This window comes from Ursus americanus, chromosome 4, assembly GCF_024610735.1.
Source record: "Ursus americanus isolate L20-20 chromosome 4, mUrsAme1.1.p, whole genome shotgun sequence".
In the NCBI taxonomy this organism is placed as follows: domain Eukaryota; kingdom Metazoa; phylum Chordata; class Mammalia; order Carnivora; family Ursidae; genus Ursus; species Ursus americanus.
The window spans coordinates 38,828,675-38,972,853 of record NC_142130.1 but is presented as its reverse complement, the minus strand read 5'-3'; the positions used below and the strand labels follow the sequence as shown (position 1 = coordinate 38,972,853).

The following is a 144,179-nucleotide window of genomic DNA, read 5'->3' as shown; positions in this document are numbered from 1 at the left end:
TTCTCCACATCCTTGCCAACATTTGTTGTTTCATGAGCTGTTAATTTTAACCATTCTGACTGGTGTAAGGTGTTATCTCACTGTGGTTTTGATTTGCATTTCCCTGATAACAAGTGATGTTGAGCATGTTTTCATGTGTCTGTTGGCCATCAGCATGTCTTCTTTGAAGAAATGTCTGTTCATGTCTTCTGCCCATTTCTTGACTGGATTTTTTGTATTTTGGGTGTTGAGTTTGATAAGTTCTTTCTATATCTTGGATACCAACCCTTTATCTGATACATCATTTGCAAATATCTTCTCCCATTCTATAGGTTGCCTTTTAGTTTTGTTGACTGTTTCCTTTGCTGTGCAGAAACTTTTTATCTTGACGAAGTCCCAATAGTTCATTTTTGCTTTTGTTTCCTTTGCCTTTGGAGATGTGTCTAGCAAGACGTTGCTGCTGCCAAGGTTGAAGAGGTTGCTGCCTGTGTTCTTCTCTGATTCTGATGGATTCCTATCTCACATTTAGCTCTTTCATCCATTTTGAGTTTACCTTTGTGTATGGTGTAAGAGAATGGCCCGTTTCATTCTTCTGCATGTGGCTGTCCAGTTTTCCCAGCACCACTTATTGAAGAGACTATTCTTTTTCCATTGGATACATCACATTAATAAAAGAAAGGCCAAGAATCATATGATCCTCTCAATTGATGCAGAAAGAGCATTTGACAAAATACAACATCCTTGCTTGATTAAAACTCTCCACAGTGTAGGGATAGAGGGAACATACTTCAATATCATAAAAGCTATCTACAAAAAGCCCAGAGTAAATATCATTCTCAACGGGGAAAAACTGAGAACTTTTTCCCTAAGGTCAGGAACATGTTAGGGATGCCCACTCTCACCACTATTGTTCAACATAGTACTAGAAGTCTTAGCTTCAGCAATCAGACAATAAAAAGAAATAAAAGGCATTCAAATTGGCAAAGAAGAACTCAAATTCTCACTCTTCGCAGATGACATGATACTTTATGTGGAAAACCCAAAAGACTCCACCCCAAAATTGCTAGAACTCATACAGCAATTCAACAACGTGGAAGGATTCAAAATGAATGGACAGAAATCAACTGCATTTCTATACCCTAACAATGAGACTGAAGAAAGAGAAATTAAGGAATCAATCCCATACACAATTGCACCAAAAACCATAAGATACCTAGGAATAAACCTAACCAAAGAGGTAAAGGATCTGTACTCTAAAAACTACAGAACATTTATGAAAGAAATTGAGGAAGACACAAAGAGATGGAAAAACATTCCACGCTCATGGATTGATACTATAAATATTGTTCAAATGTCTATGCTACCCATAGCAATCTACACATTCAATGCAATCCATATCATAATACCATCAACTTTTTTCACAGAGATGGAACAAATAATCCTAAAATTTGTCTGGAACCAGAAAAGACCCTGAATAGCCAAAGGAATGTTGAAAAAGAAAGCCAAGGCTGGCGGCACCATAATGCCTAACTTCAAACTATACTACAAAGCTGTGATCATCAAGACAGTATGCAACTAGCACAAAAACAGACACATAAATCAAAGGAACAGAACACAGAATCCAGAAATGGATCCTCAACTCTATGGTCAACTAATCTTCCACAAAGTAGGAAAGAATATCCAATGGAAAAAAATTTTTCAATAAAGCATATGATTTTTCTGCTGTCTGCATGCTTTCTTATCTGAACAATTCTGTGTCCTTCAGAAGAGAACAGATTAGCTAGACGAACTTACAGAAATTTTATTTTGAGGGTTAATGTTTGAAAGCAGTTTGATATCAAATTGATTTTTGTAATTTGTAGGTAAAGTGTTTTTGTTTGTTAGCTTGTCTATTGATGTGTTTGTTCATCATATATTGGCCTGAATTTTCCTCTCTTTTTAAAATCCTTGACATTCAGAAATATGTCGTGTCTATACATATGAATTGCTCTCTTTTCAATAATTCTCCTTAGCATTTAATGAGCTTTGGGGGGTACAAACTCAGGACTAGCACAACATTGGCACTCTTTCCTGGTTTCCAAGTCCAGGTACATTTCTATACTATTTTAATTGTTCACACTGATCACAAGTAAAGTGACAAAAAAAAGGTTCCAATGGGTTTTCAGAATCTTATCCATAAATTTGGGAAAACTTAATTTTCCTTAGTGCCAGTCCTGCCTTGCTGACCATTAATTATTGAAGTATAAAGGTAGTTATAGAAGAAATGCACCTCCTAATTGCTAAAATAAGACTTTCTTTGCTAGGCTTTTGAGGCATTCCTTCCCTTCACAGTTATCAATTCCTTCACTTATAATTAACCCTCTTTCTTTCTCTATTCTTTCTGGCCTTTCAGGATACAAACATGCACAGATAACCCTTATTCCAGCACTTTGGCAAGAAGTAAGTGTGCTACTTAGAGGAAATCTATAGTGACTGTTTCTATAATGAGAACAATACTTCTGAAAGAAAACACTTTAGAAAGTACCTCCTAATTCATCTTTTTGGTGAAACTGTAAAAATAGATTTAATTAAACAAAGACGGTTACAAACCCATAAAATCTTATGCATAGATATTGGTAATAATTTGAGACATCATGGAAAACAAGTAGAATATTTGATAAAAATGAGACAACTACCATCATTTTAAAATGTAAAAAAGAATTACCCATTACCCTAGAAACTATAGTTCTATAAGCTTAATTTTAGTGTCAGGAAAACGCTAACATAATGCAGTAAAAATCTTATTAAATCTTAACACAGGGGACCAGAGAAAGAAAAAAATACAGAATTGCAATTAACTTGCTTGAGATTATCTAAATTTTTTTTATTAAAGTAACAGAGCATCTAGATATCTGGGGACTAGCAGTCTTCTTGCTATCCTAAATAAACCAATATTGGATTAATAAGGTTTTTTGTTAACACAGGAGCAAAGTTGAAAATTCATGGAAGAAAATGGCATGCTGGGTAACATAGCTTTTTGAAGAAAATAATTTTTGTAATTATAAGAATTATGACTTTGTAATAGGACTAAATCATTGTAGAGTTCTGTACAAATAACCTTATAGCAAAATAAATTTTTTAAAATGCAACTATTTTATTACTTACAAAAAATCTCTAACACTAAAGCATTTTCTACCAATAAGCAGTGATGACCTTAAAAAAAATTTGCTGAAGATCTTATAATGACACGCAATACAATGTACTTGAGTGAAATAGGTACAAGAAGAAAATAATTACACTCATTGTGTAAAAATGTATGCTCCTGATCAAGAATTAGAGGAGCAGCACAAAACAAAAATAGAAGAAGCAAGAATGAGTTTAACACAGGATAATTGTTAGGCGTTAATATTTCATAGTACCTAATTCTAAAAATCTTGTGTAAGTGCCTCATTATGTGATACTAAAAAATTATTGGGGGAAACCAAGATGGTGGCTTAGGTAGACCTTGAACTCACTTCCTCCCATGGACACACCAAATCTACAACTATATATGGAACAATTCCCACTGTACATATGGAATAATTTCCGCTGAAAAAATAACTAAATGAATAGCTTCCTCCATAATAAGTGATAAAAGGATCACATCCAGAGAGGTAGGAGAGGAAGAGACAAGAATATCATCAAAACCCCAGCCCACAGTGTCATGACACACAACAGGGAGGTATGTCTGGGCTAGAGCCTCATCCTGAGGAGTAAGGGGTTTGTGCCACACATAAGGCACTCCAACCCTTGGGACCTGCACCATAGAAACAAAGTGTCTAAAAACATTGCAGGGGACCAAGGGGGGCTGTGGGAATCTGAGATACTCCCTTCAGAGGGTTTGTGCATGTACTCATTCTTTGAATGAGCAAAGGAAGCAGTCTGAGAGGTAACTAGATTTTATGTGAAGGTGATTTTGTTGCTAATCTTAAAGCATCTGTCAGAGAAGCAGGGATTAGTTGGGATTTTTGTTGGGGACAGAGATTTGGAGAGCACAGTTGTTTGTATTCTCCTGCTACCTTGCTATGCAGGTGGGTACACATAGACACAATCTCAGTAAAGCCAAGGGCTTGCCCCACCCTCAGTGCTCATCCCAGTCCTCACTAAAGGCATGGGCATACCCCACCCAAAACTCTCCTGTGGCCTTGCTACAGCCCGGGGCGGGGGGGATTCATACAACGAATGCCTCTTGACTGCCTGGCTATGGTGGCCAGAGGGGCTTGTGTTCCTGGGCCCTACAGTTTTGTAACGATCAGAAAGATGGTTCTGGGCAGGATACCACACCCAGACACTAGACAGACAGCAGAATGAAACACACCTCCAGTCTGCACATGAAAAAAACCCTTTAATCATCCCAGAGCTCCCAACTTGAGGGACAGGCTTCAGGAATGCTACACATCTAAAGGCTACAGAGGCACTGAGAACATAAGAAGGGAGACACCAACTGTGCACCTTCCCTGGGCCTTGCCACAGCTTGCTAGAACCTCTCAGAAAGGAGTTTATACATTGAACTGAAGCCCTGATTCTTAGAACTGTCACCCACAAGACATCTCCAAATCTCCTGGTCTGGAAGTCAGCAGAGTCTATGATTGTGGTCCCATAGGACTGTATATATTTGCAAACTTTAAAAGCTGCTGCCTGAAAATCTGGCTTCCAATCAGCCTGCATTTAGGTGCTGACTGAGATCACTCCCTTTGGAACACTGACAGGTCCTGGCACACCCTCAACACCTGGGACCCATCGAGAATAAATCAAGCTACTTAGTCACAAAGGTTCAGGAGAAAACCAAGAGCTAGGGCAAGTTTGAATGATAAGGTTAACCTCCTATACAAAAACACTCCTTCAAAACTGGGAGGGGTAGCTATTTCACCTAATACATAAACACACACAGTCAAACCAAATGAGGAAAAAAAGGGATATGTGCCAAATGTAAGAACAAGACAAAAGCCTCGGAAAAAGGACCTTAATGAAAAGGAGGTAAGAAATCTACCTGATAAAGAGTTCAAAGTAATGGTCATAAAAATGCTCACTGAACTCAGAGAAAGAATAGATGAACATTGAGAACTTCAACAAAGAGACAGAAAATATAAGGAAGTACCACAAAGAAGTTACAGAGCTAAAGAATACAATAACTGAAGTAAAAAATATACCAGAGGGATTCCATAATGGACATGTAGTAGGCGAACAAATCAGTGACCTGGAGATAGTGGAACTTCCCCAAATAGAGCAACAAAAAGAAAAAAGAATTTTAAAAGTGAAGATAACTTAAGAGACTCATGAGACAACCTCAAACAGAATAACATTCTCATTATAGGGGTTCCAGAAGGAGAAGAGAGAGAGAGAAAGGAACAGAACACTTACTTGAAGAAATAATGGCTGAAAACTTCCCTAACCTGGGAACAAAACAGCCATCCAGTTCCAGGAAACAAAGAGTTCCAATTAGATGAATCCGAAAAGATTTGCACCAAGACACATTATAATTAAACTGTCAAAAGTTAAAGATAATGAATCTTAAAAGCAGGAAGAAATAAACAACTTGTTACATAAAAGGGGAACCCACATAAGATTATCAGCTGATTTTTCAGATGAAAGTCTGCTGGCCAGAAGGGAGTGGTATGATACACTCAAAGTGCTGAAAGGAAAGAACTCTAAATAAGAATACTCTAACCAGCAAAACTATCATTCAGAATTGAAGGAGAAATAAAAAGTTTTCCAGACAAACAAAAGCTAAAGGAGTTTATAACCACTAAACCAAGAAATGTTAAAGAGTCTTCATTATGCTAAAAAGAAAAGATATTAACTAATAATAAAAAAAATATGGAAGTAAAAATCTTGCTGGTAAAGGTGAATATATAGTAAGGGTTGTGGATTAGCCAATTACAAAGACAGTATGAAGGTTAAAGGACAAAAGTAGTAAAATTAACTATAACTACAATAACTAGTTAAAGGATACACGAAATAAAAAGATGTAAAATATGACATCAAAAACAAAACACAGGGAAGGGTAATAACAATGTAGAGTTTGTACAATGCATTCAAATTTAATGTATATATAGACTGTTATATGTAAACCTAATGGTAACCACAAAGCAAAAACCTACAGTAGATACACAAAAGATAGTAAGAAAGCAGTCTAAACACAACACTAAAGAAATTCATCAAACCACAAGGAAAGAGAGCAAGAGAAGAAGAAGGAAACAGAGAGGAACTACAAAAACAGCAAGAAACAATAAATAAACAATAAATAAAATGGCAATAAGTACATACCTATCAATAATTAATTTTTTTATAGATTTTATTTATTTATTTGCCAGAGAGAGAGAGAGCACAAGCAGGGTGAGCAGCAAGCAGAGGGAGACGGAGAAGCAGGCTTCCTGCCAAGCAGGGAGCCCGATGCAGGGCTCGATCCCAGGGTCCTGGGATCATGACCTAAGCCGAAGGCAGATGCTCAACCAACTGAGCCACCCAGGTGCCCCAGTAATTACTTTAAATGAAAATAGACTAACTTCTCCAATCAAAAGATACAGAGTAGCTGAATAGATTAAAAAACAAAACAAAACAAAAAGACTCATCTATATATTGCCCACAAGAGACTCAGTTCAGATCTAAGGAAACACACAGACTAAAAGTGAAGGGTGGAAAAAGATTTTCCTAGCAAATGGAAATGAAAGGAAAGGTGGGGTAGCTATAGTTATATCAGACCAAATAGACTTTAAACAAAGACTGTAAGAAAAGACAAAGAAAGGCATTACATAGTGATAAATCCAACAAGTATATATAACATTTGAAAATATTCGTGTACCCACCATAGGAGCCTCTAAGTATATATATAAAGCAAATATTAACAGACCTAAAGGGAGAAATAGCAATTATAATTCTGGATCTTAATACCTCACTTATATCAATGAACAGATCATCCAGACAGAAAATCAATAAGCAAACATCAGCCTTAAACAACACATTAGACCAAATGAACTTTAAAAATATATACAGAACATTCCATTCAAAAGCAGAAGAATTCATATTCTTCCTAAGTACACATGAAATATTCTCCAAAATAGATTACATGTTAGGCTACAAGGCTCAGTAAATTTAAGATTGAAATCAAATCAAACCATCTTGTTTCTGACCACACTGGTATAAAACTAGAAATCAATTATAAGAAGAAAACTAGAAAATTTTCAAATATGTGGAAATTAAACAAAATGCTATTGAACTACCAATAGGTCAACAAAGAAATCAAAGGGGAAATAAAAAAATACCTTGAGACAAATGAAAATGGAAATACAACAACCCAAAATCTACGTGATGAAGCAAAACATTTCTAAGAGAGAAGTTATAACAATACAGGCCTATCTCAAGAAACATGAAAAATGTCAAATAAATAATTTAATTTTACACCTAAAGGAACTAGAAAAAGAAAAACAAAAGAAGCCCAATGTGTTAGTAGAAGAAAGGAAATATTAAGATCAGTATGAAAATAAAAGAAATAGAAACAAAAAAATAGGAAAGTTAATGAAACTAAACCTGGTTCTATGAAAGGATAAACAAAATTGACAAGTCTTTAGTTAAACTCATCAAAAAAAAAAAAATGAAGGCTCAAACAAATAAAATAAAAAATGAAAGAGAAGTTACAACTTATACCACATAAAGAAAAAAGATCATAAGAGACTACTATGAACAATTACAGGCCAACAAATTGGACAACGTGGAAGAAATGGATAAATTCTTAGAAACATACAGTCGTCCAAAGCTAACTCACGAAGAAACAGAAAATCTCAATAGACCAATTGCTTATAAGGAGATTGAAACAGTAACCAAAAACCTCCCAATAAACAAAAGTCCAGGACCAGGCAGATTCACTTGAATTCTAACAAACATACAAAGATTTAATACCTATCATTCTCAAACTCTTCCCAAAAAAGAAAAGGTGGAAATACTTCCAAATCCATTTTATAAGAAAAGCATTATGCTCATATCAAAAGCAGATGAGGACACTACAAAAAAAGAAAATTACAGGCCAATAGCCCTGGTAAACACAGATGTAAAAATCCTCAGAAAATAGTAGCAAACTGAATCCAACAATACGTTGAAAGGATCATACACCATAATCAAGTGGACTTACTCCCAGGATGAAAAATAGCTCAACATCTATAAATTAATCAACATGATACACCACATTAACAAAATAAAGGATAAAAATCATATATTATATCTCAAAAGATGTAGAAAAGAAATCTGATAAAATTCAATATTCACTTATAATAAAACACTCAACAAAGTGGGTATAGAGGAAACATACCTCAACATAATAAAGGCCATATGTGACAAACCCACAGCAAACATCATACTTAAAGGTAAAAAGCTGAAAACTCTTCCTTTAAGATAAGAAAACATGGCAAAATGCCCACTTTAACCACTTTTATTCTACATAGTATTGGAAATTCTAGCCATGGAAATTTGACAGAAAAGAAAAAAGGCATCCAAATAGGAAAAGAAAAAGTAAAACAGTCACTATTTGCAGGCGACATGATACTATAGATAGAAAACCCTAAAGGCTTCACCAAAAAAACTCCTAGGACTAATAAATGAATTCAGAAAAGTTCAGGGCACAAAAATAATATATAGAAATTGGTTGCATTTCTATACAGTAATAGCAAACTAGGAGACAGAGAAATTAAGAAAACAATCGCATTTAAAATGGCACCAAAAAGAATAATAAAATACCTAGGAATACATTTAGCCAAGGAGGTGAAAGACCTGTATATTAAAATTAAGACATTAATGAAAGAAACTGAAGAAGACACCAATAAATGGAAAGATATTCTGTGCTAATGGATTGGAAGACTTAATATTAAAATGTCCCTACTACTGAAAGCAATCAACAAATTCAATGTAATTCCTACCAATTTCCAAGGGCACTTTTCAGAGAAGTATAATAAATAATTATAAAATTCTTATGGAACCACAAAGACCCCAAACAGCCAAAGCAATCTTGAGAAAAAAGATTATAGCTGGAGTAACATTCTCCCTGATTTCAAACTATATTATAATGTTATAGGAACCAAAGCAGTATGATATTGACATAAAAAAGACACACAGATCAATAGAACAGAACAGACAGCCCCCAAATAAATCCATGCATACTCCTTTATGAGAAAGGAGGCAAGAATATACAATGGGGAAAGGACAGTTTCTTTAGTAAATGGTATTGCAAAAAAGCAGATAGCTACATGCAGAGTTATGAACCTTAACCACCATCTTACACAATACATGAAAATTAGCTCAAAATTATTAAAGACTTGAACGTAAGACCAGAAACCATAAAAACCCTAGAAGGAAACAGGCAATAAGCTGCTTAACATCATCCTTGGTTATATTTTTTTGGATCTGACTCCAAAGGCAATGACAGTGAAAGCATAAAAAACCAAAGGGGACTACATCAAACTAAAAACCTTCTGTACAGTGAAAGAAACCATAAAAAAAATTAAAAGGCAACCTTTTGAATGAGAAAAGACATCTGCAAATTGTATACCCGATAAGGGGCTAATATCCAAAATATATAAAGAACTCATTCAACTCAATAACAACAAAAACAATTTGATTAAAAAAACAGGCAGAGGATCTGAATAGACATTTTTCCAAAGAAATAGACAGGTGGTCAACAGACACATGAAAATATACTCAGCATCAGTAATCATCAGGAATATGCAAATCACACCCACAATGAGATATCATCTCACACCTGTGAGAATGGCTATTATCAAAAAGACAATAAAATAATGATGTACTGTATGGTGACTAACATAACATAATAAAAAATTTTTTAAAAAGACAATAAGTGCTGGAGAAGTTGTGAAGAAAAGGGAACCCTTGTACACTAGTGATAGTAATGTAAATTGGTACGGCCACTATGGCAGGTCCTCAACAAATTAAAAAACAGAATTATCATATGGTCCTACTATTTCACTTGTGGATATTGATCCTAAGAACATACAAACACTAATTCAAAAAAAACATACACACCCCTATGTTCATTTAAGCATTACTTACAATACTCCAGTGATGGCGACAATCTACGTATCCATTGAAAGATGAATAGATAAAGAAGATGTGGTATATATACACAATACAATACCACTCCGCCACGAAAAAGTAGGAAATCTTGCCATCTGCAACAACATGGATAGATCTTGAGGGTATCATGATAAGTTAAATAAATCAGACAAAGACAAATACTATGTGACTTCACTTGTATGTGGAATCTAAAAAACAAAGAAAATGAACAAACAAAAAATTTATCACAGCTAAGAGCTGTCTAAAGAGAAATGACACCTAAATGTAATGTGGTGTCCTGGATGGGGTCCCAGAGCATAAAAAGAACATTAGGTTAGAAACTAGGGGAACCTGAGTAAAGCTTGGACTTTCATTAATAGTAACATATCAACATCGAACCACTAATGGTAAAAATTAACCATATTAAAGCCAGATATTAACAATAGAGGAAAGTGAATGCAAGGTATACGGACACTCTCTGTACCACCTTTGTAATTTTTCTGTAAGTGTGAAACTGTTCTAAGCAATAGAATTTTATTTTTAAAAAGGAGTAATAATAATGGCTATATATTATATGGAGTCATCTTCAGGAAATACTAGTTAGGAAACAAAGGTGCAGAAGAATGTATATAGTATGCTACCTTTGATGAAAGAGAAATAGGAAAATGTGTGTGTGTGTGTGTGTGTGTGTGTGTGTGTGTGTGTGTGTGTGTGTGTACCCACTGTTTCATAGTGGGATGAGAAACCAAGAACTAGTAAAAATGGTAACTTATAGAGAAAAGACAGAATGGGAGATGGTTTGGGGGCAGTTATCAAAGTTAGACTTCTTTAAATCTCATTTTACACACTTAGCTTTGCAACTATGTAAATATTTTGCATAATTTAAAAATAAAATTGAATTTTTGAATAGCAAAGAAATCCCTATAATCAAAAGCAAGCTGGAACAAATGAGCCTAACTATATATCAAATTGTTCACACAGTCATTCATAGAATTATTTCAAGTGAAGAGAAGTATTTTAAGAAAAGAATTTTGGAAATACACAGTATTTAGGCTGCACCTCCCTAGTGGGAATTATTTTAAAAATAAAATAACCACAAAGATATCTAAACTGCATTCATTTTTCTTATTCTTGGTAATAATATTGGTTTTGTTGTTTTGAAACAGAGAGAGAAGGCATGTTTCATACAATTTAAAGATCCTTTTGCTGTGGAACACAAAGACACTTGAAGAGATGAAAGGCAGAACTCTGTTATTTACAGCTCAGAACAAGGGAAGGTTGACACACAGGCCACACAGGGGGTTGATAACAGCAAGGGACAAGATAACAGCAAGCTGTAACTGTAGGTGGAAGCTTATGTATGGCAAGTGGGTTGGGGTTAGCTCGGCTTCACAGGCTTCCTGTGGATTGTTTGATTTGAATAATTTCCCAAGTTCCTTGGCATAGGAAATGTCCCTAGTTGTCTGATACCCGGCTCCAGGATGATTAGAGTGGGTGCATAGTAACCTCAGAGTGTGAGAGCCCTGATAAGGGAAGTGGTTGGTGTGTGGATCTTAATAAGCTGCTCAAGAAGGGAAAATGACTGGCTTCTAATAGGGCCTCAAAACTGATTCAAGATAGTATTAAGAAAGAAAATACTATATTTAGGGGCACCTGGGTGGCTCAATTGGTTAAGCCTCTACCTTCAGTTCAGGTCGTGATCTCAGGGTCCTGGGATTGAGCCCCACGTCAGGTTCCCTGCTCTCCTCCCTGCTCACAGGGAGCCGGCTTCTCCCTCTCCCCGTGACCCTCCCCCTACTTGTGCTCTCTCTTGAGTGCATGTTCAGTCTCTCCTTCTCTCTCTCTCTCTCTCTCGTGAATAAATAAGATCTTTTTTAAAAAAAGACAATACTATATTTAGACATATACATACATACATAGAGATAGAAAGGAGAAAAAAAGATAGATATTTGACAGAGTAAGGAGTAAGCAAATATTATTAATATCATGAGGATCAAAGATCATCCAATAGGAGAAAAGAAACAAATACTACATTAATTTAAATAAGGTTATTTAAAAACTATAATCCTTCATTTCAATTGAAAAGATGAACAGAAACTCTTTTTCTAATTTTCTTCTTTTTATTTTATTTATTTATTTGCCAGAGAGCGAGAGAAAGAGCACAAGCAGGGGGAGCAGCAGGCAGAAGGAAAAGCAGACTCCTTGGTGAGCAAGGAGCCAGATGCAGGACTTGATCCCAGGACTCTAGGATCATGACTTGAGCCAAAGACAGGCACTTAACCGACTGAGCCACCCAGGCGTCCCAAAGAGAAACTCTTGACTTAATTTCCCATTGTAAAAATTGTATATTTTCTAGTTTTGTCTACTGAAAAGGACTAAAAGTAATGACAACTCAGTAATAATTAGTACTCTCAGTGCCCATACTACGATCTCCAAATCCTATCTATAATTAAGTGGATCTAGGAATTCTAAGAAAAAGTAGCTAAATCTATGTTTGCAGCAGGAAATATAAATGCATAAATGTGGACATGTTATGCCTGAAAGCAAGAAATTGTCAAAGACTACCAGGATCATGTCAAAAAGACAGAGGAGCCAAATTTAAGGGGTCCTCAACAACCAAAGCTCATCTGAGTTCATAATTATATTAAAAATATTTATTATCATCACTGAAGATAATTGTTTTGAAAAGCAATAAAGGGAAAGATTCAAGCATCTATCCCACTTTTGTTGTATGGACAACATTTCAATATAATCAAAAGTTGATGACTGACAGTTATCTCCATACAAGAATCTCAACTAATAAATGCAGAAGAAATAATAAAATAAGAAATCACCATTTTGCACCCTTAATTAAATAATAGATACAGACATTTATCATCAATAGCTCCTTAAACCAGCAGCTGAAATGTTGTTGGGGGCCTCAACCATCACTTAAAATGTTGTTGGAGGAATTTAATGGAGGGAGCAGACTGATGAACTTGATCCTATTGACCAATCTTATCATTACTTTTAAAAGTACAACCATCAAATATCATGTGCCTCCTAATGTAATGCAAGAGAAATAACAGCAACAAAAATTATCCTGACTCTAATCAAGTTTCTAGATCTAAGTACAAGCTTACAGGAAATCTGATGACAGAATAAAAAGTTATAGGAGATTATGAGGAAGTTATCAACCAAATCCAAAATATAGGAAATTCTACAAAATGACTCTGTTTTTTAACAACATAAATGGGATGAAATAAAGAGGGTAAGCTATTATTGATTAAAATAAATATAATAGATACATCAATCAAATGTAAAATGTGAACCATGTTTAGATACTAATTTACAACAATCAATTATATAGATATTTTTGAGATAATTTGGGAAAGGTTAACATAACTGAATATTGGATAGTATTAAGAAATCATTTAAAAATGTTAGTGACTGTGATATTGGTATCACAGTTATGATTCTTTAAGTTCATGTGTGAGTTGGAAATTTGTACTGAAGTATTTATGTGTTAGAAGATAGCATGCTGCAACATGCTTTAATAATGCCCAGCAAACTCAAAAGGGAGGGTGGGAGATGATACAGACCGATAGAGTTTAATGTCATATTCATCTGTAGCAAGAATGTTCAGATGGTCATCCAAAGCAAAAATGGTAGAACTACCAAAGGAAGCTGTGAAGTATATATGGAGATTCATTATATCGTATTCTCAATGTTTGTATATGTTCATATACAAACTTGAAAAGAGTTTCCAAGACTAAGTTTCATTGTACAAGTAGTTTAAAAAGAAATAATATGGATATACTCCTCTTGGCAGATTCAGTAACAAATATTTCTTAAAATAACAACTTTTCTTATCTAGACCTTTCATTCTGTGTATCCAAAATAAATGAGAAATCTTCCCATTGTTTAAACATGTCCAAAAGATTTACTGTCTTCTCCCATATTGCCATGAGAGGCAAAACTTCCAGATACAAATTTCTGTGTTAGTCAGTTTTGTTAGGTTATGCTGTGTAATAAATAGCCTCCCCCCAAATTACAGGGACTTAAAACTACTGAAGTTGGTTTTCTTTTGTTTTTTCCTTACTCTTAGTACATGTAGGTGGCTAATCACTTGGCAGTTATGCTCTGTGCTAGGGTTCAGTTCCGATATTCACAAGTCTCCATTCTCGGGTCTGGCAGAAGAAGCATCTCCTATTTGGAACTATTCTCATGGCTGAGGGAAAAAACACAAAATGCTGAACTGAACCATACAATTTTCTTTAAAATATTGTTTGGTAATAGGATGGCATATTATCTCAATTCCACTAGTCATAGTAAGTCACATGGCAAAACCTAAGAATGGGATGGAGGAATGGAAATTTTATATTCAAGAATTGCATGCAATTATCAATCTCCCACAGAGAATTTTCCACAAAGAATATCCCTCCCTCCATTTTTTGATGCACCAAAATATTCTTGTCAACATTTACCTAGGCTCTTGAATGTAAAGCAGTTTAGATTTACTTGCAGACTTAGTTCTTTTGAGCAAAAGATGACTGGTTTGGGAAAGTTCTATGTCCACTACTTTAGGAAACTAGAGCATATTTCACCTTTAACAACCAACTTAGTGCTCACATAAGTTCACTGATCCAACCTGTTTAAACCCTTACAGTGATGTTACCTCCAGAAGCTTATTTATTCTCCAGTTACCAGAATCTGGACAGGTCACTTTTGTCTATATTGATAGATTTCATAACTTGAATCTTGGAGAAGGAAAAGTTTCTCAATTTCTTCCTTACCAGAAAGTCCTTAGTTTTTCTTTTTCCAATTATTCAAAATGTTCCACACTCTCCCCTGCCACCACCAACAAGCACTCTTCATGCTAAATAAATCTTCTTACACCCCAAAATAATTCATCTTTCTCCTTACTAAACTCACTAAACTAATAATAACAAAGCAAAAACTTCAACATTAATAGTATGAAATATTAAATTCAAATAAAAATTTAAAAAGGACAAACAAGGTTATTTTATATTAATAAAACTTATAACCTTCAGAATAAAAGAGTCATGGAATTTTATGTGTCGGATGACAGAATAAAAATACATAAAGCAAAAATGCTAGAGACACAATTATTTTGGGAGATCTTAATGCCACTCTTTCATTACCTCTATGAACAGTAAGTAGTGAAATATGTTGACAAGTGAAAAATTTTTTTAATTTAAATTCAATTAGCCAATGTTTGGTACGTCTTTAGTTTTTGAGTGAAAATCTGATCAACAAAGTTGTTATGAGGTATATTTGGATTTTTAAATGAGGTATATTTGGATTTTAGACTTTCTTTTCAAGAATCCATGGAACATTTACAGTAATTGATGGAGACCCAAGCCCTCTTATAGAAGAAGGAGGAGGAGGTGGGAGATGGGGAGGAAAAGGAGGAGGGGGAGGGGAGGGGGAGGAGGGGGGAAGAGGAAGTAAACTGATCTAGTTCTTTAGTCACTACAGAATTAAATTAGAAATTAAGAAAAATATTTTTAAGTCAAATTAACGGAATTCAAAAATTCTCCCAAATTACTATTGAATCAAAGGGGAAAATTAAAACATGAAATATTTAGGAAACAGTAAAAATGACAGCTTATTGCTTATTAAAATATGGAGTAGGCCTCCAACATTGATTTTGTTTTTCTTCCTACTGATTTAGAAAGTTACAAAGATAGAGACCACATTTTTCAGCCTTTTTTGTAACTACGTTTGCCATGTAACTATGGTCTGGCCAATGAGATTTAGAAAAATAACTGGTGCAACTTCCAGGTCATTACCATAATAGATAAAGTCACTTACTCTGGAATTTTTCTCTTTTTCTATTCTTTCGACTAGATCTGGGAGTTGTGTTGTCTTGGTTCTGATGATGCATGCAGATGAAGATAATACTGCAGGAATGCCAGAATAAGAAAATGAACTTAGGTCCCTGAATGATACTGTAAAGCAGAGCGACTTAATGGCTTGGACTTATCTGGTCTATCATATTGGAAAGAAATACATTACTACCTTGCTTGAGCAATTGTATTCTGGGATCTGTTTGTTAAAGCAGCTTAGTCTGCCTTCTCACTAAGAAGGTATATGGCCAAAACTATTGCTGCAATTTCAATGTTTAATTTATTAATAATTAAGGAAAAATGAAAGTAAGTTAAGCATCAAATACAATGGAGCCATACAGAAAAAAAAAATAGCACCATCTATCTATAGAATAGCTAAAGGAATTAGGAAGATGAAGTAAGAACCTAATGAATCAGAAAAACAGAGAAGCATCAGAAATATTAAGGAAATAAAGTAAAATAGATAAAAATTAGAAATCAAATTAATTATAGGGTCTGTTTGGAGAGGTGCATGAGAAAAACTAATTAAAAAAAAAATAAAGATACGATAAGAAGGATTAAAAGACCTGATGGATTTAGTAAGATGCAAACTAAACCAACTCAAATGCCACGTCCACCAAGGAGAAGTGGTATTTTCCTTCTTGAAGCCCACACAGCGGCACAAGCTCTGCAGTATGTGTTTAAGAAGCTCTACTGTAGGCAGCAGCTTTGAAGGGCATCCTAGTAGCTTGATGAATGCACATTAAACCTGGGATAGCTCTGGAGATGTGTGCTGTGGGCACACACACTAATCCCCGATCATTTCAATGGCCTTATTTAGACTGTTCAGAGAAATAAAAACCTGCCAGTTTAGACACTGGGTGTCATGGACAATACATTCCAACGTCAGGCCAAATTAAACCTGAGTGAATTTCACTATCTCAGCTCGTATGATAGTGTATAATAAGATAAGCCTCAGAAGAAAGTTATTTTCTGACACCATAACTACCATTTATCATACATTTATCCTAACGGGCTCCTTTGCTTCTTTTGAATGGCTCATGTTCATGATATATAAAGTTGTCCTTAGAAGAGAATCACTAAGGGTGCCCACTCTTGATCTGGTCAGGTCATGATCAGGGTCGTGAGATGGAGCCCTGCTTAAGATTCTCTGTCTCTGCCCCCTCCCCCGCCCTGGTCTCTAAAAAAAACAAAACACAACAAAAAACAAGAAGAAGAAGAAGAAAGTCACTAGGACACAGTGAGCACTCAAAAAATAAACTCTGTTTTTACTATCTCCTCCTCTGGCACATTTGAGAATGACTATTACACAACAGAAACAGAGCCTATGCTATAATCTTACAGACTGCAACAGAGCTCCATCCTATCAAAGTTAGAAAAAAATTTAACAAATTTAAGATGGCACAAGCTTTGCTAGGCATTCCCTTCAGTTATGAAGAAATATCAGAAAATTTTCAAGAAAGAAAGCATACTCCTATAACCCTCTGAAATTCCATCTTTGTCTAAATTCAAATATGTTGTAAAAAGAATTATCCCAGGCACAAGAAGGCCATAATGAGAACATCAACTACTTGGTGATGAAGCCATAAAGCTTGTGTCAGCATTTTATGAAATTATAAGATTAATCTTCTATGAAGAAATGACAGGATAGGTAGATGGAAGAGAGACAATGGAGCCCCTTTTGACTTTAGCAAAGCTTTACATTCTTTCCTTCATTACACCATTATCAACTCAATGAGAAATTATGGCCCAGACTGCCTAATTGCTAGTTGGAGGGTCATTCAGAATAAATTTCCTCCATGAGAGTAATGTTACCCGGAGGGGACATAGCAAGCAGTGTTCTGCCAGGGTGAATATTGGGACCAATTTTTTTTAAAGTTCATCAGTGTCCTCGGTAATGGGAAAGAAATGTTGTACGATGGTAGAGGTATTTAGCAACATTCAGGTTAAGATGAGAATTCAAAATGCTATTGGCAAAGAAACACAACAGATTTCAACACATACGTGGGAAGGCTAGCTTTTTGAAAAGGAAAAGTTGCATGATCTCAAATAGGGAATCAGTAGTTAAGGATAAGAGTAACAGAAAATTTCCCTGACCATAGTGGAGCATAAGCGAAGCAGAAATTAAGCTATGCATGGGGCACCTGGGTGGCTCAGATGGTTAAGCATGGGATCAAGCCCCATGTCCAGCTTCCCGGCTCAGCAGCGAGTCTGCTTCTCCCTCTCCCTCTGCTCTCCCTCTCCCTCTGCTTCTCCCCCTGCTTGTGCTCTGTCTCTCTCTCTCAAATGAATAAATAAAATCTTTTTAAAAAATACAAAAATTTTGGGGCTCCTGGGTGGCACAGCGGTTAAGCTTCTGCCTTCGGCTCAGGGCGTGATCCCGGCATTACGGGATCGAGCCCCACATCAGGCTCCTCCGCTATGAGCCTGCTTCTTCCTCTCCCACTCCCCCTGCTTGTGTTCTCTCTCTCGCTGGCTGTCTCTATCTCTGTCGAATAAATAAATAAAATCTTTAAAAAAAGTACAAAAATTTTTTTAAAAAGAAATTAAGCTGTACAGAGAAGGTGAGCTTCAACCCAGTGCTCACCTTCCAGGAGACAGACTGTACATAAACGGAAAGAGGAGACTATGGTGTGCAAACACGAAACATGGAAGTGATCATGAAAGCAAATATTACCAAAAGATGTTTCTCTATAAGAATATTTCACACATGTACCAAATATTCCACTCTGAGAATGACTCAGGATCTGCTAGCTGCCAGCATCTACTAGTCACCTGGGTGAGTGTCAGGTTGATCTGTTCTAGTATTAAGATGTATTATATGATGATAGCTATTCTTTTGATTGTGACAGAAACAGTAATTTTTTTAAGTTTGTATTTTAACCCCAGTTAGTTCACATACAGTATTATATCAGTTTCAGGTGTATAATATAGTGATTCAACAATTTCATACATCAACCAGTGCTCAATACGAGTACTGATTTTGACAGAAACAGTAATTTAAAGTTGCATCCCTTAAAAAAAGGAAAAAGTTGTATCCCTTCCAAGTAATTCAGGTGGGTTGATCTGCTATGTCAAGACAGAGAAACTAGGAGTTTCATACTGATATGTGCATGTAGCATCATGGAACAAATATAGGAAAAAAGAAAAGAGTCCCTGCTTTTAAAGCACTAGCAGTTTAAAGATAGGAATACATAAAAAAATAATAATATTTGTTCATTTATGATAGAATCTAAATAAGTAGCTCTCAAAATCAGAATAGAAAGAGGTAGTTGGGCTTGAAATATACACAGGAATGATGGAAATAATGCAGTAGAGACTGGAATAAAGAAGACCAAAAGGAGTGGAAGTCAGATTACTACCAGAGTTACAATACATGGAAAAATATGTTGGAGAAAACATGCATGTAGGGTAACAGTATATAAGGCTTCATAGTGAAGATGGTCTCCAACTATGAAAGACTGAATGACAAAGTAGTTTAAACTCAATGCTATAAATAATGTGGAGATATGGAAAGCCCTTGCCCTTGATAAAATGAAAGACATATTTTAAGATCAAGCATATGTGATGAGAAGGAAGAAGCACCAGTACAGAAAGACCACATAGGTCACTGCAAAGCTAGAGGCACAAGATGATGATGGTCATGGGGAAGAGGGCCAGTGAGTGGAAGGTGAAATCGAAGGAACGGTTATGAGCAGGAATCGAAAGTAAAACTGCATATAGGAAAAGGACTATTAAGACTATAACTCCAAGGTTTACATGTTGAGTAATGGGAACAACGCTGATTCTATTTAAAAAAACAGAAGAGCAAAAGGAAAACTGGTTTTAGGAAGAATAGTTAATGGCTTTGAGAAAATGAAGTACTTTTTTTGTTTGTTTGTTTGTTTAATTCAAGTTATAGTGTATTATTAGTTTCAGGGGTAGAATTTAGTGATTCATCAGTTGCATGTATCACCCAGTGCTCCCTACATCCAATGCTCTTCTTAATGCCCATCACCCAATTACCCCATCCCCCCAAGTACCTCCCTCCAGCAACCCTCTGTTCCCTATAGTTGAATCTCTTAAGGTTTGTCCCCCCGTTTTAATCTTATTTTATTTTTCCTTCCCTTCCCCTACGTTCATCAGTTTTGTTTCTTAAATTCCACCTATGAGTGAAATCATATGGTATTTGTCTTTCTCTGACTGACTTATTTCACTTTGAGTAGTACACTCTAGTTCTATCCACGTTGTTGCAAATGATATTTCTTTTTTTGATGGCTGAGTAATATTCCATTGTGTGTATATAGATCTTGTTTTGGTATCAGGGTAATGCTGGCCTCATAGAATGATTTTGGAAGTTCTCCTTCAATTTCTATTTTTTGGAATAGTTTCAGAAGAAGAGGTATTAATAACACTTCTTTAACTTTTTGGTGGAAAATAAATAAATAAATTTTAAAAATAAACATTTAGGAGAACTCACCTGTGAAGCCAACCACCCCTGGACTCTCGTTTTTGGGGAGATTTTTGATTACTGATTCAATTTCTTTGCTGGGTATGGGTTTGTTCAGGTTTTCTATTTCTTCCTGTTTCAGTTTTGGTAGTTTATATGTTTCTAGAAATATATCCATTTGTTCCAGATTGCCTAATTTGTTAGCATATAATTGCTCATAATATTCTCTTACATATTGTTTGTATTTCTTTGGTGTTGGTTGTGATCTCTCCTCTTTTATTCATGATTTTATTTATTTGGGTCCTTTCTCTCTCTCTCTCTCTCTTTTTTTTTTTTTTTTTGATAAGTCTGGCTAAGGGTTATCAATCTTATTAATTCTTTCAAAGAACCAGTTCCTAGTTTTGTTGATCTTTTTTTATTTCTATATTATTGATTTCTGCTCTAATCTTTATTATTTTCCTTCTCCTGCTGATTTAGGCTTTATTTGCTGTTCTTTCTCCAGCTCCTTTAGGTATAAGGTTAGGTTGTGTATTTGAGACTTCTCTTGCTTTTTGAGGAAGCCCATATTGCTATATACTTCCCCCTTAGGATAGCCTTTGCTGCATCCCAAAGGTTTAGAATATTGTGTTTTCATTTTCATTTGCTTCCACATATTTTTTAAAATTTTCTTTAATTTTCTGGCTGACCCATTCATTCTTTAGTAGGATGTTCTTTAACCTCCATGTGTTTGTGGTCCTTCCAAATTTTTTCTTGTGTTGACCTCAAGTTTCATAGCATTGTCGTCTGAAATTATGCATGATATGATCTCAATCTTTTTGTACCAGTTGAGGCTTGACCTGTGACCCAGTATGTGATCTATTCTGGAGAATGTCCCATGTGGACCTGAAAAGAATGTGTATTCTGCTGCCTTAGGATGAAATGCTCCGTATATATCTGTTATGCCCATCTGGTCCAGTGTGTCATTCAAAGCCTTTGTTTCCTTGTTGACCTTCTGCTTAGATGATCTGTCCATTGCTGTGAGTGGGATGTTAAAGTCTCCTACTATTATCGTATTATTAACAATGAGTTTAAGTTTGTTATTAATTGGGTTAGTATATGGCTGCTCCCAAGTTAGGGGCATAAATATTTACAATTTTTAGATCTTTTTGTTGGCTAGACCCCTTTATTATGTTATAGGGTCCTTCTTATTATAGTTTCTTATTATAGTCTTTGGCTTAAAATCTAGTTTGTCTGATATAAGTATGGCTACTTCGGGTAGCTTGTAGTGGGGAGTGTTTGGACCTTTAGCTAGGTGTGCCTTGTGCTGTTTGTTAAGATAAGCCTGGAAAAGAAAAAAACAAACAAACAAAAAAGGCTGATCCAAGAAAAGAGAAAAGTAACAAAAAAGCAAACAAACAGACAAAAAACTATAAGCTTGATTCCAAAGAATAAGAAAGAAAGAAGGAAAAAAGAGTAAGGAAAGAAAAAAAAAATAGCGTGATCTGAAAAATAAGACAAAGAAACAAACAAACCAACAAATGAACAAAAAGTAATAAGCCTGATTTTGAAGAAAAAAAAAAAAGATAAAGAAAAAATAAAACAAAAATAAGAAATAAAAAATTAAAAGAAGAAAAAAAAAAAAAAAAGCAAGCCTGGTCCTATTTCCATCAGAACTGAAGTTGATGCTTTGGAGAACTCTTTAATCAGTGGACTTGGTACATGCAGGGGTCCTGTGTTGGTCTTCTGAGGGAGAGGACCACTGGGGTGGCTCAGAAACAGACTTGCCCTTATAAAGATGCCCCTGCCAGGCCAGGGTGGGAGGTTGGGAGGGGAAGGGGGTGTTTAGCATAGGGAACTTCAGACTCCACTGGAGGCACTGGTTTCTCTCTGAAGTCTGACTGTGCTGGTGGGCATGGGAGAGGGAAGGGTGGTGGAGGAGGAAGATGGCATCATGCCGCCCTCTTGTCCCTGGGAGGGGAACTCGTGGCCACTGCTGTTCAGGAGGTCCTCACAGAAAAGCGAACAATCTCCTGTGTCCCAGGTTTTTGTCAGATCCATGCCCTTAACTTCTCTGTGCCCAGGCTGCCAGTGTGCCCGGTGCCGCAGATCTCCTGTATTTTATCTGTGATTGGTGGCTGGGATTCAAAACTCCAAATTTTAAAGGGCCTGGCAAGATGTGGACCCTGGAGGAGAGCCTCGAGGCATGCCCGGCACCATCCTGTCCCATAAAAGCAGTCCCACAGTGTACACATGTTGGTTAGAGTCTATTGTGACACACGTGAAAAGCTGCAATCAGGTTATCTGCCCTCTCGTCTCTGTCCCCTGCTGTTGAATGCCACTCAATGGCTCCCAGCTGGCCTTTTGTCCTTGGAGAGGCAAAATACCCTCCTCCAAATGTACTCTGGGAAGGGGAGCAATCTCTCCCAGTGTGACAAGGGTGATGAGGGAGCAGAAGGCTAGCTGAGGACAAAGCAGAAGCTGGCACCCTCTACCCCCCCTCATGTGATATATGTGACATTCCTCAGGCACTCCTGGATGCCCTAAAGGAAAAACAAATGGTTAACTGATAGAGATCACAGTCCTGCAGGACAGGAGTCTCACTCAGTTTACAAACACCTTCGTGATTTATAAGGAAGAAACTTTTGGGGCGCCTGGGTGGCGCAGTCATTAAGCGTCTGCCTTCGGCTCAGGGCAAGATCCCAGCGTACTGGGATCGAGCCCCACATCAGGCTCTTCCACTAGGAGCCTGTTTCTTCCTCTCCCACTCACCCTGCTTGTGTTCCCTCTCTCGCTGGCTGTCTCTGTCAAATAAATAAATTTTAAAAAATCTAAAAAAAAAATATATATATATATATGGAAGAAACTTTCTTATCAATAGCCTAACTTCCAGAGACCCATAACTCAGTTTTTGAAGCCCTAACATCACCCTCCTCTCCATAAAATTGAGGGAAGCAGAGGTGGAAGGAAATGTAAGTAAAACTGCATTTCTTCTAAACCTGAAGCCCATTGACAAGGACACGTGATAGGAAGAATGTAACATTCCTCCAGGAAACTCCCAACTGTCTTCTGTTAGTGCCTAATTAGAGGGAAAAACAGCCTTGGCTTGACAATAACCAGGTCTCCATTATCCTGAGAGTCTTCTTTAGGATATGACAATCCGGGACACCCCCTTTGTCCTCACCTCCCCAGCTCCCAAGTATGTAATCAACCACACCTCACAAACCCAGAGCAGCTCTTTCTGCCCACGGGTCCTGTCCCCGTGCTTAATAAAATCACCTTTTTGCACCAGAGACATCTTAAGAATTCTTTCTTGGTCGTAGGCTCTGGACCTCACACCACCAAACCTCACCTATATTCTAAAACTTTATCAAGAGGATCTCCTTACATGGCTTATTGTGCAGTCCCCTACCTGCTTCACTCTCTCCAGCTCTCTCCCTCTCCCTGACTGTGCTCTGCGAAAAGGGTTCCCTTCCCTTCCTACCCTGCGGCTTTCCTCTCCCCCAATTCATGACTCTGAACATTCCATCTGCCAAGTTCTCTCCCTCCAATGGTGCAGATTGTTTTCTTAACCCTCAGATCGATTTCCCAGTTGTTCAAAATAGTTTGATATTGATCTCGCTGTGTCCAAGGGACAAGACAAGCTCAGGGTCCCTCCATTAGTCCGCCATCTTAACTCCTACCCGCAAATGAAGTTTTAAAAGCCAGAAAGATAATCATGTGAAATTTGACCTACTGGATCTTCCCTTCTGCCTTTTCCTTAGGTAATGATTTCATCTTTTTCACCGGTGTTACATTCTTGCCTCTCATTCATAAAGAATTTACCCTTTCTCTGCATAATTTATTCACTCTTAAGGCTTCTCTACCACATTTATGCTGATGCCACCTAAAGATCTATCTCTACCCTCATCTCTTTCTTAAGTTACAGAATAATTGTGCTAACTTCTATTGCATACTTCCACCTGATGACCAGAAGTCAAAAAATAGAATCTACCTTTTCACCCAATCCTATCCCTTTTACAGGTTCACTCAGTTAATGGCATCACTATCAGTGGTGCCCAATATAAAAATTTAAGTAATTCCTGATATCTTCCATTCCTCAACCACCACCACGTGTCCCTGAACATTAAAAATTCTCCTTGCTTTTCAAAATCATATGGATTACTATTTAAAAGGCTCTTAAAATTATATTCTTTCCTCCAGCCCCCATATTTTCACTTGCCTAATATCTATCTTTATTTTTTTCTTGGGATTATTGTAACAGATCTAATTTTTAAAATCTACCTTCATTCTAATTTTTCTCCAAAGTATTTTTTTACATTGCTACTATATTGTGCAGTCATATCAACCACTTTCTCAAAAACTGTAGGAGAGCCCCTAAGCCTAACACAAATTTCTTCAAGCCTGACTTTAGGCTACTTTGCCACACAGTTCCAGCAAGAACACCATGGTCCGACCACACTGGATTTTTCACTGACCTTCAAATGCACTAGGTACTTCAATGCATACGTTTTATGCATACTTTTTTCCCAGACTATAAAGTTCTCCTTCTACTCTTGTTTGCCCCTTAAGTGCACTCATTATTCAAACCTAGATTAAAGGTCACATTTTTCTAAGCCTCTCTTTGCCCCAGTTGTGTGAATTAAAATTGTCACCACTCTGTGGCAAAAATGTTGCAATATAATGCATTGTGGCTATTTGTATAGGTATCTGGTTTTAACACTTAACTTCTTATAAATGGGTACCAGGTTTTATTCATCTTGAAATCCCTAGTAGCCAACACAGTATCAAACAAGGATAAAAATTATGTTTACTGAAGTCAAGCTGAATTGAGCTGACTTGAACTAAAGACATCTACAAGTATTGGGAAACATTTAATGAAGCTAAAAGAAAGGACTGGGAATGAAGACAGAGCTAAAGTCATTAGAATATTCATGTTTTCCAAGCTACTTATACAGAGAAGGTAACTCACAGAAAATGATGACATGGAGGTGGTAGGAAGAGAAAAACAGGGAATCCAGTGAAGATTACAGAAGAAAAGCAGTTAGTGAAGTAAAAAGAACACCAGGAAAGAAAATGGCACTAAACACAGTCCATTGGAAGGAATCCTCAGAAAGAAGATTTAAAATATTTTTTTTCATTTTTGTCAAGTCCTATAACCCAGATCATACTGTTCTAAAGGATAATTTTCTCTATCCTCCCAAATGAAGATATGTAAATGGCACCCAGATGTTTTAGGATTATCATCCTTTTAATTATTTCCTTAATGTAATCTTTAGGAGATCATAAATAACATAAATTTACTTTCCATTTGCTTATTTGCTTACTAAATCAGCTGTTAACTCAAGTACACGATGATCAGTAGCATTGTGTTGGTACTATATTTGCTTGCTGATGGTTGCAGACTTACTCATTTGCTAATAAATGGGTCTTTTATCTAATTGATAATATCTCTGTCCCATTAAAATTTGGATGAGTAGACATAAGTTCCTTTTTTGAGTTTAAATTTTACTTTCATTGTTTTTATTATCTATGCAATGGTATGTGCAACAAACAAAATAACAGGTTGAAAAGTGCCCTAAAAATGTTCCTACAATTTGCCTTCTCTACATACTCTTAAATTTTTATGGGTCCTGGTTAACATTAACAGCTCTAATTCTAGTTGATATGTAAGAGTGTCAGAAATTATATTCTAAGATAAATTTAGTGTACTGACTTTAGATCTGACATATATTTAGACATTCTTCATAAAGTTGACTTTAAAATCTTACAGATGTGATCCCATGCTCCTCATTTCCTGTAATAGCCAGGTAAGGTCTATAGGCTGAGATTGCTTCTAATTGTCCTGAGGAGATCCTAATTGGGAAGGGACTTGTTTATTTTAGGAGGTCATCTGTTCTTCAGCCTTCAGATCATTTCCGACTGGCCCCCAAACTGAGAACTAGTAGCTTCTATCATAACTCACCTGATTTTTCCACAACTGAGGCCTATTTGGAAAGATAAGAAGCCTATTCTAAATGCCGGGGTGGTATCTACCAGCCAAGGAAACTGTCAATGAACTATTCTTGAGAAGTTCCTAAAAACAGCCCTTCTTGTCTCATCCCTTACAGAAAACCCTCCTCTTCAAACATGAGTAATGAAATTATTGGTGTAGAATTATGATTGTACCATCTGATCTTCCTCTACTCTTACTCTTTCTGCTTGAAATGAACTTTCCCCTTTGTTTAACTACTCATCTTTAAAAGCTCTGTGTTTAGTTTACTATGTATCTTTAAGAAAAGAAGAAAACATAGACGAACAGACAACACAACTGAAAACCTACCATATATAAGCAGGTACCACACTCTTTTGGGTAGAGAATTTCATATTTTTTAAAAGTTTTAACTATGTCTTCATTTACTTCTTATAGGCTCCAGTATGATTTTAGTGTTCAGTGAAAAAGTCTGATACTGATATTCATGATAATGAGTATAGCATTTTACATAACTACAGTGGAAGAGCACTCTGTTAATCTGAAAGAACAAAAAAAACCAGCAAGTCCAAAATAACAGCAATAATAACAATTTTCTTTTCTCAAGTAAAATTTTCCCCATATCTTTCACTGAATGCCACTGCATCCAAATTCTGAATCTCTGAGAAATACTGTCATTTGATTCCAATTCATCCATGCATACATGCATACATTTTACTTAGATGCCAAATCACATTAATTTTTTTGTTACTTTATTTATATTTTTTCAGTGGCAAAAAATGATAAAATTGTAAGGTTGTAATAGTGCCTTTAGGCCCTTTGCCACTTCATTTCCACCTCCTCCCTTAAAGAAAACAGTTGTTCAAGGTTAACCTGGAATATTTTCTTCTAGATTATTTTTAATGCACTACAAATATGCCTATCTGCATACACAAGTCTTAGTTTAATAAAGAGAATCCTATCAAAGATATATTTATGTGACTTTTTTTCACATAACTGTGTATCTTAGCAATATCTCTATGGCGGTATGAACACATCCATCACCTTCTTTGTAATGGCTACACAGTACTAAATAATCTAAATAAATCATAAATTATTTAATCTTATCTTTATTAACAAACATTCAGTACACATCCATTTTTTTACTGCTTACAACAATGACAAAATGAGTATATCTGTATATAAGTTTGTGTCCATGCATGACTATTTCTCTAGCAGAGTCTAAAATTGCTGGGTCAAAGGTTATGTGTGCTCTAGAAAATTGCCTTTCAAAAACATTTGTGCCAATTTACATTTCTACCAACACTGGAAGATAATGCCTGCTTCCTCACAAACACATCAAAACAAAATTTTCAATCTTTCAAAATAATTTTTCCCATCTGATGAACAAAAATTGGTATTATTATGCTTTAATTTGCATTTCTGTTGTTTTTAGTACAGCTTGACATTTTTTTCACAAAGTTTATTAGCAATTTGTATTTTTCTATATATTTGTCCATTTTTACTGGTTTATTTGTTCTCCCTTTCACTATATAAGATCTCCTTATAATTACAAACCCATCTTGTTATACATGTTTCATGTATTTTGAAAACTCAAAATAAATAATATCAATAACAAGAAGAATTATAATTTGTGTAAAAGGTGGGTTTTTTGAGTCAGCATACCTAGCCTGTCAGAAGTTTGAGGTCTGTCAATGCAAATCAAGTCTATGCAGGTCTTGGCAACAGTTTGTTGCACTTGGGGTCTGTTTTCTGCTCTAACTCAAATGCCCATGGGAAATATTCTGGGACCTGTGTGTGATGGTTAATTTTATGTGTCAGTTTGACTGGATCACAAGGTACCCAGATACTTGGCTAAACATTATTTCTCAGTGAGTCTGTGAGAGTGTTTCTGGACGAGATTAATATTTAATTCAGTAAAGTGACTAAAGCACATTGCCCTCCCCAGTGTGAGTGGACTTCATCCAATCCACTGAGGGCCTGAATAGAACAAAAAAAGTAAAGTAAAGGATTAGCTCTCTGCCTAAGTGCTTAAGCTAGGACATCGGTCTCCTATACTCAGACCAGAACTTACCAGGGGTTCCCCTTGTTCGTGGGCCTTTGGACTTGGACTGGGGCTCACGCTATTGGCTCCCCTGGTTCTCAGGCTTTGGGCTTGATTTGGAATTATACCAATGGCCTTCCTGGGACTCTAGCATATAGATGTCAAATGGTGGGATTTCTCAGCCTCCATGATCTCATGAGCTAATTCCTTATAACAAAACTCTTTCTCTCTGTATACATGTACATTTAATTGGTTCTTCTTTGGAAAACCCTGACTGATACACTATGGCTAACTAAATCTAGGAGGACAATGCCAGCAATTCCAGGGGTCTCCTAGTTGGCTGGCACTAGCAACATTATCTTGCTCAGTAGAGAGTGGACTGAAAAAATATAAGGGAAACTGAATATTGGAGACTTGCCGTCCGCATACCTTTTCCTAAGAGAAGTTTCTTTTTCCCTGCCTAGCTCTACTGTTCCCTTCATGTTCACTTCCTTCTTCTTAAAGATAATAAGGACTTTTGCCTGAAACCATATGAAAATGGATCAAACAGAAGACAGAAGCCAATGTCCAAATGTGTTATACACCAAATCGTGTCATCACAGCTATTATAATCATGGAATTTTGCTCTGTTTTTCCCATTTATCAATTCGTTTGTTGATGGACATCTGAATTGTTTTCCGTTTTTAGCTATTACAAATACAGTTGCTATAAACATTTATGGACAGTTCTTTCTGTGAATATATGCTTTAATTTCTCTTGGGGAAATATCTACGATTGGAACAGCTGGATCATGAGGTTGATGTATATATACCTTATTTAGAGACGGCCAAACATCTCAAAATTGTTGTAGAATTTTATATACCCATCAGTAGTGTATGAGAGTTCCAGTTTGTCCCTATCTTGGCAAACACTTGGAATTTTGTCTTTTGGTTTGTTTGTTCATTTTTAATTTTAGCCATTCTAGTGGTTCTGAATGGTATCTATTGCAGTTTTAGTTGGCATTTCCCTAATGACTAATGATGAGCCAATTTTCATATGCTTATTTGCTATCTATATATCTTCTTTTATTTAAAATAAATACTTAAATATCTCTATATTTTTAAAATTAATAAATATCTTTAATTTAAAAAGATGTATGGTCTGCCTGATTTGAGGAAATGAAGCTAGGAGTCTGAAGAGAGCAAGTCAACTGGAGTTCATGGGCAGAGAGCTTCAGAGGGTCCCCCTTGAGTATTCAGCTATTAATCTTCACATGCATGTGAAGAAACTGCCTAAGGTCAGGGAAAGAACCACTCAAAAAGCTACACTTTTGTCCTCTTGATATGAAGAAGCTTAAGCTATCCTATTTGAGGATAACAGACCATGAGAAGAGAGACCCAGCCAAAACCCAACACCAAAAAAAAAAAACAACCAACACCAACCACCAGACATGTGACAGAAGCCATCTTAAACCAAACAGCCTCTTACAAATCAGCAAATGACTACAGCCTCATGAATAACCCTAGAAGAGATCAGAAGAACAGCCCAGCTGAATACAGCCAAGGCCAGCCAAAACTAATGACTCTCAGAATTATGAGCAAATAAAAAGAGTTGCATTAAGTCAAAAAACAAAAAAAATTAAAAATTAAAAAAAATTTAAAAACCAAGTTGTTTCTCTTATTATTAAGTTTTAAGATATCTTTATATACTCTAGAAACAATTCTTATTGGATATATGTTTGCAAATACTTTTTCTCAATTTGTGGCATGACTTTTCATTCCTTTAACATTGTCTTTCAAAGAGCAGTAAGTAATTTTGATTGAATCCAGTTTATCAATTTGTTCTTTTATGGATTATGCTTTGGTGTCATATCTGTTTGCCTAACTCGAGGTCACAAAGATTTTTCTCCTATACTTTCTTTTATAAGTTTTATAGTTTTAGATTTTATACTGATTCATTTTGAGTTAATTTTATCTATGCTATGAGGTATCAATAGAGGTTCACCATTTTGTATTTGATAGTCAATTGTTCTGGCACCATTTGTTGAAAACACATTCTTTCTCTAAAACAGTTCCTTGTATCTTTATTGAAAATTTGGTCATGATATAAATATGGATTTTTTTTCCTGGACTCTGTTGTGTTACACTGATCTTTTTGTCTATCTTTGTGCCAGTATCATACTCTTTTAGTTACTGTAGCTCTATAATAAGTATCTTAAGTCCTCCAACTTCTGTTTTTCAAACTTTTTAAATTTGTTTATTTGTTTTTTGCTTTCTAGGCCTTTGCATTTACATATCTATTTTATAATCATTCTGGCATAGGATTTTATTGGAACTGCATTAAATTAATAGGTCAGTTTGGGAAAAGTCATATTTTAATAATAAAAACCTTCCGAGACAATAATACAGTATATTTCTTCATTATTTAGGTCTTTTTTAATTTCCCTCAACAATGTTTTATAGTTTTTTAGTGGACAGGTCTTTCATATCTGTACATTTCTGTGACTGACCTCTGTCAGGTTGAGAAAGATCCCGATACTAGCTTCCTGAGAGTTTTTACCAGGAGTAGATATTAGATTTTGCCAAATACTCTTTCTGCTTTTCTGTATTAGTTATATTTTTTTCTGTTTTAGTCTGTTATTATGGTGATTAATTTTAAAATACTATGCCAACCTACATTCCTGAGATAAACCCCACTTGGCCATAAAATATTATCATTTTTATATATCATTCAATTAGAATTCACTAAAATTTTAAGAATTTTTACATCTACATTCATGAAAAATATTGGTCTGTTATTTCATCTTTGGTAATATCTTTATTAATATCTTTCTGGCTTTGGTAGCAGTATAATGGTAGCTTTCATATATCTCCCTATTTCCCATAATTGGCAATATTTCTTCACTAATGCTTGGTGTAATTTCCCAGGAAAGCCATGGCCCTCAAGTTTTCTTTGTGGGAAGATTGCTAAATACAAATTAAACAATTTCTCTAATAGATATATCTACTTAGGTTTGGTAGTTTCTATCCTCAGAGATTTTGTCTAATATCTCTGAGTTGAAATTATTGGCATGATTTCATTCTTAATTTATACTTATTATCTTTTTAATATATATATAATCTTCAGTTTTGTCACTGCTCTAATTATTGATATTGGTAACTTGTGTCTTTTCTGGTCAATCTGGCTAGTTTTATCAGTTGTTTTGCTCTTATATATGTATATTGATATTCTACCATATAGAATATAAGGGAAACATTATTAGAGATAAAGATTATATTTTTAATGATTGAATAATAAATTTATCACAATTCTAAATATGTTTGCAACTAATAGCATAAAGCTAAAACTAACAGAATAAAATGGAAATCTATACAGAATTACAAATTCTCAATCAGTAAGGGAATAAAAACACACATTTCAGAGTAACTAATAGAATAACTAATAGAATAAAAAAATCAGTAGAGATACAGAAAACCTGGACACCTTTAATATATAGCACCTTAGATCTATATAAACATATATATATCCAGAAATTCTGAACGTACACTTTCTAAAAATCACAGTTACAAAAAGTGACTACATGCTTGGCCACAAAGCAGGTATTAATGATTTGGAAAGATTTGAAATTATAAGTGCTTTTCTCATAGAGAAAATCAGTAACAAAACATAATTGGAATTTACCTGTACTTTGGAAAATTAATAAATAAATTTTAGACAATACATAGTTTAAAGCGGACATCATAATTATAAAATATTTTAAATGGAATACTAATTAAAATGTGATATCTCAAAACTTGTGGGGCCTAGCTGAAGTTAGATTTAAATGAAAACTTATAGCATTAAATATATAAAAAGACTGAAAAAATCTATGTTCTAACCATCCATCTTAAAAAATTCATAATAGCTTGATATTTAAAAATTAAATGACCAAAACCCTCCAACTTTGAAGCTGGAGAAGGTAAACCTCTCCATTATTGCACTGCATTACAACTTGTGGAATCTCTCGAATGCAAAGACTGTCTAGTTTCTATTTATCAGACTGTTCTACTGATGGAGTGCTTCAAATGGGGGAGGGAAGCTCTTTACCTGTTTTATTTCCCTGATTTAAGTGTCTGAGAAACAACTCTCCTTTGTTCTCCTAGGCTGCAGTGCAACAACTTTAACAGGGTTTTGGCATTTCCTTTCCTTTATAAAACATACACAGCAAACCAGTTGACCACAGTTTGGTAAACTGTTATGTTAACAATTATGACATCTGCAATGTTTTATAAAGCAACTAATTTAATAAAATCACTATTGTGAGGACTTAAATTTTGTGTTAATTCCCAAGAGATATTTTTGGAGAGTATAGAACACAGCTCTTGGAACTAGAGTTCTCTATATACTTATAAAGTTTAATAAATGCCTGATGAGCAGTTACAGCTTTAAGACAAAAATGATGTGTCAGGCCCTGAATAGTGTCACCCCAGAGCAACAAAGGTATAGGGCTGCCTTCCTCTTCTTATTTATTTAGGCAAATTATTTGGTTGTTTAGATACTAAGGCCTAATTAAGTAACTAGAAGAGCTTATTTATTTGTAGTAATTGAGCTTGTTACTCAGGTTATGGCTGTAAGCATAGATTGGGTGACCTTTATTATATATTTTCTTCTAAGCAATTTAAAAAAAAATTCATAATAGCACTAATTTAAACCAAAAGGAGGTTGAAAAGAGGAAATAAAATATGGGAAGATGTTAAAATAGAAAACAAACACACCATAGAGAAGACCAACTAAGTTGCCAAAAGATCATTAATTGAAAATATCAATAAATTAATAAAACTTTAAAGAAACTAATCCCAATAAAAAAGAGAAGATAGAAATAACCAATATCAAATCAAGAAGGCAGTCAAATTACTACAGATCAACAGTCATAAGAACTCCTCTAGGCCAGGATGGAATAACAGGAATTATGTTTACCTTCTTGTATGAAACAGCCAAGAAATACACGAAAAAAAAATGTTTTACAAAACACTGTTCATTTACACACTCAGCTACCATATGACTTAGCCTTTCTACTCCTAGCTATTGAACCAAAAGAAACAAAGAAAACCCTGTTCTTTCAAAGACCCGTACACAAATATTTATAGTAGTTTTATGTGTGAGAGCCAATACTAAGGAAACAAAAGAGGTGAGACCTACAATTGTTCAAGCTCAATGCTCTGATCAAGTTTCCAGATCACAGTGGAAGAAGGAAAGCCCAGGTGGAGGCTGGTGGACTCCCACTAGTGAAGGGGACAGAGATAATTTTCCAAAGAGATCCATGAACTGAAGTCTCAAAACAGAATACCAGAGAGGAAAGAGAAGCACAAAGGAAGAACTCCAGAGATCGAGAGGACACCACAAGTATCCAGAACATAGAAATTAAGGGAGACCTAAATAAATGGAAATAGATATAATGTTCGTAAGTTGAAAGAATTAATACTATTAAGATGTCAATTCTTCCTAAATTTGTCTACAGATAAAACACAAAATCAATGAAAATCCTAGCAGGTTTTTTTGTGTTTTTTGGTTTTTTGGTTTTTTTTTAAGAAACAGACACTTGATTTTAAAATTCATATGGAGGGGGGCCTCGTGGCTCAGTCAGTTAAGCATCTGACTTCTGCTCAGGTCATGATCTCAGGATCCTGGGATCAAATCCTGCATCTGGCTTCCCGCTCAGCAGGGAGTCTGTCTTCTCCCTCTACCCCTCCCCCCGCTCCTGCTCTATCTCTCCCAAATACATAAATAAAATCTTTAAAATTCATATGATTTGAAATGGAAAGAATCTAGACTATCCATAACAATTTTGAAAAAGAAAAAATTGGCAGACTAAAAGTACCTGAGTTCAAGATGTATTTTAAAACCACAGTAATCAAGGTAATTTGTTATAGGTAAAAAAATAGACAACTCAATGGAACTTAACAGAGTACACAGAAATACATATATATGAACAATACATTTCAACAAAGGTACAAGGCAATTCAGCAGAGATATAATTTTTTCAACAAATGGTCCTTTAAAAATTGAATCATATTTTTAAATGTACTTTGATTCATACCTCATGTCATATATAAAAGTTAACTTAAAATGGATCACAGACCTAAATGTAAAATGTCAAAGTATAAAATTTATAGAAGAAAACTTAAGAGAAAAACAGTGATTTGAGATTAGGCAAAGATTTCTTCGAATACCAAAAACTCAATCCATGAAAAAACAAGTTGATACATTGGATCTTATTAATATTAAAACTTCTGCTCTTCCATAGACAGTGTTAAGAGAAGTAAAATACAAAGCATTAAGTAGGAGAAAACATTTGCAAATCATGTATCTGATAAAGAACTTGTATCTAGACTATATAAAGAACTCTCAAAGCTCAACAATAAGGAAACAAGCAGCACACATTTTAAAAGAGGCCAAATATTTAAAGCAGTATTTAACCTAATAAGAAAACACATGAAAGGATGCTAAACAACATTAGCCATTAGGGTAATTCAAGGTAGGACCAGAATGAGCTACCACTACACTTCTTAGAATAAGTAAAAGTAAAAAGATTAAGCATACCAGGTGTTGGTAAGAATGTGATAGAAGTGGAATTTTTCATGGACTATTGTGCAGAATGTAAAATGGACCAACCGCTATGAAAACAGCTTGATGGTTTCTTAAAAATCATATATACAGTATGATTCAGACTTTCCACTCTTAGATACTTTACCAAGAGAAATGAAAACATGAGTTCATACAGAAACTTATACATGAATGTCCATAGTATTTTTATGTGTAAGATTCAAAAACTGAAGCAACCCAATGTCCATCAATAAGAGTATGAATAAACACAGTGGAGCATATCCATTCAATGGAATAATACTAGGGAACAAAAAGGAATAAATTATTTGATATAATTGCTATTACTGCCATATATAATTATATTACATATGTAATTAATTACATATAATTGACATTACTAATTATGCTTAGTGAAAGAAGCCAAATAAATTATAGAGCATATACTGTATAATCCCATTTATGTAAAATTCTAGGAATTGCAAAATTATATATAGTAACAAAAGTAGATCAGTAGTTATGGGCCTATCTGAAAATGCAGATAGGGAAGAGATGCAAAGAAGGAATCAAGGGGGCATGAGTAAACTTTTAAAGATGACAGATGTGTTTTCTAAAATGTCAATTAGTTTTTCAAAAAAGATAACAAGAGGATATTATGAACTATAAACAAGAAATCAAAATTTTAATTCAAAGAAAAATTCCTAGAGGGGCGCCTGGGTGGCACAGCGGTTAAGCGTCTGCCTTCGGCTCAGGGCGTGATCCCGGCGTTATGGGATCGAGCCCCACATCAGGCTCCTCTGCTATGAGCCTGCTTCTCCCTCTCCCACTCCCCCTGCTTGTGTTCCCTCTCTCGCTGGCTGTCTCTATCTCTGTCAAATAAATAAATAAAATCTTTAAAAAAAAAAAAAAAAGAAAAAAATTCCTAGAAAAAAACATAATTAACCAAAATGACATGAGAGGAAATAAGAACTGAATTTCCATATAACTATTAAAAATGGAATCTGTAGATGTGGGGGCTTCTCCCTCACTCATCCCACACAAAAATGGAATCTGTAATTAAAATCATATCCACAAAAACTCTAGGCTTATATGTCTTCACTGGTGAATTCCACCAAATACTCAAAGAAGCAATGCCAAACACAAAACTTCCAGATAAAAGAAAAAGAAAATAGAAAAATTTTATGAGGGCAGAATAACCTTGATACCAAAACCTTAAAAGAACTATAAAAGCTGCATATAACACCCGGCTACCCCATCCTCCCACCTCCCCCCCCCCCCGAAACCCTCAGTTTGTTTCCTGGAATTCATAGTCTCTCATGCTTTGTCTCCCTCTCTGATTTCTCCCCCTTCCCCTGTGGTCCTCAGTGCTATTCCTTGTTCCACATATGATAAGTGAAACCATATAATTATCTTTCTCTGCTTGACTTATTTCACTTAGCATAATACCCTCCAGTTCCATACATGTCAAGGTAAATGGTGGGTATTCATCCTTCCTGATGGCTAATTATTCCATTGTATATATGTACCAAATCTTCTTTATCCATTCATCTGTTGAAGGACATCTCAGCTCCTTCCACAGTTTGGCTATTGTGGACATTGCTGTTATGAACACTGGGGTGCATGTGCCCCTTATTTTCATTGCATCTGTATCTTTGGGGTAAATACCTAGTAGTGTAATTTCTGTGTCCTAGGGTAGCTCTATTCTTAACATCTTGAGGAACCTCCATACTGTTTTCCAGAGTGGCTATACCAGCTTACATTCCTGCCAACAGTGTAAGAGGGTTCCCCTTTCTCCACATCCTCGCCAACATTTGTTGTTTCCTGTTTTGTTAACTTTTGCCATTCTAACTGGTATAAGGTGGTATCTCATTGTGGTTTTGATTTGTATTTTCCTGATGGCTAGTGATGTTGAGCATTGTTGATGTGTCTGTTAGCCTTTTGTATGTCTTCTCTGGAAAAGTGTCCGTTCATGTCTTCTGCCCATTTTTTGACTGGATTATTTATTTTTTGAGTGTTGTGTTTGAGAAGTTCTTTATAAATCTTGGATACTAGCTCTTTATCTGTAATGTCATTTGCAAATATTTTCTCCCATTCTGTGGGTTGCCTCTTCATTTTATTGACTGTTTCCTTTGCTATGCAGAAGCTTTTTATCTTGATGAAGTCCTGAAAGTTCATTTTCACTTTTGTTTCCCTTGCCTTTGGAGATGTGTCTTGAAAGAAGTTGCTGTGGCCGATGTCAAAGAGGTTACTACGTCAAAAACTAATGATGTACTATACAATGGCTAATTGAACATAATAATAAAAAAATAAAAAATAAAATAAAATCATACTAAAAGAAAGAACTATAAAAGCAAAGAAAATTATAGACCACACTCAATTATAAACACAGATGCACAGGTTCTAAATATTAGCGAACCAAATCTAGCAAAATATTTTAAAAGATAACATATCAGCATCTAATTGTGCTTATTATTCCAGGAATAGAAGTTTGGTTGAGTATTTCAAAATCTATCCATGTAATGTACTACATGTTATAGACTGAATGTTTATGTCCCCACCAAAATTCGTATGTTGAAATCCTAAAGCCTAAGGGGATGATATTAGGAGCTGGACTTTAGGAGGTGATTAGATGATTAGAATGGCACCCCCATTACTGGGATTAGTGTCTTTATAAAAGAAACACCAGAAAGCATTTTCACCCTTTCTGCTATGTGAGGACGCAGTGAGAAGACATCCTTCTCTGAACCAGGAAATGGAACATTGCAAGACACAGAATCTGTAGGTACTTTAATCTTAGACTGCTTAGCTTCCAGACTGCAAGAAATAAATATCTGTTGTTTATGACATTCAATCTATAGCATTTTTGTTATATTAGTCCAAAATGGACTAAGACACCAAATTAACCAAATAATGAAGAAAAATCACATGATTGTATTTGGATGGTGAAAGAAAATTCAACCCTATTCATGGTCTAACTCTAAGCAAATTAGGAATAGAATGGCATTTCACTTATCTGAAAAAATTTTCTACAAAATCCCTAGACCAAACATCAAAGTCAATGGCAACATTACAAACCTTCCCTCAAAACTGAAATGAAGATGCCCACCATCATCCCTTCTATTCAATATTGTGCTAGATATTTTAATTAGTGCAATAGGGCAAAATAGAAAAAAAAAAGGGACAGGCATTAGAATGAAAGAAAAAGGTGTTGTTCTTAGATGATATGTCTGACATGAGTCTGTACATAAAAAATCCAAAAGAGTAAACATATCAACTATAGAAATTAACAAGTGCATTTATCCAGGTGGCTGGACACCAAGTGAATATAGTGCTTTTTTCTATTCATCATCAACAGACAGCTAGAAAGTGAAACCTAAAACATAATACCATGCCATATGATAAAAAAATATTTATTAATATAGCTAATGAAAAAATATGTAAGACTCACAAAACTATCTAATATAATTGAGAGAATTGAGAAAGGGATATTAGGAATATATCATGTTCAAAAATTAGAAGACTTAAGTTGTAAAGATATAAATTTCACTAATTTTCAGAAGTTTTCTGGTAAGCTGTTTCTCTTAATGAGGAAAAGGAAAGTAGAGGGACTTACTTTACTTAAAATCATGATTTACTTCAAAAATCCAGTAATAAAGTCAATATGGTTGTCACTGTCATTCAGTAATTAAGTTAATATAAATTGGTCCAAACTATTTTGGTTCTTCAATTTCAAATTTTTGAATAGACAAATTCCTCTCTCTCTCCCTCTCTCTCTCTCCTTCTCTCTCTCTCTCTCTCTCTCTCTCTCACACACACACACACACACACACACACACACACACACACACGTGCAGCCTACTCTCATTTGGGGGAGGAATCTGTTGAATCTTAATTTCAATTTAAGAGAACAAACATTTTAACATTGGATCGTCATACCTGTGAGCACCATATGCTTTTCCATGTTTTATGTTTTCTTTAATGTATTCAAGTAAGCTTTTGTAATTTTCTTTGTAAAGATCATGCACCATTTGTTGCTATTGTAAATGACATTATAAATTTTATTTATAAACTGTTCTTTTATATAAATGGAAACTCAATCATATTAATCTTATAACAGGCAACCTAACTTTATCAGTTAGGGGCTTATAGATAATAGATACCACTCTGGTCCCTTTACGTGAAGAAAAGGATTTAATACAGGGAATTAAGTGCTTACAAAACTGTAGAAAAGGCCAGATGAACAAGCTCGAGGCTGAGCTTCCAGGAGTGACACCCAGAATAGCTTCTTAGAACTGATCTGCCAAGGGAACAAAAATCTGCCATAAATTGAATGTTGGAGAATCAAAAAAAATCACTGTCCAAATACTGACTTCAGGACCAGAGTTCAGCTACAACCCAGGCATGAAGAACCTCATCCACAGCTGTTGACTCTGGGGCACACTTCCTTAGCCTCCAAGATGAAAATCTCTCAGCAGCTACAAAGTGGGGAGGGTCCAAACACTAGGATAGTGTTACTGCTACTGGAGAAAACAAAATGCTCTTCCAACTCTCACTTTCAGAAAGAACAATAGAAACATGTTCTCTGCCTCATTTTCAGCTCTAAATATCTCCTGTGAGTATCTGCTTGAGGAAGCCAGATCATATGTGGAATGTGAGCTGAAAGAGAGTTTGGTAAATATAACTTTAGGGTTTCTAGCTGCTAGTATCGAGTAAAGTCATGCTACAAATTTTGGAATAGCATTTAGAAAGCTGCAATTTACCATCCTATATAAATTATGTTTATTCTCATAATATGTCTAAATATTTGGGAGATTTTATATATAGAGGATCATACTACCCGCCTTTGTTTCACAGTCTTTGTTTCTTTTAATCCTTTTCTTATCTTATTCACAGGCTAAGACCTCTAATAAATCTTAACTATAATAAAATGGCTCTAATGTAAAACCATAAAATAGCCTATTTGCTATAGGGTTCTGGTAAATTTTCTTTATTAAGTTAAGAATGTTTACATCAATTCCACATTTACTCTGAGAGTGTATTTTCTTTATTTTAAAAGCAGGAATAAGTATTGAATTTTATATAATAATTGCTGATATAGTCAAGATGATTGCAGATTTTTCTCCTTAATCTATTAATGCAGTGAATTTCATTAGTAGGTTTTTAAAGGTGAGCAATCTTTTCCACTTCTGCCTATCCTATTTTTATGATGCCTTCTATCTGTCCTTCCCATGCTACACTTGCTGCCCCTGTATTAGTTCATATCCTCATTATCTTTACCTGTACTACTGTACTAGCCTCCTAATTGGGTTTTCTGTCATAAATGTTTGGTTTCTGCAATGCATTCTTCACATTTAAACCCAGAACTATAGTCCTCATTGGATAACCTCACTCTGATACTCAGAAACCTTTAGTGCCTCTCCACAAGTTAGGAAGGAAGATTAAAATTAGGCTTTTTACTATGTTTCAATCTATAATTACATCAATAGTTCTTTAATTATTACCACCACAAAAATTTACTGTGAATTGGTCATCACAAGCTATTGAAGAGTCCACAAAACATCCCACACATGTTCATGTCTTGAAGTCTTTCATCCAGCTCATCATTTCCTAAAGTGTGCTCTAGGGAACAGTAGTCCCAAGAGATACTTTTGGAAATAATGGTTTCAAAATCAATTAAATTATGAAAATACTTTCTCTGTGCTGGTCTTAAAGATTCATATTACTTATCATAATAAGAAATACTGTGTGAAATCATACAATAAATACAATAAGAACTCTCTTTTAGCTCAGTACTCTCTAGGCATATTTACACACAACATCCTTTTAAGTGACTAATAATATTCATTAAAACCAAGTTTCTATTGAAAACACTTTGTAGAAAAAAAATTATTTCCTCAGTATAGAATGTGCCTCCTCTTTCCCACCCATCAAATCCTACTCATCTTTCAAGGCCTCCTCTATGAGTCTCTGGATAACACCAATCTCTAAATTGGAACTCATCCTATAAATCCCTATAGAACATTTTTGTACTTTTAAACTGTGCGCTATAACTTCCCCCCAAATAAGTTTCAGTTCCTTAAAAGCAGGGTTTTTACTGCATTCCATAAAAATACTCCTATAATAGGTACTTAATAAACATGTATTTTTAACCTACTGAAATCCTTTTCTATTTTATAGATTTGGGCATTTTATATTTGTATTTAAAATTAACTTAGATATGGTTAGAGGTACAAAATATATTTGAGATATCACCCTAACCAGGAAAGTCATGTTATTTTGGAGAATCATAGTCTAGCTGAAGAGACTAGGTAAGGATATGTTAATAAAAATTAAAAAACAGAAACTGTGACTTAAGTCGCATAGCCTTTAGTCATTCATGAGATCAGAGAAAAGAGAATTCCAACTAGAATAAGCAGAGCAGGTTGCATGAAAAGATGGGACCTGAGAGGGCCCTGCCCAGAGGGCATGGGCCCAAGGTAAACACATTCTCAGTGCCATGGAAGAAACCCAAACACACTGTTGCTCCTTGCCATCTACATTTTGTTAAGTCCTCATTAGCATCCACCCAGCTTCATCCAAGCATAGCAGCTAATTCACCCACGTTCCCTACTATTTGTCAAGTTAAGAGAAATATGGTTAGCAAGGTATCTAAGCATGCTAGAGAACAAGTGTAGACAGAAGAAACTGACTTGATTACAGAAACCTACTTAAGGAGAACTTAATGACATTGATGGAAAGATATAAATAAAATGCATTCTAATCCTTTGGTGACTGTGGCAAAGAGAGCCTAGAAACAAGGGGAAATCTTTCTTAGACCTTGATCTTCCTGAACTGAGATGGGAGATGACTTGATAAAAGCACGGGTTATTTATAATAGTAAACAAATGCCCCACAGAGTGCTAAGTCATGTTCAAATCCAGATAGCAGTGGTGGGGGTATGAGGAGAAAGAAGGGTTTAAAAATGGACATGGTGAGCTAATGTTTACAGTAGCATTGCCCAAAGGATTTATGTTCTTCCAGGACATAAATAGGAGGCCAAAGAAAACTCTACTAAGAAAAATACCAGGTATGCGGCTATATAGCAAGATGGTGAAAAACAAAGAATGTTAGGATTGTTGCAAAGAGTTCTGCAAGACCTGGGTATGTATGACATCTTCCAGGTGTTTTGGTCTGTCCCTTTCATCCTCATCCACCACTACAAATCTTCCAGTCCTTCAGTCTGTCTTCCCACATCCCTCCCTTCCTCACCTTTTGTAGTCTTGGTCTCTGCCGACTCAAGAATGTCAGAAGGATAGGGCAGAATGTGGGCTGCTCTCATCACTAAATGCTCTCTATATCCCTCACTCACTCATCTACCAATTCATTTATTCATTCATCATTCCGAGAAATATTTAATGATATTTTTACTATGTGACAGGACCTGTGACATGAAAGAAGCATGTCTAAATCATGAGGGTGAAAAAGGAGTATTCCAGATAGAGGAAACCGCATGTCCAAAGGGCTTTCCATGAGACAAAGTACACTATGCTTGGAAAAGCAAAAGTCTGTTAGTCTGACTGGAGTAAGGAGTTCAAAAGGGCTGGTGGTCAGAACAAAAAGCAGTGGCCAAATGATGCTGGGCTTTGTAAACTATGATGCAGAATATGGATTTGATCCTAAAAGTGGTGGGAAAGATTTCAGGAGTTTAAACATTAGTTTCCTTCACCATCTATGCCATTTCTTTTGCATATAGGAAAAAGCATATGTTTACTTGCTTTAGAATGTCTGAGATAGAACTAGGATCCCACAGAAATAGAGATTTAATTTACGAAGATTTGCAGCCATCAAAAATCTTTCTACTTTTTTTATTATAGCTAAAGATATTTCAAGGAAGATAGAATAAAATGCAATGTGTACTTTTAGCATCTCTTGTATATCTAAAGCGATTTTGTTAATTTAGAAGCATAAAAATGTATTAGGCCTAATTGGTTTGTTCATAAAATGTTCATGTTTTATATATTAAATTTTAAAATATAGTTTACTCAGACAATTACAAATTTACTAGGAGAATTCCTTAAAATGTGGCAAATTAAACTACAAGCTGCTAAACTGTAAGAAATATATTCTCATTCCTGCCACTTTATAAGGAACAGACAAAATTTTGAGAACAGAAGAACATCAATATGATAGCATGACAAAGAAAGTTATATTTTCTTGAATCCGTGTCTTCCAGAACAATGTCAAGCATATACAGAAAACATTCATTTTCAGAAAAAAAATTAGAACAAAAGAAAAACGTTCACTTAGTATTTTTGCCATGTGCGACTATTATTATTCTTGAAGCCGTCTCTCAGTAGTTTTTGCTCCATTAGCTGCTCTATTATGGAATTGAAGAAATTCCTATTACAGAAAAACAACTGGTCTTAGGGCCAGATATCTGAGTTCTAGAACATGATGACCTGGAACAAGTCACTTCATTTCTCTGGGATACAACAAGATCTCTAAGGTTCTTTCTAGCATTTTGAGATAAAGTGGAATGGACCAGTCATGACCTAACAAGCTTTGGTGTGTCTATGTGGGAAAGGTGGGAGCATGGAGTGGAAACTGCCAGATGAGGTGGGTCAGAAAGAAAATACCTCCCATGAAGCTAAAATATATGCTTGTGAGAAATGAGGTTAGAGCAGTAGCAGAAGGAAAAGAAATGTGTTAATTGCAAGAGAAAGGAACAAACATTATTTTCTCCTCAGGAACCCTGTAGACGTTGTTTGTTGTCTGTCCATTCCAGAGTTAGGGGTGCCCTGAACACAGTGGAGAGTGCCCATGGGGGTGGAATTTGAGTGTTAAAATAGTCTTGATGTAAGAATGATAATGCTCAAGTCAAAAAATTGAAGAAATCAGTGGTATAAAAGTAGGATTTGACAGATTCGTATATCCCCTATTAAATCAATGTTGATATAATTTTAATGTATTTTTAAAATTGACTAATATTAACTCCTCAAAGTGCTTAGGTGATACATAGTTTAAAACACTGCCACCTGGATTAGTGCATTGGCAGCAATGTTCAAGGATAACATAAAGTGAATAAACCTGGACAATCACAAGAGTGTTGATCTGATCTCTCTGATAGCTATGAGCAACACCAGGATTACACATCACCACAATCTCTACTTCATCCTTATTTAATGAGTGCATCTCTACAAAGGGAACATTTTTTTTCACTGAGTACAGAAGAGAAGGAATCTGAGACAGATGAGAGAGTGGAGCAGAGACTGGAATGGAGTTGTCTTACAAATGTAATGCAAAAATAACATGTAGTAAAGAAAGTCACTTGCCTGAAAAGAGGTCTGGCCTTTGTCCTGTTTCCCGGAAGTAATCTCTAAAATGTCATGCTTGCTAGAGTGTCTATGTTTGCCTGGAAGTCTTGGGCCAGGATGGATAGTAAAATAATGTGATTTAGGGTGAAGGTTTTTAGGTCACACCCAGAGGGCTGGTCAGTCAATCAATCATGCCTATGTAATTGAGCCCAAATAAAACTCTGAACACCATGATTCAGGTGAACTTTCATGACTGGCAATACTCCATGTGCATACACAAACATTAAGAGTACTTCTCCCAAACTCCACCCAATGCCCCTTTTCCATTGGCTGATTTTTAACTTGTATCCCTTTCCTGTAGTAAACTGTAACCACAAGTATTAGAGGTTTCTGTGAATTCCAAAATTCCTTTCAGTTTTGAAACTTTCTTTCACTTAGTGTAATGTTTTCAAGATTCATCTATGTTGTACCATGTATCAGGACTTCACTACTTTTTATTGCTGAATGTTTCATAACACTAATTGTACTACATTTTCATGTGTTTATTAGCCAGTTGTCTATCTTTTTTTGAGAAATTGCTTTTTAAATCCTCTGCCTGATTTTTAAATTGAGTCATTGGCCTTTGATTGTTCAATTTGAATAGTTGTTTATATATTCTGGATATAAGTTCTTTATCAGATATATGATTTGCAAATGTTTCCTCCCATTCTGTGAGTTGCCTTTTCACTTTCTTGATGGTATCATTTGCATCACAAAAGTTTTTAATTTTGATGTATTTGTCAAATGCTTTTTCTGTATCTATTGATATGATCATGTATTTTTTGTCCTTTATTCTACCATTATAATATACTAGTTTTTTAATTTTTAGATATAAAACAAACTTTGTGTTCCAGAGATAAATCCCACTTGGTCATGTTGTATAATCCTTTTTATATGTACCTGGATTTGGTTTACCTTTTTCTGGAGTATTTTTTGTGTCAATATTCATGAAAGAATTTTATTTTCTTGTAATGTTTTTTTCTGGTTCTGATATTTGGGTTTTAATAGCCTCAAGAATGAATTGTGAAATATCATTTCATTTTTGCTAAAGAGTTTATGAATAACTGGTTGTCTTCTTTAAACGTTTGCTAAAATTCATTCGTGAGGCCATCTAGGTCTGGGCTTTTCTTGGTGGGAATTTACTTAAATACTAATTCATTATCTTAACTTGTTGTAAGTCTCTCAAGTTTTCTATTTCTTTTGCAATCAATTTTGTTGCTTTGTGTCTTTATAGGAACTTGTCCATTTCACTTACCTAACCTGTTGGCCTATAGTTAGTCATTGTATTCCCTCATAAAGCTTTCAATTTCTATAAGGTTAGTAGTGATATTCCTGTTTAATTCCTGAATTTAATTCTTTAGTCTTTTTTCACTAGGTCAGTCTGGCTTAATGTCAGTTTTCTTGATCTTTTCAATTAGTTGACTTTTGGTTATGCTGGTTTTATCTTTCTTCCATTTATTTCTGTTATTATCTTTCATTTCCTTTTATCTGCTTGCTGTGGGCTTAATTTGCTCTTCTTTTCCAGTTTCTTAAGGTAGAAAGTTAGCTGATTGATGTGAGATCATTCTTCCTTTTATCATATGAAGTTTATAACTATAAATTTTCCTATGATTGCTTGGTTAGCTGCATTCACTAAGTTTTGGTATGTCATATCTTTCTGTGAGCCATTGATTATTTGGGGGTATGCTGCTTAATTTCTACATATTAATGAATTTACAAAATTTCCTTTTGTTATTGATTTCTCATCTAATTCATATTGATTAGAGAACACATTCTGAATGACTTTGATTTTTTTAAATGTATTATTCCTTTTTTTATGGCCTGACATATGGTTTATCCTATAAATGTTTCATATGTACTCAAAAAGAGTGTTTATACTGTTGTTGTTGCATGAAATGCTCCAGAGATGTATGTTGGGACTAGTTGATTTACATTTTTGTTAAGGTGTTTTATTTTCTTGCTAACTTCTACCTAGTTGTTCTATCTATTATTTAAAGTTACATATTTAAGTTTTCTAATTTTATTGTTGAATTGCCTATTTCTCCCTTCGATTTTGTCAGTTTATGCCTCATTTATTTTGGGACTCTACTGTTAGGGTGCATTTGTGCACCCTATAATTGTTATATCTTCCTAATGGATTGACCCTTTTATCATTTGTAAGTGCTCTTCTTTTTCTCTAGTAATAATTTTTGTAGTAAACCTTATTTGTCTGATATTATTATAGATATTCCAGCTTTCGTACGGTTACTATTTGCATGATCTATCTTTTTCCATCCTTTTACCTTCAAGCTATTTGCATATTTGAATCTAAAATGCATTTCCTATCTTAAATTCCCCATATGAGTGAAATCATATGGTATTTGTCTTTCTCTGACTGACTTATTTCGCAATGGGTATTAGAGAGGGCACTTGTGATGCGCACTAAGTGTTACATGCAAGTGATGAATCACTCAATTCTACTCCTAAAACTAATACTACACTATACATCAACTAACTGGAATTTAAATAAAAGCTTGAAACTCCAAAAAAATAAAATAAATTTCCTATCAACAGGATAAAATCAGACCTTGTGTTCTTGTTTTTAATCTCACACTCTCTTCCTTTTAATTGTATTGTTTCTTCTATTCACATTTGTTGTTATTTTTATATAACTAGATTTATATCTGCCATTTTCCTTTTGTTTTGTTTTTTTATTTCTCATTATTTTATTTCTCTGTTACTCCTCACTGCCTACTTGGTATGAAATAGAGATTTCTTGGTATAATATTTTAATTCCATGAATAATATTTAATCATATTTTTTAATAATTTTAATGGTTGCCCTAGAGCCTACAATATACTTCTTAAATAACTAAAATATACTTCAGATTTATACTAACTTGATAACAATAAAAAATTTACTCCTATATAGCTTAATTCCCTGCCTCCTTATTTGTGCTAGAATCATTATACGTTGATTCCATATATTTTACAAACTGACCAATGCACTGTTAAAGTTATCTTGTATAATCTTACATCTTAAACACAAGAAAAGAAAGGAAAACAAGCCTGTATTTATAGTTTGTTGTATTAACTTTATTTACCATTTCTGATTCTCTTGATTTATTCTTATGGATTTGAGTTATAATATTATGTCACTTTTTTGGTTTCCTTCCTCTAATACAGTTTTGTTTCTATTTTTATCCTTTGTGCTGTTATTGTCCAATATATTACACATAAATGTTCTAAGGCAGTCAATACAATTATATACATAGTTTTATGAAATTGATTTTTAAATCAGGTAAGAGAAAAAAAGGAAAAAAGGACAATATTCAGTCATATTGTCTTTTATAATTTCCTACATAATTACCCTTATTACAACTCTCTGTTTACTCATGTGGATACAAAATTACTGTTTGATGCTGCTTGCTTTCAATTTGAACATCCTTAAGTATAATAAGGTGGAATCAATAACAAATTCTCTCATCCTTTATTTAACTGGGATGTTTTTATGTCATCTTCATTTTTGAAAGATAGTTTTGCTGGATATAAGATAATTAGTCAATAGTTTTTACTTTTAACATTTTGAATATATCATTCCATTGCAGTCTAGCCTCATTACTTCTGGTAAAAACTCTGCTGTTAACTTACTATGGTTCTCTTGTACCTAATGAGTCATTTTTCTCTTGGTGCTTTCAAGATATTCCCTTTATCTTTGAATTCAAAAATTATGATTATGATGTATCTGGGTGTAAATCTGTTTCCTTAAGTCCCTTGTGTCAGTGATGCTTCCATCCTTTGTGGACGAATCTGTGTGTAGCTTGGAAATGTTTCCAAGTCTGCCCCATATTTGGTTCTGGTTGTTACTGGGTGCTTCCAGACTAGTGCATGCACTCAGACTTCCCAGTCAGTCCTCAGGACTGACTAATCCTAGGAGACTCTTCTTGGCTGTCTCCTTCCCTGGTTCTCTTTGCTAAACTCCTGGCTGCTTTGTTATTCTGCTTGTTTCTACTACTAGCATGGAGCTACAAGCATTTTCTTAATTGATCTCCACTAAGATTTCCATTGATGTCTACTAAGACACCCACAGTCATGGAATTCTCTATACTCTGATCTAAATAAGTCAGTCTCCTCAGACAGAGCTGTGGGAATCTTTATCCTAATATGGTGCCTCTCTCCCAGGCAGAACCTCTTTGCAACTACACAGTAACTAGAGAGAGTAACAGTGGTTCCCTTATTCTAGAGTGACATCTCTGCTCTACAAGTGGGCACTGGGGGAATGTGTACCCCTTGGTCTTCTCAGATTGCTACTTGTGGTACGGAAACTCTGCTCTATAAATAAGCTGGGACCATCAGCTTCCTGGTATTCTCAGCCTGCTGTGCCTGGAGTAAAGTTTCCCTTCCTATAGGAAGTAGCTGGGTGAGTAAAGGAAGCTTCAGTCCTCCTCTTAAAACACTCAGTAGGAATCAAACTTCTGCAACAAAGACCTGGGGAAGATGAGAAACCCTGGTGGCTTGTACCTCCTGTGTTAAAGCCACAGCCCTAGACTGGGTTCTGGTAGGGAGGGGAAGACAGCCTTGTATTCTTGGCTACACCAACTCAGAGTAAAGCACCCCAAGTAGAATTTCCATAAAACAGAGCTTGGAGGAGGGTGAGGAAGAAGGTCATGCTCAAATGTCAGTTTCTCACTCTTCTTACCAAGATGTAGCAGATTTCCTTTAATGAGTGTTTCTTCATTTGCCTGTATGCCCTTGGGAATATTTTAAGAGACTTTAATTTTTTAAATATTTTTCTCCAGTTAAATAAGTTATTTTGTTGGGGAAAGGGCTTACTGCATACTGCACTGTTCATGCCATCATGTCAGTATCTTCAGGGGTGATTTCTCCCAGACTTTCTTCCTGGTCCAAATACCCAATTATGCTCTAAATCTTCAATATTTGAAAATATGTTTTCAATTTCAAGTCCTTATTGTGTTGCCTGTCAATTTACATTTGCTTGTTGTTTTGTAAATCTAGTCAAATGTAGCACAATGATATTCAAATGTTAGGGTTCCACTTAAAGCTAAGATTCAAGACATTTTATCAACATGGGTTAGCTTGAAGCATTTTCTTACATTTATTAATGAAATCTTGTTTATGTCCCTGTGAGAAAAGATAGGCTTTGCTTCTGAAGAACAGTTTGTGTTTTTTGTTTGTTTTGTTTTTTTTAGACCATTTGGTAAAGAATGTTTGACAAGTACTGTTGGATGACTGCTGAAAAAACTGGTTTTAGAACTTTGCAGAAGTTCCGTATTTGAATTCAGAAAGCATCTTAAGTAAAATGATCTTCACACTTCTTGTTCCTTTAAGATCATTATTATTATTATTGCTTATTAATGAGATTCTATGCATTTTTAGTAATATCATAAATGACACTAGGATCCTTCTTCATCAATTTCTACTACAGAACCTCAATGTTTTTTATTGCTTACATTCCTTTCTTCTTAAAAGACCACAATTATAATATCAGTTGCATCCTATATTTTATATACTCTAATTTTCTATATTTTTAGAAATATACTGAGATACTTATAGTAAAAAAAATTATTACTGACATCAAATGTAGATTATGAGATTAAGCATGCTTTATTTTTCTGAGTGCAATGGGAATTTTCTGGGTTGGAAAATGGAGAAAAGAGTCTCTGGAGAAAAGTGTAATGCAATAATACAAAGACAGAGAGGGAGTGTTGCAATGTGAGAAATATGAGAAGGAAAATGAGGCCAGAGAAGTAGGGCAGAAGCAGAGCAGTGAAGGAACTTGACTTTAATTTTATATATTAAAATTAATTAATCTTTTATTTTATAGCTAATGTTTCTGGTTTATTTTTAATGTAATCTTTTCCATTTTTTAAAAAATTATTTTTATTTTTAAGTCTCTAATTCATTTGCTGTTGATTATTAAGGTGAGTATACAATGTTCTCTTTTTGTGAATAACCCTTTTTCTACTTCCAGTTAAAGAAAACTCCTTCTTTTCCACACTTCCCTCTCATACTACTTCTGTAATATGTCAAATTCCATGTATCTGTGATTCTAACTTTGCATTTTGTTTCATTGGCCAATTTATACATCTTTGCATTAATACCACACCATGGCAATTACAACAGCTTTATAATAAATGACAGCATTGGATGTGACAAATGCCTCTTGCCCACACATCACAGAAGTACTAGGTAATTCCCTTCCATATAAATTATAGAATAAATTTTGAAAGTTGCACAACAAGCTGAATGGACTCTTCATTAGAATACTTCTTTATTTAACCATTATTTTTCATGATTACTATTTCTTCCTTTTTCTTTCCTTCTTGTTACACATAGCTAATATCCTCCCTTTCTTACTGTGAATTCTATTAGCACGATTTTAAACTTTCATGCATCTGTTCTAATATTTCTGATTCTGTTGAACTACATATTCCAATGTGTTGCTTTTTATTTTTAAAAGTTTTTAAATATCTTGTTATTTTAGCTTATGAGCTCCCCATCCTCAGGAATATCAATAAATCTGACAATGCATGTTATTTATTTCCAAAACCCCAGGGAGTGTGGGATAGAAAATATATGAGCCCTATCACAGTGAGCCAAATTACCAGAAAATCACAGCTAGCTCTTACTTATAAAACAACTTCTCAGATAATGGCTTCACCTTTTCCCCCTATGGAGAAGTAATATCAGAAGAGATATATCTTAGATTGCAATGTACCAGACCTTGGATTCTGGAGCAGGAGGAATAGAACATGGCTGCTCTCAGTTACTTGGTCCACACCAGTCTTTTTCAGCACCTCATAAGGTCAGGGCTTCTGTAACTACTGAATTTACTCCTGAGAATGTCTAGACCAGAACTCTGGGTCATCAGCCCTGGGTGAGAGAGAGACATTGCTCATCTCAAGGTACTGGAAGGTGAGAAAAAATAAAAGAACTCTAATGGTTACCTTCCTACTATATTCTTCCACTGCAATTTCTGGTTGTCTCATTGCGCAGGCCAAAGCCTCCGCCTACCCACACCCTTACACACACATCAATTCAAATCAATCCCTATCATCTCAGTTTCCTGTATCTCCCATTCATTGTGAATCTTTCTTTTTTTCTATTTATTCTTCACTCAATTCTTAATAAATATGTGGATATTACCATTTGTTTATCACCTCTTACTACACTAAGTCTTTCCAAAACTGCATGGTGCTGCTCATTAGAGCCATTGTTCAATAAGTGCCCTCTTGAGCCTGTTGTTCTCAATTTGCTTTACAGATCTGGCTGGGCTTTCTTCCTGAACACCTATTTCCATAAGAGGCAAATAAATAACACGGCTTTCTAAATTTCACATGTCTGAAATTAGAATAACCTACATTTCCTTCTCTCTCTGTTTTTTTAATTGATTAAGAGGTTTATCTTTGCCACAAATTCAACTGAAACACATTTCCTAAATCAAATGCACTGATGAGTCATCTATGAGCTTTATTCTGGCCAAAAACAAGTTTGAATTATTATTGTATACTCAATGCTTCTCTCTACAAAATGAGATTTTAGGAAAGTAGTATCAATATATATTTGTCCCATCCTTCCATCCCTGATTCCTTTCTGTACCAATTCTACTACAATATTCTGACTATATTACCAAAAAATGAATGAACAAAAAACTATCTAATAGATAAAAGTATGACAGAATTAGGAATATTAATTCCCACTTTGCAGTTTCACCTTTTCATTTGTTGATAATTTTGTGAAAAAGTGGGCTAAAGTGGACAGTACAAATCAAATCACTTGGCCTCCTTTCCAGACTCATTCTGGAATTTCTCACTATATAGAAATAGGTGGGATTTTACAGAAATTCCATTTTACAGTCATCCTTGCAGTTAGGATTCTGGATGCAAATAAGGTTCTATATGTCAAATGCAATTGCACAATCTGAAAGCAGAAGACAGGTTTAGGCCATTGTATTAGGTTCCTACGGCTGTATTACAAAGTACCAAAAACTGAGTATCTTAAATTAAGAAAAAATGTTTTGTCTCACAGTTCTAGAAGTCACACAGTCCAAAATCCAGGGGCAATAAGACCATGCTCTAGAAGCCAGGAGAGAATGCTTCTTTGACTTTTCCTAGCTTCTGGTGTTGTCAATTCTTAAATTCCCTTGGTTTGTGACAACATAATTCCAATCTCTACTTCCACCTTCATATGACATTCTCACTGTGTTTTACCATTGTCTTCCTTTTGTGCATGTCTGTCTGTTTCTCAATATTCACTTTTGATGTGGACATTAGTCATGATGGATTAACACCCACCCTAATACCCTTATCTTAATTTGACTACATCTGCAAAGATCTTATTTCCAAATAAAGTCACATTTTGATGTAGTAGAAATTAGGACTCCAATCTTTTTTGGGAGATACAAGTCAACCCAACTTCCTGACAGTTTTGGTTGGTTTTAACTAGCGAGTAGGGTTATGGAGATATGAGATTTTCCTATACCTCATCTCTATGCCCAGCCAGTTTGTTAGTACTGGGAGGAAGTTGCAGCAGTAATTTGCTAATCTGGGGATAACTATAGATGAGTGTTCTTGAAATCAAAACCTCCAGCTCAGTTTCAAAGTGAATAGCTCTTATGGCAAGTAAGTTACACAGCATTGCTTCTATTTACTTGCTTCTATTTACTTAACTCATATATATATACCTAATTCCCTATATTAAAATTTCACACTTAAAATACCAGAGGGTTTTCTCTTACCTACACTGAGTCCTGACTAATACACACACCAAATTTTTCATCATCTTCAGATTCATTTTAGGCATGAATTATACCATCAAGAATGCTTGTGTGTGGCTCCTTTTAATGTTCTATAAAATGATGAGTGAGTAACCTATATGGCTGGTGCTGTTTCTACTGTACGAACAGCAGCAGCTGGATTTTTTTAAAAGCCAAATCCAATTAAAAACTGTCACTTGTATCATTAAGGTCCTGCCTGAGACAATTAACAATTTTAAGTGACTACAAGACACATTGTACATACAAGAATATATTTGGTCATCCTAGTAGCAGTTGGAAATGCATATTTCATTTGACAGCATTTGCAAAACCCTTTATCACCTCAAAATAACTTGTGCAATGTACAGATTTCCATGTGTTAAAAGTTAGTCTCACAAATTTTTTGTATGTAGAAGTCCAATGTGGCTTATATATAAAAATAAAGTTCTCGTCAGTATTGATTTTGTGGTTGTTATCTTCTCAAAATTAATTATGAAAATTCCTAGTCCTGCAGTCTCCACCTAACTTGAGGTTCCAAGGCAATTTTGCCACAAAACTAGAAATTAACAGGAATCCCATTGTCATAGTATTTTAATAATAGTATTACATTTTAATAGTAGTATTATGCTAAGATACCTTATGGTACAATTTTTGTGGGCTTATGCTGCCTTATTTGGTTTTCTATAGTCAGTATCTTTATTTGCATACATAGGAAAATGTTATTTAGTTAAATAGCCCTGAAGAGTAATAAAGGTCTTTGCTCAACTAGTTTTGTTTCTACTTGTTTTCTCTGATCATAAAACTCCACAGACATATTATTACATATGTCAATGTGAAAAAATATGGACATATAATTTAGAGAAATGTAAACCCATCTTTCAGACCCTTTGTAAATCTCTCAAGTCATACTGCTAAAATGAACCACATTCTAACTCCCATCTGATTCTGGACGATTGTATTGCTCTTATTTTTCTTTGTCTTCTGTCACATGAAGAAACAGAAAAATAAACTTGAATTTCATGGTTAGAATAAATGATGCTACTATCAGGATTTAATCTTATTCCCAGTCCACTGAGGCCTAATCAAAAGACAGATATGAACTGACCAATCTCCTGATTAGGAAACATTCAGTGAAAATACACAAAGATATAACTCTTCTTCCTTCTCTTGTGAAAATGGAAGACTACAGCCCACTGATTCTCACCTTACAGTAAAAATGCCTTTTGCAATGAAGAGTTATATTAATTATTTTCAAGTACTATAAAAAGAAAATATGTATACTAAAAATCCAAAATTCTAGGAATTATGTTGTCTTTTAACTACATTGTTCGAAAGAAATTTAACAGCTATAATTCAGATCAAAACTCATTTTCCAAATAAAAATAAAATGTATAAATCTATTTTCTCACAAATACAACGATGAAACCTAGCCAAGTGAAACATATAACACCTGGCATATATAAAAGATAAAACAGGATACAGGTAGTCTTGAGGAAATCTTAACAACAAGCAACTGAAAATAGCAAGAAAATGGAAAAATATTATTAGTGTTAGAAAACATCCATGGAAGTTATTTCAAAACAAGATGGAAAAACATAACCAAACTAAATACTATGGACTGTAGACTGTAGAGTTCTACAGGAATTACTGAAATTTCTCACTTTACCCAAAGGAACACTCATTCTTTAGTCTACGAATTTCTTTTGTCTTACTCTTAAAAAAGAGTATGGTACTAAAGAATGTGTGTTGCCTACTCCTAATTCCAATCGTAAAATATCAGTATCTAGTTGCATAATAAATTATAACTACCATGTGGTGACACCCCTGACCACAAATATCTTTCAGACTTACAGGGACAGCAGACCCATATACGCAGGTATAAAAGAGAAGAGCACTTACCATATGTTCACAGAAAACACTGAAAAAGTTCTGAGCATCTCTTTATGGTGGAGAACTGGGAGAGGGTCCCTTGAGATTCCACATGAATTTTAGGTTGAGGTTTTGTCCTGAGACAAAAAAACAACATCGGATTTTGATAGTGAATGCATGGAATCTGAAGATTGCTTTGGATAGTATGAACATTTTAACAGCAGTAAGTCTTCCAATCCATAAACATGGCATGTTTCCATTTACTTATGTCTCCTTTAAATTATTTCAGCAATGTTTTGTAGTTGTCATTACAAGTCTCTCATTCCCTCAGTTAAGTCCTAATTATATTATTCTTTTTGATGCTATTGTAACTGGAAGTGTTTTCTTTTTTCTTTTTTTTAAAGATTTTATTTATTTATTTGACAGAGATAGAGACAGCCAGCGAGAGAGGGAACACAAGCAGGGGGAGTGGGAGAGGAAGAAGCAGGCTCATAGCAGAGGAGCCTGAGGTGGGGCTCGATCCCATAACACCGGGATCACGCCCTGAGCCGAAGGCAGACGCTTAACCGCTGTGCCACCCAGGCGCCCCTGGAAGTGTTTTCTTAATTTCCTTTTCAGATTGCTCCTTGTTAGTATATAGAAATGCAACTAATTTTTGTGTGTTGACTTTGTACCTTGCTACTTTGCTCAGTTCATTTATTAGTTCTAACTTTTTTTCGTGTGAAATCTTTAGGGCTTTCCACATGTAAGGTTCTATCATCTGTGAACAGAGATAATTTTACTTCTTCCTTCCAAATTTGGATGACTCTTATTTCTATTTCTTGCCTAATTTTTCTTACTAGAACTTTGTACCATGGATACCCACATGCAAAAGAATGAAGTTGGACTCTTATCTAGTACCATATACAAAAATTAACAACATGGATCAGAGACCTAAATGTAAGAACTAAAAGTAAAAAAAACTCTTATGTGAAAACATAGGGCAAAAACTTCATTACATTGATTTCTTAGGTATGACACCAAAGTGCAGTCAACAAAAGAAAAAACAGACACTTTAAACTTCATGGAAATTAAAAACTTCTGTACATAGCAAAAGACACAATCAACAAAAGGCAACGTACAGAATGGGAGAAAATATTTTCATACCATATATCTGATGAGGGATAAATATCCAGAATCTATAGATAACTCCTAAAACTCAACAACAACAAAGAAATCAGATTCAAAAATGGACAAAGGATTTGAACAAATATTTCTCCAAAGAAGATATACAAGTGGCCAATCAGCACATGAAAAGATCCTCAATGTCACTAATCTTAGGGGAATGCAAATCGAAACTACAGTGAGATACCACCTCACACCATTAGAATGACTACTATCATTAAAAGAAAAAATAGCAAGTATTGGCAGGATATGAAGTGGTGGGGACCCCTGTGCACCATTGGGGGAATGTGAAATAATGCAGCTGCTGCGGAAAACAATATGGCAGTTCCCCCAAAAAATTAAAAAGAGAACTAGCATATGATCCAGGAGTTCAACTTCTGGATATATACCGAAAAGAACTGAAGCAGGGTCTAAAATGATTTGTACATCCATGTTCATAGCAGCATATCATAGCAGCTAAAACATTGAAGCAACCCAAATGTCTGTTGATGGACAAATGGAAAATCAAAACACGGTACATACTTACAGTAGAATATAATTTAGCCTTAAAAAGGAAAGAAATTCTGATGCATGATACATCATGGAGGAATCCTGAAAACAGTATGTTAACTGAAATAAGCCAGTAATAAAATGATAAATACCCTGTGATTTCATCTCTGTGATATGCTTAGTCAAAATCATAAAGATACAAAGTAGAATGGTGGTTGTCCGGGGCTGAGAGAAAAAGAGTTATCATTTAATAGGTATAGAGTTTCAGTTTTACAAGATGAAAAGAATTCTGGAGATGGATAATAGTGATGGTTGTAAAACATTACAAGAGTATTAAATAGCACTGAACTGTACACTTAAAAACGGTTAAGATGGTAAATTGTATGTTATGTGTATTTTACCACAAAAAAAAAAAAAAAAAAACAAACCTAGAAACCAATGACAGAATGATTCCTGGAAAATGCCAAAATACATGCTAATTAAACAATGGACTCCTAAATAATCCATGGGTCTAAAAGAAAGTTTCAAGAAAAATAAAAAATTATTTGAACTAAACAATAAAAATTAAATTTAAAATATGCAGAATTTAACTAAATTAGTGTCAAAGGAAACAGGTAGCATCAAATATTTACACTAGAAAATTTAAAAATTAAACCAATAATAATCATAGCTTCCACCTTGAAAAACTAGAGAAAGAGGAATTTAAACAGAAAGATAGCAAAAGGAAGAAAATAATAAAGATTAAGAGCACAAATCAATGAAGTTGGGGAAAAATAATATAGAATATCAATAAAATCAAAAGCTGATTCTTTTCAAATAAATGAAATTGATAAATCTTGCAGACTGATAATAAAAAAGAGAAAAACAACAAAATTTTCAGAAATGAAAGTAGAAACATTACTGAAGAGTATATTAAAAATATAATAAGGAAATACTGCAGTGAATCTATGCCTATAAGTTTGACAAAGTAGATAAAATGAACCAACTCCTCCCAAGATATATACTAAAAAAGCTTGCTCATGAAGAAGAAACTGATGACCTGAGTAGTGCTATATTATTAAAGAAATTTATTTTGTAATTTGATAACTTTAAACTTCATACCCAGATGGTATTACTGGCAAATTCTACCCAAACATTAAAAGAAGAAAAAAAAAACATAGTTCTACACAAACACAAGATTTCAATATCAATCAAGTCTATTCTATTAACTGACTAGAAAAGCACATAATTATGACAATAGAGGGAGAAAAAGCATGTGACAAAATTCAACATTCATTCATGATTTAAAAAAATGAAAAAAAAACCCTCAGTAAATGCTAAATGATAAAAGGCTATCTTATCTACATAAAACCTGCAGCTAATGATGAAATCCTGAACATTTTCCCCTTAAGACTGGGAACAAGGCAAGAATGTCCTCTCTCAGTGTGCCTATTCAAAATTTTAATGTAATTTGTAATTAATAAAATAAGGCAAAGAAAACCAAGAAAAGCATATAGATTGGAAAGGAAGAGTTTAAATATGTCACAGATGACATATTTATCTACATAGACAGTCCCAAAGAACATACAAATAACCCTTAGAAATAATACATGAATTTAGAAAGTGCATGGGATGTAAGGGCAATATACAAAAATCTACTGTATTTCTATATAATAGCATAGAACACTTTTAATTTGAAGTTTTTAAATGCCACTTAAAATACTAGCAAAAGTGAAATACTTAGATTAGAATCTATCTAATCCATCTTCAGTCCCTAGATGACGAAAACTACAAAATATGAGGGAAAATATTTTAAAAAATTTAAGTAAGTTGAGAGATGCATTGTGTTACTAGATTGGAAAATTCAATATTGATCTCAATCCCTTCCAATTTGATAAAATAGAGATCAGCTGAGAAGATATCAACTGCTGATTCCAAAATGTATATGGAAATGCAAACAAAATAGAATAATCAAATATTCTGGACAATGGACATAAAGTTAGATGTTTCTCATTATTTAAGACTTACTATAAAGCTACAGTAATCAACAAAATGTGGTGTGGCAAAAGAATGAGCGCCAAAAAATCAATGGAACTGAATGTGGAGCCCAGAAATAGACCTACATTAATATAGCCAACTGATTTTTTTTTTACAAAGATGCAAAAGCAATTCATTGAAAAAAGAATAATCTTTTCAAAAATGGTACCAGAACAATGACATATCCATCTGCATAAAAATAAACCTTAAACATAACCCAAATGTTTTACACAAAATAAATCAAAATAGATCAGAGAACTAAATATAAAAAATAAAATTATAAAACTTCTAGAAGAAAATATAGGAGAGAATCTTCATGAACTCGAATCTGGCAAAGAATTTTTAGATATTACACCAAAGGTCAACCCATTTTTAAAAACCTGAAAAACTGTATCATTGGAATTATAATTGTTTGCTCCATGAAAAACACTAAAAGAGAATAAAAAGGCAAGGCACAGACTAGCAGAAAGTATTTGAAAACTGCATATCTGATAAAGAACTTATATTAATAGTATATAGGGAACTCTCAAAACTCAACAATAAGAAAATAAACAACCCAATACAAATTGGCAAAAGTCCTGAAAAGATATTAACCACAGAAGATAAATAGATGGTAAATAAGTATATGAAAAGATGCTCAATATCATTAGCCATTAGGGAAATGCAAATTGAAAGCTCAATGAGATATGACTACATACCTATTATAATGACCATATTTAAAAGCAAAACAACAGAAAACATAAGTGCTGGTTAGGATGTAGAACAAATGGAACCATCATTCGTTGCCAGTAGAAACGCAAAATGGTATAGTCACTTTAAAAAATAGTTTGGCTTCGTTTTTTTTTTTAAACATATCATACATACACTTGCTGTTCAATCTAACAATCATACTCCTAGGCATTCACCCAAAAGAAATGAAAACTTGTTCACACAAAAATCTATACATGAACATTTATAGCAGCTTTATTCATAATTACAAAAACCTGGAAACAGCCCTCATGGTCTTCAACAAGTAAATGATGAGCAAACAATTCCACACAAGGAAACATTACACAACAATAGAAAAGAACAATTGATTCAAAACCAACATATATGAATCTTAAATGGATTTTGTTAAAAGAAAGCAGCCAGACCCAAAAGTTTATATATTGTATGATCCTACTTATAAAATTTTAGAGAAGGCAAAGCTACTGAGACTTAGATAAATGCTAACAGGAGTTCTATGAGGAAGGAATTGGCTAAAAAATGTCATCAAAAGAAAACTTTTGGGGTAATGGAACTCCACTCCTTGGTATTCTATGCATTTTTCAGAGACCATAGAACTGTAAATCACAAAGAGTAAATTTTACCCTTTCAAATTTTACTCATTCAAATTTTAAAATGTCAATCAGACTGAGAGAAGAAATACAATGAAATGCAGACTGTGACAAAGCATTTAACTGTGATTCAAATGAATGATACAACCCACCGAAGCGGTTGGGAAGAGACTTAAAGTGACTTGGAAAATCACTGTTTTGACTGGATATTATAGTATTAAAGACAAAAGGAGCTGTATACAAACACCTCAGTAACTTGGCTTTCACAGCGGTATGAGTTAGTAATTCTGAAACTACCTTCTATGTATCCTAAACCAAACAATAAGTGTAAGTGTAGATAATGACAGGTAGCTTCTTATTGTTGGGGGAATAAGTTACAAATAAGTAAAGGTGAAGTGCTAAAACAAAGCTGGGTTTGCTAGACTGGAATTAGAGGTATGAGTGTGAATTCATGAAATTTTGTGGGGAGTTTATTTTCTAATATCTATTAAGATGGACTGACACATAAATATACATGTAGTATGTGTATGTGGCTTTGTACACATATAAATATTTCTCAGCTCTGTTGAGAACAATGATACCTCAATAGCAATATGCATACCTAGCACCTAGAACTTGGTTTATAAGTATTATTTTTCAATGAAAGGAATCAGACTTCTTAGAGAAGTGGTTGATTTCCAGAGCTGGGGCAGGGGAAATCCATGATGAGTAAAACATCTAGCAGGATAGAAAATAAGGAAGTTCTCAAAAAAAGGGTGGGAAGAGGATGAGAATATTTGAAAGGGACACAAAAGCCAACCTGTAAGAGCATTTGCAGGCCAAAATTGGAAAAATTTGAGCAAAAAAATAAATAGCAATAGTACTGGGTTGTGATTGAAAAATTAATAGCCACGAGTCCATACTGACATATATAAATGATTGACATAATGAACTAAAGGGGAGGCAGGAACAGCTCTTCCTTACAGAAGCATTCCAGTTAATAGATGTAGAAGTAATTTAGGGAAATAGAACATTACCATTAGAACAACAAGATCTACTGATAAAAGTTTAAGAAGAAATAAAATATTTGCATAGCTTCAAAGCACTTCCTCCAAATATTTACTAATTAAGAAGGGAAAAAGTAGTAACATCACAATGGAAAACCTGGAAGACACCAAGTGATTGAGGTTAACATAAGTTGTATCAACATATGGAACCGCTGATATACCGCACTAAGAAAGCTACATCATTTCTGTGGAATGTCTCCTAAAAATGCATAACCTAGATTTAATTACGAAAAAAAAATCTGGCAAATTCAAACTGGGGAACGTTCTACAAAATAACAGATCACCACTCTTCTAAACTCTTAAGTTCACAAGTCAAAAAAAGTTAAGACTGAGGAACTATCAGGTACTGGAGGAAACTAAGGAGATAAAACTACTAAATGCAATAAGAGATCCTAGATTGAATCTTGAGACATAAAATAGGACATTAATTTAAAAACTGATGAATGTCAAATAAAGGATGTAATTTAGAAAAGAGTATTGATAATCATGCTGTGGTTATGTAAGATGATATCCTTAGGGGAAACTGGGTGAAGAGTAAATAGGAATCTCTATACTGTTTCTGCAGTTAATTCATAAATCTGAATTATTCCAAAATAAGAAGGGTTTTATTTATTAAATGAAATAAATTCTAGGTAGAATAAGGAGGAAAAACTATTATAAGCAAAAGTCCAAAACACAGAATCTAACTTCTAGAATAGGTCAGAGTTCCTGAATCCTACAGGTGTGTGGATTAGATTTCATTAACTACCTTGGATTTTCCCTGCCTCAGCTCTGGAATCAACCACTCTTTCAAGGAGCCTGGCTTCTTTTATAAGAGAATGGTACTGATAAATCCAGAACAAGATGCTAGGTATGCTTGTTACTACTGAGGTATTATTACTCTCAGTGGGCGAAACTAGAAAATCTCTCTTTTCAGTGTTAATTTCACAACATAGAAGTAACGATAAGCCTGGAGGATATCTTCCCAAGTCAAGAGTCTGAAGAGATACTAGATGTTTTTTATTCAGGTAGCAAACCAGGAGTAACACAAGAATGGGACCACACATATTTGTGTCCTCAAAAAAACTGGAAAAAATAAATATGATAGGATGATAAATACATGTAGTCAGAGAAAAGAAGAAAGGCAAATCACAACTATTACATTCCAGAAAAGTTAACATAAAGAAAGAAATAAGCCATATCCTAACAATATATAGGTGCAATATTCACTATCTCCTATTTCAAAATGTAGTGAACTTATGTTTTATTCTTGAGACTGAGCTCTTTAGCCGGACACTGAATACCTTTCATGATCAGGTGCCAGGGTTTTCACTACTGTGGCCCAAAGCTTCCCTGCACATATACTGCACTCCAGGCATCCCAAACTATGTTCAAGACCACGCCAGACGCCATCTACTTTCTGAAGTCTATACAGTTATCTCTAAATTAATGCCATCTTTCCCTCCTGTGAACTCGCTAAGTAGTTCCTTTCAATCCCTTTGTTTGGTTTTGTTTTGAAGATTTTATTTATTTATTTGACAGAGAGAGAGAGAGCACAAGCAGGGGGGAGCAGCAGAGAGAGAGGGAGAAGCAGGCTCTCTCCTGAGCAGGTAGTCCTATGTGGGGCTCCATCCCAGGACCCTGGGATCATCATCTGAGACAAAGGCTGACGCTTAACTGACTGAGCCACCCAGGCGCCCCCTGCTCTCTTGTTTCAACTTGTGTTCTTGCTGTTTGTATCTTGCCTAACCCCACCTAATATTTCTTTAGAGAAAAGGACTCCTACCTACCCACCTTTACACCCCCAGAGGGATCAATACCATGTTTACTATTTAAGGTGTTCCCTCAATAAATAATTATAGAATAATTCAATGAAATATCTGGTATGTACACAAACTTGAAAAAAATTACAAAGCAATGAATACTTCTACCACAGACTCCCTCACTCTAAAACAGTCTTAGATTTTCTTCACGATAAATCTGGGCAAGGGAAGATCACATTATCATTTCAGTGAGCATGGTTGTATCCCCAGCAAATTCTGGTGGGAGTCATTAATTCTGTTGCTAGGGGAATTGCTAGCCAAATTTTAGAACAGAAGGGCCCAGTCGGGGGAGTTTGCTGACAACTTCCAATAGCCACAGCAGGAGATTTTTGTTTTCTGTTTTCCCTTTGTCCCTGGAGAGAGAGAAGTACTGTGGAGTGGCAAAACAGAAAAATGGCCTTAATACAGGATCCAAACTGAGAGGATTTGCCCCTACTTTCACTTCAGCCAAGGGAAGTAGGTACACCTTCTTTGATGCGCAAGGGGAGGCGGGGACCTATCAGACAGGAAGAAGCCTCAGAAAGAGGTCAAGGTGCTGGCCAAGGGGGTCTGAGTCCTGCTCTGTCTGGGTTTTGTGCCAAAAGAAGTTGTGGTGTGAGAGTGGGTAAACAGAACGGGTCCCTTGAAAATAGAGTAGATAATGGGCATACCCTACTAGGGGACAAGGTTACTGGGCAGAGACTCAAGAAGCTTCCTCTGGAGATTAACAAGAAGATCCTTCTCAGCAAGAAACACTCTCATCTTTCTTTCTCTCTGAGACTTTGGTCACTTGAAGGTCATTTCACTGGAAGCAGAATCCAGGCCTTAGCCCCGCATGGGGATGGAGGACAGCAGACTTCTGTTTTTTTCTCCTTCTTTCTTCTGGACCAGGGACCATATCACTAATAGTCATTTTTAAACCTCTTTTATCTGGAATATTACAAATGTACAGAAAAATGCCTAAAGCATAAAAGTATGATTTAATGAACTATAAAATAAATACGTTTTTCTAAGTCAAGAAGTTGGATATTAACAGGAATCCAGAAGCTTTCTACATGTTCCTTCTCAAACAAAATCCTTTCCCTCCTCCCCAGCAGTACCAATATGCTGAATTTATGGAATTCAATTTCTGTGTATTTATTAAATAGTTTTACAACCTAATTGTATACTCCTAAACAATACAGTTTAACCATACCTGCTTTTTGAAGTATATACAAATAGAATAATAAAAAATTACAACATCGGACTTCTTTAATTCAATATTAACATCTTACGATTCACTTTTATGTATCTATAATTCATCATGTTCATTGCAGTATGATATTTCATTGTATGTCTATATTACAGTTTACTCATTCTATTCTCTCTTTTAAGATTTTATGTATTTATTTGTCAGAGAGAGAGCACAAGCAGGGGGAGTGGCAGTCAGAAGGAGAAGCAGGCTCCCCACTGAGCAAGGAGCCCGACGCAGGACTTGATCACAGGACCCAGATTCTTAACTGACTGAGCCACCCAGGTATCCCTACTCATTCTATTCTTAAAGGACATTAGGATATGCCTTTGGTTAGTTTTGTAAAGAGAAATACATAAGGCTACATATTTGTCGCTAACTGTCCAAGAACATTTTTACATATTTCTGAATCAAGACCTTGAGAGCTTACCTGTGTGAGATGCATGTGCCTGTGTGCACTAACCTTATGAGCTTCTGTTGCACTACATGTGTGAGATAGGACACTACATGTTAGAAAGAGCATATACTCCTATGAGTCTTGCCAGGGCTATGTCCAACTTTATACTCCTAAAGCCAGTGTTCCTGGGCTGCCTGCATTGATAAGGACTAAAACATAGGTTACATTTATTTTTTGAAGCCCTAACACCAGAGAGGCATGGATTGTACTTTCAGAGCCACTGCTAACTTTTAACATTTTATATTAAACATTGTTATTTTAGGCTTCACTTCTGTTTCCAAAATCTGGTTTAGCAAATTTCTTCTCTTATGAGTTACCTTTTAATGAAAGGGTTGATATAGGAGTATCTAATGGCAAGTTAGATGTATGTAGACTTTCTGGAGCTTTTGATGCAGTCTCTTCTCTAAGGCTTTATTAAAGAAACTTAATGCACAGACAGTGTCTCCCGTGAAGAATGTAGGATCGAGCTGAGAAGTAATGCAAAAGACATGGAATTTAGCTTGGAAAAGGATCTCAAGCCCCAGGGATTATGCTGTGATTAGGTCATTAGAATTTAATAGAAAGGAATTACCTGTGTGTCCATTCACCTAGACCTAAGGGCTTCAATTATCAGAGTTCTCTAGTTCAAATTACTTCCCAACAAAAACTAATGTTTATGTTTTGAACCTCTATAATAGTCAGAGGCCCTTTGGTTGCAAGTGAGAAAATGTACCTCAAAATATTTGAGGCAAACTATGAAATTTAATCATATATACACAAGGAAATTCAGGAGTACCCCCAACTGGTCCAGAAGTGACCTCAGCTGACTCAAAGCTTCAAATGGGGTTCTGATTTCATTTCCAATCTTCATGTCTGTGTCCCTCCCTTGTTTTCTTTGTTTCTCCTTCTGATTCTCTTCTGTTGCACACATATTTTCTCCACATGACAGACAAGTAACTAAGGTGATGCTCTAGACTATATCTCTACGTCCAACAGAAAAATTCCAGGGAGGTTTCTGACAAGTCCAGCTTGGATTCTATTTCACACTCCAGCAGTAAGAATACAAGACACAGGAATATCAGCCCCTCCACACAGAGGAAGGGAGGAGTCACCAAAGAAAATGGAATTGTCTGCAGTAAAGAATTTTTCCTTGACCAAAGAGAGGTCTGGCTTTTGCTCACAGCTTCTAAGAGGTACTCTCTAAACCCCTGGACTATCACGCCCACTAAGAGTATCTGTGTTCACCTAAGGGCAATGAGCCAACAAGAACACAACAGTATGATTTAGGGTGGGGTATCTGAGCCATGCCAACAATTTAACTTGAGGTGTGTGCTTTGGGTCAGGCAGCCTGACCTCTTTAAGGGCTTTAAACAAGTCAGCCATGTGGGCAGTCAACCATTCTACATGATGGAACCCTAATCAAGACATTAGACACCAAGCTCAGGTGAGCATCCCCATGTGTATCGGTATACCTTGATGCCAGTAAAGTAACTCCATCCTGATTGCACAGGGAGAGGGTGACTGGAAGCCCCACATTTGGTACTTTTCCAGTGCTCTGCCTTATGCATCGCTTCTGATGATTTTGATCTACAGTCTCTCCTTGTAGTAAAATCTGTGATTATAACAGCTTTCACCGAGTTCTATAAGTCTTTCTAGTGAATTATCAAAACACTGTGTGGTCTGAGGAACCCCCAAACTTGCAAATGGTGACAAAGTGAGTATGGTTTTGTAGACTCTGTTCCCTCTAACTTCACAGCTGAAAAATTCTTAGTAAGAGATAGAGCCAAAGTGTCCTGGGTAGTCAAAAATTATAATTAACATACACAAACAGTCCACCAAGGAGTTTTTATAAAGATATCCCTATAAATCCTTGATGTCAGAAATACACTTAATTCATATAATTACTAGGAGATGGGAGAACTCCTATTTCCTAGACACTTAAGTCCTGAAAGAGAGAGCTGCACCTTTCTGAGTAGGGACCTTAGCCATTGATAAAATTTGGGATAGATAAAATACTAGCATGGGTAGTTAAAATACCTTGGGATATAAGTAGATGAGATGTTTATTAATGAAGATTGGAAGAGAAATTGAAAACACATGTTCATATTTTCTAACTTATCTATCATTCACTTCTGACTTTACTTCATGTAACTAAGTCATTATATTAGAAAAATTCAAAAACCATCATTCCATTGAAATGTTATAATAAAAAGCATATAAATGCTCCCATTTGTGGGAACTCATGTAGGAAAGTGGAATCCTGAAACTAATAAATCTTCTCTTTAATAAGCCAGCTGATAAAGGCTTAGTACTTAAAAAAAAATACTTCAGCATTATTAGATATAAAAAGCTGAATACAAGTCACAAGTAGCAATAAAAACCCTGTACTCAGGATAGCACTGGACAAAATTGCATCACACACACAGAAAAGAATGATCATAGGATAGAACAGTGGAAGAAGAAAGAGAAGAAAGTCCACAGAACCAATGACTATTCTCTTGAATGTTCTTATTAAGGGTTATCATTTTAGTAAAGAAATACTAAAATTTGATAACAGCTCTCTGTCATAAAATATTCACATTTGCTTAAATTATCTGCACAGTAAAATATATGCAGTTCTCATTTCATGGAGTGGTCCTTTATAAAGTTATAAGTTAAATAATTTTCCTGGTTTTGCTGTACAAATACACTACATTTATTCACCTCCAAGATGCATGCATTTTTCACATTTCAACATTATAATTGTATTCCGCTTCTTGATTTTAAAAACATTATTAGTGTTTTCTGAAAGACTGTTATCAACACAATGGCTTCTATTGTACTGATGGCAAGGAAATATTTATAGTAAATTAGTGGAGACCACTAAATTGTTATGTACAAGAGTCAGGTGTCCAGCAAACACTTAACTATGTAAGTGCCATACCTGGTACAGTGCTGTCTTAAAGTATGTTAATATCTGGGAGTACCATTCATTACAGAAAAACAAACTGAATGAGCAATATAATTTTTTTAAAAATCTTGGGTGCTAGTGCTTGAAACATGAAATTAAAAACTCCTGGAGTTCAACAATTATGAAGTTGCTTGTCACAACTCAATGTGCTCCGCTTGGTAGTCTCACTGATTCCCATAGCTTTACCTCCCTCTAGGTAGTAAGGATTACTAAATTACAACTCTCCAGCCCCGAAATCTCACCTGAGATTCAAAGTCATATATCCAATTCTCAATCAGATATTTTATTCATTCAGTTATAAAACTTTGTTAGGAATCCACTATGTTCTGCAGGTCAATCAATCTTAACAGATCCAAAATTAATCCCCCCCCCTCTCGTGTGTGTGTGTGTGTGTGTGTGTATTTTAATGGTCATTCCTTTTATTCTTCATTTTCATTAACATAACCAAGAGTTAGTGTTATATAAAAGTAAGAAAGTTACCACCACTCCTTCTTGATGCTCAAGAAATTACCCAAATACTTTTAAGTCATCACCTTAGGATATCTCATACCCAACCTATAGTCTTTTATTGCCTCTGCCTTAGTTAAGGTCCTCCTGTGATCTGAATGTTCATGTCCCTCCAAAATTCATCTGTTGAACTCTAATCCCCAGTGTGATGATATCTGGAGGTGAGGTCTTTGGGAAACGATTAAGTCACGAGAAGAGAGCCCTTGTGAATGGGATTAGTGTCCTTATAAAAGAGACCCTAGAGAGATCCCTTACCCCTTCCATCATGTGAGGACACAGTGATAAGACAGTCTATGAACCAGAAAGCAGACTTCTATCAAACAATGAATATGCCAGTAGCTTGATATTGGACTTCCCAGCCTCCCAAACTGCAAGAAATAAATTTCTGCTGTTTATAAGCTACCTAGTTTATAGTATTTTTGTTATAACAGCCCAAACACTCAAATGGACTAAGACAGGTCCTCATCTTTCTTACGGACAATGGAAGTCACTACCTAATTAATCTCCCTGATCCTTTACTCATGCTAAATTCACCACAAAAATCCACAGATTTCCTTACCTCACTAATCATCTACTATGCCATGCGTCAGTCAGACCCACCTATATGTTAACCCATTAAATGCCCAAATGCACCCATAATATAGGTATTATTATTCCCAGTTTCCAGATGGGAAAACCTGAAGGTTATGTGACTTACATCAGTAATAAGTGGAAAATTTGGGGTTAGAAACCAAATCTTTTTCATCCCAAAGCAGGGGTTATTCTATGATGTTGCACAGCCTTCTAGCTATGTCACTGTCAAAGAGACAAAGAAGAGGAGAATACAACAGGTGTTCCCTGTGGTAGCATGGCAAAGATTTTCAAAGGCACAATTTGAGAAGTGGTTCATGTACCCTCAAGAAAACAGTTTCTTGGGGGTATAATTTAGTGAGTTCTGTGGTAGAAGGTAGCAGGAAAGACACACTGGTGGCACTTTTATTGCACAAGTCACATTACATGGAATTGCCCACCGTTGAGACTGATGAGAGAAGGAATGGCAGAGGGCATATCTAACTATATTAATGGAATGCTTTGTACATCAGGGGCTGGTATAGTTGGCTATGCCTCTAAAATATAAAGGAGAAGAAAATATGCTCATGGATTGCTTATATGTCAAATATGATGAAATATTTCTCCATTTTTGACCAAGCCAGCAGGTATCCTGTCAGAGCACATCGACAGTGTGACAGCTGTGAGTCAGACAAGGAGCTGGCAAAGAGAAGCGTGGTCAGAGAGAGCACAGCTCCCAAAAAGAGCAGCCTTTTTAGAGATTTTTAAAAATATAGAATTGAGGATAAGTAAAACCATCTAAACAGAAAGTCTGATAAGCATAAAAAAATTGACATATTTCTGACAAACATTAGTCAGACAGTTAAACATAGCAAATAAGAATAAGTGAATAAATATATTATTTAATTGCTTGAAGTTGTGATTTTATGTCTTTGACTCAGGGAATTATTTACTAGTCCCATTAATCTATTGCCGAAATAATAACAAAACTATTTGGACATGAACAGTAGTCAGACTCCTAATAGGAATAACACTGCAGGCAGTTAACTAATTCAAAAATGTGATGATACAGCTACTCACCTGATAGCAGGGGCAAACAATGATGTACAACTGTTAGGAAGGAAATTAAAAGTATCATCAGATATTGCTTGAATTCTTGCCACTCTTAAAGGAATCATTTCTTTATAACCCATTATTCTCTGTAATGAGAGAACTGGGGGCAAAAAACAAAAATAGTAGATAATCCAGTTTATTTCTAATATTTGGTCTAGAAATCCATTACATGATTTTCTTTTTCTGCTTTTGTAATTTTTTTTCTTTTTTTAATAATTTTTTTTATATTATGTTAGTCACCATACAGTACATCCCTAGTTTTTGATGTAAAGTTCCATGATCCATTACTTGCATATAACACCCAGTGCACCAAGCAATACATGCCCTCCTTAATACCCATCACCAGCCTATCCCATTCCCCCACCCCCCGCCCCTCTGAAGCCCTCAGTTTGTTTCCCAGAGTCCATAGTCTCTCATGGATCATTCCCCCTTCTGATTACCCCCCTTCTTCTTCCCTTTCTTCTCCTACCGATTGTCCGACTTCCTATGTTCCATAAATGAGTGAAACCATATGATAATTGTCTTTCCCTGCTTGACTTATTTCGCTTAGCATTATCTCCTCCAGTCCCGTCCATGTTGCAGCAAACGTTGAGAACTTGTTCTTTCTGATAGCTGAGTAATATTCCATTGTATATATGGATCACATCTTCTTAATCCAGTCATCTGTTGAAGGGCATCTTGGCTCCTTCCACAATTTAGCTATGGTGGACAATGCTGCTATGAACATTGGGGTGCATATGGCCCTTCTCTTCATTACATCTGTATCTTTGGGGTAAATACCCAGTAGTGCAATTGCTGGATCATAGGGTACCTCAATTTTTAACTTTTTAAGGGACCTCCACACTGTTTTCCAGAGTGGCTGTACCAACTTGCATTCCCACCAACAATGTAAGAGGGATCCCCTTTCTCCACATCCTCTCCAACATTTGTTTCCTGCCTTGTCAATTTTTGCCATTCTAACTGGCGTAAGGTGGTATCTCAATATGGTTTTGATTTGAATTTCCCTGATGGCTAATAATTTTGAACATTTTTTCATGTGTCTGTTGGCCATTTGTATGTCTTCATTGGAAAAGTGTCTGTTCATATCTTCTGCCCATTTTTTGATTTGTTTGTTTCTTGTGTATTGAGTTTGAGAAGTTCTTTGTAGATCTTGGATACCAGTCTTTTATCTGTAGTGTCATTTGCAAATATCTTCTCCCATTCCGTGGGCTGCCTCTTAGTTTTTTTGACTGTTTCCTTGGCTGTGCAGAAGCTTTTTATTTTGATGAAGTCCCACAAGTGCATTTTTTCTTTTGTTTCTCTTGCCTTTGGAGATGTGTCATGAAAAAAGTTGCTGTGGCCGATGTCAAAGAGGTTGGAACCCAAGTTCTCCTCTAGGATTTTGATGGATTCCTGTCTCACATCGAGGTCTTTCATCCATTTGGAGTTTATCTCTGTGTATGGTGTGAAAGAGTGGTCAAGTTTCATTCTTTTGCATGTAGCTGCCCAATTTTCCCAGCACCATTTATTGAAGAGACTGTCTTTTTTCCACTGGATGTTTTTTCCTGCTTTGTCAAAGATTAGTTGCCCAAAGAGCTGAGGTTCCATTTCTGGGTTCTCTATTCTGTTCCATTGGTCTATGTGTCTGTTTTTGTGCCAGGACCATGCTGTCTTTGTGATCACAGCTTTGTAGTATAGCTTGAAATCCGGCAACGTGATGCCCCAGCTTTGTTTTTCCTTTTCAACAATTCCTTGGTTATTCGGGGCCTTTTCTGGTTCCACACAAATTCAAGGGCTGTTTGTTCCAGTTCTTTGAAAAATGTCTTTGGTGTTTTGATCAGGATGGCATTGAAAGTGTAGACTGCTCTGGGTAGCACAGGCCTAACCCACGCACAAGAAAGCAGTTGATCGAAATTAGAGCAGAGATCAATGAATTAGAAACCAGGAGCACAGTAGAGCAGATCAACAATACTAGAAGCTGGTTCTTTGAAAGAATAAATAAGATTGATAAGCCACTTGCAAGACTTATTCAAAAGAATAGAGAAAGGTCCCAAAATAATAAAATTATGAATGAAAAGGGAGAGGTCACAACCAACACCAATGAAATAGGAAGGATCATTAGAAACTTTTATCAACAGCTTTATGCCAATAAATTAAGCAACCTGGAAGAAATGGATGCCTTCCTGGAAACCTATAAACTACCAAGACTGAAACAGGAAGAAATTGATTTTTTAAACAGACCGATTAATTATGAAGAGATTGAAGCAGTTACCAAAAACCTCCCAAAGGGGGCGCCTGGGTGGCACAGCGGTTAAGCGTCTGCCTTAGGCTCAGGGCATGATCCCGGCGTTATGGGATAGAGCCCCACATCAGGCTCTTCTGCTATGAGCCTGCTTCTTCCTCTCCCACTCTCCCTGCTTGTGTTCCCTCTCTCGCTGGCTGTCTCTAGCTCTGTCAAATAAATAAATAAAATCTTTAAAAAAAAAAAAAAAAAAACTCCCAAAAAAACAAGAGTCCAGGGCCTGATGGATTCTCCGGGGAATTCTACCAAACATTCAACGAAGAAATAATACCTATTCTCCTAAAGCTGTTTCAAAAAATAGAAACAGAAGGAAAACTACCAAACTCATTCTATGAGGCCAGTATTACCTTGATCCCCCCCTCCTACATTGTTGGTGGGAATGCAAGTTGGTACAGCCACTCTGGAAAACAGTGTGGACGTCCCTTAAAAAGTTAAAAATTGAGCTACCCTATGATCCAGCCATTGCACTACTGGGTGTTTACCCCAAAGATACAGACGTAGTAAAGAGAAGGGCCATATGCACCCCAATGTTCATAGCAGCAATGTCCACAATAGCTAAATCGTGGACGGAGCCGAGATGCCCTTCAACAGATGACTGGATTAAGAAGTTGTGGTCCATATATACAATGGAATATTACTCAGCTATCAGAAAGAACAAGTTCTCAACATTTGCTGCAACATGGACGGCACTGGAGGAGATAATGCTAAGTGAAATAAGTCGAGCAGAGAAAGACAACTATCATATGATTTCTCTCATCTATGGAACATAAGAACTAGGATGATCAGTAGGGGAAGAAAGGGATAAAGAAAGGGGAGGTAATCAGAAGGGGGAATGAAACATGAGAGACTATGGACTATGAGAAACAAACTGAGGGCCTCAGAGGGGAGGGGGGTGGGGGAATGGGATAGACCGGTGATGGGTAGTAAGGAGGGCACGTATTGCATGGTGCACTGGGTGTTATACGCAACTAATGAATCATCGAGCCTTACATCGGAAACCGGGGATGTACTGTATGGTGACTAACATAACATAATAAAAAATCATTAATAAAAAAAAAAAAGTATTACCTTGATCCCCAAACCAGGCAAAGACCCCATCAAAAAGGAGAATTACAGACCGATATCCCTGATGAATATGGATGCCAAAATTCTCAACAAGATCCTAGCTAACAGGATCCAACAGTACATTAAAAGGATTATCCATCATGACCAAGTGGGATTCATCCCTGGCATGCAAGTGTGGTTCAACATTCGCAAATTGATCAGTGTGATAGATTATATCAACAAGAAAAGAGTCAAGAACCATTGATGCAGAAAAAGCATCTGACAAAATACAGCATCCTTTCCTGATTAAAACACTTCAGAGTGTAGGGATAGAGGGTACATTCCTCAATTTCATAAAAACCATCTATGAAAAGCCTACAGCAAATATCATTATCAATGGGGAAAAGCTGGAAGCCTTTCCCTTAAGATCAGGAACATGACAAGGATGCCCACTCTCACCATTATTATTCAACACAGTACTAGAAGTCCTTGCAACAGCAATCAGACAGCAAAAAGGAAGGAAAGAAAGTGGGAGAGTTATTTGCATGTTTATCATACTTTACATAAATCTACCAGATGTTATATAGATTTACTCTAGAGTTAGGTACAATTATTATCACCATTTTATATATGGAGAAACTGAAGCTTAATGAGGTTGAGAAAACTCTTTTACGTTCACACACGGTAAGTGGTGGAGCAGAGGTTCAATCCACAAAAATAAATTCCAGTATAAACAAACTATAACATAATAAAATGAAAAGTACATTCACTAATAGATGTTCTGAATGCACACAGGAGGAAGCGGGGTTAGCAGCCTATCTCCATCTAATTCTTGGGACTCCCACAGGTAGTTATGCTTTAGGGCACATTTGGTTGTCTTTGTTTAAATTTCTTTGCTAATCAATTCTGTTGCTTCACTCTCATTTCATTTAGAAAGAACTATCATTACATGCTAATTTCTAATAGAGACTGAAAATATTTTACAAGATATTCTTTATTGTGTACAAGGTGTCATATTTGGGTTTAGATAGATTTTTCTATAGATTATTTTGCAGCGTTTACATGATAATTCTTGATAAACACAGATACTGATTCACAACTGTCACTCAGCAGCCATTCAGTCTATATCTTTATGTCAAAATTATGCAATTGATATAGACGACATAAGTGAAGCTTTGTTGCTTGTATTTTTATTTAATTAATTTAAATAGATATTATATGTGCATGGAAAAAATGCAAAAGTAACAAAACTGTATATCAGGAGATAAATAGGTGTCCCTCCTGCAGTCTCAGCCATTAAGTTAGCTTTCCTAGAGGCAACTGATATTTCTGCTCTCTAGTACGCCCTGCTAAAGATATTCAATGCATAGGCAAGCATGTGGAATACAAATATAGAAACACACAGTAATGATGACTTTTCTATTCTAAATCTTTTTTTTCCCCACCTTACTACAGTAGGAAATAAGGTATAGATAGGAAATAGGATATAGATAGGAAATCAGATGTAGATAGGAATTGATAGATGATAGATATAGATAGATAGATAGATAGATAGATAGATAGATACTTATTTAATATTAATACAAACAGAGCTGCCTCATCCATTTTAGTGCCAAAAGAGTATTCCATTTAATGGGCATCGTAGCCATTAATTTCTTGATCACTCCCTATTTAAGTTGTTCCCATTCTGTGCTATTACAGAATGTTGCAATATATATTTTGGATGGGTGTCATTTGGGACATATGTAAGTGTATTTGTGGAATAAATTCCTAGAAATAGAATTGCTGAATCAAAGGATATTTACATTTTATTTTAATAAATATTAATTGGCCTTGTAGAAGTTGAACCAATTTACATTTCTTCAACAATATGAGAATATTGTTGAAGAACTTCACCACGTTAAATTTTTTTCATTTGTGATTTTGCCAAGAAAATAAGTCAAAAGAGACAGTAACCCATCATAGATTCAATGTTCATTTCTTTGTAATGAATAATCTTAAACTTTTCATGTTTAAGAGCCAAGACAGTTATTCGTCATGTACCATTTTTATGTCTATTAACCATATTACCACTGGACTGTTGATCAGGGCTGTCATGAACAGGTGTGTAAGATTCACTTCTATATGAATGGCTTCCTTGGAATTGTGCCTAATCTTTACAGCCTGTATGGAGTCTCACTACCGATCATTCTCTAATTACCTGTGGCCTTCTTAACATATTCTAAAAATCCACATTTTGTACCTCATATGTATGGGAAATGTCTCAGGTAATCAACTGCCTCTTGACTTCATTTAAGCTTTTGGCTTTGTTGAGATGGTTTTTTAAATGTTTATGAAACCTGGTTTATCACGTTTTTTAAATTTTAGTGGCTCCAGGATTTTGTGTCATATTTAAGAAAGCCTTCTCTATTTCAGTAGTACAAATGTAACTCCTTTAAATTTTCTTCTATAACTTTCATGATTTCACTTTTTATATTTTACTATTTGATTGAACTGGAATTTATTTAGATGTAAGAAGTAGAAAATGTTTGTCTATAAGTTTACTCAGTTGTCCCCAGGCAGTTACTGCCTAACTTATGCTTTCTCCACTGTTAGATGCAATTTATCTCTAACATACACTACATTTCTTTAATATTTGAATCTACTTTTGGAACCCCTTTTCGATTCCATTGATCTGTCTATTCATACATTAGTACCCTCTTGTCTTAATTATAGTAATTGCAAAATTGCTCCTCTATGACTCATCTTTTTCAGGTTTTTCTTGAACATTTTTTTTCTTATTTTTCCCATGAGTTTCAGGACCACCTTGGTTAGGTCTTAAAATATAACTTGTTGATATTTTTTTGGGAGGGGCTATTATTTTACATATTATATATTAATTTAGGAGAAAAATGATATTTTTATGAGACTGAGTACTCCTATGCAAAAAGAAAATAGGTTTTCTCATATGTTTGAATTATTTTTTATAATTGTCAGTAATGTGTTATATACTTTTCTTCCTGGACATTTATTATTAAATTTATTCCTATAATTTTATTTTGGTTGTTGTTGTTATAAACAGGGTCTTTTTATTTTTCTTACTGGCTTTGCTTATCTATAGGAAGATTTTGGTATATTATTTTATGACACCTTACTGAATTCCTTTTTATTTATAGTCTTTTTGTTATTTTGGATTTTCAGGTAGACAATTATAACAACTGCAAATAATTACATCCTTACATTTTTATTTGTATATATTCTGCTTCTTTCTCTTGTCTAGTTGCATTCCTATTACCTGAGAAAAAAAGCTTAATAATTGGAGTTGATGGGCATCCTTGCCTTATTCCTGATTTATTAGAAATGTTTCTAGTATTTCACCAATAACCATCATGCTGGTTTTTGGCTTGAGATAAATATATTTATATTTTAAAAATTGATTTCTGTCAGGAACAGATTTTATCAAATGTCTTTCCATCATCTAAGATGATATAAATTTTCTCTTAAAATCTATTAACATGATGATTAATAAATAGATTTCCTAATATTGACCCATCCTAGTATATCTGGAATAAGATTCCACTTGGTCAAGGAGTATTATTATTTTAATATGCTGTTTGGTTATATTTGCTAATCAGGCAATGGTAGGATATCTCCCTAGTTAATATTTTTCTAGTGGAAGACCATTTGGTTTTCAATACTCAAACTTTATAAGAAAAAAAAATGATATATGTGTGTGTGTATATATGTAATGTAATGTTTTTCAGCTGATTTTTTATAGGAAACTATATTTACAATTCCAAAATTCAATGCGTCATATCTAACAAAATGATGTGCAGAAAATCCTCAAGTTATATTCCACATAAAATTGGCATATGCCGAATGTCAACAAGGAGGATCTGCATGACAGTAATATAAGAAACACTTCTTTTAAAAATGGTCTGTCTGTTTTCCACTTTCTCCTTTTCTTCCTTTAACTTCTCTTCCCTACTTGAACAACTCACTCCAAAAAGCATTAGGTAGAACCCACCCAGGTAGGCATCTGCACAGTGGTAAGAAAAGGAAAAAGCAGTGGTCTAGATTGAGATGTCATAGTCTGAGAAGAGTGAAAAATGACAACCATAGGGTGGGAAAGTAGGGGTTTTAGAGCCTACAGTTTTAGATCCTGAGCGTGTTGAGTAAGGTATACATGAAAGATTTGGCAAGTGACTTAGCATGAGGAATGTCAAACACAGGCAGAATAAAGAGGGCTTCCTCATAGCAAGATAGCCCCATGTAGAGTAGGGACAAAAAGGACAGCCCACATTAGGTAGCAGAGGAAGCAGCAGTAATGAGACATTGGTTATACATGCATAAAATAACAAAATAAGTAAATATATTAAGAATAAGGGAAGTCTGATTTCTCAGTGTCAGAGAAGAGAGTTACAAATACTTAAGGGAAGAAAATAAAGTTAATCTTACAGTACTGGAATGGAATTGGAGGCACTGGTAAACGTCTATGGTTTTTGACAGAGATAGATATAGAAACAAATACTTTTGTAAATATGCACATGTGTATACATATTTTACCTAGTTCTGTTCACCAAGACAGGCTAGGAACAGTGACATCCCAAAAGTAATGAGCACACTTAGCACTCAGATCTTGGTTGCTAAATACCATTCTCCACTAAAAGTAACCAAGGATCCTTGGAGAAATGGCTGATTCCAATGTTGGAGTAAGGAGAGTACAAAATAAGCCAAGAATACCTTGTGGTGCTAGAAAGTAATAAAGTGTTTATGATGAGAACATGTCAAAGCCAACTCGAAGGAGCTCTCAATAATCAAAGCAGATAATTAGAACATCAAAATAAACAATGATGTGAACAAACTACAACCCATTATACAAAACAGGAATCCATGAATCCATACTGCTATAAAACAGGAATATGTTGAAAATTTGATGAGGATCAGGTTATTTATATAGTTCCAAAGTACATCCTACCCCCTAATATTTATTAATTACAAAAGGAAAAGAGTAATTTACAGTGGAAAAGTCTGGCATAGATTAACCTTTTCAAGTAATCAAAGAAACCACCATCAGTTATGTGATAAATTTAAATCGTGGGTCATTAATAGGAGGTAAAGAGAACACAAAGTCACTTTTGTAATATTTTACCCTAAATACACACCTGAATCTAATCATGAATTAGTATCAGAAGAACCCAAATTGAGGGTTATCCTACAAAATAATGTAATAATGTCTGTGATCTTCACAAGTGTTCACATTATATAAAACGCAATGCAAGTCTGAGAAAACTTCCAAGGTTGAGGTGGACTAAAGAGATGTAACAACTAAATATAACATGTGGTTTCTGACCCAGAAACTTATTATTATAAAGGACATTAATTGGAATAAGCATTGAAATCTGAGTTGAGTCTCAGGATTCATATATCAGTGTCCTTGCTTATAAAAATAAACACGAAAGTATCTGAGGATAACAGAACCTCTTATCATCAAAAACTTCAGGTAAAAAAAAAAAAAGAATTCTGTGTACTCTACTTGAAACTTAATGTAAGACTCAGGTTGTTTCAAAATAAAAAATAACATGAAAATTTTTTTGAAGGCCTAAATATCTGACTTCTGGGAAGAAGAAGAAGACATGCCTTCCCATGTGCCACTTACTAAGTATAATTATGAATGCTGGACATTATGTCAAACAAAAATCAGACTCTGGAAGATGGAGAGAAGAAGCAGACACTACGGTAAACACTACAATTCAACAACTGTGAAACTATAGAACAACTCTCCAAGTAAATACATAGCCTGTAGAATTAAAACTACATGATGGTTATAAGGGAAAGAATAGAGTATACGATAGTTTTGTGTTCTGATAATGTAGGTAAAATACAACAATCAAAACTGGGGAGATAAAGGGGAGATAATATGAAAGTAGAATAGACTTCTTTATTGCCTTATAGCTTCTATCTAATACAAAATAATATTATTTTAGATCAGATGCTTGTTGAGAAAGAATAGATGGGAAGAAGTGGTTACAGTTACTCCAATATTGCTAATAGTAGGGAGCCAATAGAAAATAACTAAATAAAATAAAAATTTTAAAAGGAACTTAAAATATTATATAAAGTTGTTAGTATAAAAGCAAACATTAGTACAAAAATGCAACCTTCCTGAATACCAAAAAGTATACTCAAGAGAAATTAAAAAACAAATAATGGAAGAATAGATCATTACTGTTTTTAGTGGTTATATAGGAGAAGAGATAGAATAGAATGAAGGGACAGGGAAAGAAGCTTGAATTCTTTGAGTATACCTTTTTAAAACTTGACTTGGGTACTGTGTCAATATTTCCCCAAAGAATATTAATAATATTAAAATTATAAATCAATACCTTCAATTAAACATGAAATAAATGAACCTACATGTGTATTCAGTTGGATGAACTATTCCAAGATACTTTAAAACACTACTTTAAATTTACATGGCTAGTAGAATATATCCTACGGGGGAAAAAAGTTCAAATAGGATGTAAAACTGTTTTAACTAATCTGTATTATTTGTAGTATATAATTGATTATTGCATCTGTGTATTAAGGGAGCAACGTAAGTAAGGAATTGTTGGGCATTCCATTATTTCCAGCATTACCACTGAGAGCTGTAATTTCTGCTACGGGACAAAGGCAATATAGATGAAAACTTCAAGTAAAAATCTTGCTATCCTTACTTTGAAACTCATGGAAGTAGCAAAATCAACTCATGATACATTTTATCTTTAAAAAATGCATTCTTCACTGAAAATACTTGAAACAATGTCCAAACCAGTAGCAATATACACTCCTATTGTTCACAGTGTAATCTTTATATACCATTTCACACTTAAAGGAGCCAGGACTCCTCAGAGAATGGCTTGAATCATTTCTGTATGAGTCTGGAACATTTTGACATGCCAGAAAAAACCATCAAAGACTGTTAAGTTGGGGTCAGAATAACCCAAGAGCCAATTTGAAAAAGCTCCCATTATCAAAAATGGGGAAATTTGAGCATCAATTAAAATAAAAACTGAAACAAACTGAAACATACCAAATATATTTCAAACTCTTAGTTCAAATAATAGTAAAAAAAAAAGTTTTACAAAACTAATTGGTCACTGTGCTAATGATTCAATTCATTATCTGAAAACTGAAGAATAAAAGAAAAGAATCAGGTATCATGTTAACTTTTCCGCATAATTATACCACAGGATAACCAAGTCAAGATAAAGGGAAGTGTGTTTTTGTAGAAATACTCTAATAAGTGAAGAAGGAATCATAAAAATAAAATATCATCCTACCTAAAATGGATCAATTATCGATCTAGAGAGTGAATATCAGGAACTGCTAACAGCCAGGTATTATGAACCTCCTAATGGAAGAAGACAACATTGGTAATAAAATAGTCATGCTGATTAGACTGACAATCTGATCAAGCCCCTTGGTCGGCCCTACCAATTTGTAGGAAATAAGAAATGGTTAATTCCACAAAGAGGATACAATCAGCAAAATCTAGAGGGTGGGGAATGCTCCAGAAAAATGACCCAGTTTCTTCAACATAGAAATTACAAACTTGGGGCACCTGGGTGGTGCAGTCTTGGTTTTGGCTCAGGTCGTGATCTCAGGGTCCTAAGTCTGAGCCTCACATCAGGCTCACGCTCAGCGTGGAGTCTGGGATTCTCTCTCCCTTTCCTCTCCCTCTGCCCCTCCTGCTCATGCTCTCTCTCTCTCTAAAGTAAATAATCTTTTTTAAAAAAGAAATTATAAATTTAAACAAAAAGACAAACAAATACATTATATACATAAGATAGTAGAGTGAAAAAAGAAGAGGAAGGAATGGAAGGAAACCTTGAAAGAGGGAAGCCTAGAGATGAAGAGATTTGGAAGTCATCATCCAGTCATAGCATTTGAATCTTATTTGGAGAATTGGAAATTGGAAAAAATATATATATATATATATATATGATTCTAACAAATTAGAACATTTTTTAGAGAATTGGAAATAGGAACTGATAGATAATTGCTGATATTGAGAAATTATTGAAAAGGTTTTTTTAGTTGAGTTAATTTTATGATTTCTTTAAGAGTCCTTATGGTTTAGAGATACTCACTAGTATATTTACAAATTAAGTAATAGGATGGCTGAGATTATCTTCAAAATAATATTGAGGTAGTAAATTGGTGAGATTAGCTATAGTTGATAATTATTAAGTCTGGGTGATGGTACCTGGGGTTCATTACACTACTCTACCTATTTTTGTACATGTTTGAAATTTTCCATGATAAAAGTTTCCCCAAAAAAGTGAAAAAGGGAAGGGGAAAAGTTATGAGAAAAATGTCATAATTTATGATCATTACTTGAAAACAAACTTGCTTTGATTGGATATAATAAGCAAAAAACATATTTGATTTCACACAGTTATCAGATAAGGTGCTCTATCTCTGGCTTTCATTATAGGAATAATTATTTTATATTGGCTTTATCACATGGGAGATAGTCACATCCCTCTGGCCACAGTGACTGGTTTAGGAATGAGCACAGACTCGAAACTGAAAATTCTGGCAACTGAATTATCTGCTATGTATGGATCACTCCTGGATGTTTGTATATATAACCCTACATCTGTTGAACACAACCTGCATCAGAGTTAGGGCAAGCTGGAAAAAGCAGATCCATGACAGAGAAAAAGACCAAATCCTGTCTGAACTCCCTCTGATATCATCCAGCTATAGTTGCACAAGGTCCTCTGTACTTTATTGAAGTTTCTTTTTAAAAGAAACTTCATTTAGGGTGCCTGGGTGGCATAGTCAGTTTAGCATCCAACTCTTGGTTTTGGCTCAGGTTGTGATCTCCAGGTCACGAGATCCAGCTCTGCATTTACCATGGAGTCTGCTTGAGACTGTCTCTTCCTCTCCTTCTGCTCCTTCCCCCGCTCTCTCAAATAAATAAGTAAATCTTTTAAAAAAATAAAAGAATCTTTATTACTAAATGTCAATAGAGTTTGGAAAAATTTTTCTTAGAATGCTTGGAGAAATCATGGAGAAATATGACCTGAAAGATGATACAGTTACATAGATTCCCAACTACTTGAACAGTTACACATAGAATGTGGCTAAATGATAATTACAGACCAAAAGGGAGAATTTGTTCTCTAACACTTTTGCACTATCCTAATCAGCATTTTATAATCTTGGATTAAGATACAAATGACATACTTATCAATCTTCACATGCACAAATCTAGGAGTCATCAATAAACTACATAACTTTAAATGAAGGTGTAGAGATATCATAATTTCTAGAAAAAATGAGTTGCAATTGATGAGATTTTTTTATGTGAATAAATGAATAGCTTTATATAAAAACTTTAAAAAGTCAATTTTATAAGCACAGGGAAAGAAAAAAGTCCAATGGCAAATCATGGGTAAAGGCCTGGGATCTCAACTGGATGTAAATTCAACTGATCCATCTTTAACTATGGCTGAAAATGTGTGTGTGTGTGTGTGTGTGTGTGTGTGTTTATGCTATAATTGTTTTTATTATATATTATTATTAATATATTATATAATCACATAAATACAATTTTAACAGAAGTGCAATCTCCAGATCAGCTGAACAGTCCAACTATACTTGCATTTTGTCCTTGCCAGAGTAAATACAGGTCTTACATTCAGTTCTTATTAACATATTTGAGGAAGAAATTTTACAAAGTAGAAGACTACAGGGGAAAGGACAATTATCAAGGAAGCTTGTAATGGTTAATGATCTGAGACTGTTTAGTCTAAGGACTAAGACTGCATGGCAACTCTCTTATTTAATGAAAGAGGTGAGGACATGTGGGAAATATGCTAAATTTATCCGATGCAGATCCAAAACTAAGCCAAAGGTTGAACATTGCAGACATGTAGGTTAAGGTTTAAGAAGAGAGATTATTTTCTAAGATCGGAGCTATCTGAAATCAGACATTTTCTTTATGGAAGCAGTAAACTCCCTAATCACTGCAAATGCTTCTGATGATCACCCCTTTAGGTGACTAGGTAGCTCCCTATTAAAGGAAGTGGGAAGGTGAGCTTAAAGATCTTTATAATTTAATATCTTATTATTAAATTATACATATAGCTAAATAAATCAGATTTACTATCAGACATATTATAAACCTTGTCTATAACAACAGGATTATATTATTTTATATTTGCTATCATTCATTCCTTAAAGATTATTGAGCCACCTGAAGAACAACAGAAACTTTCAGCTTCTCGTATGTATTTTCTCCTGATTGACTTGTATTCTCCCCATTGTACCTTTCAATCTAACCAACTCAGCTAATCCTCAAAGTATGCCACTACCATGCACTTAATAACATTTAATGTGCTGGCCAAAGTTTCCATTAAACTCTTACGTTTTGTGAATCAGCAGCTCCCTAATTGATTTAAGTTGCTTCTTCCTTTCTCTACTGATTAAGACCTCATAACAGATATATGAATATATTCTGCTGAGCATAATCTAAAACCACATAACCTTTTCACAGCAAAAATCAAGTTAAAGCTTACCTAGATTCAGGGCATCATATGCTTGACACTTACATTTATAATTTATTGCATAAAATGGAATCAAAGGATATATTTTCTCCTTGATCTACTTAATCTAAATATTGACTTATAAATTTCATCAGAATATATTTTGCCAAACTGAAGTGTTTAAGATGTAACCCCAAATATCTCCAGTTTCCATCATTCTAAATGAATGATACCTAAATCCATAAATCATTTTATTCATCAAATATTAACTGAGCAGTTATTTGTCAGCCTTGTCCCATGTCCTGGGAATGAAAGATAAAAAAAAAAAGCAAAACCAAAAAACCAGTCATGATCTCTGTCCTCATGGGGCTTACAATCTAGTAGAATACATAGACATTAGTCATATTATACCATAATCAAACATAAACTTGAGTGGTGATTAGCCATTAATAATGAAAACCAATAATAATGTGATTAGACCTGGTCAAGGTCAGGGAGAGCTCCACTGAAGAAGTGACAATAAAGGCTCTCTAAAGAATGAGTGCAAGTTTTCCCAGACACAAAAGACACAGAAAAGTACTTCACAACATTTTAAAGGCTTTCTGGTGGGACAAAACATCACAAGGATAAAAAACTAGAAGTGATGATCTGTGTGGTTAGAACCAAGCAGGGTACAGTGGGGGGGGGGGGGGTGGGAAGGAGCCTAGAGTGAGATGAACCTGGAAAAACAGATAAGGCCAGACCACACACACCGTTCAAAGGAATATGTAGTAAATATGATTGGCATTGGATAGCATTGCAATTCATCATGGATCATTTGACAAAAGGAGAGGCATAATGATGCAGAGTGGAAGCCAGTAAACTATGAAGCTATTTTACTCATCCATTTGGGAGAAAAGTAGCTTGGACTGGTTTGACATGGAAGTAATGAAATTGGTTGTGTTCAGGAGATATTTAGAAGGTAAAAGTGATAGGACTTGAATAGATCTAAATCTATCTTTCACCTATAAATTAGATTTCTAGAAACTGAGTTTTGTAGGGGCACCTGGGTGGCTCAGTCAGTTAAGCGTCCAACTCGGCTTCACCTTGGGTCACGACCTCAGGGTCCTGAGATCAAGTCCCCATTCACACTTAGGGCAGAGTCTGCATGTCCCTCTCCTTTCCCATGGCCCCCCACGCCCCCCCACATGCATGTGCACCCTCTCTCTATTTAATTAATTAATTAATTAATTAACTCTTAAAAAAAAAAAAAGAATTTGAGTAGTGCCTCTTTATCCAGAGATTCCCTGAATTTGTAAGCTGTATCAGTCAGGGGTCTCCAAAGAAACAGAACCAACAGGACACATATATGGAAAGGGAGATTTATTTTAAGGAACTGGTTCACACAATTGTGGAGGCTGGCAAGTCTAAAATTTGTAGGACAGGGCAGGAGGCTAGAGATGCAGGCAGGATTTCTAGTTAATCTTGTGGTAGAATTCCTTCTTCTCAAGGAAATCTCAAATTTTGCTCCTAAGGCCTTCAAGTGATTGGATGAGGTCCACCCACATCATTGAGGGTGCTTTATTTAAAATCAACGGATGGTATGGTGACTAACATAACATAATTTTTTAAAAAAGGAAATAAAAAAAATCAGCTGATGGTAAATGTCAATCATATCTACCTTCACAATAGACTAGTGTTTGATCAAATGACAGGCCACCACAGCCTAGCCAAGTTGACACATGAAATTAACAACTGCATAATTCATGTATAAATTTACCTTTTTTGATATCTCAGAGGATCCCTGTAAGTTTGGCATTTTGAAATCTAGTAAACACACCCATATAAACTTTTCATGGATTTATTAACTCTAATGAATGAATTTTAAAAAAAGTTTATTTTAGCCCTAGGTTTTTCATATTATAAAAATATATTTTGTTTGTATCTTTCCTCATGTCATAGGCTCTCTGTTATACTTAGCTTCTTCCTCAAGGAATTGTAAGCTTCCAGATTTTCTAGAATAACACAGTTAACAAAAATAAGGAAAAAATATATTATGTTAACTCTGACGCATGCTTTAGTCTGAGATTTGTCTATCATGACCAAGAAATCAAGATACATGACTCACCAATCTGCCCAACTCCTTAGCACACCCATTAGGAATTTTAGTATTGGAAAGTCCTCAGTGTATTAGCAAATCTTGAGGTTTTACTGAAAATTCCTAAGAAATTTATTAAAAATATTCATGAAGGCAAATCATATGAAATACCTGTAAATGTCTTTAACAATCCTAGAACCAAAGAAATGACCAGATGATTTTTTCTTATATTTTGGTATGTTGACTTCCTCATTTCTTCCCCTATGAATCTCCCAGGCATTAGGAACACCACCAACATCAAAATGATAACTTCTGTGCATGTGTGTGTGTGTGTGTGCGCACGCGCATGTGCACACGCTTGCATAAAGGCACATTTTGTGTCAGTCTCTGGCAAAAATTTTAAGTGAAATTATGAAGCATATTTTCTGGTTTCTCCTTGTTCAACTGTTCATTTACATGTTATGGCCCCCCAGCATATCACTTCCAACCTCCCCCATCAATGCATATACAGACACACAGAGTGGAATTAATAAACCGTCCCCCCTGATAGTTCTGTGGTAAAGGCAGTATATGAATCTGTAGGATAAATGTAGTACATGTCTCTGAGACATCAACTTTACTATAAGATTTGGAGCAAAGATGCTGTCAAATAACTAGCCAGAATTTTAAAACATATTTTTTTTGTCTCTTCCTGGACTTATTATCCTTATCTACTATTTCTGCTCTAACTGTTCTATTAATTTTTGTTTTATTCTTGTCTACCAGCCACTAAGAGATTTCCTCAGTCCAAACTTGTAACATTCTTTTTCAGCTCTATCCATCCTGTTGTTTATCTCAACTACTGTGCTCTTGATTTCTGCTACTATTTTTTTTCAGACCTAATAATTCTGCTTAATTCTTTGTGTGAGTTGTCCTGTTTCATATTCTTTTACAGCTCATTGAGCATATTATTTTGCTTACTGTAAATTCTTAATTCATTCTTAATTTATCAGTTCCAGTAATTCTCCATATCATATAGTCTGTCAGCTTTCTTTTTTGTAGTTTGCCTTCTCAAATGCCCAGTTATTTTGACCAGTGGGCTCACATTCCCCTGAGTATATCAGCTACCATATGAGGCAATGTGTAAAGGAGAAGGGCCGATATCTAGTCTCTAGTTTATGTCCTTCTTGATGAATTGCAAAAGAAGTGAAGGGCTGAGCCCTGGGGAAGACTGTATTATAAGTCGCATTTACTGCTTCCATTGGCTGCCACTTTTACTAATTAGGTATTCAATTTTTAACTACAAGAAAAAAGCAGCACCAGAAGGGGGCAGCCTCTTTAGTAATTATCCGTTGGCCCTGAGAGTTTGGAAGAGAATGGGATGCAAGAGTAAATGCCTGAAAGCAACCAGTCAACCATGCCACTGGTCATCAGCTACCTACCCCAGCAGACCTTTTATATTGCTTGATATTTCCTTCCAATACCAGGTGGCCTGAGCTGTTGCTGAGATGATGGAATCAGCAATGATTGCCCAACTCAGGGTGGAGGAAAAGCAAGAGCAGAATTTAAAAACCACCCAATCCATCTTCTACCACTGTGTATGGCTGACCTCTACACCAAGCTACTGAAAACCCCATCCCTTCTCTACATATACCAATTCAACGTTTCTTATTTTTATGTTCATTTCTCAGATTTGAGCTACCTTCTGAGCTCTATATGGTTGATTTTAGAGAAGGAGCTAACAGCTCATGCTACATCTTTTTTTTTTTTTCCACGAACTAGAGTCTAAAACAGTATTTGTCTCCCAAAAGCAAATATTATCATGGAGTAGAAGGTAAGGTTCACAAGAACACATCAGATAAAAATACATAAATTAAAACACATTTTGTTCTTGCAGCAGATTTCTTCAATTTATGCTCAGGGTATACTTTCAATTCCCAGGTTGTACCTGTTCAATCTACTCTGCCATTGTAAGTCTCAGAAGTGCTGGCTTCGGTGATCAATGGAATAATCCTTTGTTACAAATCCCACCAGTCTGCCCAACAAAGAATGAGATTCACTGGTAGGTAACTCTCTGGTCTCCAGGGAACCCTTCTCACTCATGGTTGGAAGTTTCCTTGGCAATCACACAGCAGAGTGGCCCGCTTATGGCAGCTTGCATATTTATGCCAATGACTCCATAATTTCACCCCTGAGTTCCTTTAAAACTCTCTTGACAGGTCATTAGCAGCAGAGGGCCTAGGGGACCTGAGAGATGCTGAGATCAGAGGATAGAGGAAGAGAAAACAGAACCTTTACCAAGCATTAGGACCTGGGTAAACAAAGTCACAGGTATACACTGAGGTCTCAAGTGTATGCACTTACATAAAGCAGAGTAAGAGAGATTCTGAAGTTCAAAAGGCCAGTGGCTGTGCACAGGGGGAGACAGTCTGCAAATAGGAGCTTGGAAGGCAAGGAGGAAATAGGAACACAACACACAGCAGAGAGGAAGCCAGAACCTGGACTGGGGTGCTGAAGCAGTTGGTCAGCTGCCTTCATGTTCCTCTCACCTGGCCTGGAGAAGACACTTGGAAACAGCTGTCATGCTTGACAGTGAGGGCAAGAGGAGGTAGAGCAAAGACATTTTCTTGACAAAAACTGGGATGGATGGTATCAGTCCAAGTTATTTGTCTTCATCTCGTTCTGTAATTATATATAGAGCCTAGCATTTACTGGCATTTGAGTAGTATCTCTGATCTGTCTTTGTTAAGAGATAATTTGGGAGTAGATATTATCCTCAGAAAACTCCCAAGCAAATAATTCATTTATTCTCCCTGCTCTCTCCCTTGTGTTCCCAAGTGTACCTTTCAAATCATCATTGCCAAATTTTTTCTCTGGTGTTCTGCCTTTAACACACTTAGAGAAATTATTACTGGTATTAGAGACTCTTGCAGGTTTTCCTTGAATTATTTTTTGATTTCCATAATGTTTACTATGCCCTTGACCTTCCACAATTCTGAGCTACCCTGGCTTCAACTCTTAACTGATCTTCCCCTTTCTGTAAAGATCATTTTCCTCATTATAGGACTCCTTTTTGAAAACTTGACTTTCAGGCTTACTGTGATTTATTTGCTTTCAACTTTCTTTCCTTTCATAGTGTCCTTAACTTCTTATTTTGTCAATTTTCAATCTCTAAATTTCAATTTTATGATAAATATTTTTTTGCTTATTTTCCTTTCCCCACATGATCATTGCATTACATTTTGGTGCTTCTTGACGCTCCTTCTAATTTATTTACAGATAAATAAGGCACAAATTTTTGTTCTCAACAAAGAATCAAGCCAATATAGAGATATCTGTGTGAATTTTAAGATGTTCTATTCCAGGAAGTAGACAGAACTCACCCACATACCTTGCTTCAACTTAGGATTTAATCCTGGCTTGGCTTATTGGGTGGATACTTGAAATTTCCCAACATTATTTTCTATTTAATTTGCCCAATCTCGGTTAGCATTTTCAGTTTAACTTAAAGATGAAATGCATAGTGCATTGCTCTTACATTTTGGTCACTTTGTTGTGTGTGGTTTGCTAGTCAAGCCTCACACATATTTGCCACCTTCTCTTATCCTATTAATCATCTTACTGTTGCCAGATTTTTTATCCCAGAAGTCATTCATCCAAGAGCAATTAACTGAGCACTCATTATATGTCAGCACTATGCCAGGCCCAGGGAGACGTGGCAGTCACCAAGAAAGAGAGAATTCCAGTTCTTATAAAGCTGAGAAGTCTCAAGTCTTTCCATCACTGCCAAGCAAACCTTTATAATTTGCACAGATGCATTTTTAGGTCAGAAAGATGCATTCAGGTCATATTATTTTAAAATGATCTTTGTCATTTGATGTTGTCAGGTGATTACTTTATCATCTTCACTTTCTTCAAATATGACATTATCTAATGAATCTGAGTAGATGGGGTGGGAAGTAGAGAAGAGGTCTGATCAATTCTTATGAGAATTCTTTTGTGTGTTATTCAATAGTTTTCATCTAGATTTTAGTTTATATATAAATATATAAATGCGTGTGTCTGTGTGTGTGTATATATATTATATAATATATATATTATATATTATATAATATATATATAATATATATATATATATATATATATATATATATATATATATATATATATAATCTGCCCTATGACTTCTGGTTCAAAATCTTGATAAAGCAACCTCTCTCCCTAAAAAATATTTATGGAAACCATAAAACACGGAAATATTAAAAACATCAAAAATACCACAACTGACAGTTAAGAAGTTATCTGGATGTAAGAGAAAACCTCTGCTAGGCTTTAACCCTATTTCAACAGAGCTGCCACACCCACTAAAACCAAAGCCCAGTGACACCTCTTCCCTCACTTTCCTATCCCTGACTCAGAATACCTCTCCCATACAGGTGATGCCTTTTTCACTGAGTATAATTTTCCTTTCCTTTCCTACAACTTCATGGCATTCTGAGAAGACAAACATACCAAAGTCTAAATAATCTTTGTAAGAGTTAACATTTATAGGAGATTATTCTGTGCAAGGCATGGTCTTAGCCCCTCACATTTATTATTTCTTTTAATCCTCATAATTATCCAATGGGAGGTATTATTCCCATTTTACAGATGAAAAGAACTGAAGGATAGAGGTTCTGTAACTGTTAAAAGATTATTCACTAAGGTAGAGGCAAGGCCAGGATGTAAATAAGCCCTCCAGGTCTAAGTACCTTAGTGTAAATGAGAACAATCTAGAAATTATGTGCCTGGAGGCTCTGGGCCTAAGAGGTTAACTGACCCTACCACTGAGCATAATTCCTGCTCATAACTGTATATGAAAGACAATGTGCTGATGCTACTGTATGATGATGTCTCAGAGTTAAGTTTTCAAGAAAAGAGGGTGCATGCAAATGAAGAAGTTTGAAGGTGGAGAGAAAGCTGAGCTTTGCTTTCCATTTATGTAAATGCTCCTTTTTTACATTTTTCCAAATCAACTTGAACATTACCTTTGCGACCATTCTTACAGGAATCATGGTGTTTGTTTATACTGCTATTTTAACTTTTATTCAATCCGAGGAAGGTTATTTACCCTCTTTAAATTTCAGATTTCCATTCCTCTTCTTAAGTTCCCAAATAATCATAATTTGAATTGTTATTTTTATTAAGTATCATAGTCATCATTAGTAATTTTGACCAAAAGCTCTTTGAGAACATCAGCAGTGGCTTATTCTTCTTTATGCCCTCACTGACTAGCATCGTAATTGTTACATTACAGGTGCCCAATACACATTAATGGAAAATTAAACTTAATGACCAAACATAAATTTGCTAAAAACTCTCAGACACACAGAGTTAGCACTAGAGTTGATTGCCCAAAAGATGATAGCTTTGATGACACAATCCTTCTTCCCCTTCCACAAAATCTGTGCCCATGGGACCACTACATGATAGCACCATGCCCTTGAGTAGAGACAGTGAAGAAAAACTGTCCAAAGTTAGCTAAAGTAGTCACATATATTAGGCCTCTAGTGATTTAAATTGTTTTGACTATAGAAAAAGGTGCTTATTTCCATATGCAATATTGAAAATTATGAGTGAATTTCTGAGTACTTCTGGAACTTCAAATTGATTATATCAAGAGAAGCAAGAACAAGGATGCTTGGCACTGCTGAAAAACAGAATCTGATCCATGGCATCAGAGAGGAAGGACTAGACTAATTAATTAATTTGTCTTTTCTTCTACTTTTGCTCTTCTAACATTCGAATCCTCCCCCACATTCTGAAGCAGTTTCAGTCTTTCTCTCCCAAACGGAGGCACAACCCACGAACTTCCATAGCATTTATATATAGTTGCCATTCATTTTAAGGCAAGAGAAATAGAAGTGTTTTCCTAGAGTCTAAACACTATTATTAAAACAAGAGATGATCAAGGTAATACACTGTACTGTGGTAGAGAAATGTGTGCTTACTGAAAGTAGAGTCGTCCATATTGTTTTACACAAACTTATGTTTTATGTGTTTGTGATATGTGGGACACTAGAGAGTACAAGGCCAAAGACCGGACATCATTTGTCTAAGTTTATGGATGGTACTGGTTACCAGTCCCATCATAGTCCAAGTTTCTTGTCAAATGAATACTTCAGGGGTTTTAGGAAATAAAATATTAGTCTCCCCAAACAAGACTTGTCAGAAATCAGCCAAGACATGAATCAATACTAACCTAGTTAAAAGCTAAAGTGCTACAATGAAAAGAAAAGAAAAAAAAAAAAAAAAAAAAGGAGGCGGGGGAGAAAAAGAAAGCATTCAAATATTGGGTATAAAACTTATGGGGTGCTACAAAAGGAGTACTTCAAGGGAAACTGATAGCTGCAAATGCCTATATTAAAAAAGAAAAGATCTCAAACAAATAACTTAATCTCCCATTGTAAGAAACTAGAAAAAGTGTAAATAAAACCCAACAAGAATGGAAGAAATTATTTGAGCAGACATTAATGAAATAAAAAAATAAAAAATGAAGTCAGTGAAACAAAAAATTAATTCTTGAATGGGTCCACAAAATTGATACAATTGTAGCTAGATTTATGAAGAAAAAAGAGAAAATACTCGAATTACCAAAATCAGGAATGAAAGAACAGACAACTACTGACAGTACAGAAATAAGAAGGATTACATGGACATAGTACAAACAACTGTATACCAACAAATTACATAACTTAGAGGAAACGAGAAAATTTTTAAAAAGATAAAAACTACTGAAATTGACTCAAGAAGAAATGGAAAATCTGGATAGACTTATAATAAGTAAAGAAATTAGGGCTCCTGGGTGGCTCAGTCAGTTAAGTAACTTGTCTGACTTTTGGTTTTGGCTCAGGTCATGACCTCAGAGTTGTGGGATTGAGCCCTTTGCTGAGCTAAGTGCTCAGCGTGGTCTCCACTTGTCCCTCTCCCTCTGCTCCTCCCCCTGTTCTCTCTCCCTCCCTCTCTCTCTTTCTCTCTCTCTCTTAAATAAATAAAGTCTTTAAAAAATAATAAGTAAAGAAATGGAGTAATTTAAAATTTTCCCACCATGCAAAGCCCAGGTTAGATGGCTTTACAGGTAAAAACTACCAAACATTAAAAAATAATAAGACCAATTTTCCATGGACTTTTCCAAAAAATAAAAGAGAAACAGAAATTCTCATTTATTTTTGAGGTGAGTGGCCTTTTGCCACAACCAAAGAGGTTACAAGAAAAGAAAATGACAGAACAATATTCTTATGAATATACACATAAATTATTCAACAAAATACTAGCAGAGTACAACACTTAAACAGAATGATAATCTATCATAAATGAACCCTATGCTGAGAATAATCATATATGCTAAGAAATTAGATAACCTAGAAGAAATGGATAAATTTCTAGAAACATACATGCTCCCAGGACTGAATCATAAAGAAACAAAAAAACTCTGAACAGACTTATAACTAGTAATGAGATTTAAGTCAGTAATCAAAAACCACCCCCCAATCCAGCTACAAAAAAAAATTTTTAAAGATGGCTTCACTGGAGAATCTACCAAATACGTAAAGAAGAATTAACACTAATCCTTCTCAAATTTTTCCAAAACCTTGAAGACGAGGGAAGGAACACTTTTATGCTCATTCTATGAAGCCAACATTACCCTGATACCAAATCAGAAAAAGGCATCCAAATACAAAAGGAAGAAGTAAAATTTTGTTTGCAGATGACAAGATCTTGAAAGTAGAAAACCCAAAAGATTCCACAAAAATACTGTTAGAACTAATAAATTCGGTAAGGTTTCAGGATACTAAGTCAACACCTCCAAATCAGTTGTTTCCACACACTAATAGGAACAATCCAAAAAGGAAACTAAGAGAACAATTCCATTTTTAATGGCACCAAAAGAATAAAATATGTAGGAATAAACTTAACCAAGGAGGTAAAAATTTATCCACTAAAAACTACAAAACACTGATGAGAGAAATTAAAGAAGATACAAATAAATGGAAAGACATGCAGTGTTCATGGATCTGAAGACTGAATATTGTTAAAATGCCTATACTACTCAAAGTGATGTATAGATTTAATGCAATCCCTATCAAAACACCAACAACATTTTCCATGGAAATAGAAAAATTCATCCTAAAATTCATATGGACCCCCAAATAGCCAAAATTATCACGGAAAAAAAAAATGAAGTTGGTAGTCTCATGCTTCCTGATTTCAAAACTTATTACAACGCTACAGTAATCAAAACAGTGTGCTGCTGGCATAAAGACAGACATACAGAACAATGGAACATAATAAAGAACCCAGAAATACAGCCAAATAATCTTTGAGAATAGTGCTACAAAATGGGGAAAAGACAGTCTCCACAACAAATGAAGCTGGAAAACCGGCATAAGCAACAACAACAACAAAGAAGCTGGATCCTTCCCTTACACCATATACAAAAATGAACTCAAAATCAATAAAGACCTAAGTGTACAATATAAAACAGGTAGAATAAAATATAGGGGGAAATATTCACGATGTTGGATTTGGCAATGGTTTTTGAGAAATGACACTGAAAGCACACATATAAAGCAATGATAGACAAGTAGGACTACATCAAACGTAAAAACTTCTGTGCAACACATAGCAACACTCTTCTAGATATGTCTCCTGAGGCAAGGGAAACAAAAACAAACTATTGGGACTCTATCAAAATACAAAGCTTCTGCACAGCAAAGGAAACAATCAACAAACCAAATCACAGTCTAATGAATGGGAGAAGATATTTGCAAATAACATATACAATAATTGGTTAGTATCCAAAATTAATAACAAACGTATACTACTCAACACCAAAAAAACCCCAAATAATACAATAAGAAATGGACAGAAGACATGAACAGACATTTCTCCCAAAGAAGACATTCAAGCAATGGCCAACAGACACATGAAAAGATGCTCAGCACCATTCATCATGAGGGAAGTGCAAATCAAAACTACAATGAGGTATCACCACACACCTGTCAGAATGGCTAAAATCAAAAACACAAGAAACAAGTGTTGGCAAGATGTGGAGAAAAAGGAACCTTCTCGCACTGTTGGTTGGAATGCAAACTGGTGCAGCTACTCTACAAAACAGTATGGAGGTTCCTTAAGAAATTTAAAATAGAACTACCATATGATCCAGTAATTCCACTACTGGGCATTTACCCAAAGAAAATGAAAACAATAATTCAAAGATACATGCACGCCCATTTTTATTGCAGCATTATTTAACAGCCAAATTATGGAAGGAGCCCAAGTGTCAATCGATAGATGAATGGATAAAGAAGATGTGATATATGTACACAATGGAATATTAGTAAGACATAAAAAAGAATGAAATCTTGCCATTTGCAATGATGTGGATGGACCCAGGGAGTATAATGCTAATGAAGTAAGTCAGTTAGAGAAAGATAAATACCACATGATTTCACTCGTATATGGAATTTAAGAAACAAAATAAAGGAACAGAGAAAAAAAAGAGATAAACCAAAAAACAGACTCTTAACTATAGAGAAGAAACTGATGGTTACCAACGGGAAAGTGGATAGGAGGATAGATGAAATAGGTGACACGTATTAAGAGTACGCTCATCTTGATGAGCACTGAGTAATGTATAGAATTGCTGAATCACCACATTGTATACCTGCAAGTAATATAACACTGTATGTTAATTATACTGGAATTAAGAAAAAAAAAAACTTCTGTGCAAAAGACAATCAACAGAATAAAAAGACAACCTATGAAATGGGAGAGAATATTTACAAACCACATATCTAATAAGGAGTTAATATCCAAAACACATAAACAACCCCCACAACTCAAACAGCAAAAAAACCAATGCAATTTAAAAATGGGAATTTTTCTCCAAAGAATAGATATTTCTTCAAAGAAGATATACAAATGGCCAACAAACATATGGAAAGATGTTCAACATTATTAATCATTAAGGAAATGCGTATCAAAACCACAATGAATCCTCACCTCACACATGTTAGGAGAGGAGAGACACTACCAAAACAAAACAAAACAAAACAAAAACCCAAAACAAAACAAAAAATAAGCATTGGGAAGGATATAGAGAAATTGAAACCCTTGTGCACTATCAGTGGAACTGTACAATGATGCAGACTAGGGAAAGCCTTATAGAGGTTGCTCAAAAAGTTAAAAATAGAATTACCATATGATCCAGCAATCCCACTTCTGAGTATACATCCAAAAGAACTGAAAAAAGAGCTCAAAGAGATTGACACACCTATGTTCATTGCAGCATTTTCACAGTAGAATTAAACACTTTACATTGCTGGTAGGAATGCAAGATGGTGCAGCTGCTGCAGAGAACAGTTTACCATAGAGTTACTATATAACCCAGCAATTCTACTCCTAGATATATACCAAAGAGAAATGAAAATATATATCCACACAAAAAATCTTATGTACAAATATTCGTAAGATCATATTTATAATAACCACAAAGTGGAATCAACCCAAATGTCTGTTAACTGAATAACGGGTAAACAAAAGTGGTGTATCCACATAATGAAATATTATTTCACAATAAAAAGGACTGAAGTACTAATTCATGTTACAACACAGAAACATTGAAAACATTATGCTAAGTGAAAGAAGCCAATCACAAAGACCGTATACTGTATGATTTATATGAAACATTTATGTGAAATGTCCAGGATAGGCAAATCTGTAGTGATGGAGCATAAATTAATGGTTTTCACAGAACAGAGGGAAGGAGGACTAGAGAGTGACTACTAATGGATATGGGGCTTCTTTTTGAAGTGATGATGCATATGTTCTAAAATTATTTAGTAGTGATGTTTGCATACTCTGAATATATTTATACCATCAACTTGCACATTTAAAAAGGGCAAATTTTATACTACATGAATAATATCTTAAAACATTTATGTAAGAACTGCATTGTTAAATGAAAGAGTAACTAGAAGATCCACATAGGAAGAAAAAAGAATATTTTTTAAAAGGTAAGAAATAAGGCTGAATTTGCAAGTGAATGCCACTGGTTCACATTTTTCATTCATAATTTAAGATGTACAAGAAAAATTCTTGTGTGAATATTTAATAAATAAGTTTTTAGAAAAAAACGAAAGGAGACTGTGCAATTTTGGAGCCTTATTTCAGGTTTTCCATCTGTTTAAGTACATAGGCTGTGTCTCTTTAATTTTTCATGGAAGTTTATGACTAACAGCCTCTTTTTTCTGAAATTAAATTCATGTTGGAAAACACAGACTTAGATGCTGACATTGATCAGAATGGATTGGCCTGTCATCAATATATACTTTGAATTAAAGTTCAGTAAAAAGCTCTCAATTAATTTCCTTCCTCAGATTCTAACAAGTAAATGTTCATAGTATTTCCATGATTAAAAAAAGAAAAGAAAACACCACCACATTTCTAAAATTCTTTTCAAAGAACTCTGCTCCTTGCTTTCCCAACACTGGCCAGCCACTGGTCAATAGGTTTGAAACATTTAAAAATGTGAGACTAAAGGAAGTCAAGAGGGATGAAGGTTGAGAAAAATCATTTTTTTACTTGCTGTCTTTTCAAATCATTTTCTTCATCATAGTCAATTTGACTTGCCTTAGAATTCCCAACTCTGGGTTGGCATAACCCAGATGAAAGTTACAATAAGGTTAACTTATTCATGTAAAACAAAACAGAATAAACGAAATATTTTTCCCTTAAATGAAATGCATTCCATCTAACTTGTAGTCTGAGGAAACAGGACAGTGGAGCCATAAATCCCCTCCCCCAAATCACAGGTTTAAATATTCTCCAACCATTGGCAGCTAAGGAATCAGGAGGCAAATAGTGATCATTACAACTGAGTGTCTGTCAACTGAGGTTGGTCACTATGTTGTTCACAGAAGTTAGTCAAAATCAGAGTACTTTTGAGGTTGGTCACTATCTTGCTCACAGAAGAAAGTTCTTATTGGAACACCAACAGAGAGAGAAGGTAAAGAGGAAAATGATGATGAAATAAATGACATGCAACCACAATCAAATCAACTAGTACTTTGCTCTACTGTCTTACGCAAAAATATTTTTTAAGATTTTATTTTATTTAAGACAGAGAGAGGGGTGGGGGAGGGAGAGAGAGAGAGAGAGAGAGCACGAGCAGGGGGGAGGGGCAGAAGCAGGTTCCTCAATGAGCAGGGACCCAATGTGGGGCTCTACCCCAGGACCCTGGGATTATGATCTGAGTCGAAGGCAGCCACTTAATGGACTGAGCCACCCGGGCACCTCCTATACAAAAATATTTTTGTTGACTTTTTTGTTTGTAGATTTGTTTTAACAGTAACTATTAGCTTTTCCGTAAAAAAAAAAAAAAAAAAAGTATATATACATATATATATATGTATATATTCTTTCAGTCCTTTGTCAATGTTTCACTTTCTATCTAATCAGTATTCATTCACCTACACAGATACACATAGAAATTGTTGACATTATACTGTGAAAGCAATGTAAAAAAACGATTTTTAAGTGGTAGGGGAAATGTGCTATTTGGTAGGCAAAATGGAAACGAGGGGAAAATATCAGACCATCCTCTAACTTTTCACAGTCTTACAAATCATTAGTTCCTAATTACTTGCCTTTTGGGATTCTATCTTTTTCCATGAGAAGATGATACTAGTTCATTACGTGTGGGCATTTTGTTCATATTGGTATTGTTTTACAGTTGCTGGACTAATCAAGACATTGTGTCTCCACACTGGTGACAAAGTTCATATGGTAAAACAAACATGTGCAAATAGTAAACACACACACACACACACAAACAAAACAGCAAGGGTAGACTATCCCTTACCAGATGTTTAAAAATACTATAAAAGCTGTAGGATCAAAAGGGTGTGTTTCTGATGCATGAATAAACACACAGACTAGTGGAACAGTATAGAAAGCCCAAAACAATCCCAAATATAGATGAAAATTTAGTGTATCATAAAGGTAGCATCTCAAACCACTGGGACAAGAATAGAATATTTAATAAATTGTTCTGGAACAAATGGTTAGTTATTTGGAAGAAGACAATATTATATCTCTGTGCACTAGGATAAATTCCAACCATATCAGGAACCCACATGAAATAAATAAACCATGCATACAGTAAAAGAAATCACAGCTGAATTCCACTTAACCTCTTCATGGTAACAACCTCCTAATCAGAAGCAACTTAAAAAAGATAAATTTGGCTACATACAATTTTTTGAAATCATTTGAATGATAAAATACTACAAGAAGAGTCAAAGATAACTGAAAAACTCAGAGAAAATCTTTGCAACATATACCACAAATGGATAATATCCCCAATATACAAAGAACTCTAAAAAACTGAGGGGCAGAGAACCAAAACTCTGATGGAAAATGGGGAAAGGATGGAAAAACAATTCACAAATAAAAGGTACAAAGTGCCCCTTAAAAATGTGCAGTTATTCAAACTCCTATGGGATGGGGGGAATGACCACTCTATGAGTATCCCTCCCCCAAATCCCTCCTCCTAGATTTGAGCCCAGTAACTCATCACTAATTTTTAGTTTTTTGATGCTGTCAAGAAGATGAATTTAGTATTTTATCCTTTTTCTTTTTTTCTTTCTTTTTTTTTTTTTTTTTTTTGTAGCTTACCTCACTGGAAGAGCTGATCTGTATCACCTATCATCATCAATTTTCTAAATAGGGCAGAGGAAGGATGGTTAGCTGATTCTTATGTATATTTCCATTTGATTCTGTTTTCATTTCACTGCTCCCTGGTATTTGGTGCCCCCATTCCTAAGGCTTTCTGGGAGGCTATGACATAAATCACATGATTTCTGTGCTTTTGTTTTCTATGTCCATTTATTTTTTAGCTTCTAAATGTATTTCTGTCTTCTTTACTTGCTGTTCATGTGAGTTTACACATTTCTTATTCCTCAACCATGACTTTACCAGAGCTCTAGAGGGAGTGAGGAATCTCTTAGTTCTTTACTTCTTTCATCCCCCAACTTTATAGAAGAATAATTGACAAATATAACTTTACATATTTAAAGTATACAACATGATAATTTTATATACAAACACATTGTGGAATGATTAGTAAGATTTACTTCTCTTTGATGACTTCAGAGGCAGAGAGAGCACTTTAGCCAAACAGAAGGGATTCTGAGCTAAGGGACTACCACTGAGTTCTTGGTTTTTATAACAAAACGTTCTTATGCAGCAGCAGAGCTTACTGTTGCAGAGCATGGGCTCTCCAACTTTTTATGTAAACTTCTATGCCTCAACTGCCCCAGAATGAAAATGAATATCATAATAGTATCTACCTCTTAAGTTCTCTTGATGGTTAAATGATTTAATACCTATAAAAGCACTTACGACAGTGCCAGTCACAAAATAATCATTCAGTAAGTGTTAGTTTTTACTACCATTACCATAAAGCCCAAAGAACAACACTTATGTCTATCTTCATTCAACCTGTAGTAGGAACCCTAGACAGTGTCATGAAGTTCACTGTCATTTGTGCTTTAAACACTCAGGGGGGATTTAAACACTCAGGGCCATCTCTCCTGGTTTTATTTGGTGCCTAATTTTCTCATATTATTTAACATTCTACATTTAACAGCCATGGGGAAAAGATATGTAGTCAATTTTCTGTTCATTTAGTTAATTTGTTTTTAATCAGTGCACTATGTATTTATCGACTATGGCATTGAGTTAGGTATACTGGAGGATAGAAAGATTTATAACAGTGACTGCCTTCTAGTAGCAAACATAGAATGCTAATATATTAGGTGAAAACTATAATTCATAAAAGATTTAAGTCACAGTTCATGGGGAAAAATAGAAAAGATGGTTAAAGGCAATATTGGATTATTGAAATCTAATTGGAAAATTGAGTCATAATATTACTATTGAAATCATTCCTGAATCATTTAAATAATTCACTCAATACCAGGGAATAGGAATCGGTTTTCCATGAAAGAAATGGAACTTTGGGATTCAGGGACACTCATTTACATGAGGTGGATTAACAGGAGAAAATCAAATTTAATTGTATATGTCTGGGGACTGCATAGGAACACAAGGCCCATAGGCAGTCAGGCAATTGAGGTTTAGAAGTCATCCAGAGCTAAGGAAAAGGGACAAGAGTCTAGGACTTCAAAAAGAAGGAAGATAATTCATAGGAAGATGAAAAAAGAGTAATAGTTTTTTGGGTTTTTTTTCAATAAGGAAACACTGATTTTACTTTTTTATTTTTTTGTGATTTTATCCATATTTTTTCTATTATTTCTTTTTTAATTTAAATTTAATTAGCCAATGTTTGATAAACAAATGTTTCCTGGGCCATTCAGAAACAATGCCACAAAGAGAAACAGAGAAGAATTTTTTTTCCCCCATAGAAAATAGCTAAGTTCCTCCCTATCTACCACCTCTCGTTCATATTATACTGTAGTTATCTACAGTGATAGCTCTCTTCCTGGAGCACGTCCTCTATCCAAATTCTTTCAGGCAGTTAAGGGAAAGGTCAAAGTTTCTTCCTGAGCATCTTGTTCTTAAAAATAATCAGCCTAAAATAAATCCACATCCCAAAGAGACATATTTTGGGCTGTCAAATTTTGCTCCCCTATGGGGCTTCCAAAAATATATTCACATAGTCACATATTTATATAAAATCTGGAAAAGTAACATAGTTTAAAGACAGTCCCATTACATTCTGACTTCCCTCTCATCGTACTTCCCCTTGTGGCAGATGGCCTTGGAGTGACTGTGGGCATTTGGGGAATTCTACAAAAGAGAATTTCAGTGTAGAATGCATTTCGTTTGGGTTTAATAGAATATGTGTTATATGGTTCACAATCAAGTCTATGTATAGCGAGCTTACTGTTAGCAATACCAGTATAGGAACAGATTCCAGAAACTTGCACCTCTTACTATGTGAATTCATCCTGTGCAGTGGCACGAATGGTACATCATCAGAGGTCCTGTTATACTGTGAACATGCCCTATAGCTCTCAGCACCAGAAGTACCAGGATAATGGGGAGAAAAAGGTTTGAAATGTATGCAGCCAGGAGGGAGCCGGTGGAAATTTCTTCCAGTCGCTGGTGGTGGAAAATGATAGGCAGTACATTCAATTCTCATGGAGTCTAGTCAAAACAAAAGTTACCACCTGTCAGGAATATACTCAATAATGCAGCCTATGCAATTATCAACATATTGCACATTTTAAAAAGAGAATTGTGCACAAAATTAAACTTATCAGATTTTTTTTTTACGGGGGACACACATGTTAAGGGTACTATAAAGAGCCAGGACATCAGAATGTGAAGCTGTCTATTGTATGCATCCCAACGTTTTGGACTGTATCTTAGCATATCTGCTGCATCTTGTCCTGATGTAGTCAAACATGCCCAGGCAAATCAGGGAGCAAAATTGACAAACTACAAAACAGACTGAAGAAACAAGTGCTCCAGTGACAACCTCCCCACCTCCTACATGTTGATCAGTAAGTCAATGCATGTAATTTAAGAGTAATTTGATTACACAATTATGTAGCTCAATACAACGCAGTCGCAATTTTAAAATGCATTTGATTCGCTTTCGTGGATTCCTTGATTTCAGATTCATTTTAAAAGTTTATGCTTATTGATCATACCAAAAGCCAAAGTATTATAAGGGGTAGACGAGGCAGTGAGGCAGTTAATTTAAAAAGGTGTTGTGGTACTTTGTGTGTGAGGGAGAAGATGTTTGTGGTATTTGTCAGCCTTTTTAAGTTTGCAGATTTTGGGGGATTATTTTCTTTTTCTAAATGTATATTCACTCTCACACATTTTTGTCTACTAATTGTGTATTTTTTTAAAGAGGGCCTCATAAATAGTTCATAACTGAACCTATAGCAAGATCATTGTGAAGTTGATAGGATTTGGTACATGCACAGCCCTCAGCGCAATGCCTGTCACACGAGAAGTTCCTGTCAACTCCTAGCTCTCGATGTTATTTACAAGTAACCAGCAGAGTGCGGGACGCATAGCAGATTCTAAGAGCTAACGTCCTCCGTTCTTCACCACCTTGAAAGACTCACTTAACTGTTGCAGAACTGTGCCTTCACTGAATTATAATCACTGACCTGAACCAAGAATCAGGACTATGTGATATTTTCATATTTTTCAACTCTAAGATGCTCAGTAGTGTGGATCAGATCCGGAACTTATATACTGTGAAAAGGCAAATATCACCGTAGATATCAGAATACTGGAAGAGGAAGTATACAACCTCCAAACTTTACAGGAATTCAGAAGGAACACACACACACAAACACACACACAGAGCCACAAACACTTGACTAGAGTGATTCCCCCCAAAATAAAAGATGCAACCGGGGTCCTACCTATTATTTATTCACTATCTTGCTTTTGACATTTAAAAAAAATTTCCCTTTCTTTTCTCTATCAGTATTAGTTCTACTATTCCTTTTTTTTATTTTTTTTAAATGCCAGCATTATTTTTTACCTCAGTTATTTTCTTCTATATTATTACAATGTTAATTTAAAAAATATATGAATTGTACTCTAATTTCCCCAACATACACCCTTTTAGTTCTCCATATTGGGATACTTGGGATCCAACTCTTTCATATCTGCCTTTTCATTCTCCCCACTGTCTTGTATGTATGCCCCCACCCCAGGTGATTCCTTCTCTGCTTTCTAACATCATCGGCTATAGCATGTATTAGAAACACCCTGTAGGAAAAGCTAATTGCTTCGGGAATTGCTATTCCCTAAAGCCAATGGGAAACTCTGGAATCTCCTGTTAGTCTCAAGACTGAAATCCTATCTCAATCAGAGATAATTATTAAACTAAGCAAGAAGATTTCAATAGTCTTCTCAAATTGATCCCAATGATGCCACCTGCAACGCTGCTGCCTCATTCAGCTTTAGCCACTTTCAATTAACTGAACAGCATAAAGCACTCCCAATGGGCTAGGAGCAAACAAAATCCAAATTACAAACAAGCAGAGATATCTGAAGTAATTAAGCCCTTGGTGGCTTAACTCCAGGGTGCCCAGAAGTCTTGTTCAAGGCCAAGGACCCAACTGGAGTAGGTACTATATTAAATCAGTTCAATCCCTGAAGCAGTTAATATCTGATAAATCTGGGCTATGTAGACAGTTATATAATTGGTAAGAAAGAAGAAACAAACTTGTGGCCTAAGGTGATTTAGCACTCTCTACAGCCCAGTTCCACAGGTAATGCCCAAATCTCCACTTGCAAACTTGACCTCATTTACTTCCCAGCGTAACACAACACTCTACTGCAAAACTGCATCATATAATTCCTTGAGACCCCATCAGATATCTAGGCTCAGCAGCCCCTTCCATGCATCATGCCACCAGCAGAACTATGCAGTTCCCATTCAGGTCATTAGGCAAATTTAAGAAGAGCCAATGGAGAGGACGAGGTAAAAAGGAGAACGAAAGGTGGAAAAACTAAACAGAAAAGGAAGCAAGGAAGTGCACGTGTGAGAGCAGCTGAAGTAACGAAGTGACTCTAACTATAGTTCCCGGAGTGAGTCCGCAGGGCTGTGCATATCTGATGATGGGGGTCAGGGAAGCATTTCAAAGGTGCTTAGGTTTCTGACTTAGCACCGGATTACAGAAGTCTCTGCCAAGCTTCTTGGGTAGGGAGGCAGATGCTAAGTCCCAGTTCCTCCTTCATTGTCTCTTCTCACACACCCGCCCCACCCCAGTGTTATCATTAGTGGAGCAGCACAGAGGGAGAGTTCTGGGACTGAAGAGGCTTATCTGTAATAGCGGCTTATCTATGGCTAGCAGTAAACCTTGAAGTTAAAACTAAAGGAATTCTAGCCCTCCTGTCATTTCCCTTTTTTCAACCCTGTTCCAATTCCTTAGGAGTCTCTTCCCCGCCCCCCCCTTCATGCGCTCCAATCAATCCAAGCGAGCAATAAGAGGGTATTGGGGCCCCACTATGCCTCAGGAACCATGCCAAACCTGGGGACACAGAGATGGACAAGATACTCTCCCTGATACCAAAAAACTTACATCATTGTTGAGGACATAAGGCATAACATTAAAGGACTGGAAAAGGACTAGGCAGCAACAGATACATACTGAATTACAGGGCCGATGAGCGGGCTGTGGGCTTCAAGGAGAATGAGCTCCCTAAGGGCCTTGTGGTTAGACCTTGTGGTGAGTGCAGAAACTAGATGCACTTTTTTTAAACAGACTGAGTAGAAGAAGACAAGCAACCAGAAAAGGCTCACAGCGCAAGTAAAAACACTTTATGAAACAAGGCTTACTTTTAGAGGGAGTAAACCAGCCTGGTATGAGGAAAGTCCCAAGATAATGATGGAAAGCAAAATTCAGCTAAGACTCTGGAAGCCTTTAGATGTCAATCTAAAGAATTGGACCTTATTCTGCTAAATGTGGGAAAACAGCCAAGTGTTTTAGGAAGAGCATGTCTTCTGTTATTTGTTCATGCATGCATGAAGGCATGCAGGTGAATATATTTATTAACCTTTCATTTATTCCCTGCCTTACCTCTGCAAAAGATTTGAGCCTTATAATAAGAATAGAGATCTATACAAACTAAAGAACCAAAACAAGCAGGTAAGAATGTCAAAAGTAATTTCGAGGGGCAATACAACAAACTAAATTTACTATAATAATTCATATTTTCAAGTCAAAATAATTTCACATGTAATGAAGATATGAGAATAAGCAGATAAACTGGTAGTTAAGAACAGAGCACACAAGTAGTTCTCAGTATATCTAATGATTAAATATATAATAAATAATAAATATATTTTAAGTATATGTTATATATGTATAAATATATTGGTACTGATACATTTACAATACATTTGTAAATAAGTATAACAGATAAGAAGACAATCACAACAACCACCTTAACGCTCAATGTCCCTGGGTTTATTATCCTCAGCTCACTTTGCAGGAATTCAGATTGTGGAATCCTTAGCGAGTTGTCTTACGTGCTCTTTATGAAACAGTCCTCTAAGCTATCATGTGGCAGGTATTGCCGGACTCCCTTTTATTGCAGGCACACTGATGGGATGTGTGGTTAAGGCAGTGCCACAGTTAATAGTGATGCACGCCAAAGGTAGGGTACCTGCCTCGGACCAATTCCGTCTGCCTTCAGGCAGCCACTCAAAGTGACAAGGGCCTGCTATCTGCGTGGAGGACCCTGGCATGTGTCACTACTAAAGGCATGAGTGAAGGCATGAGTGCTGCCTACAATCACTACAGACGGCCCTGGCACATCTGTCTCTGAAACACTGTGCCATCCTGAGCTACAGAGACCATAATGGAAAAGCCTTTGGTCTTCAATCTTCCATTTACTGCAGCCCAACCAAAAGACAATCACCATGAGCCAATTGAGTGCTACATGTGGATTATGCAGAATCACCCCTCCCTTTTTAATAACCAATTCATTGTCCTTAAGGAGCCACTGGGGTCTCTTCTCTTTTTCCCTATAGAATTTAGTGATGAAGAAGACTTCGTATCTGCTAGAGTGGCTGCTGCCCAGCTTGAACTGATTTTTGTTGAAATAAATTCTTAAAATTTTTAATATGCCTCAGTTTGTCTTCTAACAGTTCTGGTGTCAGAAGAGGGAACCAAAAGAGACCAGAATGGTCCCCAGCAGCGATGTATTTTATCTTATATGAAAATGTTCTAAATAACCACTGAATATCTGTCATTTAAATAAAATACAGAAGCATTAATTACTGAACATAGATTTATCCACTTTTGGCTTCCCTTTACAGAGGAACTAAAGATATCTGGGTCTATTAGGAAACATGTTTTGTGCCACACTGAAAAATTTACTATGAGCAAGAATATACTTCAAGAAATTATAAAATATATTTATAAATTTGCCAATCCTCATAATGCTAGTGTAATACACTGCAAAATTACTTTTTTTGTTTCCCTAGAAATTAAGGATTCCGGGGCACCTGGGTGGCTCAATCAGTTAAGCGTCTGCCTTTGGCACAGGTCATGATCGCAGGGTCCTGGGAGTGAGCCCTGCATCAGGCTCCCTGTTCACTGGGGAGTCTGCTTTTCCTTCTCCTTCTGCCTCTCCCTCTGCTGGCACTCTCTCTCTCCCTCTCTCCCTCTCTCCCTCTCTCTTTCTCATTCTACCTCTCTCAAATAAATAAATAAAATCTTTAAAAAAAAATCTATCTGGAAAGCAAAGATTTTGTGTACTACCAAACTAATGTACTGTACTTCATGTTATCTTTTTCAGGTCTTTGATTACTTAAGAAAACCCAGTCTTCTCAATATTAAAAGAGCTAAGTTTTGTTCACAACTATGTAACCTTCTGTATTTGCCTTTAAAATTTTCTACATCACGTTGGTTAAATAGATAATTAATTTTTTTCATAATAATCTGTGATCCTATTTAGTCAAATGTTCAAACATTTTGACATTTTGACAACTTCCCAAATGAAACTCTAAATGAAGTCTTTTTTTACCTCAAAAGTAGCTTTGAGACCTCCCAGAGGCTCCCTAGAAAATCTCAAAGCATTTGTCTTTCACCTGGTAAAAGAGAGATGTTAAGTTAATTAGGTTTACTTGGTATGTTAAATTACATGGGCAACATTGCCAAATAAGTGATGATAAATCCTCTTAGGTTATATTTTTATCAATGTGTTATTAATATGTCTTCTAAAAATTGTATGAAATTCCTAAAAATCTCATATGTCCTCTTATAATGTTATCAGCCATAATTCCAACTATTATCTAACACATTGTATGTTACAACAATAACCAAATTTCCTTGTCAATTTCATTATAATGAACTCTTATCAGATCTTTGACCATAGCATTTTTAAGTCTTCTGTTATTTACAGACAATTATTGTTTTACTCTGACGGTTTTGCAAAAGTAAGACTCATGGAAAGAACCCTACACCAGGTACTCTTGACCACTGACACTGTTGCCAAATTACAAGGTGTCAAAACCTGCATGCATATTTCACAACAGAAGAAGGCTCCACCTGGCATATGGTCCTGTGCAAATGCCGCAGACCTCAAAATCAAATTGACTTGGAAGAGAAGTAGTTGACATCAAGATATACTGCTTCCTCCCAAGATCAAGAATATTTCTTTCCAGGGGTGCCCAGGTGGCTCAGTCAGTTAAGTGGCTGACTCCTGATTTCAGCTTAGGTCATGATCTCAGGATCATGAGATTGAGCCCCATGTGGGCTCCATGCTCAGCGGGCAGCCTGCTTGAGATTCCCTCTCTCCTTCTCCTTCTGCCCCTCCCCACACTTATGCTCACTCTCTCTCTCTCTCTCTCTCTCTCTCTCTCTCTCAGATAGATAGATAGATAAAATATTTTTTAAAAAACGAGGGACACAGGACAAGGAGAACCAGAAACCACCAGCGTGGTCTATAGACCCATAAATTTTATTAACTTCCATAGCTGTCACCTTTCCAGTTCTGAGCCATAGATTCAAAAGAGAATTACCATGAGGTATTCATGATTCAATATTAGCTTGCTCTGGCAGATTCCTACTGCCCTTGCTAGGATTAAGTACTTATGAGGCTATGATCAAGAAACTCTCCTTCACTCAATGATACTACAGAATCTGCTGCTAAAGCCAACAGCTACCCAACAAAAATCCCTAGTCTCTCTGGTCATAATTGTTCTTAATAATAGGCTATCCCTTGCTTATCTTTTCGCTGAGTGAGAAAGTATTAGTGCTACAGTCAACACCACTTGCTGCACTTGAATAAACACTTCTGGGGATGTTGAGACTCAAGCTGAGCAAGCCAGTTGGCTTAAGAAAGTGATTCCTTCAATGGGGTCTTTCTCTGACTTACCTGATTCTGACTGATTTGGATCTTGGGGAACATGACTCCAAAGTGCATTCCAGATATTGGGAATTATCCTGCTTATAAGAATTATGGTAATCCCTCTTGTGTAATGTATTCTCTCAAAAGCTTTAAATGGCTATTTGTGGCCATCAGCAACCAAGAAAATGATCTACCTAAGACTTAGAACATCAGAAAGGAAATGAAGAGAATCACCAACTTAAAGAACATGAACCTGAGATTGTGACCTATGAATATCACACAGACATTCAGAAAAAAAAAAAAAAAGAAGAAGAACTCCAGAGCAGTACCTGGAAGTAGCACTAATGACTTAAATTTTGATCACAATTCTCAGTTAGGCTGAGTCTGATCAAAAGTGGGGAACTGTAGAAACAAGACAACAAGGCCAAATTGGATTTGCTCATGCTAAGCCCAACACCACCAAAACAAAACTTAATTACACTTCTGACTCTCCCAGGAATGGAATCTTAAATTAGTCCATCAGGAATTGTCTGATCAGTACTAGCTGGACATCTGCCTAACAGACCCTTGCCATCCTTCAAAGGAAAGTAAATTTGCAATAACCAACCTGCTTTTTGTTGTATATAACTTCCTTGTTCCTCATCCCATTTGCCTATAAAAGTCTCTCATTTTGTACTGCTCCTCAGAGCTCCTTTCTATCTGCTAGATTAGATGCTGCAAGATTCAAAACAATTTTTGCTCAAATAAACTCTTAAAATTTTAATATGTCTCAGTTTATCTTTTAACTCTGATGACTATAAGGAAGAAAAATTCTCCTGAATCCAGATCCCTAGTCAGGGGCCTGGACTCCAAGTCAGTGTGGATGATGACAATAGTTAGCAAACCTAATATTAGCTAAAAAGAAGCATACAAAGATTTCCAGTTTCCAGTTACACATATTAAAAAGTTTGGAAGTTGCTACTCTGTCCTAACAACAAATAAAAAGTGAACAGACTAAAAACTAACGAATCCTCCAGATCCATAAGAGAGGCGAGAGCACAGGGAGAACTGCTATTCCCAAGACTGGAGACACAGTCGGGTGAATACAGGGAGGCACAGACCAAGGCAGACCTGTTAGCTCAAAGTTCCACAGGAACCACTGCTGGGTTGGGAAAACCTTAACTGAAACTGGCAAACTGCTGGAGGCTCAATGTAAAAACTCCGAGAATTAAAAACTCCAAGAGACCCAGCCATGGGAGGGCCCCACAACATTGCGAGATTTACCTCCAGGAGCTGGACCATTTCCCACAGTAATATCCTCTCCTGCTTCTAGCAGGGGGAAGGGAATTATTCCAAAATGTTCCAGAGCACTCTGCTCTTAATAAGGCCTGCCCTCAGGAGAAACCAGTTAACCGGAGCCTAACCTGCTAGAGAAGGGAAATACTCAACTCCGGCTCAGTCTAGCCATCCTGTCCTATCTAATGGTGGAAAAAATTAAGAAACACTTGTAAAGTTGACAGGCCAGAGGCACTGGCTCACCAAAAGGCTGAGACTTAAACTTAGGACAACAGAACACTTCCCCTCCCCCACCACATCTCACCACCACATTACTGAAGGCCCCTTGATGGCAGTTTCCTTTACCCAATACACTACATACAGCTATTAAGAAAAAATTTAAAGGCATACCAAAAGGCAAAAACACAGTTTGAACAGACAGCAAGATCAGAATATACAAAGAACTCTTAAAACAACAAGAAACAAACAACTCATTAAAAAAATGGGTCAAAGACTTTGACACTTCACCAAACAAAATTTCAGATGACAAATAAGCATATAAAAAGATGCTCCACATCACATGTATTCAGGGAAATGCAAATAAAAACAACCATGAAATATCATTATACACAATACTGACAAGACTCAATGCTGGCAAAGAAGTGGAGCAACAGGAACTCTCATACCTTGCTTGTGGGAATGCAAAATGGTACAGCCACTCTGGAAGACAGTTTGGAGATTTCTTACAAAACAAAACATACTCTTGCCATATGATCCAGCAATCACACTCCTTGGTATTTATCGAAAGGAGTTAAATGTTTATGTCCACACAAAAACCTGCACACAAATGTTATAGCAGTTTTATTCATAACTGCCAAAACTTGGAAGCAACCAAAACGTACTTCAGTGAGTGAATGGATAAAAAACTGTGGTACATATAGACACCGGAATATTATTTAGCACTAAAATAAATGAGGTATCAAGTTATGAGAAGACATGGAAGAACCTTAAATGCATATTACTAAACAAAATGTCAATCTGAAAAGGCTACATATTATATGTCCCCAGCTATATGACATTCTGGAAAAGGCAAAACTATGGAGATGGTAAAAATCAGTGGTTGCCAGCGGTGGGGAGGGAGGCAGAAATAAGTAAGCAGAGTACGGAGAATGTTTTAAGGCCATGAAATACTTTGTATAATATTATAATGATGGATATATGTCATTATACATTTAACAAAACCCATAGAATATACAACACCAAGAGTGAACCCTAAGGTACACTATGGACTTGGGGCGATTATGATGTGTCAATGTAGGTTCATCCTTGGCAAACAATGTCCACTCTAGTGAGTGATGGAGTAGCTGGGTGGCTCAGTCAGTTAAGTGTCCAACTCTTGATCTCTGCTCAGGTCTTGATCTCAGGATTGTAAGTTCAAGTCCATGTTGGGCTCCCGCTGGACTTGGAGCCTACTTAAAAAAAAAAGAAGAAGAAGAAGAATAGGGGAGGTTGTGTATGTGTGAAGCCAGAGAGAGGTTATATGGGACATTGCTATAACTTCCTTTCAATTTTTTTGTAAGTCTAAAACAACTCTAAAAAAATTAAGTCTTAAAAAAAAAGAACTAGCTTAATACTTGTATCAGTAGTTAGACTCTTCTATAAGAGTGGAGGAAGTCCACAAAACCATAGCAAAAGCCCACAGTTATATCCTTCAGACTCACCTACCAAAATGCACATGTGGGACCAGTGTAATTATATATATATATATATATATGGGATATATATCCCATATATATATATATATATATGGGATATATTTTATATATATATAAAATATATATATAATGTATGTATGTATATATAATGTATGTATATATATACTATATATAATGTATGTATGTGTGAGTGTGTGTGTGTATACATATATAGTACCTATTATATTCTTTTTAACAAATTTTTATCTATTCATTCATTTGAAGGACAGAAAGAGACAGAGAGAAAGATCACAGGTGGGCAGAGGAGAGAGGGAGAGGGACAAGCAGACTCCCTGCTGAGCGGGGAACCTGATGCGGGGCTCCATCCCAGGACCCTGAGATCAAGACTTGAGCTAAAATCAAGAGTCAGAGGTTCATCCAACTGAGCCACCCAGGCACCCCAATATCTATTCTATTCTAAGACTCCTGTTATTTAGCAGAAATCATGCCAAAACTTAGATCATAATTTTTGGAAGCCATTGTTTAATGAATAATCCTGATTAATGTGAAGAGGAGATGGGTGATGTAGTTCCAGAATAATTGTCTCTGGAAAACTAAACTTAAAAAGGAAGATTGCTTATAGAATAAAAATGTCTTGACTCCAGTTCCACATCATTAGCCCTTTCATTTCACTATTCTAAATTGGGGTAAAATAGCAAAAAGAATTATACCGAAGTTCCTAAGAAAATAAAGATGGTCACTCGTTGCACATATAAGAGGATGATAAGAAGAATGAGGCCAATTAATTAATGAATGATAGCTATCCATGACACCATGTTAAGATGCAAAGAAAGTTCCACCTTGCATTTCCTTCTAAGTTGCTTTTAATTCTATCAGGGAATCTTCACAAATGAATCAATTAGACCAGGTATGTTCTTCTTTCCTCTTTCATTCAGAAAGCTATCCCTTTAAGAGTGCCCCCCCCCCAAAAAAAATAATCTTGCAAATCTACATGTCCAAGAGGTGAAACTTTGTTAGTCATAGACAGTTCTAGAATTTAGATCTCATAAAATTATGTCAGATAATGGGAGCAGAGACTATAAAGTTCAGGAGATTTGTCAAGTTGAAACTAGACATGTAAAGAATCTACATATCCCTTAGCTACAGAAATATAAACATAAAAACATAAAAGGTCAGTCTTTCTTAGTAGCTGACTTGAAATCAAAAGAAATAAAAATTTTCAGAAATAACTCAAAAAACATTCCTGACAATGACTAAAGATCACGTGGCTAGCACACTTTTATCTCCATCCAAATTTTTTCACTTTGTGTCCAGAGTAGCAAAGAACTCAAACCCTTGAACATGAGATAATCCATGTCCCTCAAACTGGGTCTCTGACTGATAAATAATGTCAACACTCAGAAAGCTCGTTATCAGATCAGGATTTTTTCATTCAGAACCTACATCTTGCCACATTTCAGAAAATTTGTAGTCTTCGGGATAGGAAGAGGGAAAATGAAGATTCTTTGTCTCCTGACGTTCGTGGTAAATCTGAATCGATACTGCCTGTTTCAGTAATGTCATCATATATGAACAGCCTTTGTCATGTGGGCTAAAAAACTATATAATGGGTCCATCTCTATCACGAAAAACGGTTTTCTAGGACAGTACAAGAGAAAGATGTGTTCAATGAAGAACCAGTCTTCTCCAGAAAAACAAACAAACAAACAAACAGCATTGCAGGCACTTAACGAAAAAAATGATGATGATGATGATGGTGATCCCAAGGCTTTTTATTGGGATTCTGCATATGTTACTATCCCCAGGTTATTTTATTCCTATTGAGATAATTCTCGGGTCAGTTTGCCCTTCCTATTTATACATTTAGTGCAACTTAGTCACCTTGTCTCACAATTGTTTGGGTCCTAAAGAGTTACCTCTCAGTTCTAATGGTGACTAAAGACAAAAAGTGTTTTTGTCTGAGCTCAATTCCAGGTAAAATATCTCCCTATAATATCTACTCCAAATCAATTTCATTTGTAGATTTCACCTTAAAGGTGGTGAGTCCAATCAATTAGCCTTTCTTTTTTTCCTACACATACAACTCTCAGGCTGGCACCTGTGAAATTCTCCTTTAATCTGTCTGTCATGGCTGTGCCCCCTGATCAATACATAAATATTCTGCCTGTCGGACCTAAGTCAGTCATTTTCTTTCCTCTCTAAATTCTTCACATGTTTTTCTGCCTAGTTTCTCTAAAGCAGTTTCTTCTTTATTTTGAATTTCCCCAGTTTTAACAGTCCTTAAATATCTCTTAAACATTCAGAAGTAAATGGTTCTCACAGATGTCTATGTAAGTTTCCCTACCTTGGAGGACCATATCATACTCAGGACATCAATTCCCAAGAGAAAACACATATTTCCTGAATTTCCAACTTTTCAGGATACAAAATAGCTTTCTCAACATTACCATTCTTTATGTTCCTCGTGTATCATATGATCCAATGAGAAGTCCATTTTGAAAATCAAACTTAATGGTTTGATGACTCTTCCCTCAAAAGTTTAAAGAGTTTAAATCATCCTATCCCATCAGAAATAGCAGAAATAGGTAATGGGCACCACACATAGCCAGCAGGCAAAAGTACCCACAGAGAAGCAGCTCCAGGGACCAGCAAACAGGGACAGAAGCTATTCTTGGGTAACTAGTGACTGCAGCAGGCATTTTGCAGAGCGTATTAACAATTGTTATAAATCAATTAGCAAGAACATTGCCATTTCATATGCAAACTCGGGCAGTGCTGGGGATTCTGACACAAGTTTTATTGAAGCCCTTGACAAAAGGAAGTGGCCATTTCCATATTAGTGCAGCAGAAGAGGTTTATCCAAACATGGTGACAAGAGGAGATCCACAAAGCTTCAAACAGGAAAGATTCCTCTGGCAACACTGACACCTCACTAATCACTAATCATATCAAGTCCTAATGAGGAGGAACTGGGAACTAATGTCAGAATTTCACTTTATATTGTTTTGCAAGTAGACTTGTTCTTGGTCAGTTATTCGAAAAAGTCATTTAAAGCAGCAGGCATTAAAATACTGAAGCATATGTATATTATACACTTCATTTTCATTTAAAAATATGTAAGTGCACATGCAAATACAATATTTTTACATAGCACCAGAGCTGATGACATTCTGGGTCCCAGTTCTTTCATAAACCACAGCCATTGGCACTGTCTTATTTTTCCCCCACTTTGGTGCCTTTAAAGTGAAACAAGAACTTAATTAAATGTACTTGTAAAGCAAACTGAATGCAAAATCCTCCCTGAGTTTTACATTCCTCTTCTATCTTTTGTCTTGCCCATCCTATGTCTACACATTCATAGTGACTCTCCTTTGTCAGTTCTTACCTAAGTATTTAACTCAGGTTCCATAGAATGAATAGCAGTCTCTTTCTTTTCATATTTATACTTAATTGGTTTGGGTATTATTTAAGTTATTCAAATACAATAAAGTAAAACAACAGTTCTGAGAATAAACAGAACTGACCCTTGCTTGTGACACAAATCGACTGCTAGAGGCAGGTGTGCTTGAGCACCCTAAAAAAAAACAAGCTAGCTGTAAGCATCAAGCCTACTACAGGCACCATTCGGAACGTTTCACCAAAGGAATCGAGAATTTCAGTTAATTTGGAGGTAATTGAGTGTATCTATTGTGTTTGGCATAAAGGTTTCCTAGTCTAACTCCATAGCAAAGAACTTAAATCTTCCCTCATTTTTTGAGGAAGGTTCAGCCCTATTCGTGTAACACATCTTTTCCTGGGTCGCACCCCTACAAAAGGGTCATAACACAAATAACGACATGGGGCTACTCTGGCTCAGCCTTGCCAACTCTATTACTGAATGGGAACCCCGATTTCATTCCTCTTGACTCTGGAAATTCTGTTACTAGCGTGTCTTACTCATAAATACAGCTCTCCTAGATCTTGGTGGAATCTTCTCCTCGACTACTCCCAGTGATAGCTGGGAGGGGCCCAATTGCTGGAGGAGGGGACATGTCATTCCTTGGCCATTCTGTCCTTCACTCAACACGACTCATCTCTGCTCCTGGCACTAAATCACCATGCTAGTGAGATTCTTCACTCCCTGCATCATATCTTTCATTTCAGATCCTTTAATAGCCAACTTGAGGGAGGAAGGAAAAGCATGCCCTTCAACCCAGAGTCTTACTTATCATGAAGCTGATGAAGCTTGGGTTTGAGGTCCCTTCATGTGCACCATCTCTGTCTAAACCGTGTACCTATTTTTGTATTCTTTTCTTAAAGAATTTCCTTCCAAATGTGTAAGTACCAGACTCTGCTTTGACCAATTTCTTTCACTCCAGTTTATTTATAAGGCAAAAAGCGGTCCTACTTTGGTATCTTAGTGTCTCACAGAGATCAGAGAAGTATCATTTTTAATTTTAATATCACCTGGCACATGTCTCAGGGAGAATGAAAGGACTGAGTAATCCTTCACTGTTCCTCCAAATGTCCCTTCCACTCCCCATTTGTGAGGGCTCATTAGCCTCACACTGAGCCTGCCAGCCTCCACTTCCTTCCCTTATCTCAGAGTCAGTTTCTTCCCTTGAAGCTACTTGGTCTCTAAATCATAGAAAGCCTTTGGGTAGACTTTCCTCCCTTCCATCATCCGTGAACATTAATAAGCACGACATATTTTCACAGATTTAGCTTAGACTGTGGTGACTTACTCTATCAACCCTTCTGTACTCTTTATAAAGGCTTGAGCAAAAGAACTCTTCAAGGCACTGTTAGAAACAAACATGGGACCCTAGCTGGCAACTGTAGCAAGTTTTTGGTGCTTGAATAGGTCCTGGAGACAACCAGAACTAGATAGTAGTTAAAACAGTAAAAACAGATTTTATTCAGAAACTAATGCAGTAGGGGGAAAAAACACCTCAGAGCAGAGCTAGGCTCAATTCCAAAGGCAATAAGGACGAGCGGGGATCCATAGCCTGGGAATACGTTGGGGAAGGGGGGGAGAGTGGGTACACGGAAGATTATTAAGAGGGAAGATGGGAGTGGGGATTCCAGATGAAGGCAGTCCGGAGAGATGAGGTATCACTTCGGGGGAGGGGGGATTTGATCAGATATCCAGATACTGAGGGGAAGGGATTCTCCTTAAATTGATTTAGCAGGATTCTTGGGACCTTTCGGCTCTGAAGAACAAAGCCCAAGCATGGGATCTAGCTGAAAAAGGACTCAGAGGATGCTATCTAGAATTGGGTCAGGGAGAGAATCTTTGTCACAAGCAAACCTCAAGAGTAGTTCACCTCTTCTTCCCACGAACTGCCTTAACCAGGTACATTTTCATCTACGTGAGCTACAGAATACATTTATAAACTCGCACATAAATCAATCATTATCTAGTACTGAGGCTTCACTAATTCAGCAACAATCAAATCAGGAAGGTCAAAGTAACACCTATGAAAAAAAATCACGAAATCCTCCAGTTAATGCAAGTCATTACAATCTTTACGAGGAAGAAAGGAAATCATGTATCTCATTCAGACTGAGCAACATTAAGACAAGACTTATAAAGCATCGGGCTGGTCAGAATGAAGGAACACTTCAGGAAGAACAGGAGCGTCATGACCTGGAGAGCAGCAACACACTGATGGTAAGAAGAGAGGCATTTCTACAGGCGAAGCAGCTTCCAGACCTGACTGACTTTATTAGATTTCAAATGTCATCAACCCTAAAGTTGTTCCCAAATCAGTAAAATGCACACATAAGAAATGAGAAACTATCAGGAAGTACTGGGCCTTGGGAGGATAATGACTAACACTCAGATCTGGAGGCAATGTTTTCAGCCACACTGAAACAACAGTTACTTTTGAATTGCTTAGGAACTTTGCCAGTGGCCAAAGATAAACTAACAATGTCAAGTAGCAGGAGCTGAGATAAGTAAACCTTAGGTGTGAAGTGCCATGGGAATATAGTTGACCCCTCAGCAACACAGGTTTGAACTGCGTGAGTCCACTTACACACAGATTTTGATAAATACAATATAGCACTGTAAATGTATTTTCTCTGACTTATGATTTCCTTAATAATATTTTCTTTTGGGGCTCCTGGGTGGCTCAGTCAGTTAAGTGTCTGACTCATGATTTTGGCGCAGGGTCCTGAGATCGAGCTCCGCATTGGCCTCTGCGCTGAGATTCTCTCTCTTCTTCCCCCTCTGTCCCTCCCCCCGCTAACACTCTCTCTAAATAAATAAATAAAATCTTAAAAAATATATTTTCATTTGTTTTGCTTATTTATTGTAAGAATACAGTATATAATACACATAACATACAAAATACATGTTAACTGACTATATTATCAGTAAGGCTTCCAGTCAACAGAGGTTGTGACTAGTTACATTTCTAAGAAATCAAGTTATTCATGGTTTTTCCAACTGCACAGTGGGGTACGCACCCTTTACCCCCGTGTTGTTCAAGGGTCAACTGTATTTCTAAGGAAGCAGTGGCAGCCTTCATGGGAGGCAACTGCCTTGGTGCCATACCATGGAAAAGAGAGGGGTAGCTGGGTTACTGGTCACCCTGTAAGGCAGTGGTTCTTCACTGCAGGCAATTCTTTCCCCCAAAGGACCATTTGGTAATGTCTGGAGAGATTCTGAATGGTCACAATTGGGGGAAAGTTGCTAATTACAAGTAATGAGTAGTGGCCGGGGAGACCCTTAAACATCCTACAATCCGGCACCACTCCCCAACAAGAACAAAGAAGTGTATGGCCCAAAATGGCAACAATGCTGAAGTGGAGACATCCTGTTCTAATGCTACTCACGAGGGAAAAGCAACCCAGGACTATTTGCATAAACTCAGGTCCTGACAACAACCAATGATCTGTTCTAATCAAAGCCAACTTTTAAGAGATAAAAGATGGACATTTTCAAATATATTATGAATGCAAAGGAAGGAAAGACATGGATGATAATAAATATATTCCCAGATTTCTATTTGCTGGGATAATTTTTTGTCCTAAAGCATTCACCCTTTATATTCTCTGTTGTTTTTCCTATTTCTTTCCCTCATTCCCTTCTTCTTCTCTCACCACTAACCTATAAGACCACATAAGATCCACCTGAGATATTATTCAGAATGCTTTGCAATGTGGAAACCTCAATGAAGATGTGAGGATATTCTGAGGTAGTTGTGGTCATTCTAATCATAGATATGAGATAGCCTGTCTGATGTGGGAATTATTGATCAAGTTTTAAGAACTCACAATCACCTCAAACACAGTTTGAGATATTTAAGAACCTAAAATTGGGGCAGTGTTATAAGATCTGCCCTTAAATTACATTTCCCTCTCCTTTTACCTGTTCTTTACTTTTTCTCCTTGTAATCATAAAATATATCTTGCCTACAAATCATAGGGTATTTTTGACACGTTTTCCAAGTCACATTATTCTGAAGATTAAACCAAAGCAAATAATGAATAAGGTCTTGGCAAATACAAACACTCTATTTTCAGGTCACTACTGTGAATGTCAGCTGCTCTCAAAGTCTTTCCCAGCACATCCCCACCAAACTCCTGGTGTTACACTGCGCCATGAGCATACCCTGAGGAAGCAGCTCTCCGGGGACAAAGCTGCCACACTACAACAGACCACTTCCGCCCCCCTGCCACAGTGATGGCAGTGACTCAGGCCTCTGTGTGACAGTGCTGACAGGGGTCTCCTGCCAGAATGTCCTTTCCCCACCTCTGTGTTCTTTTCCATACCATACTAGCTTTTCCTCAAAAGAACTATGTTCATTTATTACCAATGCCCCACTGCACACGGACTCAAAGTCGCTGACAATACGGTCACGACTCTGTATTTCTCATGCTTCCCAGAGGATCCTTACGTACATGAAAGTTTGAGAGCACGTGCTCCCCACACCTCACTGAATTTTTAATCAAGTCGTTTCACCATCTTTATTTGTAAGACTCTCTCCTTCAGACACAGATCTGAAGATGGTGGTGGTGATGATGATGACGATGGCAGTGGCAGCAACAATAACAACACAGCACTACAGCACAGATGCGGCATGCGGCCTGAGGTTACCGGCAATACAATGATTAGAACCAAAGCCCTGGGTAGGAGGGTTGACCCGAGTGAACAGATAAGATACTGAGCTCCACTTGCAACTACTCTTTTCTAACGACAGGGCATTGAAACTTGACCACACTCTTGAGTTTCTATCAATTCGTCCTTTTGTATGTGAGTCTTCAGTCCTGACTCCCAAGAGCTCCCATAAACTCTATATCCCATCCTTTTTTTTTTTTTTTTTTTTTTTCCTTTTTTACTGGTTGCCAGAGGCTACTTTACTTCAGCCCCGCCCCGCCGCTCCGACAGCCAGCCATCGCGGTCTATACCCGGACCCCCGTGGCCAAAACCTGCCGAGCGAGCAGCATGAATGTTACCTCGAAGCCGTTTTGAAAGGGGTCCCGGCCTCTGAGGAGAGGCACAAACCCAGGCTATGGGGCCGGCACTTACTGTAGGTCCGACCCAGGGCTTGGAAGAGCAGATCCAGCTTCACGCTGACAGTCGGCATGGCGGCACGGCGAATCAGGCCCCACTGCGCCTGCGCCGTAACCGGCCGGGGCTCAGCTCTGAAGGTGCGTAGGACCCGGCCCGCTCTTGCACCAGCTCTCTTAAATATTGCCAGTGCTCATGGCTTAGGTACAAGCTGGGATATTCCTATCTTGCTCCACTATCAATTGTATGCTGGCCCACAGCCACTCTCATCACCCAACACCCCCAAGTACATACATATGAATCCAGAATAGGACAGATTATCTCATCCATCCAGCCTGCAATGCAAAATACACTTCTTTTGAGGCAGGTCCTGCCTCTTAATATTGCATCCAAGTGTTTCATTACATAAGCAAGCGAGTGTAATAAAGTAATTAAGGGGATAGTCTCTGAAGTCAGACTGTCCCAGCTCAGATCTCATTTCTCCTACTATTTAGATATGAGACCTTGGGACTTAAACCTCTCTTTCTCAGTTTCCTCAACTTTAAAGCTTTAATAATAACAGTACCTACCTCATAGGGTTCTGGTGACAATTAAGTGTGCTTTTTTTTTTCATATAACACACAGGAATTGGGTCTATCTCATTGAAAGCATCACTTAAGTGCCAATCACTATAATTAACTTTGTAAGCTATAAATTTCACCAGGAAAAAAAAAAAGCTTTTCTATTTTTTCCTATAACTCATAGAAAGAAATACAGTAAACAAATATATATGCATACTCATATGATTGAAATAAAAGACATAAAACAATAGTCATCATTTTTATGCACTGCTAATAAGCTCTTACCTATTCTATTTTTTTTTTTTAAGGCCGTCAAAATTCATCAAATTACTTTCACAGTCTATTGTTGGGCTCCAACACACAGTTTTAAAAACACTATACTAGAAGGGCACCTGGATGGCTCAGTCGGTTAAGTGATGGACTCATGATTCTGGTTCATGTCATGATCTCAGGATTGTGAGATTGAGCCCCGCATCCGGCTCTGCACTGCGTGTCAGCACGGCACCTGCTTTAGATTCCTTATGCCCCGCCCCGCTGTGCATGCATGTTCACTCTCTCTTTTAAAAGAAACAAACAACTATACTAGACCGTATTTGAACTTCATGAAAGAAGTCATTACATCTGTTTTATTTAATACTCTATCCCTAAGTTCCTCGAACAGGACATGACACATAATAGATACTTACCTACACATGTTAGATAAATGAGTTATCTTTTGCTAGCATTTAAGATAGACATAAGGATTATCTGTTTGTCTTTCTCTGGTGTTGATATGTGAAGCTGTGGAAGACAGAGTCCTTTCTACTCATTGTTTGATGAGATTCTTAAGAAAAGTCCTAGAAAGTTAAAACACAAAGCTTTTCTAGAGGCTTATCCCAACAGAAATGGGACTCCGTGGTAACATGGCAGCCAAAAATCTTGCCTGGATCATAAATATGTGATTTCCTGGAGCAATGGGAAATTCTTGCCACAATTTTTTCTGTTGTTATCCTTAATTCAACTTTTTCTTTTTATATAAATCATCACATTTGGTATCGTAGACATTCCTTGTTTTCTATAATGGCACACGTCCCTTAAGATGGCTAGAATGATGAGAATTCCCATTGATACAGACCTGACATATTTTAAAATTTACCAATCAGTGAATGTAATTCAGTTCAATCTTTTAGCTTCACTGTGAGCTATATCTAGCAGGTAAACTTGGAGAGATATGGCTAATAAAAGAAATGCTAATTTTTAGTTTGTTACTACTTGATGAGTTTCAGTCCCTAGACTCCTCACCCTCCCCCCTGAAACACACACACACACACACACACACACACACACACACACACTAAAGCACACTGTGAGAAATTATGTACTAGAAGAAATGTAAGAGATAGTAGGAAAGCTTAACAGTTTATAAATATTACAATGCCAGGTTGACTGAACTAGTTGTAACTAGTTTCATTGTCTGTGGTGATATTCGTGTTCAAAAGTTATGATGCCAGAGGCAATATTGTATAATAGAAAGCAAAAATAGATAAATAAACTAAAATTAAACCACGAATACTGGGATTGGGCAGATCAAGTTTCAAATCAGGCCTACAACTTTCTAGTTACATTTCTTATCTGAACTTTTTCATCTGTAAGATGGGGTTAACGTTGTCTGCATCACACCAGAATGACTTCAGGGACTTGGAAAATAACACTCACTGTAAAAAGTTTCCTCTCCCTGTCCTTGTGGTTATGCCTGGCCTCTGGGTCTTATGACCCGAACTCATAGACCAGCTCCCTCTCAAGTCACTTGTTGGCAAGGCTGAGCCTCATTTCTAGAAATTATGATGTAGTTTTTGACATTCGATTCATTTCAATAAATATGCATTAAGCATATTTTGTGTAAGATTTTGTGGCTAGTTGTTACCAAAAACAGAGGAAAGAAAATGAATGAAAATTGCTTCCTGCTCTAAAGAAGCTTCAAATTTATTGGGAGAAAAGGATGTAATTAATTAACTAACACAATAAATACAAGTAGTATAGCTACAAGTGAGAAACAATTACATCTAATTTGGTGGAGGGGGCAGCAATCCATAAAGGCGAGCAAAGAGATATTTAAACTGAGGTTGAAGAATGAGCATGGATTTTTTAGGTTGAGACAGTAGTAAGAGATTTTTAGTCTAAAGCAATAACATGAGCAAAAACTGGCAGACCAGCTAAGTGGTGATAAGCCAAGCCAGAAAGGATGAGAGCCTGGATAAGGACAATGGCAATGAAAATGAGGCTGGGAAAGGGAGTGGGGAAAAGTTGCAGAGTTTAAACAAATAATCACAAACTAGGACAGGCTGCACAAAACAACATACTTTGTGTTGTGTCTGTGGAGCACTTCGGGTTGTTTCATAAACCGATTTGTTTTTAAAGCCTTCTTCCATTTTCTAACTACCATAGTTGGCTTGATGAACTAAACACGTTTCATAGACTAGCTGCCCCAAAATTTTAAGAATAGATTTGATTATTCCTTCCCATTTCATTTGCTCCTTTGCTTTTGAAAAATTTTCTTTATGTAGTTCAAATCACATTGACCTTTTTTATCCCAATGTTGTATTGTAACTTCATTTTTATTTAGCTACCCACTTGTTCTGTCTTCTAACATTATCACTTACCAGATTTCTCAGGAGTACTATGAATCTGGTTCAATTTCTTCCCAGATGTACTGGTTTATATTCTCCCACTTTAATCTCATTTTGATTTGAGTCCATATTTGTAACCTTTTCAAGTTCCAGATAAGTAGTTTCTAAGTCATTATCCATGTTTACAACATTGCCTAATACAGCATCCTTTCAAGATATATTAATGTACTGCTCACTCCTGCAGATACTAATTGAAGACTCCGGAGAGAGAAGTGGAGACAGTACTTGTCCCATGGCATCCATGGGACAGTTCTGTGAATAACTTTTATTATTTAGGACTTGTGGTTATCCAATTTCATTTGAATTACTTTCCAAGAAAAATGAAGTAAAATGTGGTATATATTCATTTAAAATCAGCTTTCTAATTTTTTTTTCTTCCTTCCCATCTATTTGGAAGTTTTATTAGAAAAGCATTCCTTTGAAAACTTGTTTCTGTCTTGGATGTTTTGTATTGACCCATGTAGATGTTTCAAACAGATATGCAGAGAAAGTGTCTTTGGGAGAAGACCAGCTTGCTGACCAGGGGTCTCAAACCTGTTTGGATGTAGCCTGGCCCCATGTCTGGCCTTCTTATTGTGTTTACTATGTTCTTATTGTGTCCGTTATTTCCCATGTTCTTATTGTGTCCATCTATAACTTTGTTGTCCTTCAGATATTTTAATACTTCTTTCCTGATTTATAATTACTTTTATTAAAAATATATTTTATGGACAGACCCTTTATAACTGAGGAGGTCAGCTATACCAATAAGAAAAAGATAGGTAATATAAGAGACATATGAAAAGATAATTCACAAAAGAGAAATTATGGCTGGTTGAAAAAGGAAAAGGAATTAATGGTTTTAAAAATATAAGATGCTATTTTTCAACTACTGAAGGAAAATATTTTTCCTTATTCTTATTGTGATGGTACTTATTACTGGGGAGAATCCACAGATGCTTGTATATTCAGACACTGGTTTTGACAATAGAAATTAGAACAACTCTTCTGTAAACAAGTTGGCACTCTGCACCAAAATTTATGAAAAAATGTCATACTTTCTGTCAATCACCCTACTTCTGGATCTAACCTAAGAATAAAATATGGTACAAAATATGCAAGGAATATATTAATTATGGTCTTATATCAGCGAAAATGCTAAAACTATCTGAATGTTCAACAATAAGGGAATTATTTCAATTATAAAACATCCACTGAAAGAAATAGAATAAAAATTATCAAAGTATTATCAGTGAAGACTACAAACATGGGAAAACGTTTAAAAACAAAGTTTAAGGACATGAAATGGCAGGTTTAGTGGTACCACAAAAACATAAAAAGAAAAAAGCCTGATTACATATGATGAAATTTTGAACAAAAAATGTTAAAATAATTTTGTAAGTTTGGGGATTTTTTGTTTCTTTTCTATTTTTTAGTATTCCTTGACCATGCTTATTTTTTTACAATAAGAAAGTTTTAGAGTTGGTGCAAATTTACTGGGCATTACTATGTGCTGGACAGTATGATACTAGTTAGGCCTTGGAAATACAGAAATAAAGAAGACAGATACAGCCCTTACCCTCACAGAGCACTGTATCATCAAGATTTGGATACTTGGCACCATTCTCGGCCCATCTTTCTCTCTTTCATCACACCTCAAAACTAATCCATTAGGAAATGGATTATTTTAATCCATATTATTTTAATTTCAAAATAATATCTAAAATTTGACTATTCCCCACTCTCCTCTCTGTAACATCCTAGTCAGAGTCACCACCATCTTCTGCCTTCATTAACAGCCTTGTGATGAACAAAGTAATGCCCCTCCCCCACAAAAGGTGTCCTGATCCCCAGAACCTAGGGTTTTGTTACCTTATAAGGCAAAAGGAGCTTTGCAGATGTGATTAAAGATTTTAAGACGGGGAGATTTACCTGGATTGTCCATGGGGGACTGGTGATAACAAGAGTACTTAATAAGAGGGGAAGGTAGGAGGGCCAGAATCAGAGAAGGAGATACAATGAAGAAAGCAGAGGTCAGCATGACCTAATTTCTGGAAGAAGGTCACAAGCCAAGGAGTGTGGGCAGCCTCTAGAAGCTGTAAAACACAGGGAACAGCTTCTCCCCTTCAGCCTCCAGAAGAAATGCTGTCCTGCCAAATCCTTGATTCCAGCCCAGTAAGACCCATTTCAGATTTCTGGCCTCCAGGACTATAAGAAAATACACCTGTGCTGTTCTAAGCCACCATTTATGCAACAGTTAGAAACGATTGCGAGCCTCCTACCAGGTTTCCCTGCTCTTATCCATGCTTCTCCACAGTCTGTTCTCAGTCTCACAATCAGAGGGACTTGGCTAAAATCCGCATTATATGACTACACTGCTTTCCATTTCACTCAGAAGAAAAACCAAAGTCCTTACAATGACCTACATGATCGATCTCCTTTTCTCTTTGACCTCATCTCTTAAAATTCTCATTTCCCTGATTTTGTTCCAGGGGCACACAGGCTTCCTTGGTATTCCTCAAGATCACCAGGGATACTCCTATTACAGATCCCTTGCATAGGTAGCTTTGTCTACCTAGACTATCTTGACCCAAATACTTACATGACTATTTCTCCCGTTTTCCTCAGGTCTTTGTTCAAATGTCATCCATCAATAAAAGCAACACCAGCCACCCTATTTAATGTTGCAGTCTGAACCTCTACCCCTAGAACTCAACTCTTGATCTGATTTTCTTTCTTTTAATAGCACATACATCACCTTCTGACATACCACACGATTTACCTGTGTATACTGTTTGCTGTTTATATGCTACCCACTTACACACACACACACACACACACACACACACACACACACACACAGAGGAATATAAGCTCCATAAGTATAAGGATTTGGTCTGTTTCATTTTCTGATATATCCCCAATGCCTAGAACTGTGCCCAGCACATATGTGCTCAATTAATATTTGCTAGATACATGGATAAATTATTTTAAAATGTTCTTTTGATACACATTTAATTTTTTCAAATAGGAAAATTTAAGCAATGGAGTAATAACTTTATTAAATAAAGAATTTATTCAAATCGCTAAGAAAAACAAAAAGTCCATACTAGGAAAACAGCAAATTTACAATTTATAAAAGAAGATATACAATTGATTAACAAACACTTGGGTAGTAGTTCAAACTCTTAAAAATAAATAGGGTGCTTTTTTTGCTTATTAATGTCCATATACAATAAAAAGTTATCAAGGGTATTTTAAGGCATGTGATGATGATGAGTTTCTGACAAATGATGTGGAATATTATATGGAAATATTGAGCCTTGTTCATGTTCTATGGAGCCCTTCTGAGTAAGCTTCTGGATGGACACTTACTATATTATTCTTTTCTCATTCTTTTTAGGTAAGACTTTAGATAAGGGTTCCAGCTTCCTCTGTGGTATAGTGGGATGGGCTTTTCCCACCAGATTTTTGCTACTCACCTTTAGATGTAATTCGTGGCCCCATTCAAGGGCTATATGCTGCCTCTGGAAAAGTGAACTTTGTTCGGCTTTTCCCTTAGCTTTATTTTTTTGTTGTTGTTTCATCTTGCTTTTTTCTCATCTTTCTGTGTCATCAATTCCATTGGAAGGATAATGAGTACCATATTATATAACATTATCAAAAGCTGCCTGAATCCTATATACTGCAGTGAGCTCTCTAGAGTTTATGACAGGTCCCAAGGCAGGTGCCTGAGAGATTACTCCACACATGATTTAGTAATAAGCTCAATGGCATGGGAAGAAAACTGCTTCTCTGCATTTCAGAAGATTTAAAAAGTGGGCCCTTGGGCACATGAGAATATATTCCACTTCAATCATCTAATTAGAATGCTGGTGTCTATTTTTTTCCATTTTGATCACATTGTTATTAAACCCAATTACAACCAAGACTACTTTATTCAGAGAAATAAATAATCCCAGACACTTAGCCTCTCTACTGTGGGGTCAAGTAATCTACAACTAATGATTACATCCATTCACTCCCATCTTATGACCAGCTCCATTACAAACTCCTCTTTGGGCACAGGGATGAGGATGTCTGATTGTTTATTCAACAAACACTTATTGAATGCAACTAAGTGCTCCAAACTTAAAGATGCCAAAAAGAGTAAGAAGCAGTCCCCATGTTTAAGAGTGTAGACTGCAATAGATGAGACCAAGAAGCTACCAGGAAATTTATAGATCAGCATTAAGAAATGGCATGAGAGGAGCTTATGTGCTCTGGATACCATGTGGCCAAATGGAAGGATAATTGATCCAAATAGTGGGACAGAGCAGGGGTACAAGACAGAGGAAGTAGGAACTGAATCCTTCGGAGCAAGTCAAAGCTTAGCAATGGGATGAGGAATAAAAGGAAAGGAGATGAAAAAGGGGAAAAAAAAAAATCAAACTGAGGATCCTGAGCAAAAGCTGGGCGTGGGATAAAATGTGGAACAGACACATTCAGGGAACTCTAAATAATTTGGTAATTTGGTATGGTTAGAGTACAGAGCAAAAAAGACATGGAAGAAGATGGGGCCAGACACCTAGGCAAACACCACATTATGGAGGCATATATACCAAACTAGCTATTTGGTGTTTATCTGAAGGTACCCTTCTCTTTAATTTCTCTACATCACTGAGTCCCCCCTCCTCTTTGTTTATGTCATAATAGACACATGGGGGTTGGTACATAATGTTCAATCCAGAGATTTTATGTCCAAGCATAATTTAATATTGTCCTTTCCAACCTTGAAGTGTTTATTCAATCATTCTTCAAAAATAGCTCCTTTGCTAATACATATTTGCTAATTACAGTAGTTGCAGATAAATAATGTTTTTACTTGATGATGTGCAAATGCTCAAATTCTTCCATGCTCGTTTGCATTCTTTAGGTCAATAGTTGCTTTATTATTTCTCAATGTTTAGATTTATAGGCTTTAGTTTTCTTCTTGAGGATAGATTTAAAATGAGTTCACCCTAAGAAACTATTTTAATTGACATTAAATTTTATGTCCTACTCCATTTATAAGCAGATATTTTTTAGTGTGGGTTTCCTTTTCTTCTAGCTAAACTGTATTTCTATGAGCAATGGGAGAGTCTTCCTATTATTTATCTTTTTATTATTGCTTTATTTTTTGCATAGCATTCATTCATCCAAATTCTTCCCTGACCACTGAATCTGATATAACAATGTACTGAGCTAGTGTTAGCCCCTTTTGACTCTAATCTTATTTCTGCAAGTAACTAGCTATTTGATCTAAGCAATTTACTCTTCTCCTTGTCTGTAAAACAAAAAGGTTTGACTAGATGACCCCAAATGCCTTTTAGCTGAGAGGTTTTATTCTCATGGCTAAACATGCATATATATAATGGTCCTCATCATGGTTCCTTCCTCTGCTATCTTACCTGTATATTTTGTCACTCATAATACCATACACCTAGCTTGTTTTCTCTCCTTGTCTATAGATTGGGGCTGCTTGAGGGGCTTGTACTGAGTCATACAGTTCCTTAGGTTACCATCAGAAACACTGCTAAATGTTCTCAGCTTGTAGGGGTTACTCAGTGACGCTTTGTCACAACAAAGGCATAGTAGGAATTACTGTTTGTGCTTTTGTGGCCCCTGGTTGTGTGCTTTGGATGTTTCTGTTTTGTTATAAAGCCTACAGGAAAATGTTCTGTTTCCAACTCATATGATCTTGTTGTTTCTGTTATCAGCTCTCAAATATCCGGGAAAGCCTGGCTCACCTTGACTCCAAGGTTATACTAGTTTAGTCTACTGCCATGACCCAAATGGTGTGGCTTTCAAGAATGAAACCTGAGGTGTTATTGAGCTAAGTCATATACAAGTATAAAAACAAAACCTCCTCTGCATTCCAAATATCAGCACTGTACAGCTTAGATGACATCCTCATTAGATGATCTTCGACTTTGCTTCCTTCAAGTTGCTTCTCTCTCCCCCCTTGTCTGCTAAATGTGATCCGTTTCAGGAATTATTGAGCCAGCAGCTTTTCCTTGTTATTGCCTGGAATAGTTTCACTATTATATAATCAAAGTTTATTGTCCTGGTTCCAAAGTTTGTCCTGCTTTCTCATCATCAAACTCCCCTTCCTCCCATATCTCTGAATTACTGCTCAGTAGCCTGGCCTCCTTTGGTGGGACCTGGATATATTCCTAGGAATTGTTTGCCTTAAAACCAGTTCCTCACAAAGGAACAAACACAGCAGAGGAAAGCCCGGTAGGGGCATCCTCAGAAGGTAGACAGTGGCATCCTTTATCCTTTTCTGTTACAAGAAAAAGAATCTTTCCTAAATTATAAAGTGAGTGAATTTTGACTCCGAGACAATTTTATCTGCATCTGGACCTGGAAATCCTTTTCATGGCCCCACTCAAGTGAAACCAAACAAATATCTCGACCACTTTAAAAAATAAATAGTCCCATGAATCTGCACATGGGGCATCTAGCAATGGTCCTTAATGTATACAGATTCTATCTTCTGGTCCAAAATTGGAGACACATGGCTTGACAATGTAAATATCCCTCTGAGTTCAGTCAGAAGACCAAGAAGGCAAGAAGTGAGCTAGCTCACAAACATCCCTCTGGTTGGGAACTGGAATTAGACACTCATTTATTTAAGGTCTTTATTTGTAGGGCCAGAAGGTGGATGCCACAACTGTGGCTAATGCTGATTGCTGAGGTTAAGCAAGAGAAGCATGTCCAAAATGAGTCATTATAACCAGGCTACCCAAAAAGATTGCCTCCCAAGTCATAGAGAAAGACTGTGCATCAAGATAGCAAGTGGAAGGTGGTCTGGATAAAACAGCAGAGTAGACACTGAGGTTGATTTTCATATGTTCATTTCACATATTAACCTAGATAAGCAGAGTCCAACTATAGCTTCTGTGTTAGACTAAACCAGAACAGGTTAGAAACTGTGAAGTCAGTGAACATCAAGTTAGTGGTGAGCTCTGGAAGTATTTTGATTATTATACCCAGGACCCTGAAATGATCTAATTCTGCCCTGTTGATCAGTATACACACTACTACTACCACCATGAGTTTAAAAAGGGAACAGCCAAGGAGAAATCAGTGTTGCTTTCTTACTAGTTGTACCAGTTCTCAGTGACTCTAACCCAATGCAGAATACTGCACAAAACTGAGCTGGAACATGAGAGCCTAAATGCCCAATGACATCCTCAATCCAAACTAGATTTCTTTCTTTTCTCTTTTTTTTTTTTTCATTTTCTTTGGGTAAATGCCCAGTAGTGGAGTTACTGGATTATATGGTTCTTTTATTTTAATTTTTTAAGAAACTTTCATACTGTTTTCCCCAGTGGCTACACCAATTTTCATTCCCAAAACAGTGCACAGGGGGTCCTTTCTCTCCATATTCTTGCCAACACTTGTTATTTCTTGTTTTTGTGATTCTAGTCATTCTGACAGATGTGAGGTAATACCTCATTGTGATTTTGATTTGCATTTCCCTGATCATTAGTAATGTTGAGCAGCATCTTTTCATGTACCTGTTGGCCATCTACAGATCTTCTTTGGAAAAATGTCTATTCAGGGCCTCTGACCATTTTTTAATTGGATTACTTGTTTAATCAGTTGTGTTTCTATACACTAATAATGAAGTAGCAAGAAAGAGAAATTACTAAAACAATTCTATTTATAATTGCACCAAAAACAGAATAAAATACCTAAGAATAAACTTAACCAATGAGGTAAAAGACCTGTACTCTGAAAACTATAAAATATTGATAAAGAAATGGAAAATGACACAAACAAATGGAAAGATATTCCATGCTCATGGAATGGGAGAACAAACACTGTTAAAATGTCCATACGACCCAAAGCAATATACAGATTCAATGTAATCCTGTCAAAACACCAACATCTTTCACAGAAATAGAACAAATACTAAAATTCGTGTGGAAACACAAAAGACCTCAAATACCCAAAGCAATCTTGAGAAAGAAGAGCAAAGCTGGGGGTGTCATAATTTCAGATTTCAAGATATACTACAAATCTGCAGTAATCAAAACAGCATGGTATTAGCATAAAAATAAACACATAGATCAATGGAACAAAGCGGAGAGCCCAGAAATAAACACATGCTTTTATGGCCAATTAATCTACAACAAAGGAGGCAAGAATAGACAACAGGGAAAAGTCTCTTCAATAAAAGGTGTTGGGAAAACTGGACAGATACATGTAAAAGAATGAAACTGGACCACTTCTAACACCATACATGTGGATTAAAGACCTAAACATGAGACATGAGGCCATAAAACTCCTAGAAGAGAACATAAAAATATAGGCAGTAATTTATTTGACATTGGCCATAGCAACATTCTTCTAGATATGTGTCCTAAGGCAAAGGAAAGAAAATCAAAAGTAAACTATTGGGACTACACCAAAATAAAAAAGCTTCTGCACAGTCAAGGAAACCACCCACAAAAACAAAAGGCAATCTACTGAATGGAAGAAGGTATTTGCAAATGATGTATCCAATAAGGGCTTAATATTCAAAATACGTAAGTAACTTATATAATTCAACACACACACACACACACACACACACACACACACACACCACAAATAATCCAAGTAAAAACGGGTAATTGTTGTTATTTTACCTTACCAGCCTTTGACTTATTGCATGAAGATAGACAGTCAAGAGGAGAGGAAGTAAACTACACAGGGCCAGCCAACAGAACAGACTCTGGCTCTCTGTCCCCACCCAGCCATGTGTGTGGCTGACACCATGCTGTCAACTGCTGAGAGTACTACCAACTGGCATCCCTCACCTGTCAGTCTTCTCTAGGAATTTCCCTTGGCTAATGAAAGCTGTTTGGCCAATCATCATGACTTCTTCATCTGGTCTTTGTGGGAATATAAAGCTCTACCTCCTTTTCCCAACTCCGGACACTTTTGCAGACCTCTCCCAGCCTGAGGTCCCTATGAGGTTCATGGAGACTTTTGTTGTGACTGTATCCGGACCCAGTGTTTCCCTCTGCCCAGGCTAGATTCCTATCTTTTCCTACAAGTGTTAATCACAAATTCTTACATTCTAAATGACATTTCAGTGTTTACATCCTGGAAAACTCACCCTGCAGCAAGACAACAGGAATGAAAAAGCCACAGATAAAGGGAAAAACGATACGCTGCTTCCCTGAGAGGCCAAGCTTTGAGCATAGTCACTTAATTCTCCACATTTTAACTAGCAGGCTACATCACCATGTATAAAAACTAGGGCTGTCCCAGATACTCATGATACACCACATCCCCAGAGCCTACCTGATTTCAAGCCAGCTCAGGCGAGGCCCAGGCCCACAGCCAGTATCACACACCAGGTGCACTCAGTCCACTGAAATTGGAACTTGGAGATATAGGAAGTTTAATGCCCCAAGCAGTAACCTGCCCCGGGAGAGGATGAGTTAGTTGGTGGATGGATGGATAGTCTAACCTTTCTGTCCTCTAGTGGGATAAATGTGAGACAAAGTTTACATCCTTCCAGTAATTAAACAGCAATCCGGCACGACTGAGCTTTTTGTCTCCACATTATTCATGTGCTAGGGCTGTAGTCACAAAATACCACAGACTGGGTGGCTTATACAATGGAAACTGCCTTTCTCACAGTTCTGGAGGCTGGAAGTCCAAGACCAAGGTGTCGGCAGGCTTTGTTTCTTCTGAGGCCTCTCTCCTTGCTTATAGAAGGCCAACTTCTCTCTATGCCCTCATGTGGCCTTTCCTCTGTGCATGAATACATCTGTGCCCTAATATCCTCTTCTTATAAAAACACTAGTCATATTAGATAAGGGCCCATCCATATGATCTCATTTTATCTTAATTAATTTTTCAAAGGTTTTATCTGCAAAGCAGTCACTTTCTGAGGTATCAGAAGTTTGGATCTAGAAATATGAATTTGGGGGCACGCGGGTGGCTTAGTGGTGAACCGTCTACCTTCCGCTCAGGTCATGATCCCATAGTCCTAGGATGGAGCCCGCATTGGACTTCCTGCTCAGTGGGGAGCCTGCTTCTCCTTCTCTTCCCTGCTCCTGCTCTCTTTCGCTATCTCTGTTGCTATCTCTGTCTCTCTCTCAAATAAATAAAATCTTAAAAAAGAAGAAATATGAATTTGGGGTGGGGTACACAATTCAGCACATAACACCCCAGCAACTGAATGCACACTTTATCAGCATTTCCCTCTCCTGTCTCACTCTTCCCCTCCCACATTTCTGCTTCTGTGGATCACCTCCCAGATAAACTAAGAAACCTCATCTTTGCCTCAAGGTCAGTTTTCAGAGAAACCCAATCAACTCTCTCTTTGGTTTAAGAGACCAAATTAGCAGTTCCTTGGGGAAGTTAGGAAAAGGTTAGACATACACAGGTCTTATTTGAGAAATATATAAACCTCCTCTATAAACACTATATCATCAATGGAGTCTATCCCTTCGAATCGAATTTTCTAGGCACTCTGACCTAAAGATGAGAAACTGAGACAATCAGATAAGGTAGAGGCACACACACTGACTGCCTCAACCTTGTCAGCGAAATTAAGTTTGGTGCAGGATATAAAGACATGTAAATGTCTGGGCAAGAGAGGAGAGAATGTGTATCTAGCAGCATGTGCACATTCTGTGATACTCCCCTGTGGGGCAGAGCAAAGTGCCTGCAACAATACAAAGCATAGAGCCATCCAGGCAATTTATGCGACTTTTCCCAAAGCAGAAAAGTAGGATTTATTACCTGTTGAATCCAGAATATTTTTCTCTTTACTGTGAATTCTTCTCATTTGAATTTTGAAATGACAGATATGTTTTCAAACCAAATGCTATGGACTTTTTCTCACCCTTTGTTCTGCCACGAATTTATAGTTTATTCACATTCTATAAGCTATTAGCCTAAAAGTAGCCATCTTACCTCTAAAAAGCTTAGTTAAGTCCAACCTTTAGGATAATCTACTAATCACTATCAATGACCTGTGGGTGTATATCAGTTAATGAAGACTGAAGCAAAGAAAACAAAACCTAAATAATCATAATAGTTGCATTTTATGATAAATGACCTAACTTGCCCCATCCTTCTAAAGGACATAAATAAAAAGAGCTATGACTTAATGACCTTCTCCTCTGTATTAGTCTCTTTAAATAATTACCACATTTCATATCTCCAAAACCTTGTTCTCCATGTCTTAAATACGAGGAAAGGGATTTGGAAAATATCACTCAACTATTAAATGACACAAATGGGATGTGAACCCAAACCTGATTCTAAATCTTTTTACTTCCAGTGATTCTAAATCAGAATTGAGCATTAAAATTAATTGGAAAGCTTTTAACAGTTACAGGTGCCACCTTATGCAAAAAGTACTTTGAGATGGATCAGAGTTCTAACTGTGATAGCTAAAAATAATCAAGCTTCTAAAAGAAAACATAGAAGACTATACTCATGACCACTGCATAGATTTCATAAGCAAGACTCAAAATACACTGATTCATAGAGAAAAAAATAACAAATTGGACTTCATTCTTTTGATGAAGAGAGTGGAAAGTTAGGCTACAAACTAGAAAAAAAATATTTCCAATACATATATCAAAAAAACAGCTGGATACAGACAATAAGCATTTGAAAAGGTGCTTATACTTAATCATCAGAAAAAAGCAAAATAAAGCCACGGCATACCTACTCAAAGTTAGCAGTGTTTGAACTTTGACCTTCTTACTCCAGACAGACAATCTCAGGGCAGTGGCTGGGATGTCAGATTTTGATAACTGAAAGAATTACAGAGAACAAACTTTCACAATGTGCTTTTCTTTCAGTCTCAGGAAGTCAGCCCCTGCTTCATTTTTCATGGCCTCTTCCAGAAGTAAATACAGCTAACCCAGGAGTCACTGGGCCAGGAAATGCAATTACGTGCACCTATGTTTCCTGGGAACTGAATGGAAGCTTTCAATTTCAAGTAGTCCAGAAAATCGCCATTCAGCTAATAATGATAACAGGTTGCTACTGATCTCAGCCAAATAGGGGGCTCACCCAAAACATTAAGGAGGGGGAATCTCTAGAAACCTGCCTCATCCTCAACTGCTTTTAATTGGCTCCTTTCCCCCTTTTCTTCCTTCCCCCTTCTTCTTCTTTTTCTTTTTAAGCTCCATATCTCCCTCCACCACCTTAAAGAAATATTTAGCTTATACTTGTAATGAGCCTCAGGAAGCTCACTGGGGCCCTGCCTGAACATTGACTGTAATTTAGGGTGAGTTATGTTTCAATTACCTCTATGTTATAGCATACTGGTGAGGGCAGGCATTCTGTCATGTCAGGGATACAGGCAAGAGAAAATACGGAGGCCCCCATTATAGGAGGTGATGGAGCAGTTTTAATAATATTGGGGGGAAATGGAACATAAATGCCTTTCCAGCTACACCATTACTGCACATTAGCAATACCACGTGGCCAAAGTGGGGGGGGGAGGACACAGGGAGAACAGGGTTACAGGTACGGTGGCTCCTGGAGTTTGTTCTCCGTGTTTAGAAAGAGACAAAAAGTCCTATAAGAACCTTGGAAATATTTGTTTTTTTCTGTGAATAATGATCTTACCAAAGATATAAAACACTAACTTTCCAATAATAAAAAAAAATCTAATTTCAAGTGAGTTTTCCTGTTTCGGGCGCAAAGGATAACTCTTACATGTGCCCTCATTCTCCCTCCCATTCCCTCTCCCTCATTTCCTCAGCCTCTTTGTTTTCTTGACACAAATAGCAGTCATTGCTCAGAGAATGTGCAGGATTAGGCTGCTTTGTAATTCAAACCTTTTATTCAGCTTACCCTTATGTACTAAAGAGGAAAATATGTATTGGCTAAATGGCCTTGTTATGAATGTTTCCAATTGCGAATGGAAGGGTGGCTCCCCCCTCAACAAACCTTTCCAAACCATGACTCCATTTATCACTTACAATGGAATTTAGCTAATGCTAATTTCCACCTTTTACTTTTTTCAAAGGGGGGGCGGTGGACGCATATACAGGTATTTTTCTTGGCATGATTGGTTCCTTTAAAAAGAGAAAGTGGCAAAAACGAGCAGCCACAGCCTGAAGATGATCTGTGCTTTGAGGACTGGTGGTGTGTTAGGTGTCGAGCTTGATGAAATACAGTATGAAAGATGAGAATGTAGCCGGCATCGGTGAGCTGCTCCTTTCAAGAGCTGTTTACCTTTGTTCAGTTAAAACAAATACAGGCCTTCACAGGTGCCTCATATTTAACCAAGAAGGAACGCGTTCAGTAACTAAAATAAACAGTATATATGGTTGGTCTGAGTTTCCCCTAATCAAAATGACAGGGTAAGCCTAAAATAAAAAGGACAATATGAAACATAGCAAAATGCACAGAAAAATATACCACAAATACAAAAAAATTTTAAATCAACTGGCATCGGGAAAGATACATGCTAAAGAAACACAATTGTGTATATGTGCTTAATGACCTTTTTCTCCTTGTAGATGTAATTCAAACTTGCTGGAGAAAATTTGAAAATTTCATATGATTATTAAAAAAGCATCCCGGTTATTATTTCAATAGTTTCTACCTTTTTAAAATGATTCTAGCTAATGTTTCGATAAATTCATTCATTCATTCATTCAACAATTATTCACTGACCACCTAATATGAAATGACCCCACTTTGCTCAATATGAAATGAAGACATCTAGTGAACAAGACAACTGTGGTAAATTCCCTCCTGGAGTTTATGTCCTGTTGGCAGTGTTAAAAATAAGACAGCAGGGTCCAAATACAGTTGCTCAGGCTAAGCCCCACATCACCAAACCAAGGCTTGACTTGTTTCCGTTTTGGCTCTCCCAGAAATGGAATCTTAAAGCATTCAATCATGAATCACCTGATCAGCACTACTTAGGCCATCTGCCTAACTAGTAGACCCCTGCTGTCCGCTAAAGGAAAGTAACTGCAATAATCAACCTACTTTCTTGACTACTATAGCTTCTTGGTTCCTTCTTCCTTCTGCTTGTAAAAGGCTTCCATCTTGCACTGCTCCTCAGAGCTTCTTTCTACCTGCTAAATTGAATGCTGCCCAATTCGAATAGATTTTTGCTCAAATGAGCTCTTAAAATTTTTGTATGACTTAGTTTATCTTTCAACAGTAGAAATAGGCCATAAATCAAATACTTGCACTTTGTGATGCATTTGAGGAAGCAACATGTTGTGTCACAGCACAACTTCAGAAAAGTCTTCACAGGGGCGCCGGGGTAGCTCAATCGGTTAAGTGTCTGCCTTCGGCTCAGGTCATGATCCCAGGGTCCTGGGATTGAGTCCCACATTCAGCTCCCTGCTCAGGAGGGAGCCTGCTTCTCCCTCTGTCCCTGTCCCTCCCCCTGGCTGGTGCTCACTCACTCTCTCTCTCTCTCTCTCAAATAAATAAATAAAATCTTAGAAAAAAGAAAGTCTTCAGAGAAATCAGGATTATAATGCATATGTGATTTTGCATCCTGCTTCATTGACTTAACAGAGTGCTATGAATGCTCTTATACCATTAAATACTCTTTCAAAACATTTCAAATAGCTACATAGTCTATCTTTTCAGCAAACCTCAATTTATCTTTTGATCTTTTTTTGTGTTTTTCTTCCATGGCTTTAATGCTTAGAAACAATTTTTTGTCAGAATACCTATTAAATAATCACCTATATTTTCTTCTGTTTTTGTTATCATTGATTTATTTAACGTTTTAAATTCATATGAAATTTATTTTGATACAAATGATAGAAAAAGTAAAGTTTCCACATAAACGAAGTTAAAATAATAATTCCTGAATCACACATAGCTTCTTCACTATTTTATGATCCACTATTCGCCATGTATCAAGTATTTAAATATATTTGAGTTTATTCTAGGATTATAAATTCTATTGTCCTGTCTGTAAATATTTACCATCAAAGGGTTTAAAATTTCTTAACTGTATAATCAATTTTAATGTGCAGGACAAATACCCTACCCCATTTTCCAATTTTTCTCAGCTATATTCCTACCAGTTTATTTTACAAGTAAATTTTAGAGTTATATTTCGAAGACCAGCTACAAAGAGAAAAATTAATATGTAGAATTAAATCCACATTACTGATGCATTGCATATATGCAAATTCACCTATTCACCAAAATTTATTTGTAGCTCCAAAATCAATTCTGAGTGCTTTCAGGGTTATTTATAGTCATGAGTAGAGTAGCAAAAAATTTGACTTGCCCAACATACATGTTCCCAGCTAAGGTCAAACAAGACACTGCTTCACCTTCTTGTGTCAGCTCTCATACTGTAAACAAGTACCTTTCTGTTCCCTATTGTCTTGTTTTTCACATTTTGCACTTTTTGCAGATAATTTCACAGCTTAAAATGGTCCCCAAAAGTAGTGTGAAGTGTTGCCTACTCCATTAAAACCATAATGTGCCCTACAGAGAAAAATACATGCATTAGATAAGCTTGGTTCAAAAGCACAAATGAGGGGCGCCTGGGTGGCACAGCGGTTAAGTGTCTGCCTTCAGCTCAGGGCGTGATCCCGGCGTTATGGGATCGAGCCCCACATCAGGCTCCTCCGCTATGAGCCTGCTTGTTCCTCTCCCACTCCCCCTGCTTGTGTTCCCTCTCTCGCTGGCTGTCTCTATCTCTGTCAAATAAATAAATAAAATCTTTAAAAAAAAAAAAAAGCACAAATGAATAGCGCTATTGGCCAAAAGTTCAATGTTGATGGACCAACAATATATATTAAATAAGGTGTCTTTAAACAAAACCAAACATAAAACAGTCATATACTGTTTGGCTGGTGAAAGAGTTGTGACCAGATGCTCTCAGGAACCTAACCATATATTTTCCCCTAGGAACAATGGTTCAGAACTCTCTAAGTCGGTATTCCTAGCAACTTGATAGTAGTTAACTACCACAAATAATGAGATCAATTATATTTTTATAGATATTGCTTTAAATCAAAGTATTAACTTGAGAAGGATTCACTTCTTGAAAACAAAGTTCTCATGAATAAGTCACAGGCATAAAAGATATAGATAGCATAAGGATTATAGTCAATAATATTGTGATAGCATTGTATGGTGACAGATGCTAGCTACACTTGTGGTGAGCATAACATAATGTATAAAGAAGGTGAATCACTATGCTACACATCTGAAACTGATGTAACGTGTGTCAACAATACGCAAATACAAAAAAATTTAAATAAAAGAGCTTTCATCCAGAAATACATTATGTTTCATAATTTCTTTCATAATGCCCTACTCATTTTATTATGTTCATTCCCAGGGATTGTACTTTTCTTATTTGCTACTGTGAATGGAATTATTTTTCTCTTATATCTTCTAAGGAGCTACTCTTGGTTTATAGAAGAGCTATTAGTTCTCATAAAATTATTTTGAATTCACTCACTTTGCAAAATTCTTATCAATTATTATAATCTGAAGATGATATTTTTTCCTCAATTAAATATTATGCAAAAATATTAATTATAGTCCCTATCTCAATCATTTTAAATTGTTTCTGATTTTTCACTTGTTTCCCTGGAAAGAACTTGTAGAGCAGGAAACTTGCTCCTGCTCTTGATTAAAATGGGGCTATTTAGGGGTGCCCAGCTGGCTCAGTCGGTGGAGCATGTAACTCTTGATCTCAGGGTTGTGAGTTTGAGTCCCACACTGGGTGTAGAGATTGCTTAAAAATAAAGAATCTTTTTTTTAAATGGGACTGGGGCACCTGGAAGCAGCTGCCTTCAGCTCAAGTCATGATCCCAGGGTCCTGGGATTGAGCCCTGCATCAGGATCCCTGTGCAGCGGGGAGTCTGCTTGTCTTCCCCCTCTGTCCCTCCCCTCTGCTCCTGCTCTCTCTCTTTCTCTCCCTTTCAAATAAATAAGTAGATCTCTAAAAATAAATAAAAATAAACAAACCAACAAATAAATAAATAAAATGGGACTATTTCACTGTTTTGAATTCAAGTATAAAGTTGGCACTTGATTAGCATGTTAAGAAATGTTTTCAGGCACCTGGGTGGCTTAGTCAGTTAAGTGTCTGCCTTCAGCTCAGGTCATGATCCCAGGGTCCTGGGATCAAGTTCCGCATCAGGCTCCCTGCTCAGTGGGAAGTCTGCTTCTCCTTCTCCTTCTCCCCTCCCCTCTGCTCATGTGCTCTCTCTCTCTCTCTTAAATAAATAGAATCTTTAAAAAAAAATGTTTTCTAAGTATTGTGATGGAATGAATGCTAAATATAATCAGAAGCCTATTTAATACTTGAGATAATCATTTTCCCCTTTGATCTCTTGATCTAATTAATTGATCTCTTAATATTAATTCACCATTACAGTCTACATATAAATGTTACATTGTATTTATGGGTTATATTTAAGGTATATTTGGATTCAATTTATTCATAGGTTATTTAGGTTTTGCCTCTCTATATAATGAGATTTTATTTAAAGATAAAAACACAGATAGCTATGTGGTATAGTTATATATATTTTTTTTTCTGCTTTTACTATCAGGTTTGTTACCTGAATTTGATAATTTATGACATTAAATCAGTAACTTTATATGTTTTTCTACATTCTAGTCCCTAAAATTTTGAAAAAACTGCCATACATATAAACATTGAGAGCTGAAGTGTTAAAAATATATTTTTATAATGAATTTTTAATTTGCTTAATTTTTAATGAGACCAGGCTTTCTCCTAGGCAACTGTGATAATTAACACTTACTGGAAAATTGTTCATTGCATTTATATTTTCAAATTTATGAGCATAGTGCTATGGTCTGAATGCATAGTCCAAAATTCATACACTGAAAAACCTCATGTCCAAGGTGATGGTTTTTAAGAGGTGGGGCCTTTGGGAGGTGATCAGGTCATGACAGCACAGCCCTCATGATGGGATTAGTGCCTTTATAAAAAAGACTAGAGAGAGAGATCTCCAGCCCCTCCAGCAAGTGAGGCCACAGTGAGAAGCTGGCAGTCTGCAACCCAGAAAGGGGTCTTCACCAGAACACAGCCATGCTGGCACCACAATTTTTAACTTCCACCTTCCGGAGCCGTAAAAAATGAATTTCTGTTATTGATAAGCCACCTAGGCTATGTGGTATTTTGTTACAGCCTGAATGGACTAAGGAAACTTATATTGCATTATTTGCTCATTTTAAAAATTCTTTTCTTTTTAAACTTCCTTTCCCATGTCTAATTTTTGTTTTATTTTACTTTTGTTATTATTATTAATTAGGTTTGCCAGAACGTGTCTATTTTTTGTTTTTAAAATGACCACGTTTATTTAGGGAGAAGAGTTGGGATTTCTTCTGAGACCGGTTGAGGACATTCTTTAATAGAGGAGCGGGCATGGACAGGAAGATGGAAATCTAAGACTGGGCAGAGCTGCATGGTAAGGGGGTGATGCAGTCAGTGCTCTGAATCGGGGGAGCCAGTATGCCTCCTTCGCTGGAGGCAGAGGCAACAGATGAAGTGGAACATGCAGTCATGAAACCAGGAGTGGGCATCTGTAATGGTGACAAACAGTTTGCCACTTTACAAGCTCGAGCAAGAGAGGAAGGACCAACATTAGGCAGTTTTTAAATTATTATAGGAGGAATTCATGAAAAGAATTACAGATCAAGGCAGGAAGGGCTTTCCAGGAGGCTTATTAAAGTCCTGGCCAAAAGAATGAGTAGGAAGAAACAGATAAAAGACTCCAGGGTCCGGGTAAAAATACGCTGCTTATCCAAAAAGGAGACATTCACCTGACAAGTATGAAAGTACTTAGGGGGATGTCTGGACAGCAGTACCTTTCCCCCAAATCTGGGATATTCTTCTTTGGGTTCCTGAAAACAAAGTTGGTAGGAAACAACTTCTCCAACACAACTTAGAGAAGTTCTGTCCAATACAATCAGTGTCCTAAACATGTTGGGACAGGAAAGAGAAAGAAACAGAAATGTACTCAGAAGTTTTATGCAACAATAAAGAAGGAAATGGGGAAAGGCTGAAAGTTTAATGGGAGGAAAAAATGAAGTACTTTCCTGACTTATTCAGTTTGGGGAATCTACATGTAATTCCATGTTGAGCTGTCCTGAGGCAATTATCCAGCACAAGTATGGGTGGATGGAAGTGTGAAGTTAAGAACTAGAAAATAAAATAAAAAGTTATAATAATAATAATAATGTCCATTATTCTTTTTTGGGTGATTATGATATTACGGAGGAAGTGCTATTTTACATGCCTTATCTAGTGTCACCGTCCCAATGACACCTGAAGGTAGATTCTATTAATCACATTTTAGAAAAGGAAACTGAGGCTTGATGAGCTAAAATAAAAATAACTTGTTTGAGTCCACGCAGAGTATGACTAGAAGTAGCAGTGTCTAAATCAGCCCAAGGCTTTCAGCTCCAGATCCTGAGTTCTTAATCACCACGTTATATAGAGTCATTCATATCAGGCAGTAATTTAGATCAGGAAAGAGGAAACAGATAAACTATCTTCGGAAGATCAAAGATAGGATTGAGACCTCAAGCAGCATGCACGAACAGAAGAGAAAGAAGGGCTGTACAGCTGCAAATGAACGAAACACAGAGAAGCCTTAGAAATTAGTCTTTTCAGTTTTATCATTACAAAAGAGTGTCATTCTGTATTCATCCTATCAGATTAAAAGGAAAAATAATTTATATACATCTGTAAGATCAAGTAATAGGACATATAAAAAGAATACAATAGACATTAGAGATACTAACTCATTCATATATTCATTTATTGAGCAAATATATATTAAGCATTTACTACTGGCCAGACCCAATTCCAGGAGTTGTAGTTTTAAGAGCAACTATGTAGAGTTATGTGACCCTCATGGAGTTTACAGAATAGCAGAAGAATAAGACATCGATCAATAACCACACAAATAAATGTATGATTACAAACTGGCTTACATGTAATAGAAGAGTATCAACCCTATAAAAAGGAGCCCTGACTTAGCCTGGCAGGTCAGAGAATTCTTTCCAGAGGAAGTGGCATTTGGGCCACGAGTAGGAATTCCCAGAGAAAATGAAAAGGCTGGATGTCCTAATCAGCAGACCAGCATGAAAAAATCCTGTGGCAGAAGCACGGCAGGTATACGAGAAAGGAAGCCATGTGGCTGGTGCACAGAGTGAAGGGGAGAGCAGCTGAGGTAAGACAGTAGTTCACATGGGGCCTTGTAGGCCATGTGAAGGAAACTGCTTTTTATTCCAAGAGAAATGAGAAGCAGCTGGAAAGTTTTCATGAGAACAATGTGTTCAGACTGAGCATTAAAAAGATCTGTGCTGCTTCAATATGGAGACAGGACAGAAGGAGGACCCAAGTGGGTGTTGGAGTCCCAGGAATGTGCGCTGTGGAGAGAGGCGAGATGACAGCAGCTCGAACCAGAGGGATGGCTGTGCTGGCAGAAAGGGAGGAAATGACAGATCGCAGAGACAATGCGAAGGGAAATTCAGCAGAACTTGGTGATAGTTTAGCTAAAAGGGTGAGGTTGTAAAAACAGGAAATGTCAAAAAAGACTAGTGTTATGGTTTTAAAACTGAATAGGTGATGATACCATTCATTGAGATAAAGAATAGTTTATTGGATACTTACCATGAGCTAAGGACCCCGCTTTTCGTGTTTTTACTTTGTGTATTTGTTTTTACCTCAGATGTGCAGAACAGTATTAATTCCATAAAATACCATGTTAGGCACGTTATAGCCCTTAAGCCTCACCATCCCACCTCTCATTGCCCGCCCAGAAAAAAAAAAAATCACTATGAGGTAGGCAGTATTATCATCCACATTTGGTAGATGAGGAATTAAAACTGCGACAGAATAAAACTTGCTCAAAGTCACACAGCTTGTGGATTGTGGGGATTTGTCTTATTCAACACCATCTTAACAAGTATACTCTATACATGCATATGATTAAATGCAAGTTGATTGCTCCAGGTTTGACCTACAGTTGAGAGGTCAAGAAGAAGGAAATCAAAAGGGATAATGTGGTCATGTAGGAGATGGGAACGGTGTAATTTTGGCTACAAAAAAGCAAACTGAAATTATAAACCCAAAATAAGTAAACAAATAGATATTTTTAATAAAGCAAAATGAGTTTGTTTCTTACTCTTAAACTAATTTGCAGTCAACTTTTATAGTAATTTTGGAAATTTTTACTTAGTTTTTAAAAAATATATCAGAATTCAATCATTCAATTGAA

The 144,179-nt window shown here is 36.1% G+C and overlaps 1 long non-coding RNA gene across 1 annotated transcript; it reads right to left on the bottom strand.

Annotated features, from left to right (window-relative positions):
• Positions 1–38,958: 38,958 nt before the first annotated feature.
• Positions 38,959–119,806, bottom strand: LOC148110238 (uncharacterized). Its single transcript, XR_015724100.1, has 3 exons — positions 119,730–119,806; positions 54,869–54,975; positions 38,959–39,180 (listed from the first exon to the last, which is right to left on the bottom strand). It is a non-coding gene; the product is annotated as an uncharacterized LOC148110238 (long non-coding RNA).
• Between the last annotated feature and the right edge of the window lie 24,373 nt (positions 119,807–144,179).